The following is a 144,179-nucleotide window of genomic DNA, read 5'->3' as shown; positions in this document are numbered from 1 at the left end:
CAAAACCATTTCCAAAACAAGATAAATGTTATTTTCCTAATAGTCAAAAATAGGCATATTAATTTTGAAATTTTATAAAAATTTCTCATGAAATTTAAAAACAAGACTAAGAATAAAATCACTGCCATTAAGTATCTGAATCTGACAAAAATTTGTAAAACATGTAAAAAGTTAAAAAGATTAAACTTCACTAATTTGAAATAGGTTGGAATGAACAAGTTCATCCAAATATTATTAAAATATATTTATAAATCTGTCAGAATAAAACATTAAATATAAATAATAGGATCTCTGTATATAAGTGATGATCAGCCACTAAAAGACCTTCAAAAAATTCTATTAACTGAAAATTTAAAAATGGCAATGAATTTGACAAAATGTCACAATCTATTAAAATAAAATTATACATATTTTTGAGTAGTATAGAGTGCAGAATATTAGTAAATATTTATTCATCAAGGTAAATTTTTAATAATTTAAAGGACCAATATGTTGCAAAATAAAATATATGTGTAAAGCATCATCAACAAGAATTTTGGCAGGGTTTGTCTTTCATTTTGGGATTGTAGAATTATGGAGCACTGAGAGTGGAATATCTGTACAATGTAGGCAAGAAGAAATAATATTTCGGGGCTGGGGATTTAGCTCAGCGGCATAAGCGCCTGCCTTGCAAGCAGGTAGTCGTGAGTTCGATCCCTGGTACCGATAAAAATGAAAAAGACAAAAAAAAAAAAAAAAAAAAAAAAAAAGAAATAATATTTCAATAAGAATGATATTAGATGATCTAATTCTAACATACATGGTCTTTGCTAATTTGAAATAGCAAATTTTTGAAAAGAATCCTTGGATATAAAAGTTAGATTATTGTTAATTCATATATTCTAAGAAACACCAGTCAGTAAAAAGAATAATGTAGATCTTTATATATAGATGTGATAATTTATCTATAATAGACTGTTAAGCAAGCAAGTTACATGTCTACCTAGTTTTTATTAAATAAATGTTATATATGCTACTGATTATGCAGATGCTCTTTAAATTTGGGGATTTTTCACAATAAAAGTTTTTCTTTAACTCAACGCAGTCCAAATATACTTTCCTATTGTATGCATCTTGTCTTAATACTATAGTAACTTTGTCAGTAATATCCTATTTTAAAAAGCAAAATGGTTGTGACTTTATATTTTATGCAACCTGAATGAAGTTCATCTTCAGAAATTCAAGTTCAGAATAGCCAGAAAGAAAAGGTCATGGAATCCACATGGGTATATAATTTAGAATTCTGTGTTGTTGCCACTTGCTATGGAGTGCATGCAAACATGTTTTAGCTCATTACCCAACTTTTGGAGGATTCCAATATTGTTCAAATGTTTTAAGAAAAGAAAATAACAAGAGAAAAATTAAAACTTTACTATTTATATCACTATAAATTTGTAACTTCTCTTATTTCTGTTTTATCCTTTAACTCTTTTGGCTTGTTCAGCTCTTGAGGCTATTGAACTGTTAGTTCATTCATTTAGCACATTAAGTAATAAAATCTTCACAGTATTCTTACTCTTCTCAGCTATTTCAAAGGGGTTGATTTTCATAATGATGAAATAACTTCCAAAAAACAATTTTGCAGACTTAGATTAATTCACTTTGTAAGGTGTTTGCATGAGACTGAATTAAATATGTTACATAATGAAGAAATCCCATCTCTGAGAATGACCAGAGCTAAAAAAGCTTTAGACAAGTCAGATATTTCTCCTCAAGTGTGATTGTCTTTTTAAATTACAGATAAATTAGCACATTCTACACTAAAAAATCAACCATGTTAGAATCAGTATCTTCTCTGTCAGTGAAGTTGTTTTTGTTACACATAACTTGTAAAGTTGTTTTTAATTTTTAACCCATATTCCCTAAAGAAATTTCTTTTGGTCTATTTTATTAACAGTTAACAATTCTACAATGTTTTGTTGATCCTGGCTTTATGGTCTTGACTTTAAACAGAGTATGACATTTAGAAACATACCCAGCCTGAATGAGATAGTCAGAACAAGGTCAGAAAAATGGTGTACAAGAATAGTAGGAACAGTGTTGTAGGCCAATATAGAAGTCCTCGGACTGCATGTGTTTGTTATATAGAATCAAGAAGAATGAAAATGAGGGAAAGAGAGCTAGAAGAGAAGAAAGATGCAGAAGGGAAGGGAGGATTTTAAAAGTGAATTGATCTGTATTGTGTACCTGTACCCACTTTCTAAGATCATTGCAACCTACCTGTATTGCAAACATATAGTAATAAGAAACAAAAGAAAACTAATAATCCTGTTATTCAGCAGAGGGTACACCTACTGTAATAAGACTGCTGCCTTGTATATAGGCTAGGTCTGGTTGCTTCTTCACTTGCTACAGGAAGAGATACTGTTGTAAACTGTCTTGGCAAAGAGAATACTAATTAATACCCTGGGGGTAAACATGGGAGACCAAGTCTCACTCTGTGCCAAGCTCATTTCCATGGTTCCTTAACCAACCCATGAAGTCCTAAAAATAAATGTACTATCCATTCTTATCCTTCATTAACAATGACCATTGCTTAGAACATGAACTGATTAATGAACTAATTACTAGTTAGGATGTAAATTATTACAATGTCTTAGAAATAAAGACCACAGTGCAGCAAAAAACCATAAAATATGTTATAGTTTAAAATAAGTGTTATTCACTCCTTATTAAAACCGCATAGCCTTCAGAGTCGCATTTGAGTTTCACAGAGGTAGACGGTCCTATTCATAGTAGGTTTGCTCTATTTCTGCATGTCTATAAATAACAAGGACTTTATGGCTATATCTAAATTTTAAAAATGCCAAATACAACACAGAGGAGAAAGAGGAAGAGGAAGAAAGAAAGAATTTGTTCATTTTAAAATTCCGAGTCAAGACCAGTCTATATATTCTTTTGAGAATATGTGTTCTGTGTTTATCGCACTGGTCCTCTAAGCAGGCTGAGTGGGTACTGAGTGACATTGGAGAGGGTTTATGTAGAACTCTATGCTAGCCTCCTAACATTTAAATTTTACCACTCTTTCACTAATTTGCTTTTACAACTCAGTTTTTTTTTATTATTTTCAGAAGAATAAAATGCAATGTGACAAAACATATCAAGTCAGTCAAAACAAAATGATGGACATAGTACACGACTTAAATACAAAATGCAAGGTAATAACAGTGGTTACAGTAATGCCTCCTGTTATCTTCAAAAGAATTGCCCATATCATCAGGCATAATAAAATTGAACAAAACAGTAAAGAACACAACCAATAAAAGCAAAACATTGGAAATATTATAGGCCTTCAAAAGAAGATAATAGTAAAACCAGAATGAGTATTATAGTGAATCTTATCATCTTCAAATTGCCTATACCCTCATACTTGATACTATCAAACAAAACAGATTTGAATAAATTCAGTCAAAACAAGACAGTGAAAGCAATAAGGCTTCAAACCAAGTTAATAGGAAATCAAAATTGGTTAGTATAATATACCCTGCTATCTTTGAAATAACTGCTCACACAATTAAATATAATACAGGTAAACATACTGGAACAGCATAAAACCAAAATAAACAGAATGATGAAAACAATATAGGTTTCAAATCATGATACAAGATTAACAATGGCCACTGCCTTCCCTTTTTAGATAATTCCTCCCCTTTCACTTTAAGAGGGTGCAATGTACATTAGTCACCTACGTGATTAGACCGTTTTACTCCTGAGCATGGTCTCAAGTTGTATCCATTTACCTGCAAGAGCCTCAAGGTTTTATTTCTTTATTGCTGAGTAGTTCTCCATTGTATAAAAGTGTTATGGCTTTCTAACCAATCTGCAGCTGATGAGCAAGCTATCCTCACATTTTTCTGATTCCATGTTACATAGAGCATTGTCTTCTCATCATTGACTGTCAGTCTATAAACTCTTTTGGGTTAATTGTATTTCTTACATAGAGCATATTGATGGACCCTAAATTCTGATTCACTCTGCCTGTGTTTCTTTTTATTGGTATATCAAGGTGATCCATATTAGTAGTGATTATGGTCAACCTTCTCTGCCTCATCTCTGCCGTGTTATTTTTCTGCCATTGGTTGTCTACTTTTCTCCTTCATTCCACTGTTTGCCCTATTCAATAAGCCCCCTCTGCTGCTGTTCCTGAAACCATGGCCTTTTTTCTGTCTCTCTAGAATGTCCTTCAGTATTTTTCATTGGGTTGATTTGGTGGTGATGAACTCCCAAAACTCCTCTTTGTCATGGAAGCATCTTGCTTCTCCATTAATTTTGAGAGATAGTTCTGCAGGGCACGTTAATCTGGGTTGGAGGTTATTTTCTTTCAGGACCTGGAATACTTCACTCCAAGCTCTTCTTGATTTAATGGTTTGTGTCAAGAAGTCTGTCATGATTCTGATGGGTTTTCCTTTATAGGTGATCTGTTTCTTTTCTCTGACAGCTTTTAATATTCTGATCTTGTGTTGAATCTCTGGGATCTTGATAATTATATGTGTGAGTGTAGATCTATTTTGGTTATAGCTGGCTGGAGTTCTGTATGCCTCACTTATCTGAATATCATTTGATTTTCCTATGCTGGGGAATTTTAAATTGATTATTTGTGTGAATAGCCTTTGTATTTCATTTGTGTTTACCCCTGCTTCTTCACTCACATTTTTTATTCTTCAGTTCTAGTTCTTCTTGTCATCTTCTACCCTTGGTATTGTTACTTCCTGGCTTCTTGTTATTTTTAAAAGATCTTTCCCTTTGTGATCGCAAGCTACAAACTTGTCTTCAAGGTTTGATAGTATATCGTTAGTTTCTTTCAAGCAGTTTTGCCAGCTTTCAATGGAGTTTTTAATTTCCTGGTAATCTCTTTGAATTTTTTTATGTATACTAATTTTTTGTATTCTTCATTGAAAATTTCCCTCCTTTTCCTATGCTCCTCTATTCTTCCATCTGTGTCTTCTTTAGAGGTGCATAATAATTCTTTTATAATGTTTCTCATATCTTCTTTTACTTGCAATAATATTTCTGTTCTAAGTTCTTTTATAGTTTCATGAAATTGTTTATGTCAGTTGCTGTTACTTCAGAAACTGCAGATGTGTAACTCCCTGTCTCTTCTGTGTTTACACCTCCTGGATCAGTACTGCTTGGATTGGAGGATTGTGACTGCCTTTTGATTATTTCTCTTGTCATATTCCTGGTTTCTTCTGGACAAGTGGGTCATGGGGTACCCAGCAATTTCACCAGCCAGTGAATTTCTCTCATCCACTGCTCATCTCTGCTACTGCATCTCCCTGGAGAGGCCTTCAGGCTTCCCTGTGCCTATGTGTCTCCAGGTTCCAACAGTGCTTTTGACACAGTGGGACCATCTCTAGTGAAAGTGCAACCAGCTGTTGCCTTCTTCTGTTTAAGTTTTACTTTCTTTCTTTCTTTTTTTTTTTTTTTTTGTCTCTCTGTGGGCTTCAATTCTCACTTAGGTTCTTCCTGGTTTGAGGGGACCCATTTCTTTCCTTCTTGTCTTCTGCAGAATGCTATATTCCAGTATCTGGGCTGTTTCTCTCAGAGAGAATTTTACTGTGCTGTCATCTTCCCAGACTCGCTATAACTCATTTTAACTGTTATAACATAGTGTCTCCAAAAGAATTTCTCTGCAGGTCCCAACACCTACCCTCCCAAATTATCAAGGCAGAGAGGTAGGTAAAAATTAGTGAGTACTTGGGACTTCATGTACTCTCTAAAATGATCTACATATTTTATGCTACATATTTTATAAGTCCGTGGTTTTATTTATTATATTTGAAGTGCAAATTGTAGCCATAATTCTTTTTAAAATAATTAAGGAAAAAAATTAACCTTACTTGCTACATCACCATAGCTTATTATTCTCAAACTAACCAAGGTTTTTCTTTTTTAATCCTGAACCAAACCCTAGACCCAAATGTAGTACTACTTGTATAAAAATTTACCTACAATTGTAAAACCAACATCTGAACACCAAAAGCACTGAGTTTTAAATTTATGAGATCCTTAATTTTTGTGAAAACTTTTTTCCTTTTTGTCAACAATGAAAAATGAAACTTTTATGTTTCAGTAATGAAATAAAATCATAAGCAAAAGTTACAAATATTTAAAACTGTTATACATGTAGAGAGAGGGGGATACTAAGTTTGCTACTGATCCAATACTATTAATTTACACTAATTATTGGTTATATAAAAGTAGAATTTAAAGCTGTGAAATCAATTTACCCAGTGAAGGAAAGATATGTGTGGTCTATAAAGAACATGTTTAAGAACTAATCTTTATAAATATATTTGTGGGCAGAAAAGAACATAAAGAATGAATATATATTTGAAATATAAGACCTTTAAGAGTTTCAAATTTCATTTCATTCAAGGTTAAGGAAACAAATTTAAGTATTTGCTCAAATTTCAGCAAGATTGCTTAGATTACAATTTTTAAAAATTACTTTAGACACAATTATCACAGTTCTATTTCTAACCCAATAAAAAGTTGTATATCTTCAGGCTAGGTAGGGACAGTTACTCAGAGTTGATGATGAAAACTTCAATTATAGAAAAGTGAATAAAATGTTAAGGAAAAACAACCCAAAACAATATGTTAATGAAATAATGGGAAACAATAAATACCTCAAAAATCAAAACTCCTAGTTTATTAGGATTTTACCTTAATTCTTAGGATTCTGATTTTGTAGGAATGAAGGAAAGACAGAATAAAATCATCAAGTATGAAGTCACATCATTATTTCAATTACCTTTTCAATAAATATTCGTTATTTGATATCTGCCAAGTCTTATCTGCCAAATATGTAGGTCAAAAAAAAATAGTAATATGGAGAGATTTTCTTTCTTTTGACACAGCCCATGGAAGAGGGAAAATACTAATTAGGTATGCTTTGCTTGACAGTTTCATGCCCAAAATGTGCCCTATAAACTAACATTTTAGATTGATTGTCTTCACTGATTGATTTAATGGAACAGCTCACCACAAGCAAAATAAAATTTCAAAACCAGAGAAGTCTAGGACTGCATAAAGCAATAATATTTTACCTGAAATTAATACCTTGTACATAATAAAAAAGTGACTATCATATCCTGTAAAACATAGCTCAGATAAAAAGAAATCACAAAATATCATTGAATGAACACTTTTTACATATCTCTCCATTTCATCAAGAATATATAAAATGATGCATTGAAAAGTGCAAAGAACATTTTTCTAAACCATTTGAACAAAAATTGCTCACAGGATATTTAGTCATCCTTAAATACTATAGAATACATTTTCTACAAACATGAGCATTCTTTAATTTAACTGCAATATCTACACATAAACGAGGAAATTAACATTGACACATTGCTAAAATCTCCTCTGCAACTAGTGCTCAATTTTTCAAATGTCTTAATAATGTTTAATAATAATAAAACAAGAAAAATGAAAAAGAATCAGTGCAAGACTGTGTTTTGTATTTGGTGTCAAATCTTTTCAGTATTTCAATAATTCCTTCACTTTTATTATTTTAGTGGTTTCAAGGATAAAAAGAAAATTATTTTGTAAAATGTGCCTAAATCTGATGTTCGCTGATCTAAGGAGGAGCTGCCAAATATGCGTTGAAGGCAAGATCATCGCAGAAGAGATGTGGTAGTGTTTTATGCTATCATTTAGCAGAATATTTCAATATATTGTAGTAGTAATAAAACTAATGTGATCCCTTAATCTAGGTAGAGATTGAACCTTTCTACCCTATGCAATTATTTTTTCTTCATCATTTTTAATAAGTAATTTAAAGTGAATGCTGTGTAGCAGAATATAACAGAATATAAACGTCCTATTATACCTCTTTTTGAAAATCCATTCATTTATTTATTTAGGTGAGTAAGGACTCATGAATTACTTTTGTACTTGTTGAGTAGTAATCGATTATTACAACTAATTATTCTTGTGCTCAACTTGTCCAAATTTGGCTCCTATAAGCTACTTCAAATTATATTTTGTGTTCTTTGGCCATAGTGCCATCATTATTTGATCACAAGGCTCATCTTAGACATCTCCTCTTTCAGTCTGAGAAATAACTGTTTTTCCTAGAAACTTTGCCTTCTTTAAATTGAGAATGACATTTAGAAATTAAGATATAGGTGCTAGGTGTGCTAAGATGCTGCTATTGCAACACTGAGGTGTTGCTACTTTTAAGTTCAGAGAACCAAACTTATAAATACACACACACACACACACACACACACACACACACACACACACACACTGGTGATGTGTATGTAGGTATCTATGTGTGTATTTACATTATTATGCACACACAGACCCACTCTTTGTTTGTATATATACACATCTGTTTATATTTATTTCTAGATAGATAGATAGGAATGAAGGAAATGTAGGAATGAAGGAAAGACAGAATAAAAGTCTATATACAGAACCCAGCATAAACCGCCTCCTTATCATTCCACATTTTTTATCTCCATAAGAAGACAACAATAAAATTCTGTGCTCAATACTATTATGCTATGTGTGCTTTTATGTAAATGATATCAGTATTGTTTTCCTTCTCACCTAACTTCAAGAACTGTATTTATCCACAAGTCTTCTAGAAAGTTCTGTTTAAACTGGTATACTTAGCAGCAGTCCAAGCCCAACACCCAGGAATAGTTATAAATGTCATATCTATAACTCTTTTCTTGAGGTCAGTGATTATCTGTACAGTGCCTGCCTGATAAGTATAAGATCCTGAGTTCAAGTTCTGATAGTTCAAGATAAAGAGAGACTATTTTCTTTGGAAGGGGGAGAGCCAGACTTCATTATCTAAGTTTGTGTGCTTACTTGAGTGAGGCAGATCTATGAAATAGACACAGTGCTATCACATGGAGGGCACTTTCTCCCCTGCTTAGAATCCAGCATTCTGTGTTGGGTCCCTAACCCTACAGCTCCACTGCTGGAAGCCTCTCCTCACTTTGCTTGGCACCTGCATCTCTACCATAGCTACTGATGCCTCCCTTCAGCTTGCTGGGTTTTCCTTCCCCCATCACATGTGCAAGCCTACTTCACTAAGCCTGCTTGTTTTTAGCAGGATATTTTCCAGGAAGGACAGGGGAGGAGAAACAAAAAGAGGGAAAGTAAATAACATGAGAAGAAAAAGAAGCGAGAATGAAAATAGATTTTAAAGTTATACAATTGTATACCTCTAAGCAAAACAAAATACAATAGATAGATATGCCTGTCAATCTCTCTCCCATATGAAAATTTCTAAATAGCATCTATTCGTGCTGTCATTATGTTGTATTACATTGAGTTGTGGGGCCAGTGAATGTTTCTAAACATACTTAGAAGTTCAAGAAAGCACACACAAAAGTTACAAAATGATGTCCATCATTAAATTATGCTTGGGTTCAATTCAAGAATTTAATATAAGGACAAAAGTCAGCATGATCTATTGAAAATACTTCAGGGGAGAAAAATTGAAGGTAGAATCAGAGATATTACCAGAGTTATTAATGGCTTAGACTTGTGATTTAAAATAGTTTTAGAGACAGTGTTAAGTGGATTCTGTAGTTTCGTATCCCTGGGTTGAGACACTTACTACTTGCATGATTTTGAGCAAATTAATCAGCAACTGTATTTCAATTTCTTTCCCTTATAATGAGGAAAATAATAATAACTAGCTCATGAGGATATCATGAGGATTAAATGAGATATTTTCTAACTAATTGAAAAGGCACATAGTGACTATATCATTGAGCTCTGTTATTAAGATAGGGTGGGAGCCAACTACTTGCTAAGAATGTGCTGCCGTGGGGAGCAAAAGCTCAAAGAGAGAAGCTTCTTACATAGAAAAACAAATTTTCTAGAAGACTTGTGGATAAATACAATTCTTGAAGTTAGATGAGAAGGAAAACAATACTGAGATCATTTACATAAAAGCACACATAGCATAATAGTATTGAGCACAGAATTTTATTGTTGTCTTCTTATGGAGAAGAAGTGGAACAATAAGGAGGCGGTTTATGCTGGGTGCACCAAGGTAAGCATGTTTCAGGTATTAGAACTATATTTTCTAACACTGGAAAAACTGTAATTTCTAACATTGGAAAAACTGCAATTATCAGTTTTTAAAATTCAGTCTTGTGGCTTGGTGATGGTTCTCTGACATAAAATTAACACTATTTTTACATTCCAGTCCCAAGGTTGTGTGTAAGTTATCATTTTAAGTTTAAAGTTGTAGAAGATAATTGTCCTCTGAGTTTCCAACCTCATAGATAAAAATCTAATGAGAAAAAAAAAAGCATCATTTTCCGTTACACTTTTATTCCTCTTCGACCCAACAGAGTACTGTTATCAAGTGTAGAATAGAATATCAAGACAAAGTGATGCAGATGGAAATTGTTAGACCCTTCAGTCTCTGCCTCCTGTCTTTCATTCGTGTGTGTGACTGAGTCAGTTGGGTCTGTGATACATTACTGTGATGATACGTTCTGTATAAGGTGTGCTGGGAGTAACAAAGATAAAATGTCTCTGACACCATGCAATGCCTGGCCCACTTTTAGTTAAGGAAATATAACATAAATACAGCAGAAATGTTTCCCTTCAAAACAATAAAATAGGTTTTTAAAGAATATACCTCAAAATGTGTCAGATATTTGAAGATTTAGTACATCTGTGTTGTTTCCCTATAAGAGAGCAGACAGGCATATATGTGCTCAGTTTAGCCAAGTTATTTATCCTACATTTTTAGTTTTTAAAGATTCATATATGTATCTGTATGTTTTATTCTTTTTTGGATTAATGATTCTCTTTTCTAAATCCAAACAATATGGATTTGCAGTGTGCAACCTAGGTGACAAGACTGTCATTAGCAGGGAAGCTGACTAGGTAGAAGCTACAAGTATTATGAAGCTTTCAAGGTCACTTTGACCTTTGTTTTTCCTTTTTTAAAAATTTCATGAAGTAAAAAACACATATTATTTAATATGATGGTGATTAATAGCATTGAAAGAAAAATAATCACATAGATCATTAACATAGATTGTCTAGAGGGAAACTGCATTGTAGGTAGGTTGACATTTTCTGTTTATTTTACTAAGTTTTCAAGCAGTAATTTACCAAAAGTCCTAGCTTGAGGTAATGGTAATCAGATCTTCTAAAGATAAATCTGTGTCTGCAAGTGTTCTGGCTAGCACCCAGACTATACCACACCAAGATGTAAATGTTAATTAGAAAGTCATGAACCATAGCAAGTAAAACTATGGGAAGTATGAGGGAATATGTTTTTGGGTGTGGTAGAACAAAGAATGGATTTTGTTATACATTTTCAAAATGTATGTTTCTGACCAAAGTCCCAAGAAGTACTAAAGTGAGTCAATCTTTCTGTAGCAAGAGACCCTTAGTATAGAGAGTTACATCTCTATCTTCAAAGGACTTCCTCAGTAATGTCTTTTAACAAAATCATTCTAACACTAGTGTTAGGAATTTTCGTTACCCCAGAGTTGACAGTATCATTAGAACTTTTGTTATTCATAGGCAAATGTGCCACTCGTTCTCTAATGAAATGAATACATATGCCATATTAGTCAATATTGCCACTACCATGAGCAATTCAAAATTTCAGAGGATAAAATAAGCAGACATTTGTTTCTATTTATACCACAGAGTGGTGACTGAATTTGTTGCTTCTGAATCTTTTAGTCCTAGAATTTAGGAGCCTATAGATACACATAGTATTTCTTTGTTTTTAATATATGCCATAAGCAAGTGCAATGCAGTATTCCTACAAAACAGGAAATTAGTCAATAGATTGGCACATGCCATACCTTATTCTGCTTTAGATCTAGGATGTCCTCTAATAGTTTCTTGTGTTAAAAATGGGGTTTTTGAAAGATGAATCACCAGGGTGTGATAATCATACACAAGGTCAGCGTGCTCTTAGGATGTGGGGTCTGATTAGAGGCATCACTGGGGGAGAGACATAGATGGGTACATTGTTCTCCATCCCTTTGCCCTCTACTTTCTGGTTACCATGATGTGAGAAGTTTTCTTCTCTTACACCCTTCCAACAAGCCTTTTTCTGACTTGAAACCAACTAACCATAGACAAAAAATGTGAGCCAATGCAAATCTGTCCTTTATACTGTGAGCATTGGGTATTTTGTCTCAATAAAAAAAGGAGGAATAAGATATCCCTACTCATATTTTATTAGCTAAAACCAGACATTTATAAAAGTACAACAATATCATGAGAACAAAATTTATTCCCTGAAGATACTGAATATCACAAAGCAAAATATGGGAATATGTAAGTCTGTAGCAGGAAAATAAGTTGTTTGAAACAATAACAATCTGTAACATATACTCAACACATATTCTTAAAATTGTGTTGGTCAGCCTTACCTAAAGAATTCATTCTCAAAATCACATGTAGGTAAGCAGTAATAAATGAATTTTTTATAATGCAGTCAAATCGTTGATATAGAACAGAAGAAAATTAACTAATTTGACCAAGACAAGTCTTACTACTAGAATAATTTACATATACAAAAATAAGGAAACAAGTAAGATTTACCATACAAGCTTTTTAGGAAATTTGAACTTATACAAATAAAGTTATAAAATATTTGATACGGAATACTAGGTATATCAATAAATGTTATTTCCCACATAGTTTGTTACACACAGTCAATTAAATGAAGATTGCTTTTTCTCTATGATTCACACAAAAGCAGATGTAGACTAGGTAACAAGTAAAATGCATGAGTAATTTAGTTACAATATTAGATATAAAACCCTAAGTAATATAGTCCTTTAAAAATTTATATAGCTTCATTTTTTTCTTATACGAGACAGTAATGAGGAAAATGAGAGGGCAATACACTACACTAAGAGGTAGGTTACATAGGTTTGTGCCGTATTATATAATCTAAATCCTTTTTAATTAAAAACTTAAATCACTGAGACATAATATTTGAAATGTTCTTTGGCATAGTTATTATGAAGTTATTGAATAAATATTGTACATTATGTTAAACTTTTCTTCTTTATTTCTATAGATCAAAAAAATCTTTCTGCAGGTTGTATCCTCAAAAGAAATTCATAGCAAGACTCATTTAGGACATAACATTGTTAGTTGTCTAAAGTTAAAAGGTTAAAATCTGTTCAGCTATGTACGTTCTCTATCTGGTACTTTTTTTATCCCAGACACATGCTCTGTTTTTCCAAACTTCTATAAGAAGGAACCAGCATAGATATTTTTATAATTTGATCTTGGCAGTAATGGATTACTCAGAGAAGTATTATAATACTCTGTGAATAATAGTGACCACAATAAATTTGATTTTCTCTGCTTGGACTAAATTTTAGAGTGTATCTAGTGGCTTGAGGGGCCTGATCTTCTTTGTCCTCAAATATTTACTTGAGGAAATTTGTAACTGTTAGTCATTTTTCTGCTTATTTAAGGTGTGAACTCCTAACTCTTGCCTAACTCTTGTGACATACAGAAATATAGAAAGATCTGGGATCCACCACTTTGACATGGAATCATCATGATGATAAGACTCTTACCCACCAGCAGTTTCACAGGCTAGCACCTTAACTTCCCTGAGTACCTATAAGAGAAAAAGTGGCCTCATCATACTGACCAACTTTCTGCCCTTATGGACTTCCAGAATTTTCCCACTAGCTCTCTCCAGTACTTGCAGATCCTCCAACCTTTTGTTTCAGATAAGTTCAGTTTCTCTTCCAAACAGCGATAACCCTGACCTCTATTTCAATAACATAAATAAAGCCTTCCCTGCACTTTTGGGCACACCCAGAACTTTTTATTTTTTATATTTTAGCTAGTAGCAGTAACACCTTCTTAGACTGGTTTTAATATAGCCTCTATATAATAGAAAGAAAAGGCATTGAAATATTCCTTGCAAGTTTTTAATTCTGAGAATGATGAACATGGAATAAAATGGCTCTTGTGATCTTTGAAAATATTAGAAGACATTACCTGCTCCAAGAATGAACACTTAGTCACAAGGGCTTTACCTCACATCACACCAAACCAAATTTTGAAAGTGATATCATTGCCTGAGTGTGACTCACACTTCATGAGGTAGGCAAAGAAAATCAAATTTACTTGAAGTTACCCAAATATTGTTTCGCTGAATTGTTGGGCAGCAAAAATAACACTGAGATGTAAATTCATTTTCCATTTTAGAAAGACAAGGCTTCTGTAATGAGATGGAGTGTAGACAGCAGCACTGTCATTTATTGTCACTGAAATATATTTCCCTACTGGGTTTGCCCACAGAAAAAGTATGAAATTGAGACAGGAAATAAAGCAGGTGATACTATAGGCAGAGGATTGGTGAATATATATCATCAGAAAAGTGTAACTTGCTTAACAAACTGTTGGTCTTCAGATTGATGGGATTCAAATGATATCTTTGGGAACCTTGTATTTAAAATAATGACCACCTGAATGTGTGAGAAATTATTTTCAGCTTTATTGTTCCCATCCATAAGGAAAACAGGAAACAAGTAACAAGTACTCATCCATAAAGGATCTTGTTACTGATTAGCTAGCTAAATGGAGGCAGACAAAATGGGAGGTGCATAAACTTTCTAATTTCTTTGGGACATTTGCAAAGTTTGTGGCATGGAGAGCACTTGAATTTGTTGAGGAACTTCCTGATGTTCCAGAAAGAATCACATGTTCCTTTGTTTATTCAAATTATAAATAAATAAATAATTTTACATATACATATGTATATATATATATATATATAAAACAATTCATATATGAATGTTTAATATATATTACTGTTTTTTGACTTTCCAAAAATGGAAGATAGTAAAGTTTAGGATCCCAGCTGACTGTTATCTTCAGTGAAAAGAACTGCAGAAACAGAATGTTTAGTAATCTTCTAATGACAATGAACTAAGAGGCGAAAAGCTTCATTTAATAAATTTATCTCCGTATTACTATATCTGTGTATTTAGTCCTAACATATCTGTCATATCAATTAATCATCTGTGACTCCATTCATTTATGCATATATCTGACCTCTGTTATACATCTATCATTTTCATAAGTACTATTGGTACTTACTAGCTGTCACAGTACCTGAAACCTAACTAATTCCAGCAGGAAAACCACAAAATGTCCACATATACAAAAAGAACTTGTAGTCCAAACTTAAAGATATCTTTGTCCTTTACAAAATAAAAGTCAAAAATTCTGTATCTCAATGGCTATTGTGCTTGCATTCTCCATTATAACAGGATGGGATGGAGTGGGGACCTCTGGGGGCCTGGAGCCACCCTTCAGAAGCAAGGTAAGAGTACTTCTCACTAATTGCAAGTTCTTATATGAGCACAAGGATCAGGTAAACTCTCACTAGGAAAGATTTACAACAATTTCTAGAGCATTTCACTGCAACGAGAAAAATTACAATATCTCTAACAAAGATGAGGAAACAAAATTACAAGTAGAACAGACATTATTTTCAATGCCTTGCATCAGTTCATAAGATTTAAATCAGTAATTATTAAACATCTTTTCTTAGAAAGCAGAGAATGAAGATTTCTTAGGTCACCTACATATGAAGGGAAAGTATGATAATTTTTTGTTTATCAAAATAAAAGTATATTATATCAAGAGAATGAAGCAGTAATCAGGTCATGTCTACAAAACATGACAATTAACAACTCATTCCTATTTTAGTAATTATTTACAAAGTTCATATTTCCTTGAGTCTTAGGCTAAGGGCTATGAAATTAGTGAGGGAAATCTCTTAAGATAATCTTAAGTACAAAGTAACTAAATTGTTTTCAAAAGCAATTTGACACATACGAAAACAAAAATAGGACCAGTGTTTCTCCTGACAAGTTGAAAGTGTCATCCACTGCCTGATGAAAAGATAACTTTCATAGAGTTAGATCTTTTGAAAATAGAAAGCTGATCCAGAAAGAAAGAGAAAAAGGAAATTAAAAAGAACTAAGATAATAAATTGTTTTCTTTTTTGAGGCATGGTCTCTCATATTGCAGTCCAGACTGACCGAGAACTAACAGCAATCCTCCTGACTCAGCCTATTGAGTACTGGGAATACAGGCATGTGTCACCACAGCAGTATGACCTAAAGTATGTTAACTATATATGTCTAGCCTCTAAGGCAAATGCAAAGAGTAGGTACATATACTAATGAAAAACAAAAATATTCTTCATTCATTTGCATCAGGGAGAGTTACAAATCTGATCTCAAAATGAAGTATCTATGCAATTTATATGCACTCTTGCTGCTAGCAAAATGAGTTTACAAAGTATCATACTGTATAAGCTGTTGTGATTGTCCTTTACAAGCAGCTATGGGGAAGTTACCTTACACACAAAATGACTTGTATAATATTTGTTCATTCAGCAGATAATTCCTAACAGTATGCTGTGCATGAAACAGTTGAAAATACTACCATTTAAAAATAGAAGATCCTCTGAACTCCTGATCATATGTAACCTCAAGTACCTCATTCTTTCTTTCCAAGGAAGGAATAGTTCAAGAAATTGTGACCTCTACCTGAGACAACCAATTGTCTGTGGACAACTCAGCCACTGGTCCAGTGGTCCACTGTGGGTGCTTTATTCACTTGGGACCTCTATGAAATTTTCTGAGTAAGAGAACAAATTGGATACTGCTTTGCTGAGGGTAAGTGTCCTGTTTGGTAGAGCACTCTATGATTGTGTATAATAAGAAGGTCTGAGCAAGGTATGGAAATGTACACTCAGCTAGTAGGGATGCTGAAGCAGGAGGATCACATGTTTGAGCCAACCTGGGCAACTTACTATGACTCTGTCTTAATTTAAAAAAAGATGGACTGAAGAGGTAGTCCAATGGTAGAAATCCCTGGGTTTAATTTCCACTGACAAGAGAGTGAGAGAAGAGAGAGAGAGAGAGAGAGAGAGAGAGAGAGAGAGAGAGAGAGACAGAGAGAGAGAGAGAGAGAGACAGAGAGAGAGAGAGAGACAGAGAGACAGAGACAGAGACAGAGACAGAGACAGACAGAGACAGAGAGAGACTGAGGGAGAGAGACAAAGAGAGAGAGAAATGAGAAGAGAGAGGAAGAAACAGGGAGAGTGGGAGAGAGAAAAAAAGAAAAAGAAACAAAATCACATTCATTGCTATATAGTAATTGGAGCTATTGATTAGAATAATTTATTTACTCAAGGAGAGTACCTCAAAATGATTCACCAGGCACTGTGTTAAGACTGACGAAAATAAATGAAATACTTTTAAATTTTGTACTTTAGGAATTTAAAGACTATTGAAACATACTGTATTATGCATACACAGAGTAAAAACATTAAATGCATTATAAGTTATAAGAACTCTGGACACGAAAATGTAGGCAGATTGCAAGAAGAGGTAGAATTTGACTGTGTCAGTGAGGACAAGTTTATTTCACACAAAAGAAAGTAACAGGTGATTACAAGCTAGGCAGAGGTAGGATGTGAGTGGTCTTTATCAGTATGTATTCTTTTGCATTATTTTAAATGAAATAGTTTTCTTTTTTAAAATTTTACTTAAAGAGAAAAAAAAAGCAAAACAGAAAAAAGAGTAACACCAATACAGAATTACAAAGGAAGAAAGAAAAACAAACACTAAGAAACCACTATTCGATAAATTACGTACTGTCATCTTAGAAATAGTTGTTCAAGCTACAAAATTAGAGCATACGAAGTGGACATTCAAATAGTGAGACTTCAAACAGATTTGCTCGATGATCCCACAAAAAATTTAGTAATATGGTCTTCTATCTCATACACCTAAACACACTTGCAGTTGTATCCTTTAGAGCACTTTCTTTTCCTCTTTTTTTTACAATAGCAATTACATTTCTTTGCTCTTACAGTTTTTATTACTGTTTACACTAGACACAATATGATATTTATATATGTTTTTCTTATTTATTTCACTTATGAGAATAGTCTCAAGTTGCCTTCATTTGCCTATGAAGTCCTCAAGATCATCCTTTTTTATAGCAAATTAATACTCCATTGTATAAAAATACTGCATCTTTTTCATCCACTCTGTAGTTGATGGGCATTTTGGTTGTTTCCAAGATTTAACTATTACAAATTGTGCTGCTATGAACATAGTTGCATATATATCACTGTGACATGACTTTTCAGATTTTCTGGGAAAATATCCAGAAGGGGAATACTGGAACTTCCAATCATAGTCTGCAGAGAATTCTCCATATTGATTTCCACAGTGGTTGCACCAGTCTACACTCTCACCAACAATGAAGCAGTGTTCCTTTTTCTCCATAGCCTCACCAATATTTATTATCAATTGTTTTCTTGAAGACAGCTATTCTTTCCAGAGTGATATGAAATCTCAATACTGTTTTAATTTGCATTTCTCAAATGACCAGTGATAGTGAACATTTCTTCATGTATTTATTTTCCATTTATATATCTTCATCTGAGAACTGTGTGTCCATCTCAGATGCCCATTTTTGCAGAGGGTCTTTGAATTTGGGGGCTTGATGTTTTTCTATTCTTTATATGTTCTTAATGTAAGTCCTTTGCCTGAAGGGTTGCTGGCTATAATTTATCCCCATTCTGTGTGTTTTCTTTTCACTCTGTTGGTGATTTTTTTGAAGTACAAAAACTGTTCAATAATATGAGATCCCAGTTTTTGATTTTTTGAAGTGCTTCTTATGCAATTTGTGCTTTGTTCATAAACTCACTGCCTACCCCAGTGTCTCCAAGGTTTCTACCTATCTTGTCCTCCAGTAGATTTACTGTTTCTGTTCTAACATTTAGGTCTTTGATCCATTTAGATGTTAGTTTTGTGCATGGGATAGACATGGATCTAGTTTTAGTTTTCAGGATGCGAGAGCCATTTTTTCCAACACCATTTATTAAAGAGGTTATCCTTCTTCCAATGAACATGTTTAGCACCTTTGTCAAGTATCAGGTGGCCAAGTGTCTTTGTAATTGTGTTTGCATCTTCTAGTCTGCTCCATTGATCCTAAGGTCTATTTCTTTGCCAGTATTATGCTGATTTTATTACTGTGACTTTGTAGTATAATTTCAAGTAAGGAATTGAGATGCCTCTTGCCTTGCCTTTGTTGTCCAGAATTGCCTTTGCCATTCTAGGTTTCTTCTGTTTCCAGATGAATTTTCAGAGTGTTTTCTCTAGATCTGTGAGGTATGTTAATGGTATTTTGATTAGGGTTGCATTAAATTTGTATAACAGTTTTCAGAGTATGGCCATTTTGACAATGTTGGTTCTTTCTAGGCAAAAGAAAGGAATATCCTTCCATTTTCTCATACCCTTTTCAACCTCCTTTTTTAGCTTAGCATAATTTTCCGCATATAGGTCTGGTACATTCTTAGTTCGGTTGATTCCTAAGTATTTCATTTTTTTAGATGCTACTGTGAAAGGCAATATTTCCATAATTTCTTTCTTGGTCAGTTTTTTGTTTGTGTACAGCAATGCTATTGATTTTTGAGCACTGACATTGTATCCAGTTACACTGCTGAATTACCTCAGTAGTTTTTTAATGGAGTTTTTTGGGTCTTCTATATAGAGTATCATGTCATCTGCAAATAATAATAGATTAACTTCTTCATTTCCTATCTTTATTTCTTTTGTTTCTCTCTCTTGTCTGATTTCCCTGGCTAGTTTTTCTAGAACTATATTGAATAATAAAGGTGATAGTAGACATCCCTGTCTTGTTCCTGATTTTAGTGTGAAAGCTTTCAGTTTTTGTCCATTTAGTATAATGTCGGCTGTTGGTTTCTCATAAAAGGCCTTTATAAGATTGATGTAGACACCATGTATTCTGAGTTTCTGAAGGGTTTTTATCATGAACAGGTGTGTTGGACTTCATTGAAAGCTTTTTCTGCTATTGAGATGATCATGTGGTTTTTGTTTTTGGCTGTGTTGATGTGGTATATTACATTTATTGATTTGCATATGTTGAACCATTTCTGCATTCCTGAAATAAATCCCATTTGGTCTTGACATATAATCTTCTTGATGATTTGCCACATTCTATTTGTCAGCATTTTATTGAGAACATTTACATTAATGTTCATTAGTGAGACTGGCTTACACTTTTCCCTTTTTGTTGGATCTTTCTCTGATTTGGGTATGAGAGTAATATTTGCCTCCAGGAATGAGTTAGAGAGGAATTCTCCCTGTTCAATTTCACTGAAGAGTTTCAGGAGTTTTGGCATCAAATCTCTAAATTTCTTGTAGAATTCAGCCCTGAATCCATCAGGATGTGTATCTTTATTATATGTCTGGGTGTGGATTTATGTGGGTTGTGGTTGTTTTATGTTTTATATACCTCACCCATCTGCATATCAGATTTTTCCCCATGTTTGGGAATTTTTCTGCTATTACTTCTGTGAATTGTTTAGATATTTCATTTGCATTGTATTCTGCATCTTCATTGATGGCTATTCATTTTATATTGTTGCTCTTGACATCATCTTGAAGCTGCTGGATTGTCATTTCATACTGCTTTTTTATTTTTAAAAATTCTGTCCATTCATGATCACTAATTGCAATCTTGTCCTCAAAGTCTGAAATCCTATCCTCAGCTTCATTTAAACAGTTTTGCCAGCTTTGAATACAAATTTTTGTTTCTTGAATGTCTCTTTGAGTTTGTTTCATGAATTCACCCTGCAGAGTCTGTTGAGTGAGTCCTATGCTCTTCCTAGGCTTATAACCTTAGGAATACAGATGGAAATCAACCCCTAGTTCCTGCTTTTATTATGTCTTCAGGTTGTTCAGAGTCACCAGATCTTCCTGTTTATAGTGTTTGTCTCAGGTGGGATCCTACTGTGTCTCTGCATGTCCCATAGGCCCCCTTAGTTTTCTCCAGGTTGGGAGAGGCCTTGTTGGCATCCTCCTCAAGCTACTTGATATTCTCTGTGTGGAGGAAGCACTCACCTACCCACTAGCCAAGCCTGCCTATGGCCTATTTCTGGAGGGGACTCCTATTTTCAGGGCAACCTCACATCACTGATGGAAGCATGTTGAGTTCTTCTTACTGAGTCTGCCCTTGATACTGCATGATTAATCCACTACAGTACAAGGTTCTTTGAGGAGACATTGGAGCTCAAGATCAACAGCAATGCTAGGTCCAGGAGGTAGGGCGATCCTTGATGGCAGTGATAAGACTGGGGAAAGCTTGTCAAGGGTTGGAGTTCCTAGGTCCTGATGTGGGTGGCCAGGACTGTGGGAAGTTGGAGGGACTGTGTGCTATAACCCAGGTCCGTGTGTGCCTCTGGTTAGAGTTCCCAGGTCCCATGAGGTGGTCTGTGGAGATGGTGGGAGTCGCAAGAGAGGCCTGGGGTTAGCCTGGCCGCATGTGTGCCTTTGGCTGGAGTTCCTGTGTCCTGCAAGGTGGTCTTCAGAGATAGCAGGAGTCACAGGAAGGACACAGGTTTAGTTGGGCCCTGTGGGTACCTCTAGCTAGAGTTCCCAGGTCCCATGAGGTGGTCTGCAAAGACTCAAAATATTTTTCTTAAACTCATTTATGAGTAGTTTATTGCTAGTGTGAATCAACACAGGTAATCTTTGTCCTTTGTACCCACTGAATTGGTAGAAACACCAGGGAAGCCCACAGCATGACCTAGCTGCCTTGGACTGCTGCTGCTGGGCCCACCCCTTAGCCAGAAATACCAGGGAATTGCCTGGCTGACCTAGCTGCCTGAGACTGCTGCTGCTGCTCCATGGCTGAGAACACCTGGGAAGCCCCAACACACCTGGTTGACTTGGACTGCCACTGCTGGGCCTGCCTTTCTGTAGGAACACCTGGGACACCCCAATATGACTGAGCTGTCTTGGACTGCCATCAAGGGCCCATCACTTGGAGAACCCACCCACTTCTTAGACCTAGTAATACAGTTGATCTTTGGATCCAATCCCTTCTCCCAGTACCTTGGACTAACAGTGGATTACCATGCTGGCTGGATGGAAGACTCAGAAACCCCTCACCCAAGTAGAAGACCTCAGCGGGCTCCAGTCAGTGTGGTGAGTTTGCCTCTAAAATAGAGAACTGCTATGGGTAAATAGGAACAAAAGTGAAATTCCCTCAAACTGTAAGAACTTGACAAACCTGACAAGAGAGTGGGTAATCCCCTCCTCCACACAGAGAACATCAGACAATTTGAGGAGTGTGTCAATAAGGCCTCTGCCAACTTGGAGAAAATTATAAGAGATTATGAGACCCCCAGTGATGCAGTAGGGCCTCAGCTGACACAAACACTATAGACAGGGAGATCTCTTATCTAAAACAACCGGAAGCCATAACAAGAGCAGGAACTAAGAGTTGACCTACAACAATACTTCTAGGCTAGTGAGCCTAGAAAGAATATAGGACTAGCCCAACAGTGCCTGTAGGAGGAATTCAGGTGACTGGTTCTCCTGTTCATTGTAGTACCCAGCAACTGGATAAACTACCACATAGTAGGATCCTAAAATTCACACTATGGACAGTTGAGACCGTTGGGATTCAAGAATCAAATATTTATCCAAATGGGTAAAATGACAAAACAAAAAGGCAAAATACAATCTCAAATGTGTAGTTCATCAAGGGCAAGTACAGGCAACATTGCAATAGAGGACTTTAAAAGTCATACACTAGGAATCTCTGAAAAGATAGCAAACAAAGTAAAGAAACAAATCCACGAGGCTATAGAGGAAATCAAGTTAGAAATAATGTGCTACATAAAGACAGAAATAACAACCTTAGTAAATAAGTAGCTCAACATAGCTAGAGAAGAAATAGATTGAAAAAATACAGGAGCATTGGCAATTGATTGAAACTTTGAATGAACAATACAGAAAACAAGCAGAATCCATGAAACAAATTAAAAGCAATATCCAAGGAACAAAAATTCTATCAAGAGCTGAAAAAACTGTTTAAATGAAATTGAGAGTAGAATTTCAGACTTTGAACACAGGGTTGCATTTAGCGATCATGTAAGGATAGAACTTATAATGTCAACAAAGCAGCATGAAAATGACAATCCAGCAGCTTCAAGATGATACCAAGAGAAACAATATAAGACTATAGGCATCAGTGACGATGCAGGAGTCAATGTAGATGACATAACTAAACTATTCACAGAAGTAATAGCAGAAAATATCCCACACAGAGGGAAAAATCTGATATACAAATAATTGAGGCATACAAAAAGCCAAACAGTCACAACCAACATAAATCTACACCCAGACATATAATAATCAAGATCCTAGATATACAGTATAAAAACAGAATCTTAAAAGCTGTTAGAGAAAAGACACAACTCCCCTATCAAGGGAAGCCTATTAGAATCAGAGCAGACTTTTCAGCACAAACCCTCAAGTTAAGATGAGCTAGGAGTGAAGTATTTTAATCCCTAAAAGAAAACAACTTTCAACCCAGACTGATGTTCCTAGAAAAACTGTCTTTCAAATTTAATGGACAAACTAGATACTTCCATGACAAAGAGCAACTGAAGGAATTCATGTCCACCAAACCAATCCTAGAAAGAATACTGAAAGACATGATAGATAGAGATAAAAATGATCACAGTCTCCAGTACAACAACAGAAAGAAACCATCAGGCTGGACTTGAAATTAAACAAGGGAGAAAAGCAGGAAACCAGCAATAGGAACACAACATGGCAAAGTCAAGCCAGTACTTATCAGTGATATCCATAAATATAAATGGGTTCAATTCACCTATCAAAAGAAACATGTTGACAGGATGGATCAAGAATAGGAGACCTTAACCACAATGTGCTGTATACAAGAATATATCTGACTCAAAAAGAAACTCAGAGATTAAAATTCAAAGGACGGAAAACAGTATTCTATGCCACAAGAACCCAGAAAAAGGTAGGGGTAGCTATTCTGTTTGCAGACAAAGTGAACTTCAAATCTAAAAGGGTTAAAGTGATAAAGAAGGCCACTACTTACTTGTAAATGGAGAACTACAAGAGTAAGAACTAACATAAATATATATGCAGCAAATATAGGAGCACACAACTATATAAGACAAATACTAATGGACAATTACCAATGGTCCAAATACACAAGAACACAGTTGTAATAGGAGACCTTAACATCCCACTGTCACGAAGAGATAGGTAAACTAGACAAAAAGTCATCAAAGAAATAATGGAACTGAATCATACCTGTGAAGGAATGGACTTAGTGGATGTTTACAGAGTGCTCCACCCAACCACATGAATTTGTAAACACTCTCTTTTTAGTTCTATGGTAGCATTTAAACCTATCCTTAAAACTTTCTGTATCTAAGGGGGTCATCTCCAAATAAAGACAGTTTTACTTCTCTCTTTCCAGTACAGATGTCCTTTGCTTTTTTTCCTGACCAATCTACTGCCACTGGATCCTGCAGTAAAAGGTAGGGCAGAAATGGGTAATGAAGACTTCAAGTCTTGCTCCACATCCAGAGGAAAGCTTTATATTTTTATTACTGAATTTTATGTTTATACATTTCATTTTTCTGGGTAAGATAGTTTTCTCATATTTATAGACCATGGTTGTTTTTTGTTTTTAGAAGAGTTATAGACATTTTCAAAGTTTTATTTTCTGTGTCTGTTGAGATAATTGCCTATTTTCCCTTTTACTTTGTATATATGTATGTTGCATTAATTAATTTTTAATTGTCAAAACACTTCTATATGCTGGGAATGAAGTCCAGCCAGTGACGGTTTCTAGTAATCTTACTGTGCTTCCTAATCAGTTTGCTAGTATTTTGTTCTTAGTGAATACAGAGGTTTTTCTTATGCTGTTTTGGTTTTGCTACAGACTAATAACAGGCTCATAGAATGAGTTAGGACCCATTGACTCCTCTTATTTTTAGGAAAGTTTGTTAAGACTTTTTATTCATTCTTTAAAAATATGTATTAAAATTTCTTATTGAAGCCATCTGTTTCTGATATTTTCTTGTGCAAAGTTATTTATGCTGCTAATTCAATCTCTATACTTGTTTGCATATTTGTGTTTTCATTTCTTCTTCAGTCAATGTTAATATTTGACACTTTCTCAGGATTTGCCAGCTTTGCAGAATTTACTGCCATACAGCTGTTTGTAGTATTTCCTTATTACATCTCTACATCTAAAGTCAGTGATGCTTTCCTTTTCATTCCAGCTATAATAAATGACCTTGAAAAACTGCTTTTAACTACTTTCTGTAAATTGTGGCTTTCTGTGTTTTATTCATAAATTACATCCTCATTTTCCTGTAATTTATCATTCCTTACCATGTTTAGGAGTATGATATTTACACGTATTTGTAAATTTCCTTTTGAATTGATTTCTAAATTCAAAGGAAATGAGAAAAATGGAACTATAATTTCAGTGATTTCAAACCTCTGAGAACTTCTTTGATGAAATAATTTGTGATATATATTATGGAAACTATTCCATGTGCACTTAATAAGTAATAGGCTCCAAATGTTGGGGGAAATTTCTCTCTCTTGATTGATAGATGATGGATAGATAGACAGACAGACAGATAGATAGATAGATAGATAGATAGATAGATAGATAGATAGACAGACAGACAGACAGATAGATAGGTAGACAGGACATGGGTAGAGGTGCAGATACATGGAAATTTTCAGATATAAATGTTTCATAATATTGCTCAAAATTTCATATTTTTATTGTTCTTCAACCTAATGGTTATGTGTGTGAAAATTCAGAGGAAGTTCCCCCATACTACTGTCTTATTGTTCTCTTCCATTATGCCAGTTTTGGTTCAACTAATTCTGAGAGACACATGGTATAACTGTGTTATCTTTCACACTTAAGGATCATTTTATTATTTATAAATCCTCATCTTCTGTGAATGTTACTATATCCATTCTAGTTTTCTTATGACTCCCTTTTGCATAACTTTTTCTGTTTTTTTTTTTTATGTATTTGTATCGTGGAACCTTTAGTTGCATTTTTTAAAAAAATGTGGTCTTATAGTCTCTGTCTTTTGATGAGGCTGTTAATTTTCACTTACACATAATTTTGTTGTTGACGTGCTTGGTTTTGTCTGCCAATGATTTCCATTTTCTTTAAATCTCATGTTTTCATATTCCTTAGTTTCTCCAGGATGATATATTGATAGTCATCCTGAATTTAGTTAAGTTCTGCCTAAATCTTGAATAGATTATTGTTAATATTCGAGAGTTACCTTTATAGAGCATGAATTTGTTAAACAAAATTAACAAAATGTATTTGGTTATAAGGGCATATCCAAACAATAATCCTCAGAATTGAGTCAAATGTATGTCATTTCTAATGTTACTACTCAAAAATCCAGTTCACACAAGGTTTTTTAAAAATTAACCCTAAAAACAGTATATTTATTTTCATGAAAACTATTCATTGATTCCCCTTTCAGACTGCATTCACTATGAAATAAAATTATAACTAAATCTATCACATAAAATAAATATCTAGTAGTAACAATTGTTAAATTTTAGACACTTGGTAACTTTGAATTACTTATATACAATAATAAAAAAAAACTCTTCTCCTTATTTAGCTGGTTAATTGTGTCTTGCATTTGGATTATTTTAGAATGGTCTCATTTATAGTTTGATTCCAAGAATATTTGTTTTGTCCCTGTGTTTAAGAGATCAATTTGCTAGAATCTCAGAATCCACAGTCTCACTCTTATTTTATTTGTGAGAAATATGCCAAATTTAGTTTATGAGAACAAAAAATTGAATTTTCAAGCATTTCATTCTCACATTACAATAAAAATATGTAGACATCCTGAACACTTGCAAAGACATGCATGCAGCCCATGGTATTTTAAGATTGCACTTTTTTTTTCTTTGATCACTTGCAGACACTGAACTGGTTGGAAAATGAAGCCTTTTGGATTACCATTATCCTTACCACTTTAGCAAAGGGATTATGATTACACCTGTAATGTGAGTGGAATTGTTGAGATGAAAACAAGATAGTTAGCTATCTGCTATTTTAAAGTAAAATTCTATACATAGCTTACACAAATAAAATGTCTCCTGAAATATGATGAGCAGGAGATACTTACACAGAGACGAAATGAAATGTATTTTATTGTGTTCTGAGGTTTTTCTAACTGAAGAATCAATGTTTTACACTGTTGTGATCTTTTCTTACCTGACTTCCTGAAAAGGTAAATTAACTCTGGTTTTCCTGATCTAAAATCAAAACATTTTGTTATACATAATATTCAGATCTATTTATCAATCATTTAATTTTTTAAATCAATATTGATCTATTTTATTTTTAATGCTCTTCTGCAAAGTATAGGAGCTTAAAAAGTAGATCTGATTTTTTCTATTTAAATTATTTCTATTATAAATAGAAACATTTTATTGAATAATTTAAATCAAGCTGCACTGAATGTGTAACTGCTTATGATTTTATGAAAGGTATTTTGAGCTTTGTGTTTTAATTGATTTTAGTCACTTTATTGAATGTTCTTAACAGTTGCCAATAGGTTCTCTGATTGATAGCATTTCTTAGACAATAACATCAATAGCAAATAGATACATTTATTATCTCATTAAGAATTATCTCTCTTGTATTTTAGCATTTTTTATTCATACATACACTGAGGAAGAAAATGTAATGACAATTATAGAGGCTCTCTTGTCTTCATGCTAATGTAATCGGGAATGATTTGACATTTTATAATACATCAAGAATGTAAGCTTTTTGTTTAATGAATGTTGTTCATTAAATATTTTTACATTTCTATTTCACCTGTGGATTAATCTGTTGTCATGAATAATGCTCGTAGTTCTTAAATTGCTAATTTTATTGCCTCTCAAGAGCTTTAATACATATATTTTCATGTATATATATGCATATATATTTGTTAATATTTTTAATGAATTTCCTAACATTGCTAAATTTATTCCTAGAATAATACTGCTTTATCACAAGAGTGATAAAGTTTATTTTATTTGTTTTTTATTTAGGTTTTTAAAATGTTACTTGAGTATTATGTCCTATTTTTATTGCTGTTTTTCTGAAGTCTTCATTCTGTGTGTAAGGAAATGGCTTAAATTATGTGGTGGGCATATTTTTTCACTTGAATATGTGAAACAACTTAAATTCAAAACTACAAGGACCCGACCTCCTTATTATTCCACCCTCGATCCTTTTTGACAAAAATTAAATACACACACAGAATATGAATAATAATATGACACTTATTTACTGGTCATGCAATGAACATTTTGTCATCATTAACACTTGGCAATTTTGCCTCTTTAATTTTGGCTTTATATACCCAGAAAAACAAGGACCACATGTTCTTACTCATTTGTGGGAAATAATAAATTGATCTCATAAAGTGACAAAATGGGAATGACTGTCACTAGAGACTGAGGAAATGGAAAAGCAATACATTGCATCAAAGCACAAAGAGACTCTATACTATACTATATCATAGTAGAATAATTATTGAGTAAAATAATCAAAACTATATTTCAAAATTAGTGGAACAGTGCAGAATTTCCAACACATAAAACTTATTATTGTTTGAAGAGAAGAAAATGTTTATTACTCTGATTTGATTATTACACATTGTATCCACATACCAAATTATCATGTGGTATCACATAAACATGTACTAATATTATGCCCTAATATTTTTTAATTTTGTTTTTTTAGTTTTCCAGATAAAAACTTTTAATGAGAATTATAAAACACCAAAAAAACCCCAGTATTTTGCAAACTGCATTTTTAAAATAAATGATTTTTAATATTATAAATACTGTAATGATGCTTTCTCTGCTGACCAGAACAAATTTTAAACATATGATTTGTCCATGATATTTGAAAAAGAAAAATAAAGAGCCTGGTTTTGCAGCATTTAGGTAACTCAGAGTTTATTTCCAAGCTCTCAACTAGTAAGTCAGAGGTGTCACACAAATAGCATGAGAAACTGAGAAAGAGACCATCTCTGAGCTGTTTTAAGTAGCTTTAGATAGTTCTGAGAGTTCCTTTCAGGGACTCCTAACTTCTCAAATAGCCTAATATAAAAGGCTGATTTACCAGGGGGAAAAATGTACCAGACACCTTACCATAAACAATTATGCATGTCAAAAAATACTAACTTTAAAAAGGTTCATTTTTTTAAAATTTGGCTTTTGATTTTTTTAATAGAAAAATTGAATATTACTAGTAAAGTACCTTGGAATTTTAAAAATACCTAGATGATATTTTTTTGAAAATGATATTTCTTTATCATACATATGATTCTTGATTCTTGTTTATTTTCTTTGGTTGTTGCCTTAGTCACTTTCTCATGGCTGGGACACAATATCTTATACTCACAGTTTCAGGCAGGAGGTCTCTTTGGGCTCATTTCAGACCATAGTTGACTGGTTCCTAGGCAGGACAGCAAGGCAAAGAGAACTGGAAGAGGAAAGAGTGCTCATGTCATTTTGGTAGAAGAGCAGTCAGAAGCATAAAAAGATAACAAATCTTTCCATGCCATGAACCCAGTAATCCATTTCTTCCTCCCAGATGCTGTCTCATGACAGCAAGTCAGCATCTAACCTGATCAACTTTCGGAAGCTTCACTTATGAGTGCTTGAGGCTCTTGGGGAACGTCTAGATGTAGGCTTCAGTGGTTGTCTTTTTTTTTAACATTTTTTAATTTATTTTCTTCGTTTGCTAGCTAATCTAATACAGTATCAGTAAATCTTCATGACAGATTAATTCTTTTGTCTCTTAATGAAAATTTATAGTGTTACATCTTTAATTTCTTTTTTTATTTTGAAAAGAACAAAATAAAATGAGAAACAAAACAAAAAGGGGTCACTCAAAACAAAATAATGGGCATAGCTCATGATTAAAACCACCATATGAGATGATCTAAAATGGTTACTATGATGTCTCTTGTTGTCTTCAATAGAATTTTCTATATCATTAGGTATAATAAAATTGAACATAGCAGTATATAACAATATCAATACAAACAAAACTTTGGAAACATAGGACTTTAAAAGCAGATAATAATCAAATCAGAATGGGTATCATAGTGAATATAACCATCTTCAGAGTATTTGCCTATATTCTCAGACTTGATACGTTCAAACATAACAAATTCAAATGAAATAAGTCAAGACAAAACAGCAATCTAACAAACCAGATTCAAATGAGATCAGTCATAATAAGATATTATAAGAAATACAGGGCTTCAGTTTAAGTTAATAGGAAATTAAGGATGGTTTTTATAGTATATACAGCTATTTTTGGAATAGGTGCCTGTGTCCTCAACTCTAGTACAAGAAGACAGACTGGAACAGAATATAACCAAACTAAACAGAGCAATGAGAACAATATGGGTTTTAGGTCATGATACACTATTGACAATATCCTCTGCCTTCCTTTATTAGACAATTCCTCCCCTTACCCTTTTAGGGGATGCATTGTACATTTTGGGTACCATTAAATCCTGTAGTTTTTAGATTAGGGAGGCAAACCACTATTTACCTAAGTGGTGCTGAACCTATTCACCCCTGAGCCTGATCTTAAGTTGTATTCCTTTACCTACAAAGGCCTAAGGTTTTCCTTCTTTATAGCTGAGTAGTTCTCTACTGCACAAAAGGATCATGTCTTTCCAATCTATCTGCAGTTGAAGGATGAGCTACCCCTATTCATCTTTGGTTCGCTATCACATAGAGCATTATTTTCTCATCTTTGACTTTTGATCCATAAACCCCATTTCGGGTTAATCATATTTCTTATACAGAGCATCTTGATGAATCCTATCTCCTGATGCACTCTGTCTCTTTCTTTTTGTTAGTGTATCAAGTCCATCTATGCTAGATATTATAGCCAATCTTATCTGCCTCATCTCTGCTATAGTATTTGTCTGCCATTGGTTGTGTACTTTTCCCCTTCATTCCACTGTCTGCCCCATTCAGTGAGGCCTCTCTACCACTGCTCCTGAAACCCTGGTGGTTTTGTTTCTCTCTCTATTGTATTTTTTGTAGGGTTGGTTTGGTGGTCATCAACTCCCATACCTCCTCTTTGTCATGGAAGCATCTTGTTTCTCCATTAATTTTGAGAGATAGCTTTGCAAAAAATATCAGTCTGGGTTGGAGGTTATTTTCTTTCAGGACTTGGAATATTTTACTCTAAGCTCTTTTTTGATTTGATGGTTTGTGTCAAAAAGTCTGTCATTATACTGATAGGTGTTTCCTTTATAAGTGATCTGGGTCTTTTTTCTCTCTGACAGCTTTTAATATTTGGTTCTTGTAATGAATTTCTGGGATCTTGGTTATTATATGTCTGAGTGTAGCTCTGTTTTGGTTGTAGCTGGCTGGAGTTCTGTATGCCTCATATATCTGAATATAAATTGCTTTTCCTATGCTTGGGAAGTTTAAATTGATTATTTGTGTGAATAGCCTTTGTATTTCATTTGTATTTACTCCCTGGTTCTTCACTTACATTTTTTATTCATAAGTTATAGATCCTCTTGTCCTCTAGCCTTTGTATTATTACTTTCCATTCCTTGTCATTTTTAAGAGATCTTTCCTTTTGTGATCACAAGTTGCAAACCTGTCTTCAAGGTTTTTTTAAATTTTTATTTAAAGAAAGATTAAACAAAACAGAAAATAGGTAGAAATAGTACATATGTTCAGAGAAAAAAAAACAGTAAGAAATCACTAGTTGATGTTGTCGTTTTACAAATAGTTGTTCAAGGTAAAAATAAATGGAACATGTAAAGTGTGAATTCAAACAGAGAGACTGCAAAAAGTTCTAATCAGCTGTCCAACACTAACTTAGTAAAATGGTTGTCAATCCTATACATTTAAACATACATGCAGTTATCCATATCTTCATTTATATTTAGATTAAACAAATAAATCAGGTTAAAATTATTCTGAACAAAGAATAATAGTATTGCTGGATTTCACATCATGACACTCCATGATCGGCACTGGGTACTGTAGTGTCTTCTTTTTAAAACTGAATTTAAAGACAAAAAAACAGAAAATGAGTAGAAATAATACATAATTTCAAAGAAAAAATAAACAGTAAGAAATTGCTAGTTGATGATTACAGATTGTCTTCTTACAAATGGTTATTCAAGATACTAAAGTGGAGCATATAAATTGGGGATTCAAACAGTGAAACTGTCACGAGTTCTGTTCAACTATCCAACAAAAACTTAGAAATATGGTTATCAATCCTATACACTTAAACATATATGCAGTTACCCATATCTTCAATTATGTTGACTTTGAATAAACCCAAGCAGGTTAATATCACTTTGAACAAAGAATAACACTATTGCTGGGTTTCACATTATGACACTCCAGGATCAGCACTGGCTATTTTAGTATCTCCTTTTCTTCAAAGTATCTGTTCATTTCATCAATTGTCATAAGATCAGTTCTCATAAACTCTTTATAGATTCTACACATGCATGAGTCTTAACATGTATTTTTTTTAATTTTGAAAGTAGTAAAAATGCAACAGCACAAGACAGAACAAAGCCAAATTGAGACAATGCAGTGAAATTGGTACAAGATTTCACAGTAGGATACTGGGATAGTAGTAATAAGTACCATGTATATCTCTTTATAACTTAACAATAGCTGTCCAGTCAATTACTTATTGTAAAATCAAACCAAAAATAGAACATTGTAAAACCAATCAAGAATACCGAATAGAGCAAAAGAAACATAACGAAACAGTGAAAACAACCTATGCCTTCAAACAGAAGATAGAAGGAAATCCCCCATATTTTCTATACTGCATATGGTTATCCTCCCAAGAGATGTTGAAACATCTATCCCCAGTAGCTAAGGGGGGAAGGGGACAGGTGGGAGAAGGGTGCTTGATTTTCAGCTCGTGTGGCAGTAGGCTCACAGGTAATGGTCTTCTCCAGGCCCAAGTTGCAGGTGCTTACCAAGAGGGTGGGTGAATAAGCTTCCTGAGTCCCTCCATGGCCGGATCTCTGGAGCTCTGTTCTTCTCCCTGTCTTCAAGTTTTGATAGTTTATCTTAGTTTTTTTCAAGCAATTTTGCCAGCTTTCAACAGAATTTTTAGTTTCCTCGCAATCTCTTTGAATCTGTTTCATGTATTATAAATTTTTTATATACTTCATCAAAGGTTTCCCTCATTTTTCTGTCCTTCCCCATTTTTCCATCTGTGTCTTCTTGAGAGGTGCTTAGCATTTCTTTTATTAATCTTATAATTTTGCTTTACTTGTATTAGTGTTAGTATTTACTTGTATTAGTATTTACTTGTATTAGTATTTCTGTTTTGAGTTCTGCTATAATGTCACTAAGATATTTCTTTATGTCAGCAGATGCTGTTTTCAATACTGCTTGTTTGCTCTCATCAGTCTCTTCTGTGTCTACCTCTCCTGCACCCATATTCCCTAGATTGGCAGTTGCAGACTTTTTTGTTATTTGTTTCTTTCACTTGTCATGTTTCTGGTTTCTTCCAGACAGGCGTATACTGGAGGTACCAGGACCTTTCTGTATTGGTTATGGTTACTCTGAAGTGTGCTGGCTAGGGATTTTTGTCCTCTCAGGTTTACTATTGATCACTCAGGTGGTGCAGGCTGGCCCCTCCCCTCTAATCCAGTCAATCAGCAGGGGCCTTCACCACGTTAGTGTGTACCATGTGAAAGGAACCAGTTTGGGACAGCTTCAGGGGTAATCTCTTCCCTATAAGGGACCCAGCCCAAGCCATTCTCACCAATCTGCTGTGTGCCAGGAGAAGCCAACTGAAGCCACTACAGTTCCTGATTTGGGCTTGTCCTGCCCAATTCTGATACGTCACCCAGCCAGTCATTCCCTCCCATAGGAGGACCAAATTCTGAACACTCACCACAGCCCAGTGCAGATCTCCATGCCAGCTCCATTTTCCTTTGCAACACATCCTCCCACCGTTTCTCAGCTTGCCTACCCCTGGCTTCAGTGCAACCATGCGTCATTGGACACCAGCACAGTGTCTTGCTCACTGTGGGACTGGCTCCAGTGAGAGCACATCTGGCTCCAGTCTCCTGTCCACATTTTTCTTTTCATTTATTTTATCTTTTTTCCTAGTTTCTTCCTGAGTTGTGAGAATCCCTCTACCCTCATCTGGCCTTCTCTATGGTGGTGTTAAATTCCAGCATCTGAGCTGTCTTTCTCAGAAAGGCTCTCCACCCTGCTACTTATTGATTTGCCATCTTTTCCTAAATCTAATTTCATTTTTATATAGATTTTTAAAATAAATTTTATTGTGTTATATACATATAAGATTTACTATCATACTCAACTTTGTTTACAATGTAATGATATTAAATAGCTTCATGATGTTGTGCTGTTATCAGCACTGTTCAACTTTAGAGTTTTTCCCAAATTATCCCAATCAACAATCCTGTTCACATTCTTGGAGATTGGTTAACAAGTATAAGAAGGTACTAGAAAAAGCATGAAACTCAAACAGATTAACAGTAGATAAAATCAGCACAAAATATTACAACTCATAGGAAGATTGGAAACAAACACTCAAAGAAATTAAAGCTTTCATTAAGTTATTGAATGTGGAAGTGACCCAGGAAATACTGAGTGAGTAAGGAAAATAAATGAAATTTTGAAAAACAAGATTTTAGAGGATTTTGAAAAGCAGAATAAAGTTAAACTTTATTCTGTTGGTTACAGTACTTTTTTTTTTCTTTTTTGCTATTTTTTCATCTGCTGTGTGATAAGAAAATGCCTATTTTTGGAAAATTTGTTTGGCAGCGCTTGGTAAGAGAAAGAAAGTTGTAACCAGTGTCACAATCAGGAATGACTGAAAGAGCAAGTGGCTGTATAAAGGGTGACACAAAGAATAGTTTAGAATTACGGGAGAGAGCAGTTGGCAGTGTCCCTGGCACAATGGAATTGTCACTCACCTGTCTTCTCTCCTGCCTTGCCAGGCTTCCTTCAGATGACGGTGACCATCAGTTCCCCATTCAATGCAAAGAAAAACCTCCCAACTTTTGAGTTGGCATTCAACTCAAAACTACTAATAATCCTGAAAGTCATCCTAGCTTCTGAATCTGGGACTCAAACAGTAGGGTAATGTAGTCTCATTACTTTAATTTCTAAATATTCCCCATATTTCAATAAAAATAACCTTTCCACCTCTTCAAAACTATTTTCTGCTTTGTTTTGCCTTGTTCTGCTCAGTAAAGTCCTGTTAACACTCAAAATCTCAACTTGACTATCACCTCATTAATAAAAGTGAATCAAAAATATCAAGGCCTGGGGATTTAGCTTAGTTCTTGCCTGGCAAGCATGATGCTCTGAGTTCAATTTCTAGTACCAAAATTAAAACCAAATACAAACACAAACAAAAACATCCAACTAGAATTATTCTCTTCTAAATTTTCTTTCTTTTCTGGTCATGTTTGTTTATTTGTTTTCCTCAAATGAAACGTCACATTTTGTATCATCTCCAGAGAGGATCTTCCCATGCATCTATGTGCTCATTTTGTATCTAGTTAACTCCAAGCAGCAGTTAAATGTCTTCCACAGTGCAGATGCTTGAAAATGTTCGATGAACTGATGGATGAATATACCTGTTTGTGCTCAATTATACTCAATTATATTTTACAGTAGCTTAAAGTGTTTGCCTCACTGAGGTTACTGATCTACATGGGCATCAACTATCATCTTGTCAATCCCCTGGACTCCAATGTGACAGTCCTATCCAGCAAGAAGTAGTAAGAGACAGCCATCACCCTTTTCCTAACAATACAAATATGGGAATGAAAGGTTCTTGCCCTTGTACAAATTACTGTACAATTGTGATGGTGTTCTAACATAGCAAAAGGCCAAAGCGGGAAAGCCTACCACGTCCTGCTTCTTCTTCAGCCCTAATTGCAACTCCCCTTCCTGTTTACACACAGAGAGAATTCCAATCATTTCCTCATACACCATCAACATCTGCCTCAAGTGCCACTTCAATCAGAGGTCATAAAACTCTCTGCCTCTCTGTATCTGGTTAAAGGAGATGGCCCAACTGCCATGGGTTGTATGCTCCTTTCCACATCCTCAACTCAATAAACCTGTTCATTTTGTACTTTTTGCTTCTCTTATTGTGTCTAATATTTACCATTTGTAGAGTATCATTTAACTATATTATTTTAGAGGAATGGTTTGATTCTAGGTTCATTTATCCAACATGCACAGTGGTCAAATCATATCTTACCAGTTACATTTTACCAATGAAGAGTCTGAAATTCTTAAACCAATTATGTTTTCATTGAGAGAACATGCTAATCTGACACAAAAACATCTCATGAATTGGATTTCTTGTTAGATTAAAATTATATACATAAAATGGATGTGTTTCTGTAGTTGTTTTTATTTCTTTTCAATTTCATAACATTCTTTTTACTTGGTTTAAATATAGCTATTTTAACATTCTATCAGTAGAATATTTGAATTTTGTACTCTTTTTTGTTTTATAGGTTTTAATGAGATAGCAGAACTATGATCTTATGTAAAAATTTGGTCAGATTTAGAAGATGTATTCTGTGATCAATGAATCAAAACCTGAAGAAAATTATGCTATGTTTAACCACTTTCTAATATTTCTTTAATGAAATAAATTATTCTTTGTAATTCAAACCAACTAAATGCAGTATAAAATAGTGTATGCACTAACTACACAAAAGTAAATTCTTAATATGAGGGACATGCAGTGCACATGAACAATGCTAAGCATTTTGTGTGTTGCAGTATTTTGGTCTGAAGTGCCTCCAAGGCTCTTGTGTAAAAAGCATGGCTCCCAGCCACAGCACTAGTGAGCGGTAATGGCATCTTTAGGAAGAGGAGCCTTGTGAGAAAAGTGAAGTCACTGAAGTAGTGACTGGGACTATGGTCTTTTCTCTCTGTGCTCTGTGGCTTTCTGAGGGGACTGGGCCTTCTCTACCATGTGTGTTTATCATAATGCACAGGTTTGTACAAATCACAAGTACCAAGTGATGGGTCAAAACCATGAGCTCAACTAAACTTTTCTTCCTTTTAAATGATTGTCTTAGATATGTTGTAATAGTGACAGAAAGCTAATATACTTTCTCTCACTAATTCTTACAACCTCTCATGAATTTCTATTATTAATATCATATTTTCAAATAAAAACCATGACATAGAGATGTGAAATTTTATTAAAATCATAAAAATAATAATTGGCAAATTTTCTCATGAGTATTGGACTTTTTTGGCAGAGGAGGATTACCAAGAATGAAACTCAGAACCTCAAGCTTGTCAGGCGGGAGCTGCACTACTGAGCTATATCCTTGGCTCTCTAGAAAATTTTCTCATTGAAAAATAAATCAAAAATACATGGTTTTAAGCATTAAATTGTGTTGCAGTTTTACTACAAATGTTCTGGGAAAGAGGAGGCCTCTGACAACCTTTGAAAGGATGACCACTGCTAAACCACAGCCCTAGTTATTGGGAAATATTTCAAACATCCCACATGTTTCATAAAATCAAGCCACTGGATCAGAGCATGGGATTGAAATTTTTTTCTTTGTTATGACATACTGTCATAGTTTATGTCGGTGGCCCCCAGGCCTCATGGGTTTGCATTGTGCATTTGTGAGTGGTTCATTATCTAGTAATTGGATTGATGGTGTCAGTGCTACACCTACCTAGGGTTGGAGCCAGCATATAATGTAATATCAGGAAGAAGTTGTGTCTCCCTCTTGTCAGTTTCTGCCTTGTTGTTTGCAGCTATCATGACTGTGGTCCCAGCATGAGACCCTGTCTTGGAGCCAACTGAGGATGGAGTGAAACCTCCAAAAACTGTAGGAAATAAACTTTCCTTTTCCCAACTTTGAGCATCAGATATTTTGTCTCAGTGAAGAGTCAAAAGTAACTAAGACAGAATTTGGTACTGAGGAGTGGGATCATTTGCTGTTATTATACATGATCATGTTTTTTGAGAGGCTTTGGAAGTGTCTTGTGGGCAGAGTTTGGAAAGGTTTGGACATGTCACCTGGATGCACAGAGCTGGAGCAGGTTAGGCTGTTCTGTAGAGGAAATTCTGGTCAGAATTCCGGAGACCAAAAGGCTGATAAATAGCCTCATGGCAAGGACCAAGCTGGGCAGGCTTCTGCTGGGAAGAAGAACGGCCTTGGTCATTGGACTCCCCATCATGTGTGTTAAGGCTTGATAGAAAGTTTGTCTACATTTTGCTCATGCCCAGAGACTTTGCCTGAGACTGAGACTAAGGGCAATGGGCTTACTAATCTGGCAAAGGAAATTTCAAGGCAATGGAACATTGAGGCTGTGGCATGGCTAATGTTGGTGGCTTTTAGCCAGGTTTATGTTGCAAATCAAGAGCAAAGAGCCCAGTAGGATAATATACAATGCTGTGAGTTTGCCCAGAAGGAAAACTCCAGTGATGATGTGGATTGTAAAGATAGAGAAGAGACTTTGATTGCTGAGAAGAAACAGAGAGATAAGAAAGATAACCATGGCGCATCCAGGAAGCATCCCAGGTCTTCACCCTTTGCAACCTCAAAACTGCAAAAGTGAAAGAATTTGGTCAGAGGAGAAAGCTACAGAGCACCATGCTCCAGACTGGCAATGAAGGCCACATGAGGTTATAGAATGGCAACAACATAGAAAAGCTTTTCCTCACAATCAGGTAAACAGAGCCCAGCAACCCAGGCAATTGACCCCTACAGCTAAGAGAGAAAAAATCCAGCTAGCAGCAGACCTTGGTGGCATCCATATGGTGCTGATTTTAGGTGCAAGGAAAATGTACAAATGCTGAGGCTAAGGCAGCTTCCAAATCAATTCCAAAGGGTCTTGGAGGTCAAGCAGTGTGCCCCTGAGAGGATGATTTGTAAAGATGTAAGGGTGAAGCCAAAGTTGCAGTAGAGATCCCAGGAATTTGTAAAAGCCAGGAACTTGGATCATCCAAGGAAGGCTGCAAAAAGTGAGCAGAGAAGGTTTAAGAGAAGCTGTGGGTGCTGAAATCTCTGAAAGTGCCATGGGAGTGGAATCACCAAAGCCCTTTGGAGCTTGCGACCAGATTGTTTCAAAAACTGATCAGGGAACTCTAGTACTTAATGTTTGCCCAGCTGGATATCAGATTTGCTTTGTTTTCTATGCTTTATATTCCCCTGGTTGTAACTTTTGGAATGATAATGTTGTGCCTTTGCATTTCAGAAATGTTTAACCTTGTTTCTTTCTACAGGGGGTTAGAGTTAAGAGTTTGCCATAGATCTTGGAGGAGACTTGGGACTTGGACTTTTCAGCAATACTGAAACTAAGGACTCTCTTGGCAACTCTTGGAGGTGAACTAAATGTCTTTTGTATAAAAGATGTACATGAGTCCTGGGGGTCAGGAGTGGAATGTCATGGTTTATGTTCATGGCCCTGAGGCCTCATGTGCTTGCATTGTGCATTCAAGATTAGTTCATTGTTTAGTGCTTGGATTGATGGTATCAGTGTTACACCTAGACCCACCCACCTAGGGGTGGAGTCAGCATACAATGTAATGGCAGGAAGAAGTTGTGTCTCTCTCTTGTCTGTTTCTGCCTTGCTGTTTGCAGCTCCCATGCACTACAGCCCCACCATGCCACCTTGCTTTGGAGCCAACTGAGTATGGACTGAAACCTCCAAAAACTGTAAGAAATAAATCTTTTTTTCCCCCAACTTTGGGCATCAAGTATTTTGTCTCAGTGACCAGTAAAAAGTAACTAAGACACATACATTCATATTAACACATAGTATATGCTAGTGCTATGCTTTATATGTATTTGCTTGTAATCCAGGTAGAAATGCATAGAAGTTGCATTAAGTTTTGAACTTTATCCAGAGTGTTTCAATATCTCATACTAAATAGGTAGGAAAGAGATTATGATATAAAGGAGCTAATTAGTATATGCTGACTCATACTGAAGCAATACAAAAACAATTTAAAATTGTTAACAAAAATGAAATTTAGGTATCATCCTTCATATTATACAAAGGAAAGCCAGAAACACACATAAGAACATAGGCTTTCAACAAAAAACTTAATAAAACTGAAGCACATAATCAATGATGCAGTAGAAAATAGCCAGTGGTGACTCCCCACTGATGAACAAAGAAGCCTCTCCCTGTGTGTAACATTTTAGTGGGATCTGCAAACACCTTTTATGAGCATGCCCAGCTGCAAATGGAGACGAGAGAAGGCCTGATGTACTGCTTGATTAGAAGCCCAAGCAAGAACAGTACCAGAACTACAGAAAGCTTAAAAATAGGATCTGTTTCACTTTTTAGTTAATTCTGTTCTTCCTTTTAAACTATTCTTTTAGACAAAGAGATCCAATACTTTTGAATATATCAATTTTAGTTTTTGTGTACTGAAAACCAGCTTTTTTGTAGAAATAGTGCTTCTGAAGGATGTTAAATTATCAAAATAAATCATCAGTAGGAAACAGGTGTCTTCCCAGTGCCAGAACAGCGGGCATCTATGCACCCCTCTGCAGAGTCTGGGGCAAGAGCACCCAGCTCAGGCCCACTAATAATCTTAACTGGCATCTATAAGAAACACAGAAGGATAAAACACATCAGCATGTCACTGTCAAGTTTTCTAAAGTAGATTATCAATGAAACTAGACTTTACAGTAGACAAAGATTTAGATCCTCAGTCTGATGAAGTGACTACCTGCTGAAATAAAAGTTTTAAAGAAGGAAATGTGTCCCACTGTAATGTACCAAACCTCAAAGATACCACTGAAAGTCTTTTATTATCAAGCAATTAAGCAAAGCACAACTTGGAAGAGAAAATTCAATCAATTAACATCAACCCTGAGATTATTCACAAGTTGGAAATATGTGAAATATGTCAGAGTGGCCATTACAATAATGTTCTAAGTAGATGTTGTAAATTGTGTTGAAATAAATCTAAACATTTAAAAATCTTTAAAAAGAAACAGTTATAAAAGAGAAATAAATATGTTCCAGAAATGAAAAATGTAATAAAAATCTCCCTAGATATTTTCAGAAATACAGTAAAGGCAGCACAGTCAAAAACCATAAAAATCTAAGGAAAGATCAATACTTTATTCTACTTGCACTTCCTTATTACCATTAATCCAATTTAAATTGCAATTCTAACTTTTGTCACCTCCTAAAATCTTTAGGCTTATATGTTTCTCCTGGATAATTCAAATAACTGGGCACAAATGTACTCTACCTGTTTAAGTAACAAGAAGAGAAGGGGCAGTCTGATGTACTGAATGATACTTTATTCTGATTACTGTGAATGCATGTGCATTATGCCTATAAATATGATTATCTCCAAGCATTACTGCACTTAAAAAAAAACTCAAACTATGGCCTGTTTTCTCATCTGTAAAGGAAAGTGATTATAATTCAAAGGGCCCTTTATTCTATATCATTACATTGTATTAAAAGCACTCATGATGAGAGCTGGAGGTGAAAGAAACTGGGAGGAGAAATGAACATTTTGGAATCATAGACTTCTGCAGAAGTGTCCTAAATTATGTAAACCAAAGCCGCCCTGTTTTGTCATTTCAAATATGAAATGCCCTGAAATATGAGTATTAGGTCAGTCTGAAAAGAAAACCAGAAGCTTACTGCTGACCTGTCACAATTCTCTCCAACTGCCTCAGAGGAACTGAGGAGTGCTGAGGTTTGGCAGCTAAGCCATAACTAAGCCATCTCTTGCTTGGTTGGCAAGCTTAAAAATGGTTATTGCCTAAGGAAGTAAAGGCTAGCCTGGAGGTAATGGCCTCAAGGAAGCTAAAATGGAGCACTATAAAATCAATAATATGGCAAAAAGACGTTTGTTTAGTCAGCAGAGGACCTTTTAAAACTCTTTGTTCAGAGTGTGTCATAGGCTCTTGACAATTTATGAAGTAAACAAGCTCCCTAAAATTTCAGGAAATATTTTGAATGTCAGTTCTTATTATCTATGTTGTCAAGACTTGGGCCTTTGTTTCACTTAGCTTTAATAATATTTCCTTGTATGAAGTGATGTGCATAAATTATGTGATTATTAGTATACTAAATTTCAACCTATGGATCTTTGTAAGAGGATGCATATGCTATCTTCACTATACATATGCTATTTGTATGTATTTGTCTACCTGAAACCTGAACTTGAAATATAATTTGAAAAATACAAAACTAGTAATAAAGGGTAATGTTTAAAAAATCTCATTACTAGACCAACTCTATAAGGACAGGTTATGTATACATATCCATTCATGTATGCAAGTGGATAAAGGATTGAAACTATCCAATAAAATAAAGAGTATAAAAGTAGGAATAGGCAATTGGGAATTGTATTTGACCTGAAGAGGTTTATTTATTCAGCAGTGGGAGGGCCAGCTTGACCAAACAAATATAAAAGTTAGAGAAATCTATTGAGGCATATGCAGGAAAGCATCATGCGATCTATGGGTGTTAGTCACTCTCTTGGCTTCCTATTTGTGGACAAAACCAGTTGAAAGCTACAACTGAAAGGTGGAAGAGTTACTTTAGCTCATAGTTTCAAAAGGTTTAGTCCATGGTTGACTGGCTGCAAGGTACAAATGGCACCGTGGAGTTGGCTCGTGGAAGACAGCAGCTAAACCTGTGAGAGGGGGGAAGCAGAGAGAAGGAAGGAGCTAGAGACAGGCAAAACCCTCTCAGGTCAAGGGGGCCTCTCTCTAACCATTCCCCAGATCCTAACAGCACAGAATTCATGAATGGATTCACCCACTGATGAATATAGCAGCTACATGATCTAATTCCCTTCCAAAAGCCACCTTTGAATACATAAGACATTGGGTGACATTTTAGATCTAAGCCATAACAATATGTAATTAATGGAAAATAGACACTTATGAAAATGACAAAAAACAAATTTAGAAGTTCTCAACCTTAATAATTGAGTGATGCCTTCAGAATATCCATTAGAAGAGGATAATCAGTTGACCAACATGAAAGCAAATTTAAACAATAAGCGTGAACTTTGCCTCTCTAGATGTCAAAGAAGCAATGGAAAATAGATCAGAGTCATTCATTCTGTATTCATTTATCATTGATCAAGGGTTCAATTGCAGGTTACTGACTCATAATAAAGGGAAGATAAAATAGTAGAGATATATGCCTACAATATATATATATATATATATATATATATATATATATATATTCATCAATCTGCTTCACAACCAGACTCAACTGCTGAGCTCTTTTTACCAAGAAAATATTTGGTTTAATGATAATAAGGAAGTGCAGATAGAATAAAGTATTGATCTTTCCTTAGAAAAATATTTGAGAGAAAGAGAACTTAAAACTCAGTTAGATATGAGAAACGACTTTGAGAACTATTTGATTGCTTTGACATTTAGAATATTTCTTTCCTTTGTAGTGTTCTAGTCTCTTGGAGAGTTTGTAGTGATACATAGAGTTGAGGACTTAACACTAGAGTTAAGGGGTTTTTTAAGTGTTGTGCTCTCTTGTACAGTTACAAATGGCAAAAAGAGTCGTTCTTCATTGGTGTTCATTTCAAATATGAGAAATAAATGTGAAATGAAGAATAAGCTGATCCAGGCAGACATTTCAAACCATTTGCTAAAGTGTCACTAATGGCACAAATCATAAGTCATCTTGGTACCACATGCTAGTTGTTGATATGCATGAAAAATTTATAGTCAGTCGATTTTCCATGAATCTTATATCTGCAAAAGGATATACATTTCACCACATGAAACCTCTAACTCAATTACAGAAGGCAAATAACACAATTTGAAAATGGAAAAAGATATGAATAACAATTTCTTTGAAGAAGGTAGCCAAAGAGATAAAAAGCGTATGGAGAAATGCTTCACACAGTTAGGGGAATGCAAAACAAAACCTTGATAACATTCTGTTTCACACTCAGTATATAATGAATAAAATATAATAAATAATAACAAATGAAGATATGGAGAAATCAAAACCTATATAACTGCTGGGGAGAATATAAATGGTGAAACAGTGTAACTTTTCCTCAAAAGTTTAAAGCTCAAGTTAATGTATGATCAGTAATTTCTACCATACATGTAAACCATATTTCAACACAAAACATGTATATATATATATATATATATATATATGACATATAATATGTAATAAATACATATATTATATACATCATATATCATACAAATTATAATGCTAAAAAGCTAGAAACTAAGAAATGTTCATTAGTTAACAAATAGGTAAAGATAATATATCCATACAAATTTTACTTAGCTATAAATGTAGTAAATCGTAATACAGTTTGCAAAACAAATAAACCATGAAAGTGATATGATAAGTGAGAGACCCAGTCTCAAAAGACCATATTTTGTATAATTCCATATATACAAAATGTCCCAAATAGAAAAATTTGTGCAGAAAGAATAGAAATTCATGACACCATAAAATTAAAGGAAAGGGGTAGATGGTATAGGGAAATAAGACAGTGACAGCTAAAGGATATGTAACTTTTTTTTAAATGATGAAAATTAGCTCTATTTTACTCCTAGTGATGTGGGACATGTTTGTGAACACACTGAAAATCATACAATTTTATACTTTAGGCAGCAAAAGGATCTATGAATTTCATTTCAATAAAGCTGTTGAAAAGGGAGAAAGAAAGGAAAAGGAAGGGGAGGGACAGGAGAGGAAGGAAAAAATAAAAGCAAAAATTATGTACAAACAGCAAATTAATTCCCAACATGTTTTTGTACTCCTCTGGGTACACTCAGAGAAGGACACGGTTTGCCCAGTCACTCAATGTACTAATATACAGCAAGTAAACAAGAAAGAAGCTTTATCTTTAGAAATTAAAAAAAAACTAATGTGATAGTGGTCTATATCAAATAATGAAAGACAGGAAAGAAATAGAATATGAAGCATTTGAACTCTAAAATGTGAAAAACTTTTAGTATCAGACATACAATGCATAAAAATTGCTAATATGCTGTGATCATCATGATTCTGAAAACAGCTTCATTCCATTATAATGCACTTGCAATGCAACACTCACTTTTTGTTTTGATTCATTAAAAGATATGTTTCCTACACTCTCAATTAAGTTTTCAATAGATCAGTAACAAAGTAATAATTCTGATCAGAATTTTCTTTTAAATTAAATGAGTTAATTCCTATTTAATTATGATAGAGGTATAACAATTTATTGGGAGATTAGATAATATAAATGTATTGAAACATAATGAATATTTCTCTGAACTTCATTAGGTTTTCATATACTCATTTCTCTTTAATTATAACTAAATCACCACCCTTTATTGCCAAGATGGAAACACTTTCAGATAATAGCCTTACACTGAATTAAAATGTAATCCTATGGAAGTCCTTATGTAAAAACAAATGAATTAATTAGAAGTAAATTTGTCATAATAAGTACTAACAGCCCTACTATAATTATATCACAATTTAAACTGATATCCAGGAAACACTTTAGGAATTGTACATTCAAAAATTTGAATGAGAGATATATTTGAAATGTTAAACTTGTTGTACTAAGTGGTTTCTCATAACTGTATTTTTCTTTGGATCATTTTCATTTGAGTCGCTTTGTAATAATTCTACTGACCACTCACTGAAAGATATTTCAAGAGTTATAATAAAAATCAAGTATAACTAATTTAAAGTGGTTGGACAAAAATATTCTTCATCATAATGAAAACTATAGTAAGCTATACTAAGCTGAAGAAACTTTCCTCATTGTAAAACTACATATGTAAGAGTTAGATTGCCTTAAGATTTTAAGTTTCTGAAAACTATGAACACATAAGTGAGGAAATACAAATCAATTAATATTTTCCTATTCTTTTAGAAATTGATATCTTTTGTAGTGTAGTGAACTTACTGTGGTACAGGGAGCACTCTGTTCATCTCCAATGCTTACATTCTGAATGATAATGTTTTCTGTCTTGGTATTTTGAGAAACACCTGGAAAATTATCAAAAATATGTACTTAGTTTATATATTCTCATGTGAAAAATCTTTATCCTTGCTTTTAATTTTTTTCTGCAAACTTTTAATGCAGAGGCACACTGTAACCTGTACATGCCTTTCCCCTAGCACACTGCCTCAAATCTGCCCCTTGGAGTGTTGGAGATCAGTCATCAACAAAGGTGTTTATAAAGTCTTACCCTTCACTGAGGGTGCAGTTGGTAAAAGTCTGCAGCACCAGAGCTTCCCCACAGACCCAGGTATCCTGGTTAATACTGTCTTAGCATTTCTCTGTCTTCCCTGGTCTTTCATAATGGAAGCCTGAATGTGGTCACTTCTATCTTATGAAGTGAATATTCTCTTTTCTTTCCAGTAGCAATCAGCCTGTTGCCCTGGTTAACTTTTTGATTTGTACTTTAATGTAATTATGGTTAAGACCCACATTCCTAAAGCTTTTTGTTGCTTTCCTGAATTAGAAGTCTATTTTGAGACTTTATGCCTCCCTTTGGCTGAGTTTATTCCTTTGACATCTTGTTCTCCAGTACCATGTCTTGAATATCTGCTCAGCATTAAACCAGGTTCCAGATGACTCCACACTCTTATCATTGTATTTCTAATTCAAAACATTCCCCTTTTGCACATGTTATATATATATATGAATACATTCACTGGATCAGCTTATGTGATGAGTTATTAAACATTATTTGCCAATTTCAAGAGCACTTGAGTTTTATAGAGGGGAAGAAATGTGAGGCAAAAGTTTTAGAAAGTGTTATAAAATTACCAAGAAACAGTCTGATTCTGAAAGTTTCCTGTTGTTACATATGTTTGATAGAATTCAGTAAACAGAAGCACAAAGGATGAAAGGAGGCGTGACAAGCAAGAAGGATATGCTGGGTGACAGAACGGACTTACTTTAATTACAGGATAACTCACAGCTCTAATTTAAAACAATTCCAGAGTAGAGAAGAAAGCAAGTATTTTAAATAAAGCACATGAATGCTTATTTTTACCATTTTGACAGTTTATTTCAATTCTTGTTCAGGTTTGATTTTTTAGTAATTTATGCAATTTTTCATTTTTTGACTCTCATTCATGATTAAATGGATATTTATGCCAGCAATATACTTATACAGTATTTTTGTGTGATGTGAATGTTTCTAACTATTAGACTATTTTCTTCTTCAGATCTAAAAAATAATTGATGTCCAGGTATGGTATTGGTGTCCCCCTTAGCACTAATGAAATGCAAGAAAACGCAGCAAGAAAGACAGAAAGGAATAGATTCTACACATTTAATATTGTGTTATTTAAAGTTACTTCTTTATGTACCTTGAGGCTTTGGTATGTATATTTTCATAAATATGTCCTGAAACTGTCTTATTGGGATAGCTCAGGGATAGATAATCTTGCTTTTCTTCTTTGAAAATAAGATGTAACTATCAGATAAAATGAGGCAGAAACTACTTAACAGGCTTGTGTGAAAGTGATGAGGAACATGGTTTAATACCTGGTTGCAGGCAGACAGAGTGCGATAAGGCAGTCTGCAAAGAACAAAGAGAAGTGGACCTTTTTTATAGGACTTGAGAGAAAGCAAGAGACATTAGGCTGGACCATCTTAGCAAACCTCAGTGATTTCATGTCTCAGTAGGCAAAGTCCCTGAGGTATCTGGTGTGAATGCTCAGGTGCCTTTAGGTGTCCAAGTGTTTTGGAAAATCCCCTGTTCCATCTTATCTCTTTTATGACATTCTATGTTTGCTAAGGACAGCTTCAGGTGCTGAGCTGAGGAAAATGCCTCTGCTGGCAGACAGATTGGATACTGGAAGAGTCATGTCCTGCCATTAGCTACCACTTACATGTCTGTTAGTCCTTTGGTTTTCCAAGTTTCTTGTGCAAAATTCCAAGATGTACCTACAATTAGGAGATTTTACCTCACAACAACTCCTGGTTTCTATTTAATCTGAAATTTTTATTTTGTCATAAAAAGCAAAAACATACACATATAGAGCAATCAGATTCTACCACCAGAAAAATATATCAACTCTAGAAAAAAATCAAATGATGAATCACTATAATTACCATCTAACTTTAGAATTTAATCTTTCTGTCATTCTTGTTCAGTTATCTATGGAAAGTTATTTCACCTTGTTTAACTCCTTCTGTAAAGTAAAGATACGTGCATCAAGTTCAAAAGGTTATTGTAAGAATCACATAATGTAAGAAAGAGAACAAAGCCCTCCAAAATTTTAGCTATTATTTTATTGTTCTCAATGGCTCTCTGAGACCACTCCTATAGGTTCTTCCAGAAAACAAAGACCACATAATAGAACACATATATAAAAGAGCTTTCCTTCTGCTTCAGTATATTCACCCAGTCTTTCAGTATAAATATGTATCTATCTATATATCTATCAAAATATAAATACAGATAGATATTTGCATAAAGATAGGCACATTGATTGTTATTTTATTCAGTGAATTATACAATGCATTATTTTACTATTAACTTTGATGCTTACATTATATGCAGTCAGTCCAGTCTGAGTCTCTTCAAAATGATTCGCATACTTTCGATCCTTTCACATCCTTTGAGTGGTTCTTTTTTTTCTGACTCATGTTGCTTCTGGCTCACCTTGCATAATCCACCTTTACATTCAGCAATTGCTCCAGAGAGATGCTATTCATTTAACACATTTGTGACAGGCTGTAATTTGTGTGTCTCACACCCAGATGGCTCTGAGTTGAATTCAATTGTCCACTTCCCTTGAATCACAGGTGCTTCCTGCATGACTGCCCAATGCCGTGATTTATATCACTGGTAGCCTAATGTATCTAATCACTTTTACCTGTCTTTTTACTAATTAAACTGAACAAAATGCACAAATGGACTGTTACACTTAGTTCCTTATAGAATTTAAATAATTACTACCCAAATATAAGTATTACTAATATTCATACTAATTTAAATATTATTATGATAGTCACCAAATTTGTTTCATTAAATTAAATGACTCATCCTTTTCTGTGCTCAACATCCTAGTGAAAAACTTTTACAAAACTGAAGTATTCTTAAAATTGATAAATGAATACTTTATAATGTGTATACATGTATGCAAAAATTATATATTGTTACAATAAAAAATTTCAAATGAAAATAAGAAAAACCACCAAGAAACAATAAAGAAATAATAAAAGAAAAAATTATCACTAACAATAATAGCATAGCTGGGAAACAGCAATGACTTTTGCTTTAATGTCTTATATTAAGGAAAATATTAAAATGCATAAAAATTATAATACAGCTAATGTGTGGTATCATAGTTATATATATGTAGTATATATACCAGAAATGGGTAACTTGTAAAACTTTTATATTAAAATTTAGAGAATTAATTATTGATACTTGAAAAAAACTAACTTTACAGTAACTTATTTAAGAGCAGGAAGAAATCCATGCAAATGATGTAGAAAATGTTAACAAAATTTATCTGCAAAAATAGATGGTGTTGTCATTACAAACAAAGGCAAGCACATTATGACATTTTGAGCACTCTACAAAAATCAGCTGCTTTTATATATAAAATGTTATTTATGGAAATACTTTCATAAATTTCTTTTATATAAAAATTCACAAATATAAGCTAACAATGAAATAAATCCTTTGGTTGTTGTGGTAACTGAATTAATATTAATACCTAATATTTATACTAGAGTAGTAATTATTCAAATTTAAGCAATTAGCTAGGTTCAGTCCATATATACTTTTTAATAATTTAATTAGCAAAAAGACCCATAAAACTCATTAGAACCATTCATGTCATCAGTGGTAAAAACCATTAGTGATTTAATATGGCAAGAATGTGTAGTGGTGCACTGATAGTTTACAATCAAGATCAGAGGTGTTGATCTTTATTACTGGAGTACTATTCCATGAATATAGATGTGTATAGGACAGAAGATTTGGATATGGCAAAATGAATGAACAAGTGGGTATGATGAGTACAAGATAAAAGTGATGGCTTCCATTAAGGTCTTGACTGCTACACTTCTCTTTCACAGGGGTCTAGTAAAAATCCTTTAAGTAACCAGCTGATCCAGAGGAACACAAGTTGAGATGATATCTACTGAAGTAAAAAACAACAACTACTGAAGTAAAAATCATGATTGTAATGTTCGATTGACTTTGCAGCCGTAAGGCCAGTAGTCTGAGTGTCTAACTAGAGGATAACAATATGCAAAATAGCAACTATGGGTATTTTCTTCTGAAGGTGGTAACTGTTGTCAATTCTATATCTTGTTTTAATATCCTGTATCATTTTCATTGTTTTGTTTCATTTTAATATATCTGACAGCATAGGCAGCTATTCCAAAGATAACAAGATATATTATGGTAATCATTGTTGTTTTCTTATTATCTTGTTTGAAGTCTTGTATTACTTGTTTAGAATGGTTTTATTCTGCTCTGTTTTGTTTGATTTTATTAGGTCTAATCGTATGAGTAGCTATTTTGAAGATAACAAAAGCCATTGCTGATTTTCTATTATCTTGTTTTGATGTGCTACTTTTTAATTTAGTTTTCATGCTTACACATGGATTACTCCATATCTACTCATTAAATTTCCCTCTCTCTTTCTTACAACTACATTGTACTATAGCATATGAATGTTTATTCGACTGATTTATTTAATCAGTATCTCATGGAGAGCATTTTATGTTGTCTACAATATCTGTAATGACAAACAATCCTGGAAAAAGCAAACTCATCCATATACATTTTCATTGTGGGGTTGGTGGATCAAAATGTAAGTATACATATAGTTTTGTTATAGCTACTTTTCTTGTTGCTGAGACAAAATTCCTGACACCCACAAAATAAAGAGGAAAGGTTTACTTTGGCTCATAGTTTGACAGGTTTCAGTTCATTGTCAACAGAATCCAAGGCAAATTTCCATGACACAGGGGCATCACAGAGAAGAGACACGGCAGGCAGGAAGCATCAAAGCAGCAAGAGCTGCCCCAGCAAGACTTCATCTCACTTTTATCCCATCTCAGATACAAACCTGTTGATTGGTGCCACCCACATCCGATGTGGGACATTCACTTCCATACCCAGAACTGTGATAAACCAATATAGTTATCACATACCCTAATCCAGCACCACACGTGATCATCACACATGAGCATCACACATGAGTATGATCCAGCTACTTCCCAAAATTCCACCTGTGAGGTTTTGAGGGTACATCTAGATTCAAGCCTTAACAGCTTTATTTAGGTCTAAAAAAATTCATCGCCATAATGGTTATTTAAATTTTACCAACTATACATATGTCTTTCTCTACACTCTCACAATACAAGGCACTATAAAACTTTTAGAATTCTGTCAGTATAGTTTAGAAATCTTATCTTCGCGTATTTTAAATTGATGCATCTCTTTAATGTGTAAAATTGAATATTACGCTATTAGCTTAAGGGCAATGTCTATACATTGTAGATGAATTATATATTCATGTCTGTAGGCCATTTTCTGCTTGGTTTTCCTTTGGTTCATCACATTTTAAAGTATTTCTTTAAAATAGTAATGTCTTTTATCTATGATAGGTTTTACAAATATTATCTGAGAGACATATTTACCTTCACTGCATAAGATATCCTGATGATGAGATTCTTCAGAAAACTAGTACTGATAAGAAAGTTGGCATATCGGGAGCCTATGAAGGAGTAATTTTCAGGTCCACAACTGTAGAGAGAAAAGAGAAACTGAATTTTACGTGTCTACTCTACTCTGACTCTATATATGTTCCATTGTAAAGTATTCTAGGTATTTTATTTATTTATTTATTTTTATTTTGTTTCTTGGGATTACTTCTCACTATCTATTCCACACTGACCTGTGTAGTCTAGGATGACTGTCTCAGCTTTCTTGTCCTCCTGTCTCAGCTTTCTTGAATGCTGGAATTACAGGTGCCCAACACCGCAACTGCCTGGCTTATATTATGTATTCTAAATAATAACAACAGAAAATGTAAAATTAAAAGGTTGAATACTATTTTTGCAACATGTGCCTTGGTTCAACACGTATCATGGTTATAATTAAGCAAGTGGAAAAACAGTTGAAATATCAAGAAACTTTTAAAATTAGATTCATTAACGACTTGCTCTTGAATTACAAGCAAATTAAAGCAGTTGAACTATCTGCCAATTTAAGAAAATAGAGTCAGAAAACAAAATTGTGAAGGTTCTGTTTTCCCAGTGGTAGAGAGCGTGGAGTGGAGGATAGAGATAAGTCATTTTTTCCTCCTCCTTTTACTGTTTCTACTCCCTGTCTTTACAAAACTCTAGCAGGGTAGTCCTTCAGAAAGGCAAGTTACTTCTTCAGGTTATAACACTGTAGGGTGGCTCATGCTGAAATACCCTGTCCCATCAAATATTAGGCATTATTATTATTTCAAACCAGAATGCTATTTCCTAAGGACAGCACATAGAAATCCTGTCTAAATTCATTGATAGAACACCTTTTAGTAGACACCTTTAATCTGATGTTATGCCATAAAACAGTGGTTCCATGTGCTGAAGACATGGCACACTAAGCAGGCCCAGAGGTTCTCTGGAGGCAGAGGGAACAGGATACCATCCAAACACTGGCCCTGGGCTCACAGCACAGTGGCCGCAGAACTGAGCCTCCCAGGCTCAAGCTTCAGTTGGGGTTCTCTCCACTTACCACTGAGTGACAACTGAGATCATGAAAAGGTGATCTTTAATCTTGTTGGCTTTTTTGTTTGTATTTTTGACACAGGATAATTTAAGCAATTTTGTACTTTATTTAGTACAGTAAAATCATTCCTGAAAGGCCCCAGTACTCAAGGGCAAGGAAAATGCCTGAATGCACGCAGGGCTTCCCCGGGGTGGGACTGCTACACCTGGCTGGGCACACATGGACAGTTTGCAGGCAGGTGATGGACATGCTTTAGACGGGAATAGTCTTCCAAGAAGAGCTGTAATAACAAGTAAGGAATTAAACTGGCAAGGATATGCAAATTCCAATTCACAAGCTCTTACTGGACCACAGAGTACTTGCAAGTCCAAGGGGTCTTAAATTTTAGATGGCTTAAATGTTTTCAATAGTTGACAAAAATAGGCAAATGTACTTACATGATCAGTACTTAAATTATTTTGCTTCATTGTTTTTGTTTATTTTCCTGAAGGTAATGTTACCTACACTTCAAATCTTGTAAAACAAAAACATGTTACCACCAAAAAAAAAAAAAAAAAACTACAAAAATTATATTTAATCCAAATTATATTTTAAAATTAAACTTTATTGAAGATAATAATAAATTCAAAAGGAAATACTCTGGACAGATCCTATGTACCTTTTATCAGTTTCTCCTAATAGTAACATCTTTAAAAAGTATAGTATATATCACCACCAAGTTACCAGTATTCACAGAACAATTTCATCACCACAAAGATCTCAGATCAATGAATTTTAAATCAGTAGATCAATAGAGCTCCAAATATTGGTTTAACACATTGAATGGAAAAAGTGTGATTCTAGGACCTAAGTAGGTACTAAGGACCATGTAAGTAGAATACACATAAATTTGTAGAGTTAACCTCTAGTACTAAGAGTTGTTATAAAATGTGTATTTGCTACCATTTAGACATCAATCATTGTTATAATTTAATCTTCAAAACTTCTTGAACTAGGTATGATTTACACCATAATTTTCAAGATGACAAATGATGTTCTTCATTCAGTGACACACAATGCTAGAATTAAAGTCTGATTAGAAAATAGGCTTCCAATGATACCAAGGAGGTAGGGATCTCCAAGGCACCCTCAGGATGATGTATTTGTCAGTGTTTCCATGCCTAGGACATGGAAATTAAGGGAGGAAAGGGGTGCTTTGCTCATGGTCTCAGGGATTCCATCCATGGTCCACTGACTCCAACGGGGAAATGTTTTAGCAGAAGAACATGGTGGGGTAGAGCTGCTCAGTGACAACTGGGAAGGAGAGTAGGGTTACAGAGAAGAAAGAGAAGAGCCATACACAGCAATGATGGTGAACCTTTTGGAGACATTGCCCAAACTGCAATCCAAATCCACTTACTCATTGAAAAGTTTCAACACTGCAATTCGACCTGTACACTGAGGTTTAGTTTAGAGAAAAACTACCAGTATCCAATATTTAGCTCCTAGAGTAACTTGGCTCACCTAACAGCTGAGAGTGCTCTGGGTCCCACTACAGCATATTCATCAGAGTTTTGCTGCTACTGCTATATAGACTCAGGTTACTCCTCCAAGACCAAACCTCAGACATGCCCAGAAGTGTGACATGCTCTCTTGCAGGCTGCTCCCAAGCCAGCCAAGTTGACAGTTTACCTGAACTGTCACAGATTAATAAGCAGAAATTGTGAAATGTGGATTCTACTCAAAGTATAAGTAGAATCTTTTTATGTAACTAGGACAGAAGTTTGTCCAATAAAAAGAGAGATAAGAAGTGCAAAGAGGGGGCTGGGGGTTTAGCTCAGCGGCATAAGCGCCTGCTTTGCAAGCAGGCAGTCGTGAGTTCGATCCCCGGTACCGATAAAAAGGGAAAAGGAAAAAGACAAAAAAGAAGTGCAAAGAGCATCATCAGATGATAATGATATTAATAGGCAGTGGAGGGGGGGGAGGGAGGAAGGATAAAAGAAAAAGAATTTATATTGATTGCAGAATATGAATTATAGGAGCCATTATATTAATATAATCATAATGTGAAATTCATAAAATATAATAGCTACTTGTATGGTATAAGACTATATTCTTGGCCCTTTATAAAGGACCTCGGTCTACTCTAACATTGCCTAGTAACTTTTTTGATAATACTCTAAAGAATGTTTGTTGGAAAACGATTGTTCCTGTAATTACTAAACTGTGCATTTTAGTTTAGTTAAAGTGGGCAAAATAGTGAGAGAAATATAAAGAAAGAGTCGCATTGTTACACAATCCCATGAATTGGTGGTGTATAAACAAAAGAGACACAGTTCCCTCAATTCTGGAAGCTGGAAGACTAACTCAAGTTCTGTGATGGCCTACTTGTTGGTTCACAGAGGAATGGCTTCTCCCAGTCGCTGTGGAGGAAGCAATGGTCCGCTCTCTGAGATTCCTTTCATAAGGGCACGGAGCTCCATGTGCGGTCTCCGTTCCTGAGACCCAAACGGTTCTTGAGACCCAAACGGTGCTTCAAGTCTCCATTGCCACATACTCTCACACTGGTGACTGGGTTTCAACACAGGGATTTTGTAGGGACATAAAATTTCAGGGTAGAGTTTCAGTTATTGCAGTCTCATTTTCTAGATTGGTTTCATTCTTGTCCTCATTTTGGTTACCTGCCTTCTCTCCATGTCATTGCTCCCCTGCGCTTTCCCTAGAGGACAGGTATTTTGAGATGCGGATAAACATGGAACTGTTATACGAATGCACTTGTGCTCATTGATAGCACAAACAGGCATTTTATTTTCTGTTTGCTTTTTCCATGCCAGCATGTTTCCTGGAAACAAGCCTGCAACTTTTGATTTAATGATACTATGCTTTCTCTAATCATAGACAATTTAATAAAATTTCATAATATTGCAAAAAGTGCTAAGGACACCTAGCAGCAGACATTAAAATTCCATAGAATGTATGATTCATCTGACTTTAAAAGAAATTTATATGTGTTGTGGGTCAATCTCTGAATCAATTAAAATAAATAGTAGTGATTTAAAGTATTAAGACTTTCTTAGGAACTGAATTAAGCATTTTGTATACATTATCTCAGTTTGTCGTGTAACCTAGTGTTTCAATTTTTAAAAATTTTATTTTATATGTTATAAATTTATTGGGTCACAGTCTTTCTATGTAGTCCAGGCTGATTTTCAACTCACTGTGAAACCCAGACTGACATTGAGTCCTGATAATCCTCCTGACTCAGCCTCCCAAGTGTTCATCTAAATTTTAAAAAATAGAAAATAATCTCCAAACCACCGAAACGGTCTTGGTGTATATTTTTATGAATCTTGACCTGTCCAGTCACTACTTTTCCCCAGACATTTTTCCTCTGTGCATAAATCATTTGCTCCAAACATTCACAATTCACACATAGCTCCTTAGGCCAACTTTTCAAGCTAGTTTCTAAAAGTGTTATTCCCTGGACCACTGCTTCTACTGCAGTATATCTTTAAAATTTCTCAGCCATTCTAAACTTTGCTCTATTCCTGGAATAGAGCCTCAAGGGCAAGCTTTCCTATTTCTCTGTGTCAAACTTTGCCCTTCCACAAAAGTCAATAGGCTCTACCTACAGACACCCCAGGACACAATTTAGCAGGCTAATTTTGCTTTGCCACATTTCAGATGGCTGTCATTCTGTAAAGTGTGATTTTTAGTAAAAAAAATTTATTAAAAAAAAGAACCAAAATTGAGAAAAAAATAGTAAACAGCCTTCTTCAATGGCCCAAGCCATGGCCAAGGTGTTATGCTTTGAGTATAGTTGGAAGGCTTTTTTGGGGTCAGGGGATGCTTGTCTAGACAAAAGTATTATTCTTATTGAGCACGGTGGTACACACCTGTAATCCCACCTGTCTGGGAGTCTGAGGCATGGGATGGCAAATTTGAGTCTAATCTGGGCAATTTAACAACTTGGTCACATCCTGTTCCAGAACCTAGGAAAATTTTTCAAAAATGGTTCAGTATGTAGCTCACAATGAAGGTCCTTATTCTACCCCCAGGAACACACACACACACGCACACACACACGCACATATACACACTTAATATTATCTCCAGCTCCTGAAATCTGTCAAGCAGGAGACTTATTGTAATGAATTAACTGTGGATAAATATAGTGTATGAACTTCAGAGTGAGCTTGTAGATAACTCCAGACAGTTTCCAAACTCTGTTAATCCTTTTCCTGGAAAATATACAAGTCTCATAATGTAAGGAAAGGGGCTCACAGGTAAGCAAAAGATAGGATAGGCCAAAAAGAATGCCTAGAATAAACTCAAAGACAGCTGAGAGAACAAATCAGATAACCAGATATCCACAGCTCCCACCTGGGCCAAGGGAAAATGGTAGACCATCTAAATTTTAGGACCTTTGGATAAAGCTGAGGAACTTTCAGCTCTAATACCCCCTTATCAACTTCAAGTAGCTGTCAATCTTGTTTCTTTTCTATCTTTTTCTACAAATAAACTGTCTTCCCTATCTTAACTCTTGTTCTCCTTAATTAATTTATTGAAACTGAGTTACATTTCTTGGCGATAGAGGATTCCACTGGAAAAGCAAAACTTCTGGCCTTCCCTGATATAACAACAATGTTACCTTGATAGGGAAAAATATACTCCCAGTCAGCTGGATGTGCTGAGTTAATGCTCTCACAACAGCGGATAAAATCGCCAACCAAAAGAGGAAGTTAGGAAAGTTGAATTGGAAATGAAGGGACATTTGCTCCTGAACCTCCAGGAGGGTTCCTAAGTATGCGGCCACTGAGGGTCCTTGTCAGGGGTAAGACAGCAAAATCATCAGGTGGACAGGACATGGGCCAAACCACAATTAACCTATATATATATATATATATATATATATATATATATGACAAGTGTACTGACATAGCTATTATTGATCCAGTAAGAACATGAGTCATGGAACAAGTGTATATGGAAAAAGCAAAGACATTTTTAGAAAATGGGTTATTGAGATTTGCTGATCTTGAGATTCTCATGCAGTCACAGTCTTTGTGTCTTATTTTCTGAATGGACTTTCTCAAAGTCCCACTACTTAACTCCAGATTAATTTCTCTCGAGCTCAGCTTTCTATAATAATTTGACAGGGCCCAAGGAAGTCTCCAGAACTGAATTGGAGTAACTGGATTATTTTGATCTTGGGTCAGGTTCATTGACTTGCATCACAGCAAAGGAGTTTTCAGGATACATCACTAACAGGCAGAGAGAATTTTATTAAGCAAAAGTTTAGAAATACACAGTCAAAGAAATAGAGTACAGGCCAAAGTGGGAGGAAGAGAGAGAGAAGTGTTATAACTTGGAGCTGGGAAATCCATGTTTTTGGCTTTGGAAATCCATGAATCTACAGGAGGTCCCTAGCTCGGTCTTGTTTATGCAAAGGCAAATAGCCGCTTTTACAGGACAAAAGTGACTGTGTATTCAGAGGAGAAAGATCCATTGCATGTAAATGAAGGGCTAAAACTTACTGTATTTAAGGATCTTACTATGGATCTTTACTATGTTTGTGTACTGAGGCTATTTCCTTAAAACAAAACTTTTGAATTACGATTTTCCTTGTCTTTTTCTTGCTATATTTCTTTTGTTTTACCTCAATCCTGGGTAACACAAGACAAAATAGTGTTCATTAACTCCTCACCCCCCTCCCCCATCCTTGCCTTAAAAATGCATAGATCCCCAAGGAGTTAGAAAATGTGTAACATACATTACTTTATATTTGTTTGAGTTTTCACAGTATTTTTAAATTTCTTCTTTGAGTCTCCATTTACAGGTTCTGAGACTGTGGCCCTATGTTGATCCCTCACTGTCGACTGTCACAAGTTTCCTAACCACATTGCTGAAAAGTGGGAAAGAGTGATGTATTGAAATCAATGGGTCTGATTTACAATATTTATGAAATCCAAAGAAGACAGTTCTGTATTCCTTATATTGAAGTAAATGAAATATTTTGTCTGTTGAGCAACATTACCTTGGAGCTTAATGTAAGGTTTGATATAAAATATGAATCATTCAAAGGAAATGCATGCTTTAGGTATAAGACCGAGCTGGTATGAAATAAAGAATACAAGGAATATGAACCATACTTGGTATGAAATATGTCTGATACTTTTGTTTATGGAATACCTGTTTGACTGAATCAACAGTGAAAGAATGAAATACAGAAAAGGCACAATTCTTAGAAATAACCTTGCTCAATCTGGTTCCTTCTGTCCATTGCAAAAAAAAGAATCATTGTTAATACTATATAGGCATCCTTTTTTCCCTTTCGCAGAGCAAGGCGTAAAACTATGGAATATTTTTTAAACAGCTACTTCAGTCACATCCTAAACTCTTCCTTTGTGAAGCATGAATAAAAGTCTTTGAGTTTTGGAGATTATGGCACATGAGTAGCTCTCCAAAGCTGATATTGTTTGTCAGTTTCTCCAGAAAAGGACTTTCTGAGGATTAGACTTTGCTCTTCAGTCTAAAGATCCAATTTCTATTTTGAGCATGCAAATTTAGGGTGAGGCAAAGTTAACAAACTAAAGTGAGGTCAATTGAGGAACAGAAGGATGAGACAGAGCTGCGGCTCTTCACTGGCTACAAGGGGACAGGAACCTCAGAGAGGGTGTGTGGTTTCTGGCTTCTTGTTTTGTTCTGTCAGTCTGGACTGTTAACTGGTTGTTAACAGTCAGACTGACTGCTTTTGTAGTGGGCTTTAATGGAAGAGAGTTACATTGTGAATAGTCAAGGAAAGCAGCCCCAGGTTCTTCACAATGATTCTATTTACAAACAGAATATGCTGAGTGCAAAATCTCAGGGAGACTTCAAGGTCCTTGGCCAAGTTCGCCTCTCATGGATGAACCCTAAATTAAAAAGATAGAAAAACATGTTTGCAGCCATACTGGCATGAAGAATATGTTAATCTTATGTGTTAGAACATCTCCTTTAACTTGGAATTTCAGTTTCTTGGTTTCAAAAGAAATTAAACCATTTTTATGGGTTTCCAAGAATATTTTGAGCTCTAGGCTCTGCCTGTAGGATGTGGGCCCCTATTCTTACAGCCTAAGCAAATCCCTCTTCAAAGTTTTTACCTTAACCTAAAGAATTGTTTTCTTCTGAGGAATCAAATACTAAATTCCCCAAATCTAGACATCTAGAACTCTTATGGGTGATATGGATGCATTTAGTGGGTAATAAAGGAGAGGAAAATTATTAAATTGATAGGCTTTCTAATTCAGTAACAAGACAGACACATAGATATGGAAGACAGTGCTGAATTCCTGAGGTATGAAAATACTGAATTTCTCCCTAGTCATAAGACTTTGAAGAACTTTCTTATTGACCATACTCCTAGATTATAATAATAATAGGGAAATATGCTGAGATATTCAAAGTTCAAAATCCCGTATTAAAGGACTATAATCCTATGTGTTTGAGTTCAATTATATCCAATAAATTTAATCTCCAGTGCTGTAATTAAATGCTTCTGATTTCTTTTCTGTGATTTGAAGAAAGGCATAAGAAGTACGGTGGGCATTGGTCTCCCTCAACATTCACTCCAAATAATAGTGGAGGTCCCCTGCCTAGGTTTGTAATTAAGATTATTTTTGCCCAGGGTCCTTATCGTTCACCACAGATTTTTCTTCAAGGGAAACTCAGCTATCTGGAGGCCAACTATAAGCTAAATCATTATTCAAAATTAGTCATCCATCCCTAGGGAATTGCTTGACTAGAAAACTGGACAAAAGCCAGCAGGCTTTGCCTTCATTTTACTTGATAATTTATTCTTTCCCTATAATTCTTCAGATTATTTGGGATCATCTTGGGAGATTAGGTTTGCTAATGGGTCTCAGGTTTAGATTTGGGGATGAAGGATAGATTTACTTCTACAGCACATTTTAGAGTTCCTTTCTGACTCAAGCAACTATCAATATATTCAATAAATAAGGAAATGAACATGAGTGAACCAGTGTCCAAAATGTATCTGTCCATTTAGAAGATATTTTACAATGCTTCTGCTAATTCCCACAGTATTTCTGTGAGGTAGTTATTCCTGTGTTCCAAAACTGGTAAGTGATACAGCTGAATGTTGTTCTTAGTTTAAAATTAAGGACACAGACTCTGTCACTTTCCAGCTATGCATCTTTATTTCCTGCACATCCCATCACTCCGTCCTTGTAGCAGCACCATCAGCCTTGCTTCTTGTAACTTCAGTCTTATTTCTTTGTCTTTGATATTCCCTTCTGTAATACGCTCTCTGCAAGCATCTTCATGATTCACCGTCTTAGCACATTCATGTCTTTGCTCAAATGTCAACTGCATTTCTGCCAATCAAAAAACATTTGTGAAACATTACTCTAAAGTAAGCACTATTTTAGGAACCTTGAAAAACTCATGTAATGAGAAGAAAAACTACTATCTTGATAAAGCTTATATTCTCGCAGTGAAAACAGTGACTGATTAAAAAAATCAATTATATTATATTAGAAGATTATATGAAAAAATAGAAATGGAAGATTGGGGAAATGAATATTAAATAAGGCAATAATGTGAGATGCATGGAATACCAACTGGTTGAATATGAAATGTGAGGGGAAATACATTACGGATGAAGATTTTAAAGCTTATGGCTACTCTCCAAAGGTTATGGTATTTTCATTAGCTGATCTTGACTTGTACAGCTTGGTAGCCCTCCAATATGTTTTCAGATGAGATAGCTGGACACAGAGTTTTTCTGAAGAAGAATGTTAGATATTCATTGATTTAAAATCATACCCCTAAACTACAAATAATAGATATTAGACCGCATATGGTTTCATTCCTTCCCATTCAGAAAAATTAAGGGAGCACTGTAAAAGATCTTGCTTTACTGCATTACACATTTTCAGAAATGACAATCCAGGATTGAAATATTGTTGTTTATGATGATAATATATTTTATGGGAACTGTCTACAAGTGCTGTCAGGCTCCATTTTGTGTATCTGTACACTTCTGTGTAAAGAAAGAATAAGTGGGGAAATATTAAATAGGCTGTAGCATTGCAGATATTTCTGGAATCTTATATTGGTAAGAATTAAAATACAATCATCTTTCCTTTCATGAGTTAGTGCTTAGTGCCTTGGTAGTAATTTTCCCCCAAATGAATGCAAAAACTTAACATCTGGTGTCTCAAACCAACTGGAGCTAAAAACACACTTTAAATGGTTGATACTTTGCCTCACAAGCCTGAGCTCATGAGTTCGATTCCCAATACAGATAAATAAATAAATAAATGGTTGATGCTGTATATCCTAATATGGGTACATTGAGTTCTGTTTGAAGAGTTTAATTCCACTGTAATATAGCCAGGGATAACATGAAAAGAGTTATAAAGCAGTGAAAATTACTCAGCATACTTAGTGTTGTAGTTAGGGGCTGTGCAGAGAACAATTAGAATCAGGACATGGAGTTTATAATATTATTTTTATCATGGTCACCAGGAGTTAACACAAATAACTAAAGGAAATCTATCCACAACACCAGAGACATAGAATATTTAGTCAAGGGCCTAAATCCCACAGCAATGTCCCACAGGAGTCCAGATGAAAACCCAGAGCTCATGCCAATTCCTCCCACAAGTCCAACTGGAGGTCCAGAGCCCACAAGAAGGATTCACGCCAGTCTCTTTTATGGATCCATGCCGGGAAGGCCCAAAGGTCAGCAGTGGAAGCCAGAAAGTCCATGCCAGTGGGATGAAGGAGCTGTGCTGGTAGGTTGAGTGTTATATGCTGGAGCTGCAAAGTCACACTCACAACAAAGATCAGGGCTATCTTGAAAAGCACCACAGCCATCCTCAGCGACATGGAGGCCCCAAGCTCCTCCTCCGACAAGCACAGCTGAGTACATGCCAGGAAGCCAGTGTGACGAGTTCATCGGAGACCAAGCAGCACAAATCTTCCCCTCTGGAGCCAAGGAAGCAATGCTTGATGTGAGGACCAAAGCTTTTCCAGGAGAACCATGGCTCAACAGCAACTCATAGGAGAACCCACAGTGCCTCAATACCTCAATGCAATGGCTTCTTCTTCACCACCTCTATTTATGCTGGCAACTTTCCTCAGGTGGGACATCTATGCTCAGCCCCATACTCATGTAGTCCAGCTGACGTTAAGTTGACCAACAGTTTTTAATCCATAACACTTAGCTTATCTTTCACATTAGTTAGCTGATAGTAAATGAACTGTACGAATTATCCTAAGTATTCATATCACAGTACCAGCAGCAACGTATCCTCTATCTTCCCCATTAATACTTATAATGTTACTCTGAATTAATACAAGACAAATTATGTCTTACAATATCCTTCCAACACGTGTTAATAATTCCATCCTTTTCATCCTTTTCCTACCTGAGAGGGTGATAGCATCAGCTTACCATAGTCAGATATGGCAATTAACTATTTGGGATCCTGTGTTCGTATTTTCTGTTCTTCTCAGCTAAACATCAGCTACTCTGGAATCCCTCCCAAAGTGCATCCTGTCTGAAAATCAGTTATCTGTTCAGGTAACTATTCAGGATATCTTCTTATTTACATAATGCCAAATGTCAGAATATATTTTAATTGGTTTTTCAAGCATTAAGTAATTTTTAAAGCACTGAGTTTAAAAAATATTTAGTTTTTCTCAATATTATCCAAGGATACTTGGGGATAGATTTTTTTTTCCATAATCAAATGTTCAAGCAAATTATATGAGGGAATACTGGAAAGTTCTTATAGGTGTTTTTCTTTATGGAAATCTACCCTAGATAGTAGCCTATCTGTGACAAACTAATAGTAGTACAAATTTTTTTCTTCCTCAAAACTGCCAACAGAAATTTCTGGAACTTATTAATTTTCTACAATTTTTGTTTTTGTAAAGCATCTCTTCCTTCTTTAGGTAAATCTAATAGACTATTCATGTATCTATGAAAGCCATGTTGATATGATTTGATATCTTTGAAATCTAGATTAAATATTTTATATTCATAGTAACACTGCCCCTAGAAAGTCATGTCACACAATAGGAATGCAAAACACGCCTGTTAAATTAGTGTCCATAGGAACACTGTCCAAATATTGTATTAACATCACATTACCCCCGATCTCTTTCAAAACAAGACCAATTTAATCCTTATTCAGGCAAACCCTGATTAAGTGGCAGAGAGGACAAATCCTGCGTGTGTGACTGGAAATCTGTTCCTTCTTCTTGAAGATCTTGTGTTTTGTGTTTCAGAGAGTTCCATGCCCTTTATTTCACACTAGCTTAAGTATCTCAACTTATATTTTTGTTCAAGTTTTGACAAGTGTTTGTGAACCAACGTGTAGTATTCAAGGTAGGTGGAAAATGCATTAAGGGAAGTTACTATACAATAATATCAATTAAGGCTGGGAGTTTAGCTTAGTGGCATAAGCATCTGCTTGGCCAATGTGAGAGTTCATGCTGGAGCTGCAATCCCTGGTACCAAAACAAAGCAAAACAAAACAAAACAAAACATGATAACATCAAGTAAGGGAAGAAGTATCTGGTTTTCACAAGATAAAGCTCTGACTGAAGTGGGCATCAGAAGCGTGTTTCCAGCCTTCATCCCTAGCCCTGGGACCACCTTCCCCTCTCAAAGCACAGTACTTCAGCTTAGAAGACTCCTAATAATGGGTTCTCAGGATGAGAAACTGTAATTTTCCAATTCCCAAACTGTTTCTAAGCCTTGAAAACAAACAATTCACATTTGACTTAAGGCCAGATTTTATACATTATATTTGTTTTATTGCATTTGACTTAAGGCCAGATCTTATTTATTACATTTCTTGACAAAAACATTTTTAAAAACTTTTAAAGAGGAAAGTTTAGAAACTAAATGGGAAGCAGAATTAGTAAAACAATATATTATTCTCTTCTACTTCAGATGTATTAATGATGAAATATAAAAATTATTTGTGATGATCTTCAGGAAAAATTATACAAGGACAAACATTTAGAAGGCTGTTTTCAATGCCCAGAAAAACACATAAGGAGGTAAAATGGGAGAAGCCAATCTTCTTGTAAGTCATTCCAGTTGGTCAGTGACTGTGAAGTTTAGATCAATAAATAAACAAGTTTAGATATAGCCACTCCCATGCTTTTGTACATGAAGGTAAGTCATTTGTCACTGGGCTGTAATCAACAATTGGTAAGTCAGGCTGATGCATGTATCTGGCCTTCAGCATTTATTTTCAGAATGTAATCAATCAGATTCTGACAGACTTACCAGGGTTATGGGTAAAAGAGACCTGGATAGTGGGTAAGAAAGATTGGCTATTTATAGGTTTATTCAATTGGCATGATATGGTCAGTCTTCAGAGACTCATCCATAATTTCAGTTAGAAACATTTTACTTCTGCACTTCCACCATAGATCTTTCTTTAGCTGTACAAATAAATTTGCTAAATGTTTTTGTCTTCCTTATTCTAGTACATTGCTACACAGTTTACCTTAAGATAATTACAACTTAACTCCTTGGAGAAATTGAGGCTAGGCTTTATACACTTGTCTACTGCATTCACTAGGATGACACATTATAGAAAATTGTTTTTGAAGTTACCGTTCCAATTAAGGAATCTAGGTTGAATTTCTGATTGTCAAATATGAAAGAAAGTTCATCCTGGTTCTACCTCTCAGAAGCACTGAGTTTTCTCAGCTATTTCTTTAATGAAAATAGGTTTCGTCTCTTCTAACCAAAACCACATAGGCATAAATAGGGTTAGGAGAAAAGTGCAGACATAGATCTATGCCATATTATCCAACTCAACTTTTTAAAAATTGAAACTAATACTTGACTGACACCCATGTGAAACTTGAGTCTGGTTCTCAATTGATTTGAAACCAAGAGAGAGAGAGAAAAGGTTTTTTTATAATTATTATCCACAAGCCATAGAAAAAGAAATTGGAAAAAGTAATTCTATTATAAATTTAAAATCTCAAACTACAATTACATGTTCATTATCATTGCAAAGAACATGCTTCTCATGCAACTGAAGAGCTTGGAAGAAACGCAAGTGTTCAATAAGGTCATTGCTTAGGCAATGAACATTAAAAATGTGCTGTGAGGGTAACATATACTCCAAAGTACAAAATCTAGTTAATATAAAGTAAAACACCGAATGTCAATAATATTTATATTAATTATGTATTGAATATTTTAGAGTCATATTATTGAACTTCTTTTTATCTTTTCCCTTTTTTAAATATCATACCAAGAAATTAAAAATTCCACATGTAGCTTATATTTTATTTCTAGCAGATAGCCTCATGTCTTAGTTACTTTTCTCTCATTTCTGGGACAAAATACCAGACATCCAAAAGCATAGGGGGAAAGGTTTATTTAGTTGACAATTTGTAGAAGTTTCAGTCATGATTGACAGATTGCAAGGCAGGCTGGCTTGATGTAGAATAGTTTATGATGGGCAGAAGGTAGAAAAACAAGCAAGCAGCCAACAATTCTCTTTAATTCCCTTATATTATATCCATACTACTGGATTAGGGTGGTTCCAAACAAATCGTGGGCAGATTTAGTTGTCACACCCTCCTTCATCCTAGTCACACACTGTAGATTCAGTTATGTCTTAGTTACTTTTCTTTCATTGCTGAGACACAGTACCAGACACTTAAAGGAGGAAAAGTTTATTTAGCTCACAGTTTGTAGAGGTTCCAGTCTATAATCAACTAGCTCCAAGACAGGGTGGCACATGGCAGTGGGGTAAAAGTTCATGGTTGCAGAAGACAGCAAAAACATGCCTCTTTCCATCCCTTGTATTCTATGCAGACTACCTTCCTAGGGGCAGGTGTAGCATTCACACCAGTAATCTCAGGATTATACCATGAATCAATCAGAAACTCTAGGTTTACCCACCTCCAAAAAGGTCTTTGACCACATGAGACTTTGAGGGGTACATTTAGACACAAACCACAGCAAGTCTCTTCTGAAAAATCTCCACCCACGACTGCATGAGGCTTTGGGGATACATCTAAACACAAGGCAAAATATCCCAGGTCAAAACGATGGAGAAGGTGCTCTTTTTTTCTCAGTTGTGGACAGTGTCAACACCTGGGAGATCTTTGGAAAATATATTTGAAATTAAATTTAAAAAGCAAAACAAAGACAAGTACAATCATTGATATCAGGCAATGCCCACAATAAATTTCTATGGTGAAATTTCTGGAACTATTTCTACCTTTGCATTTACTATGTGTGATTATGCATTTTGTTTGCACTAAAATCTGAGCCTCAGAATAGTAATCTATTTCCTTCAATTTATTATTGCTACTATTAAGATCCAAGTAATTAAGCCAATATATGGTTCTTTTTATAAAAGTAAAAGTAAATGAAGTAAACTGATCTGTTATAAAAGGCAAACAGACAAATCTCTTTCATTCTTTTTAGAGAACATTTCCTTGGAAGCATAATATTTTTTTAAATTATTTTGATAACCTTTGAAATAAAAATACCTTTAGATTATTTGCCTCTAGAGAGGAAGCTTAGTCTCCAATTTTTTAGTCTCTATAATCATGGGTCATGTAACCTCGAGGTATATAACAATGTACCTTTACAACTATCACAGAGGTTCCTCATAAAATGTGCCAGACATAATCCAGAGGTTCATCACACAGACTCTTGGGTGGTCTGGAGAATTGATGTCTTTGTCTTTTCCTTTGCTATAAAATGCATGGGTTTGTCTAAATTCATTGTTGCCATTGTGTTTCCTTATGTGCCTGTAAATCTATTAATGCTTATTAAGTTGTGTGATACGTTCATGCTCTCTCTTCTAATTTGAAATGAGGATATAATTGTGTTTCCAGGATTGTTTTCATCTTCTAACATTATTGAACCTATGATCTGAGTCTGAGTAGATGCAAATCCCCACCAAATATAAATGCTGAGTTACTGAGAAGCAATTATGATACAGCGAGCCACAGCTAAAGTGGTCATTTGCCAAAATGATGAAAGTGTTCAGAAGTTAAGCTGTCAATAAAGCCTGGGTCTAGACACATTCAGATTAAATAGCTGAGACGATTTCACTGAGACTGTTCTTTCATTCACAGATAAGAGAAGTAATACAGAAAGGGCAGAAGTTGCCCATAAAATGACATTTTCCCTGTCAGGAAGTTTAGCTGAAATTAGCACCCAGGGATTAGGTTGCTGAAACCTGTTATACAGATTTTTCTTTGATTCAGTCATATTTTACTCTAGCTTATTTCATCTTGTAGATGAATATTAGTAAATTAAGACTTGTGGTTTTGTTCAGCACTGATGCTTATTAAAGAGCTGACGGGAAGTAAAAATGTTCACTAGGTATAATCAGTGATTGTCACAGGTCCTCCTAAAACATGCCCATCTGCCAGTTCACCTTGTATGAACATTCTTCCAAATAACATTCTCAAGTTCCTTTTGTGCTCATTTGTTATTAATGGGTTCTTCTTAATTAGGTGTCTTTATAACATGCTTTGAAAGTGCTATCACTAGGTGAATAAGAAACTACAATTTTTTTCTGAGTTTTCTGTCTCATTGTTCTAATGTCTTAAACTTAATTGTTTTCTTACTTTTCTTAAATCCCTCATCTTGACAATGCTTTCTGTTAAAGCCAATGTGAAAAATTTTGTAAATAAAATTTCCTAAAATTGAGCCACAATGTTGACCATTCCCTGTGTTCAAATCTCTGAGACTGTAACCTACTTCTGGGAAATGTTGAAAGCATTATGCTTAAGTGGTCCAATTGGAAGTCACATTGCACTTTAACACAAGGACATTATTTATGAGTATAGTTTTACAAATAGTCTCAAGTTGACTCTAATGAAAAGATACCAACCAGGATATATTTATTAAAAATATGGGATTCTCAGTTCAGAGAAATTGTCAAATGTTACTTCATTCTCAAGATACATCATTCTTAGGCTGACACTTCATTGGAATTCACCACAAAATGCGTGAGTAGATGGAAATTATTTTTTGTAGAAAGAAAGGAAATAGATTTTCAATATATTAGAAGACTGTAAAAAATAGTGAAAAGCTGTATAGTTATATTTCTCCCAGGATACAACCTCTATTTCTTTGAAAATGTTAAAGAAAAATGCCTACTTTGCAAACCAAGATCTCTTTGCTGCAAAATAAAGCAGCTGAACACATAATAGGTCAGTTGTAAATTTATTTATTTCCATCAGTAAGGCTGTCTATTAATCGGATCAAACAGAACCTAAAAGAACTGGTGCCACTATGCAAATAGGGGTTACCATTTTATATGAATTTCATGGCAAGAAACCATTTCAATTTCTTTTGGAGATGAAGCAAAATGTTTGTATTCAAGCAGTGATATTTTTCAGAGGAAGACTGGCTTTTTCCACTTTGTATTCTGCACTTTGTTTTGTTTTAGTTTGGTTTGTTTTTGTTGCAAGAAATCATGGTAATAATACTTTTGCACTTGCTTTTGGGAACAACAACAACAACAAAAAACACAAACCAGTCACTCTATGTTAATTTTATGCATCTACTTTACCCTGCCATAGGGAAGCCAGATATTTAGTAGAACATCAGTTCTGTGGTTTTTGTGGGGTGCTTCATTAGAGACTAGCAGGTAAACTAATAGACAATGTACATTGCCCCCCGGAATGTGAGTAGACCTCAGTTAATCCACCAAGGGCCTAAAAAGAACAAAAAAGAACAAGAGAGAATCTATTCTTTATCTCTTTAATTGCTTGAACTGATTATTCTTCTCATTTACTTTATTAGGTCTTCTGAGCCTCAGACCTTGAGATTTAGACTACAACTACAACAAAGCTCGTCTTGAGTCTCCAGAGAAGGATACAGATTGCAGAATTTCTCAGCCTCCGTACCACTTGAGCCAGCCATTTATAGTTCATTCTGTTGGTTCTATTTCTCAGAAGAACTCAGATGAATACCAGTTTTGGTAACAAGAATTGAAGTAGCTCTATAATAAGTACCTGACACATAGAAGCAGCTGTAGAACTGGTAAAGGCCATGAACTAGGAGCTTGACCTCAAGTGTCACATTGTCTAACAGACAAAACTTTTAAGAGGTGGAACCTCACAAAAGAAATTTAGATCATTTGGTGCACAAACCCTGGAAGAAATGGAAATTGCTATCGTGGTACCTTAGTTAGTTCCTAGTTTATGAATGTCTTGCTTCATGTTTCCCATGAAACCTCTTTCCATTCAGCAGGCGGTTGCTTCCCTTTCCATTCATCCAATATGCTGCTATGAAGTCAGAAGTAATAATGGCACATTGGACCATGATGCTTGGACTCTTCAGTAATCAGAATAGTGAGCCAAATAAATTTATTTAACTATCTTACTCCACTTCAGCTATATTCCTATAGAAAGAGTAAACAGAGAATATTAAGGGATATGTAAAGAAAGAATTTCATGTTTATTTTCAGGCAGTCATAGAGACAAGCAGTGAAGAAAATTGAATCTGAAATTAAGGGGAGGCACGATTGCTTTTGCCATTATTGTAATTGCTATTTTGACAAATTTTGTTTGATTTCAAGAGAAAATTTTGGCATTTTGAAATCCTAATTAAATACATATATCAAAAAGGAGATGATGATTTAGGAAAGATAAATTTTATCTTGTAAAATTAAATCTTAACCCTAGCTGCCTTAGAATCACTAGGTATATGTGTGGGTGATGAATTTTGAAAAATATTTATAATTTGATGTCACCATGAGGCAGTCTGAATGAATTGACCTGAAGTAGTATTATGGCATCTGCATCTTTAAAAGCTTTATTGCTGATATTTATAAATAAAAAACATAGCTCTGAAGGAGAATTTTCCAACAGAATTTTCTGACATATCATGATGGAAATGGGATTTATGATGGAATTTATGCTATCTTACACAGTGTTTTCTAGCTTCATGTGGCAATGGAGCAGTTGATTCTATGGCTAGAGCAAATGAAGAACTAAATTTAAAATGTAATTTAAGTCAGTTAATAATTAAATTTTAGTAGCTGCATGCACAATCCAGTTCTATAGTGCCAATTCCAGTGCTGAAAGGCCATCAGATAGAGTTGAATAGTTGATGGCAGAATGCTGATTACATACAACTGGCTAGGTGTATCTTAATATTCATCTGTTAACAGCAATAAGAAAAAAAATGTTGACTGCTTCCCTCTCAATCAGAAGACATGCACACAGTCTGTTTAGAAAGCAAATAATGGGAATGAAGTTTTATTAAATGATAACTTTTAAATTTAATGACTTCCAACTAGTACTGAGAAGAAAAGAGGATAATTCTATGGGCCCAAAGAGTAATCCTCAAACCAACTAAAGTATTAAGCTAAGGTAAAACTTTTATTACTCAAAAATGAAAGCATAAAAAATGTTACCTCAAGAATTTTCTCTAATACTGTTTTTTTCTCTAAAGGGCTATGAACTGTTGTCTTACTTTCTTAAGTTTTCCCTTTTCTGTATCAGAAAGTTATTCTGTAAGACTTTAATCTTCAATATTTTATTCATATACATTTTTCTAATCTGGAGTTATATTCAAAGAGTCATACGGGTTGTTTCCATGGGTGCTGGAGAAGATATAATACATTCACTGAATAGCAGTTTAGTACATTGGTGGACTTGGATTATGTTACAAAGTTTGAACTGCATTGTTTTCTAATATTAAATTATGACACTGGTGAATGTCTTAGGCACTTTCTTGTCAGTGGAACATATAATTAATACTCTAATTCTTAGAAGAAAAGGTTTATTTTAGCTCATGTTATCAGACCATGGTCAACTAAGTCCAAAGTAGAAAGAACATGGTGGAAAGAGAAAAAAAAAATGTTCATGTCATCGTGATCAAGAATCAGAAAGAGATCGGAAAAGCTAGAAAGAGAAATATATCCTTCCAGGCCACAAGCCCAGATGGAATAACCTTCTAAACATATAAGGATTTTGGATAACACCTCATATCTAAACCATATTGGCAAATTATTGAGTTTTTCAAAATCTAAAGTAGAGTGGACAGAATTTCACAATCCCAAGAGCCTGTGAAATTTTTTAATGAAATTTTGCTAAGGAGCATTGCAATCATTATGTGCTACTTGAGTGGCATTTCCTTCTACCTGAAGCATATTAACATAGATTGTGAAGAAAAGACGGAGTATGAGAACCAATGGAATTTTATTAAAGAAATGGTTTATGTAATAAAAATAGCTTCTTTATTGAAATACAGTATTTTAGCTCCCAAAATAGTAAGAATAGAACTTGATATTTCTTCTTTAGAAGGTAGTCAAATATTTGAAATTCCAAAGAAGTTAAAATATATTCTTAACCTCTTAAATCCCACAGCAAATGTATTATTACAACACTATTATTGAAGTTACAAGTAAAATTTAAAGTAGAAAATCAGACATTAATTTATTAGCAACAGAGTAGTATCTTTTATTTGAGAAGAAAAGATTCTAAATATTAAATAGAATAGTGATGCTATAGAAATGAATTAATGAATTTAAAATTCCTTATTATATTTAAAAAATGCTCTACTAAAGATGCTTACTTAACCATTGATGCTTAAGGCATTTTGCCACCTTTCAAATTAAGGATTAATAGAATTAAAATTGCTGCATTAATGGAAATTTTCATTATTTTTCAAAGGGATTTCCTAGATATTTTACTGATATCTTTGCTTTTGAATAACATATCAGTATAAATTACTTATCTTCTTTTACATATTTGCAAGCCATCTGATGACCTTAATTTGCCAAGACACAGCAAACAAACAAACAAACAACAAGAATGTATTTAAACATTGAGGTAAAGAGAAAATAAAGAAGGATAAAGAAACCAATGAAGTTATTTGGATAATTTTAAACCAGTGAGGAAAACAGGAATTTAGATAAACAACTTTTTAAAATTTTATTTAAAAGGAAAAAGAGAAAAACACAAAACAAACCAAAGCGGTGTAAGGGTACAAGTAATATAGAACTACAAAAAAAAAAAAAAAAAAAAGTAAGAAATCACCAGTTAATAGATTACATATTATTATCTTAGAGATAGTTGCTCAAATCACAGTATCAAAGCATACAAAGTGGACATTCAAACAGTGACACAGCAAACAGTTGTGTTCAATGATCCAACCAAAAACATTAATATGGTCATCTATTTAACACCCCTAAACACACTTGCTGTTGTATCCTTTAGAGCTCTTTTTTTTTTTTGCTCTCTTTTTTACAACAAAATTTACACATTTTGGGTTTTATTACTACTTAGTTCTTATTACTTTGTTGGGGCGAGAGAATAAAGTCAAATATGGCAAAACAAAGCTGTCAGTCAAAACCATGGATAGACATAGCATATGATGTAAAACAGAGTACAAGGTTATCAACAATGGTTATCAACATCAAATGTCTCTTGTTTCCTTAAAAAGAATTGTCTATCTCATTAGATATTATAAAGTTGAACAAAACAGTAGAGAACAAGACAATAAAACTTAAGCATTGTAAACATTACAGGACTTCCAAAGGAGACAATAGTCAAACCAGAATGGGCATCTTAGTGAATCTTATTGCCTTCAAAGTAGTTGCCTATACCCTCAAACTTGATACTATCATACAGAATGGAACAGAGTCTAATCAGTCAAAACAAGATCCTGGGAGTATTACAGGACTTCAAAACAAGTTAATAGGAAATCAAAAAAAGTTACTATTATATATCCTGCTAATTTTTTAAATTTTTCCCCTTAATTAAAAAAACATAAGAAATAACTAAATATTTTTTTAATGAATAAGGGAGAGATTGAGATAAAACAGGACATAACAATATAACAATACAGGTCAAAGCATGACTGTTTCAGCAACCTAGTGCTTCACCACCAAATAACCCGACTTAATAGTAGTTACCATAGTGTCTGTCTTTTTCCTTGAAATATTTGAATAAAACTTCATATACTATAGCTTCAAACATTTCCATATCAAGAAGCCCAGAATAAAGCCTTTCCTGTTAATAAGTGAAAACTGTATAAGGCTTCAAGGTCACATAATGGCGAATTATGATTACCACATATTTTTATATATTTGAATCATTACTTACATTAGGGAAACTATTTGTTATTCACACATGCGAGACTGATTTATTTCACTTATGAGTATGGTCTCAAGCTGCGCCAATTTATTGATAAATATCTCAATGTGATCCTTCTTTATAGCTGAATTATACTCCATTGTATAGAAAGACCACAACTTTTTTATCCATTTCTCAGCTGATGGACACTTGGGTTGTTTCCAAAATCTGGCAATTACAAATTGTGCTGCTATAAAAATAGGTGCACATATATCACTGTGGTATGATGCTTTCAGTTCTTCTGGGAATATGCCTAGAAGTGGAATAGCTGGAATAAATGGGACTTCCAATCCCAGCTTTTTGAGAAATCTGCAGCCTGACCTCCACAAAGGCTGCACCAGTCTACACTCCCACCAACAGTGTAGGAAAGTTCCTTTTTCCCCACAGCCTTTCCAGCATTTGTTGTTGTTGGTTTTCTTGATCCTGGCCATTCTTTCAGGAGTGAGATGGTATCTCAGTGTGGTTTTAATTTGCACTTCTCTAATGACCAATGATGATGAAAATTTTTTCATGTATTTATTTTCCATTTGCATTTCTTCATCTGAGAAGTGCGTATTCATCTCAGATGCCCATTTTTGGACTGGATCTTTGAATTTTTGGGGGTCTGAGTTTTTTTTAATTCTTTATATGTTTTAGACAAGAATCCCTTGTCTGAGAGAGAGTTCACTAAAATCTTTTCCCAGTTTATGGGTTTTCTTTTTACTATGCTGGAGATTTCTTTTGATATGCAGAAACTTTTTAGTAAGAAGTGGTCCCAGTTATTGATTCTGGGAAGTATTTCCCGTGCGGTTTGAGTCCTGTTCATGAATTCTCTACCTACTCCTATGTCTTCAAGGTTTCTACCCAATTTGTCTTCCAATAGATTTAGTGTTTCTGTTTTATATTCAGATCATTGATCCATTTAGATTTTAATTTAGTACATGGTGATAGACACGGGTCTAGCTTTAGTTTTTGGCAAATGGAGAGCCAGTTTTTCCAGCACCATTTATTAAAGAGACTGTCATTCTTCCAGTGAACCTGCTTGGCTCCTTTATCAAAGATAAGGTGGTTGAGTGTGTTTGTAGTTGTGGTTGTATCTTCTAATCTATTCCATTGATCTTCGGCTCTGTTTTGATTCCAATACCATGTTGATTTTACTACTGTTGCTTTGTAGTATAACTTCAAGTCAGGGATTGTGATGCCTCTTGCTTTGTCTTTGCTGCTTAGAATTGCCTTTGCGATTCTAGGTCTCTTCTGGTTCCAGATTAAATTTAGGAGTGATTTCTCTAGATCTATAAGGTATGTTGATGGCATTTTTATTGGGATTGCATTGAATCTATATAACAGTTTTGGGAGAATGGCCATTTTCACAATGTTTGTTCTTCCTATCCATGAGCAAGGGATGTTTTTCCATTTTCTGAGATCATCTTCAATTTCTTTTTTCAGTGTATTATAATTTTCACTGTATAAGTCTTTCCCTTCTTTTGTAAGAGTAATTCCTAAATATTTCAATTTTTTGCTTGCTAATGTGAAGAGTGTAGTTTCTCTTATTTCCCTCTCTGTGATTTTGTTGTTCGTGTATAGGAATGCTATTGATTTCTGAGTATTGATTTTGTATCCAGCCACATTACTGAATTTATTTATTGTATCTAAGAGTCTTTCAATTGAGTTTAGGGGGTCTTCTATGTAGAGTATCATGTCATCTGCAAACAATGATAATTTAACTTCTTCTTTTCCTATCTTTACCCCTTTTATTGCTTTCTCTTGCCTAATTGCTCTGGCTAGTACTTACCAGTACTATAATAAATAGGAGTGGTCATAAAGGACATCTTTGTCTTGTGCCTGATTTTAAAGTAAAGGCTTACAATTTCTGGCCATTTAGTATGATGCTGGCTGTTGGTTTGTCATAAATGGCCTTTATTATATTGAGGCAAAGAGCATCTATTCCAATTTTCTGTAAAGTTCTTATCATGAATAAATGTTGGACCTTATCGAAGGCTTTTTCTGCAACTATAGAAATGATCATATGATTCTTATTTTTGGCTTTATTGATATGGTGGATTACATTTATTGATTTACGTATGTTGAACCATCCTTGCATTCCTGGGATGAATCCCACTTGGTCATGGTGTATAATCTTCTTGATGATTTGCTGCATCCTATTTGCCAATATTTTATTGAGGATTTTTGCATCTGTGTTCATTAGGGAGATCAGTCTATAGTTCTCTTTTATAGTTGGGTCTTTCTTAGGTTTTGGTACTAGAGTAATATTTGCTTCCAGGAATAACTTAGGAAGGATTGCTTCCCTTTTAGTTTCATTGAATAGTTTGAGGAGTGTTGGCATTAGGTCTTTGTATTTCTTGTAGAATTCTGCAGTGAATCTATCTGGGCCTGGGCTCTTCTTTCTAGGTAAGGACTTAATTACATTTTCAATTTCATTAACAGAGATTAGGTTATTCAACAGTTTTACATCCTCTTGATCTAGCTTTGGTACTTCATATGTTTCTAAGAATCTGTCTATTTCTTCTGTGTTATCAACCTTTTGAGAGTAGAGGTTTTCGAAATAGGTGTTGATGATCTTCTGTATTTCTATTGGGTCTGTAGTGATTTCACCTTTTTCATTTCTTATTGCATGAATTTGAGCTTTTTCTTCACTTTTTTAAAAAAGGTTGGCTAGGGGCTTATCAATTTTATTTATTCTTTCAAAGAACCAACTCTTTGATTCGTTGATTCTTTGGATTGTTTTCTTAGTCTCTATTGCATTGATTTCTGCTCTGATTTTTATAATTTCCTCTCTTCTTTTGGCTTTGGGCTTGACTTGATCTTCTTTTTCTAGCTGTTTGAGGTGTAGCATCAAGTTATTTATTTGTATTCGTTCTGTTTTCCTGATGTGGGAACTCAGTGCAATAAATTTTCCTCTCAGGATGGCTTTCATTGCATCCTTCAAATTCCGGTAAGTTGTATCTGCATTTTCATTTTCTTTTACGTATTGTTTAATTTCTTCTTTAATTTCTTCTGTGACCCCCTGATTACTCAAGAGTGTGTTATTCAGTTTCCATGTGTTTGTGGGATTTTTGCAGTATCTTTTATAATTAATTTCTAATTTCAAAGCGCTATGATCCGATAACATGCAAGGGATGATTTCAACTCTTTTGCATTTGTTTAAATATGTTCTGTGAGCTAATATATGGTCTATTTTAGAGAATGATCCATGTACTGCTGAGAAGAATGTGTATTCTGATGTTGTTGGGTATAACATTCTGTATATGTCTATCAAATCCATTTGTCTGCAGGTTTGATTCAGTTCTGTTATTTCTTTGCTCATTTTCTGTCTGGTTGATCTGTCCCTTGGTGTCAATGGCGTATTAAGGTCTCCTGTTACAATTGTGTTACTGATAATTTGAGTTTTCTTTTCTGTTAATAGTTGTTTTATATAACTGGGTGCTCTGGAGTTTGGTGCATATATATTTAAGATAGTTATCTCTTCCTCTTGGAGTTTTCCCCTGACGAGTATGTAGTGACCTTCTTTGTCCTTTATGGTCATTGTTGGTTTAAAGTTCACGTTGTCTGCAAACAGAATGGCTACTCCTGCCTTTTTTTTTTTTTTTTTTGGATTCCTGCTGCATGAAGTATTGTTTTCCATCCTTTGACTTTCAGTCTGTGAGTATCCTTCTGGGTTAGATGGGTTTCCTGTAAACAGCATATGGTTGAATTTTGTTTCTTGATCCATTCTGCTTGTCTGTTTCTTTTGATTGGTGCATTGAGACCATTTACATTAATGGTTATTACTGTTAAATGCTGGTTTATTGTTGACATGTTATCTCTCTGCTGTTGCATCTTTATCTTTCTGTTCTGTTTAATTATCTGCTTGGCGTAGTGGTTTTTTCCTTTGTGCATCTAAACTGTCTTTCAATATTTTTTGCAGGGTTGTTTTGGTGTTCATGAAGTTCTTCAGCTGTTCTTTGTCATGGAAGTATTGTATTTCACCATGAATTCTGAATGATAGTTTTGCAGGATATATCAGTCTAGGTTGGAAATCATTTTGCTTTACGATCTGGAATACTTCACTCCATGTTCTTCTTGACTTTATTGTTTGTGCTGACAAGTCTGCTGTGATTCTGATAGGTTTGCCTTTATAAGTGATCTGTCTTTTCTCTGACAGCTTTTAATAATCTATTCTTGTGTTGGATTTCTGGGATGGTGATTATTATATGTCTGGGTGTAGTTTTATTTTGGTTATGACTATTTGGAGTTCTATATGCTTCACTGATCCTGATATTGGTTTCTGATCTCATGCTTGGGAAATTTTCAGCTATTACTTCTCTAAATATCCTCTTGAAATCCTTTATGTTGTCTCCTTCTTTTTTGTTAATCCCTATCATTCTTATGTTATTTTTCTTTACATCGTCTTGCAGTTGTTGAATTGTTGTTTCCTGATTCCTTGTTATTTTTAAAAGATCTTTCCTTTCCTGTTCACTAGCTGCAATCCTGTCTTCAAAGTCTGAAATTCTATCTTCACTTTCATTAAGGCAGTTTTTACAACTTTCAGTGGAGTTTTTTATTTCCTGTATATCTCTGTGCATCTGCATTATGTATTCTGTTTGTTTCTTATATTGCTCGTCTAGGGATTCTATCTTTTTGTTTAGTTCCTCCAATTTTTTACCTGTGTTTTCTTTAGATATAGTCAGAATCTCTTTCATTTCTTTTATCATTTCTTCTTTTACCTGGGAGATTATTTCAAGTTTGAATTTCTTTAAAGCTTCCTGGAGTTGCTTTTTAATTTCAGTAGCTATTGTGTCCGATATTTGAGGTGAATGGCATATATTTTCTTCTATATACATTGCTCCTAGGGTTTCTTGAGTTGGGCTGGAGGTTTGAGGTTGTAATTTGGTCTTTCATTTTGTCATTTTCCTATATTTCTGTGTTTCAAGTGTTATTTGAATGCTTCCTCAGGATCTGTTGGAAATCCCCTTCTATGTTTGCAGCTATGAGACTCTGGCACCACGTTACCCCAAGCCACTGGGCCTACAGAACCAATGGCCCTCCTCTGCCTGTTCAGAACTCTGCAGTTCCAGATAAGCTGGGCCTCAGGGACACTGTGCGCCCACCTGCCCTTTGGAAGCTCCACAGCTCTCCTAGCACAGTCGGGATGTGGAGGCGGATGTAGACGCCTCAAACCCACCTCTCCACTTTACTGCACCTGGAAGCCTGGGGGGACCCGAACAGTCTGGGCTTTGGGCAGAGTGCACTGAGCACTCACCACAGGCTGCGGGGCCTCTGGAACTTGTGATGCTCCCCTGCTTGCTGAGACATCCACAGTCCTCCAGACACGCGGGGAGGCTGATGCAGGAGCCCCAGATCCGCCCAGCCCCTCCTCTGCACATCGATGGCAAGGTGCAGGAGTCCCAAACAGGCTGGGCTGCGGGGATAGCGTGGGCCCACCCACCCGTTGGAAGCTCCGCAGTTCTCCAAGTGCAGCTGGAATGGGGAGGCAGATGTAGAGGCCTCAAACCCACTTCTCCACTTCACTGCATCCAGAACCCTGGAGGATCCCGAACAGTCTGGCATTTGGGCAGAATGCACTGAGTACTCACCAGAGGCCGTGGTGCCTCTGGAACCTGCAATCCTCCCCTGCTTGCTGAGATATCCACAGTCCTCCAGACACACAGAGAGGTTGATGCAGGCATAATTTGACATCATCAAATCAACATGGTTCTGAAAAACAAGCCATTACAGCAGAATGCATAGACCCAAGAATGCTTATAAATCAAGGGGTAGGATGGTGTGGATCAAAAAATATCAAGATTATGTTGTGATAGCTCGGACACTGGAATAAAATCCAAGGAAGCAAGAAATTAAAATTTAGGGGCAAAGGCTTTATTTTAGGCCAGGCCTGGCGACACAGCCTCTGGGAGCCAATATGGAAGACTGCAGGCCTTACAGCTAAAAGGTTGGGTTTTCAAAACTGAAAAACCACAGGAATGTTGTGAACTTTGACACAGTTTGATAACATCTGGGCTTCTTGGTATCTCTTGTAACTTCCTTGTAGTTAAACATTTCTTAAGGAACAGCACATTTTATTACAGATAGGCTGAAGGGGGTGGCAGGGATTACAAGAAACTGAAACTTAAGTCTTTACTGGAAATGGAGACTTAACCTAAAAAAAATGGGGAGGGGAGGGGGATTTACAAGGAGCTGAAATTTAAGTCTTTACTGGAAATGGAATTTTAATCTCTATTGAAATGGTGCATACAGAACAGGAAGGAGGCACATTGTTTAGAAGTAGGCTACAACGGATGTCAGTTATTCAGTGAGCAAGTAGGGAAAATATGCTTTTCTTGCAGCAGCAGAAGAGAGGACCCTATGATGATGTTAGGGCCGACGCCGCAGGGAAAGAGACCCCAAGGACTCAACTCTTGGTGAGGGAAAAAAGTTTATTTCCATGCGCATGGGGTCCTCCAGGCAAAGGAGTGCGGAGGGCCTCGAGGGGAATTTGTGCAGGGTTTTTAAGGGCACAAGCGGGAAGCAAGCAGATTTACAGAAGCAGATCGCATTGGTTAATTTTGAACGGCGCAGGACTTGGCAGATGCTGATTCGAGGGGTCTGGGGCTGAGTAACCATGGAGACCGAGAGTCCTGGTCTAATCTAGCACATTCCTTTACTTATCTTTATCTTTACAGAGGACAGATCATCTTGTGGTTAATGACTAGCAGATGCATTCCTTCCTGTCCTGCCCCGATGTCTCAAGGAGGATTTAGGGAGTGAAACATTCCTTACTGCTCTGTTCTATAGCTCGAGGGGGGGGTTTACATTACAAACGGGGAGTCGATTCTCTCAATGACATCCATAATTTGAAAGTGAAATCTCTGTTCATCCATTCTGAGATGGCATTCAGAGCTCTGTATGAGTATGAAGAAAACCAGTTCAGTAAAAACCAAACATCTTGCTAAGTGAAAATGTGGTAACTTTCTAACATGAGGGAGAAAGAATTGCCTATAAAAAAGGAAATGTTTTTATATATGGTCTTTTTTTTATACTCACCTCCAAAATTAAAATAAGATAAAGAGTATTTAAACTAGATTATATAATTTTATTGGGTCCAAAGATTTGGACAGAAAATGAGGGTTGAAAAATGTCTTGTTAGCTTTGTGAGAACTAAATCTACATTTTCGCACAGCCAATTTAGTGTCTTAAGTCTTTCAAATTCTATAGATTTGACATATCATTTTTATAAAAGGACTGGTTTCATGAAATAATTCAGAAAAATGGAGTTAAATTTGAGGAGAATAATGATAAGGAGGAGAAATCCATTTTTCCAGGGAATTAAGAATCTAGGGAGTTCAGGAAGGAATGATGGAAAGAAGATCTGTTGGTTGTTATTGCATGACTTATTAATCCATTTGAGTTCTTAAGCAAATATTTGTGTTACTTTGATTTCAAAATAATTCAGGGTCAGATTGGGTAAGATGTATTTATAGTCCCAGGTATTCGATAGGCTGAGATAAGAGGATCCCAAGTTCAAGCTCACCCAGGTCAATTTCGGAAGACTTTAAACTTGTCTCAAAAAAAAAAAAAAAAAAAAAAAAAAAGAAAAACAAGAGTAATGGGCTGGGAGAGACACCTCAGAGGCAGATCTTTTGCCTAGCTAGCCTTTACAACCACCTGGGTTTGATCGATGGCCACAAAAAAAGAATGAAGGCAGATTTTGAGTTTCTGCTCTAGCATGTAAGGTACCTGAAAGTCATTACAGTGACTTACGAAGTAAAATCCTGAGAAAGCTTAAAACATTTGTTAGATAAAACAAATTAGAAATAAAGTTACAGGACACTTTGGTATCTTAAAAACCATAGAGATAGGTAGATAGCAAAAAGCCCAAGTTTCTAGTACAGAAATTCCAAGCCTGGGACAGGATATCTTAAAAGTGTCATTGACACACTGGAGATTCAGTGTGGACAAGTCTGAAGGTTTTGAAAAGAAACACACACACTTTTATGAGGTCTACATCCTGTAACCCTAAAAGATTTATGCCTTGAAGGACAAAGAAAAATCTTTTCTTGCTTCTAGGAGTACTTTTTAAAAATGCACCACATATTTATGCTCTTCTTTTCAGTCTTCTGTGGAGAGAAACTATTTCGCTGTTGTCTAAACCTCAGTAGTTTTCTGACCCTAACCTGCCCAGGATATCCTTCTCTAGGCATCTTGTCCCACCTAAAAAGGAGAAAAATTCAGAAACACTCTTGAAATTCACAGTGCAGAGGTACAGAAGCACCAAAATCTAGGAGATAGTCACAGTATTATCAAACCAGGCTTATTTGGTTCATCACACAGTTTGCCAATCCTTGAAGTGACAAGCTTTGCTAAAAGACAGCTTATTTATGAGGTAGATGAATGAGATGGGAAACTAAATATCAAATTCACCTTCTAAGGGATATTTATGGTATTAAAAGGAAGAGAGGTCTAAGTGCTGGGGGAAAATGACTGAAAATAAAGTATTCGCAGGTCTTCTTCTGTATAATCAGGTTCACAACCTTTCATAAGGTGCATATTCAGAAAATAGTAGTGTCCTCCATGATGCAAGGCAGAATTTTTTGGTCCTTTCATATGAAAGGACCATCGACACTTGCACAAAACCAGATAAAGAGTTATTGGCTTCACATAGTCTTTGAAATAGCCTCTAAATTCTTGAAAAGCACTTAAACAACCATTATCATTGTATTCCACACCATAGGTGCTACCTATAGCAAAGCTAGTGGGAGACCAGTACTTACTGCTTTGCTATATGATCTTCAAAATTGGTGATATAATGATTAGATTTCCACAAAAATTACGAAGTACACTAAAAGGTAAAAGTAATCAATGATTACCTTGATCAAATAGCTGAACGTGGTATTTTTTTACACTTCATATTTATTAAATTTACTGATGAAAATTAAAATGAATCAACTATTGTGATCAATTCATAGTCTGTTTGATCACAAACAGTAACAGTTTTGTAACCAAATATGTAGCAAGGCATTAAGATAGGTATTTGTGAAGTCATTTTAACTTGTGTGAGATACCAGATGAATATTTGTCTCTAGTGAATATCATAAACTAGTGGTCTGTGTTGGAAAAATGCAAAACAAAATCATTTACTTCAAAAGTTTTAGTCAAAGATATTAAAAAATTAATTTTTCTCTTCACATTCACACAAAGAATCTGACCTATTAAGAACAATTTTACTTTTCACAGAAAAAAACTAGACATTTTTAGAAGTCAGGTTATCTCTAAGTTTTCTTATTACCTTCTTTAGGACATTGTGCCTTAAAAATTTAGAATTCATTGTATAAAAGATTGTCAAGCTATCTTATGATCTTTTGGAAATATAACAAGTACCTTGTTTTTCCTCCTCTTTGAAACAATAGGAACCATGGATACCATCTTTGCCGGGTACTTTGCGCCTTGTACATAAAGCTTCCCTTCTAAAGATTTTTTACAGAGTTCCAAAGAAACCATCATGACTATCACCACAGAGGTCTAAATTGTTAACCATGCTTTTCCTTTATAGAAGAATGAAAATTTTGCATTCACTTTAACACTTAGAAGAGTGCTTAAAGATTCATAAATTTTAAATGACTTAAAAAATTAAGGATATTGTTTTTAGTTTTGAAAATGTTCCTATATTTATTACCAAGACCAAAATATTATTTGAAAGCCAAATGTTTTTATTCGCACCTATGATACAAATAACTGGCACTTATTGAGCAGATGTGCCATTGTGGTGGGTGCATTCCATACAGTGTTTCACATTTGTACTATAGAGGAATTATGTTACTGATACCATTCTAACAACAAAGACAATTCAGCTTCCTCATTGTGATACAACTAGTAAGGGGCTGGAATATAATTCAAATGCAGATATTCTCTGTTTGGACCATAAGATTTGTTTAGTTATGATAAGAACACTTAATTAATCTCAACAAAATTTTAAATGTACAACCACAATATTACCAGCTATAAAGACAATGTTCCAAACACTATCTTTAAATTATCTTGTATTAGTGAGGCTTTATGCCCAAATTTTCACTCATTATATGACCAGTTTAATGTAGGTTATTTGAGAAATACAAGCTGTTATAAAAGAAAATTAAAACCATCTTTAAATGTGTCTTCTAGAAATCACAATTATAATATATTGGTGGATTTTTCTTCCTATTTTTATTTATCCTTTTGTATATCTCCCTACCTGGAATTACAGTAATACAGGTAAATATTGATTTGTATCCATTTCAAATTATATGACGAATATTTCCTAGGTCACCAGTGGTATTCAAACCATAATTTTAATTGTGTTCAAGAAGGAAAATCTGGCTCTTAATCCCAAGAATTGCCATAATTCCTCATGTCATTCAACATGTTGATTTGGTTAAATTAACTGCATTTTTCTTAATTTGAGGAACTTTTTGCTTCCTCTTAATAGACAAAAATATATGTGTGTACCTGCACTTTCTACTTAGATTCTATTGTGCAGCCTTTCACTGGAAGTAATTTCAAAACAAGATTAAAAAAAAATTTAGCTAAATTCAGGAGTGCAACCTGTCTACAACTGAAATTCACAAGTTCTTAGCCTAAGTAATGACCCTTGTCCCATGAAAACCAGCCACCGAGGCCTAACCAGAGTAATTTCCTAGGGGTCATCTATGTGGACATACATTTGGGTTTTTTTTTGTTTCTTTTCACTCTTCCAGCTTTAAAATTGCAAGTGATTCCACCTGAGTATTCTTTGTCCTTGCGTACTGTAGTAGGAAAGGCAGAGCACTGGAGATGTGGATAACTGCATGTATGTTTAAATGTAGAGGACTGAGAACCATATTGCTAAGTTTTTGTTGGTTAGTAGAACAGGACTGTTAGCCGTCTTACTGTTTGAATTCCCACTTTATATGTTCCAATTTTGTATCTTGAACAAATATTTATAAAAGGACAGTATGTAAACATTAACTAATGATTTCTTACTATTTTTTTCTCTGAATGTATTTATTATTTCTACCCATTTTCTGTTTTATTTAGTCTTTCTTTAAGTAAAATTTAAAAAAAAGAAAAAAAAAAACTGTGAAAGAGACCATTTGCCTTATTCACACCTATGGCGCAATAGCTGATATGTTTCTGAGCAGAATAATGCCGAATAGAATTTCTCTCTAAATCCAATAGTTTTCCTGTAACACTTGCTGCTTACTCATTTCCCTGCTAGTATTTCTTCCCTGGGGCTACTTAGCTATTTATGGAAATGGTGATGAAAGCATACAATCAAAATAAAGTATTTATTTTGTTTTTCTGTTTATATTTTCTTCCACTGTGAAAACTGACTGTGGCTTACATGAATTTAAATAAAAATAATCCATTAACAGATCACTGAAGGAAAGAAAGCTAAATTACACTGTCTCTATAGAATGTACTAGCAGTTGGTTAAGAACATTCATGGGGCATCCCAAAATGCTTACGTAACAGGCCGAATGGAGGATTTTAGGACAAGACAACAAAATAAGAGAAATCAAGCAGCTGGTTGTTGAAAAGTCACAACTGAGCAGGCTGATTTAACACATTTAGTCCAAACCTGCAAGCAAGTCAAATTGATATATCCTCTGCTTTCTGAATGTGGCATATGTAACTTTAATGCAAGGAATAAATAGGGAGGTGTAGATGCTTGTGGTACACTATTACAAAATATTAAGGACATAGGGTACATGTGTATTCTTTTTGCCTCTTGTGTTTCACTAAATATTTCAAATGAAATTAACTTTTGGTGAAAGGGGGCTGATGCTTGAACTTAAGACCTTCTCACTGAGCTATGCCTTTTTACATAAACGCACTTCCCTGATGGTCATTTTGGGACAAATTGAGAGATAGATCAGAACTATCATCGGCCTGTCATTGCACCTTCTCTAGTCATGGTGCCAGGTCCAGCTGGAGGGTACACAAACATTAAAAGCTCATCAGCATCCTTCTTAAATATTTTCACAATGAACTGGAAATAAAGGATTGTTTCTTCTCAGATTTGGGGTACTTACCATTACATTCTGGTGCACTATTATGTCAATGAAAATAATAAGATTAATGTGTACAAAAAATAGACAAAAAATTCTGACTAGAGTACTTTTTAAAAGCTAATTAACATATTTTAATTCATTTGAAAAGATGCTCAAAAATTGTATGATGAATGAAGACACTGCTATGTAAACAAAATTAAATGAAAGTGTCTAAAGGCAGAGAGTGTTTTTTTTTTTTTTTTTAATAATATGCCATAGTCTTTCCTTTGGATCAAATTTAGAAAAAAAGTCAGTTATCCTGTGTTCTCTAATTTTGATTTCTATTTAGGTACTTGCAAAATATTTATACTAGAGGTTTTCACAATATATTGAGTTGTACTTTTTATGTTTAAGAGAATAATTTTTATTGCAGCAAATATTCAATAAAAAATGCCTTTAAACTATTGTTCCTTTAAGCATCTAAAGGACTAAAAACAAAGAGCAATTACTTAAAAGAGATCATTGGAAGAAAAAAACAGCTCAAAGGAAATTAAATCAAAGGAAACTTAAAAATACAAAGGAGGGATATTTTTACTGAAAAGAGCATATATTTAATATAATAGGTTTCTGAAGAAGAAGTCAGTCTTTTAAGAATGGAGCAGTAAGATAGACAGATTTTGAAGCAGAAAAATAGACATGTAAAAAATCCTAAATAGGTCAACCAAATAATTCAGCCAAAAATGATTATTTAAAAGAGATATGCTTCCACAGTTGTATGACCAATTAGTTTTTATCCCTGGCTGTCAACTCCAATTCCTAACATCCTTACAAACCCTAGCAGTGGAGAGGCTTGGATGTAGCTTGTCCCCAAGGTTCGTGTGCTGAAGCCTTGGTCTCCAGTGTGGAGAAACATGTGGAGTATGAGCTGGCTAGGTTGGTGGGGGCACTGTCTTCAAAAACGACTAGTACTGCTCTGGAGTGAATTAACTAGATTATTGGGCTAGGGATGTAGACTGAGATTTTTCAGTAGAATTATATGTTTAAAAATGCGATTTGGTGATTTAATTATTCTTTTCAGCTTCTGTCAAGTTTAAGAAATTCTTATTTTATATTCGATGGTGTGATTTAGACATGGTTTTACTGTGTATCTCAAGGGTTAATGACTTCAAAGCTTGTTTCTTACTGTGGCCATGTTGGAAAGATGTGGTTCCTTTAAGAGGAGGAGCTTAGTGGAAGATGACTCTGTCATCAGGACTCTGTTCTAGGAAAGAACTATTTCTCATGAGACCCTGATGAGACACTTGGAAAACAGTGAGCCTGGGCCCTGACTCTTTCTTCAGTGACATCCTGTGACTGCTTGGTGCTTGTGCTCACATCTGATGAAGCCATCCTGCTGTGATGCAGTCACAAAGTCCTCTCCAGATGCCATGCTAGTAGGGCTGACTGGTCTTTGACTTCTATCTTTTGAAACTGAGCTAAAATATTCCATTTCTCTGCATGTTTTATCCAGTATTCTATTACACTAACAGTAAACAGACAAATGCACTCACGTGGAGCAGGCATTCTTTTAGAGATTCGAACATTAAGTAAAATTATATCATAACATAGAAAGAATCTAATAATGTTTAAGAATAGTAGGTCTAGAAATAAGCAGCCTCAATTGAAACTTGGCAACAATTCTTTCTTAAGGTTTGAGTTTTGGAAGTCACTCTGTCTGTTTCTTTTAACTTTTCTGTAATTTTCAAAATATCTATACTTGAAAGTATTTTGAAAGTGAATTAAAATGAATTTAAAGAGCTCAGAACAATACCTGATATACAGCAAGTGCTTAAAATACTTAATAGTATTGTAACTTGCACTCTATGAGGAATGAAAAGAATTAGCTAAAAACCAAATAGTATTACTGATTGTCAATAATTTGCTTTATTAAATACATTTTAAAGACCTTCTAAAATATATTGAGACATACAGTTATGCAGATTTTGGCCCTATCTATTATTTGAAAATTAACACATTAAAAAAATTAACACATTATTATGTCTACATAGCTCTTTTTGTCCCAGCATGTAAGATTTCTCTGTGACATCCTGGTTTTGTCTCTCAATGCTATTTTGTCCTGGACTCATGTGAGCTGAGTTCCATCACATACTTTCTGACTGTACAATTTAATGTTACATTCTCTTGTCAGGAATCACTTCACATGTTTCACCATGCTTTGCTTCACTGTCCAACATATTTCTTTAGTTATGTTGATTTATTTAAGGATTGGATTCAGATAGGCTTTTCCAAGCTTCCAGAAAACTCCAAGCTTGATTTTAGAACAAATATGCTGCTCTTCTGAGTTTTGCAGTTTTGGATAACTACTAATGCTTGAATGGTGCTAAATTACTAAAACCACTCAACGAACTTTGTGGACAAGAACTGTAATTCTACCAGAACTCAGGTTAGCTTGATGCAAAACAACGCATGCTTTCTGGCCATTATATGTAGCAATATAAGTTTAAATTAACTTTAAACTGAGTACTGTTTTAAAATGCACCCACCTGGTCATAATAAACACATATAAAATGGTCAATTGTTGTGTCACTAATGATCATTTTTGTGCTGTACAGACCAGAATTTTTTTTTAATCATCAAAGAAAGTTCAGTGCCAGAACCACAGGCCAGGAAAAGAACCAAGAGGTCAGTCTGCTCTTCCAGTGAGCCAGCTGGCATTCGGGCTGGGAGATAGGAAAACACCTGCACCTTCCCACTACCCACAGCACCTTCTAGGCAACTGGCTGATTCGGAGGAATGCGGGCTGGAATGATAGCAACAGAAGAACAAAAAGAACTTAATGCTGTGTTCATTGATGGACTTGCAGACCTGGCGCCAGTAGTCTGAGCATCTGTTTAGAGAACAGCAATGTGAAATATAGCGACTATAGGACATTTACTTCTGCCTTGTTTTTGAAATCCAATATTGTTCTCATTGTTTTATTTTGCTCCATTTTGTTGTTTTGTTTTATTCCTTTCAGAAAAAAAGTTCTATTGATGGGTAACCAGTACAGAACATGATAAACATAATCAGGGACAAATAACCTTATGGACACGTCTTTTTAACCAACCAGTCATTCTCTCCTAACAATACACTAGTTTTTAGAACATTTGTTGTCTTATATTGCATTTAATTCAGTGATATATTAATTAATATTGAATATATCAGTATTTTAATGTATAATATCTTGGAAGAATATAGTATAAGAACATGCAAAAAGAGGAAGAAATGTAATGTCTCTGGAATTTTCAAGTATAATGTACTCATGGTAAAAATAAATAAGCCAGATAGTAATTTGTTATTAAAAAATCAAAACTTGGCATTATACATAAAAATTCAAAGGCTGTTAGAGTTAGTACCATGGACATTCTTATAAAAGTTCAAGAATACAAAATACCGTGAAAATGACAAAAACTTAGTGATTAACTATTAGATAAAACATAGAAGCATATCTTAACAAAATAAAAATGGAAAATGTAAATAAATAAATTTTGAAAATTTGTGGACATTAAAATATTAAAATACATCATTGCAAAGTAAACTAATAGTCTCTTTTATTACTTTAAAATTAATAAAATATCAATACTTTAATTTCTTACATATTTTTAAACTAGTTAAGCATAAAAGTGACAGGAAAAATATCTGGCAATTTTTATTATTATTTAAGATTTTTTTAAATGGCACTGTTTTCACAATCTAAAGTGTTAGCATAAACTTCAATATAAAGCCAGGCATGATGGCACACATTTGTAAACTCAGCAGTCTGCGAAGATGAGGCAAAATGGTTTGAGACCAGCAAGTTAGCAAGACTGTGTCTCAAAATAAAAATTTAAAAAGAGTTGAGGTTGTAGCTCAGAGTGACGATCCAGTTTTAAGTCTCATCTGTGAAAATAAATAAACAGCATAAAATATCTATGATCTCATTAAGGCATTATTTATGATCTTAGAATTGTTCTATGCTTATTCATTTATTTATTCACCTTCACATTAATTGTATCAATAAATATTCTGCAGTTTAAGGTGAATTAGTTTAGGTTCTGAGAGTTCAAACAGACCAAATGAGCAGTGAATTACTCATAGAATTTACTCCAATGGTGAAAATGACACTAATCAACAAAAATGGTTATTGATGGTAACAAAATGTGGAAAGTGGCTTTGTGAAAGCATAGTTAGAGAAAAATGAAACAAAATAAACAAAAAACAAAATAAAGGCATTCCCCCCTATACAAATTGTTCAAATCAGTAGTAAAGCTTGTGCAAACACACACACACACACACACACACACACACACACACACACACACACACAATATTTTTCATGAAGAAAGATGATCTGAGAGAGACAAAGGAGGATTCTGAACAAAACTTGGTCACATCTAGCACATGCAGTGATGGCAGAGCCAGATGACACCAGAAACAGCAGTCAGTCAAGTGTTGCACAGGCGTTGGAGGCTCTCTTTGATCTTTAGCACAGTGGGAAATCATAACAGTGTTTAAAGCAAGAGGAAATGAAGTGAATGGTCAGACCTTGAGGAAATCAGTTTTTCTGCAGGATGGAGAGTTCATAACTGAATGGCAGACTGAGAGAAAAATTTGGAGACCATTTGCATAGGCTACATGAGAGAAGACAAAATATTGGTCAAAGTTTTGGGCAGCAAAAAATACAAACAATGGAATATAATACAGACATTTAGAAAATTAAAAAGAGATTCTAGTAAATGTATAAATAAAAAGAAATAAAATTGGCAAGAGTAACTGTAGTTTCTGGCTTATAGAACTGAATGGAGGAGTCCAACTATTGGGAGAAGAGCCTTTAAGCAAATTTTAGGGAAAATGGTATGTACTGCATTGATTTTGAGTATCATTTTCATGATTTTCTGGGTATGGATTTGAAACAGTAAGTATTTCCTGGAGATCTATAGATAGATGGGTAGATAAATATAGATACAGATAGATAGATAGACTTAGAAATAGATACAGAGATACAAAGGTAAATAGATAAATGGATAGATAGATATCTGAAATACAAACACATATGAATTTCACAGCAAAAGACACAGGGATTGGCAATGTCTGTAAGAAGAGAATATGATATGCAAAAGAAAACAAAAGGGTTCCATACTTATCACACTATTACGGAAACCAGTGGCCAGTTAAAGAGAGTGAGTTTATAGATGTTCTTTTGGACAGAGAAGAATAAATCCAGATTTGAGTCCACTGTGTTGCAAAGCAAAGTGTGTTCAACTGTTCTAAAGTCACCTGAGGATTAAGATAAAGATCAGATCACCTCAGATTTTTTGAGAAAATCCCATCAGTGACCACAGTAAAGGTTGTAAGGTAGAGGACACTGTATGGTAAGAAGGGACTGCATCCTAAGAAGACTGACAGCAACTGGAGATGGCAGAGTTAAGGCTGTAGGTACCGAAAGATTTATCTTCTGACGAAGGATGGTGGGCACATATTTGCCTATTTGCATGAGGGTCTATGTTGGTCAGAAACAATGGGCATGCTTGGGAGCCAGTAGGAGGACTCAGGTGATTCTTCAGCAGAGCAGTCATCTAAAAGTGGGCCTTAAGCAAATGGCCCTAGTGCCCTGAGAATGGCATGCTTGCGCAGTTTGACTCCTTTTGTAGTTATACCTATGTTGTACAATAGGCAAAATAAAAGCAATGCATCTATTTATTTACATGAAAAAAATCCAAACTTATGATATGAGATGCCTGTGACAAAATGTAGAACTACACTTTCAGTTTAATGCTTTTCCCATGGTCTCAGGTGAAGACAAGTGTATTGAATGCAAATATTACCACAGAAGTAGTAACAACTTAGGGTTGAAACAGGTTTTGTTACTTGATTTAAAAGGGAGAAATGAGAAAAATTAGGAATGTAATTAGTAAATAAGAAGTCCACAAATACATATCAGCATTCTGTGACACTTACAAACAATCCTCTATGAAATTATTATGAAGCATAGGCATAATATTTGTTGTTTTTTACAGGCTTGTGTTTATAAAATCTCTGTTAAGTAACAAGAGTAACTGCTCCTGACCTATTATCCTCTACATCCAGCATTACAACATACAAGTTATCAGGTAAATTTTGCCATAGTTGGCCTTGGTTAGTTCCCAGATTATATATATTCTTTTATAGGCTAATTAATAATATATTGAACCAAAGCATTTACAGAAGTTATAGTACCTTTTCAACTTCCCTAGGTCCTCAAAATGGAACATTATTAATAATTCACAACAGTATGCTAAATAATCAAAGTCCTGCCAAAGTGTCTGTCATATCATCTGGCCCAGACTGTTCCCAAGACTTGGCCTTGTTTGTTGTACACAAGCACTCTTGGCAGAGCTCCACGGAAAAGCGTGTTTCTGCCAATCACACTCCAGGAGACGGGGAAACCTGCTGATGGATCCACTCTGCACGTTCTGTGTTTCAAAACCTAATACTCCATGACAAATGTTTTCTACAATAAAATGTGCTTGCCCAATGTAAATTAAAATAAGTTAACTACTCATCCATGAACATAAGTAGGACATTTAGCACTGCGGCCCTGCACTCCCTCTTTGTGTTCCAAAGACTTCTGAAGAATGACAGGGACATTGTAAGTAGACACCTATATCTGAAGGACACTTGGAACTGAGAAAACTAATGTTTTCTGTGGAGAACCTTCTTTTTTATCCACATGCGATGTCCCTTGTGTTTTAAGATGCTGGTCATATAATAGGCCACAACAAACTGACAATGTCACTGCCTCAGCAGTTTAATCTGTGAACCTCTTTCCTGCTGATGACTGGGTGCACAACAGAACAGTATGGAAAGGAAAGGGGCTGAGTCCAGGGACTCGTTATTGAGTACTCCCTGTGCTTTCCAGTGAACATTTGTTCATTCTGTCACTAGCAGTGCTGTTGCTAAGTATTTGCCTTTCATACACTTGCTAAAAAATAATACTGTAGAATATCTGTCCCTGGAGTTTTTCCAGGGGTGCATATTTAAAAATTGAACTAATATATGATCTAGATATCCTATTTTTTGGTGTATTGACAAAGGAATTTAAATTAGGATCTTCTACATACATCTACCCGTCTATGTTCATTACAATGTTATTCAAAAGATGTATGGATACAACAGTGAAGAATTGTATCTGGAAATGAATATTATTTATGTTTTGAAAGAAGGCAATTTGCCACTTACAACTGTATGGAAAGCAAAAAAAAAAAACTCAGACACAGAAAGACAATACTTTATGATATCATTAATATGTGTGTCTTACTCTATTCAATATGCTATAATAAAAACTAGGGTAGGCAGCTTATAAAGAACAGAAATTTTATTTTCACAGTTTTAGAATCTAAGAAAAATGAGACCGAGCACAACATGGGCAGATCCCATGTCCTCTGAAATTTCCTGACTTATTATGGCATTTTCAAAGAAACACTTCTACTGCTAATAATGAAGGTTGAAAGAAACTTTGAGAAGTGATGGATATGTTTATGTCCCTGATGGTGGCAATAATTTCCTGAGGTTTTTAGTCTATTTGTGTTGCTATAACAAAATACCTTGGATTTAATACTTTATAAAGTAAAAGGATTAACTAATAGTTTTGGTGTCTGGAAAGTGCAAAGAGCATGGCATCAGCATCCATTGAAGACTGGCTGGCTTTATTTATCAAAAAGTGGGAAGAGAAATGGCCTGTATAGAAGGAACCAAGTATGTGGGGCTACCTAGCATTATAACAGCTAGACTAGTTCTTCTAGTTTAGTCTGCCACAGCCAGAACTCTCATGAGACAGTGTAAAGCTCTCCATGAGGGTGGTGAGCCAAGCCAGAACCCACCACTGCAAAACCTGTTTCACCTCAGTGCTGCCACACTGGAAATGAAGCTTCCACCATGTGAGCCTCAGGAAAAAAACCCACATCCAAGTCACATTAGTGAGTATGTGCGTGTCTCCCAACTCACTGAAAGGTATGCATTATATTATACCTCAACAGACCTGGTTGAAGAAACATATTACTTTTAAAAATAAAGTTAATCCTAAATTGAGAATGTCTACATTCTGCAGAATGCTAATCCTTATAACTATAATTTTCAGCTCTGCTTACACAACAATTGTTAAATTCTGGGACCCTGACATCACCAGCAGAGTTTGATATAATGACTGTGAGAGGTGGGGTGGAATCGGGCTTATCTTTTTCTCATATTTCATCTAATAGGATTCAAATATGTTTGAACCTCCTGCCTTATGACTTCTCAACAAGGTAAGCCAAGAAGACCCAAACAAGAGATTGGTAGTCTGTAGCCTCTTGAGTCCAGCAGTTGACTGGGATATTTATCCAAGTAAATAAGAGAAACTTTAAGAGCAAACAGAGGAAAAAAGTCAGGACATGGAGTGACGCTGGTCAGTTTCTCTTTCTCTGACCTACTGAATGAGAAGTCATCTTACCCTAAAGGTAAGGACATTTAGAAGGTATAGCAGAACGGGTGCACTTAAATCTTTGGCGGGAAAATGATTTCATTTCTTCCAAGCATAATCTGCCATATGTTTCTGTTTCTCAGAGATATCTTTAATGTTAGAATTTTTGTGAATAAGAACACTGCAGTTTTCATTGTCCATTCTAGGATAAATAAATTTGATGATAATCTTTGACAGGATCCTTGACAATAATTTCACTTCTTCAAATTACAACTATTTAAATTTTAAATAGAATTGTCCTACTACTCTGAGGAACCAGCTCCAAGCTTCTCCCTAATAAAGACTGTCCTACTTTGGGATGAATGTGCTGTGATTTGTCAGTATCTGAGTTCTAATGGTATAATTGCAGTATCCATTTATTTTTCCTTCTTTTTGATTTTTAAAGAAATGATTTTTAAGGTTGGTGAAAATAAATCTACATTTCTTTAGGAAACTTAGATTTATTTTCACCATTCTTAAAAATTTTATAAACCTTAAAGATTTTATAAATCTAAGGAAACTTAGATTTACTTTCACCATCAAATTATTTGCCTAAATTAATCTACAACTAATTCAGCTATATCTTCTCATAAAATAGCTCCGTAATCCTCCATGTGTTTCCCAAAATCAAGACCTCATCCAGAACCCCCTCATTTCTCTCTTGTCACTCATTATCTTTTCCTCATATATATGAATCAACTTTTGAAGATGTAAAATTTTACCAAAATGTCCTTTTCAAGACTGTATTATTTTCTGTATCACAGTATGCTGTTTTTCTACCATGTAGAGAATGGTAAGCAGTATCTCAATGTCTGCTACTAAAATGTATTCACTGCACCTGAAAATTACCCAAAGGAAAGCAGGCACATTTAATTAATTGAAACATGGAGCCCCATTTTAAATCTTGATCTCTAATATTATAATAATGATAGTAGTAAGACAATAATTCTGGAATGAAACACATGCATGCTCAGAGTGGCTTTATCATTTCCTATGTGTCCACAAGCAAGTTTCTAAGACATTTTATGCTCATTGTTGATTGTGAAATGAGCATTTATCAAAATCAGCTTGTAAGGCTTTTGTAGGGAAAGAGTCTCTATCTAATTATCTACCTATCTATTTATCTATCTACCTATCTATACCTCTGTCTGTCTATCTATATCACCATACCAGATATCAGTACCAAGGTAAATTCCCAACAAATAGAAACTCTTGTTTTGATCTTTTTCTTTTCTTTTCCTTTTTTTTTCAACCTTCATGATCCTTTTTCTTTTCTCATTCTTTCTTCTTCTACATACTTTTAATAAAATATTCTTATTTCTTTATAACGCAGCCTCCCAGGTGGAGGAAAATGGCAGTCCTTCTTCAAAGAGGTTAATTTTCTTTTGTAAGATATTGGAACTGATGGCTGAAGTGTTATTTCTTGTTTGCAGCACAAGTTTATACCGCAGAAAACATCACATCTCACTGGGTTTTATTTAGTATGTGTCATAATTTAGACATTCAAAGGATCTTTGCTTTTTAGCATCCAAGTGAAGAGGGTTTGTTTATGATGTCTATAAAGGTAAGAACAAAATTTGCTAATTAGAAATTGAAAAACTTAGTCAGTCAAAAGGCCTTTGTTGTTAAGGTTTTGATCATGGCAAAAGGAGGGGTTTTACATTTTCCTAGACACATACAAAAGGCAGTTTGTTAAATAGCAAAAGAGCAGCAGCAGAGGCTGTCTGTCTTTCAGTTTTCTGGGAGGGCACTGCAAGTAGAAAGAGAGGCTGTTTAGCAGCTCACCAGTCATCATGTTTTTGGAATAAAAGAGGAAATGAAAAGATAAGCGTATTTAGGCTTAAAAATTACTCACATTCCTCTTCCTAATCAAGCATGACCTGGCGCAATTTAGCCATCAGTGAGAGACCCTGGACTAAAACTGCATTTGGAAATGGAAGGGTATATTTTCACCTCTGTGTACCCTTCTCTTTTTCTCTAATGCTCTTTCTCTATATAAGGAAGGTGTGGGCAGCCATTGACAAGCAGGAGCTGGGAGAGCACTCGGCAGGGAGGAGATGGTTTCCAAAGGTGTCTCAGCAGAATGAGCAGGGCAAGTGCCCTGAAGTACCGAGCTGCCTTCCAGTGGGTACACTGGAATTCTTTCAACTGTTGTATAATTTAAAAAAGAATACAGAAACATTCTTAAAGATGATCTATCTTGTATTTCCCCAATAAATGCTCATTTTTTAGTCGCTAATTAAGTTCTGGGCTGTCCCTCTGGTTCTCTTCTGAGCACTGCAGTCTCCACATTGCACAAGGCTGACATCAGCAAGTCTCCTATCTCTTAGATCTGAATTCTCATGTTGTTTTGGTTCTGAAGATAGGAACTGGAATGGTCTTGTGCTTTCTCCTTGACTGCCCTGCACTTTCTGTGATATATTCTAAAAATTATCCTGCTTGTCATTGCTTTCCTAAACCACGCATATCAATGACATCCAGGAAACGGAGCTGTGCGTTTTACTGCTGGGAGGGCAGAGGTCAGCCCTATTAGAGCACGCCGGCTAATGAAGTGTGACTTCTCCCGGGCAGGACTGCGCAAACTACATCCAGCCAAGCATGACCTTCCTGGAGATCAGTCCCAGCAGCTTCATGAACATCTAATAACAAACCTTCTCAGATTAGGTCTTGAGCCCTCTCTCACTAGCGATATTGTATAAACCAAATTTAACATGTGGAAAATGATACTCCATCATCTGAAGGAAAAAATAGCCTCTCTATATTGTTTAATTTGTTGAAATAAAGAGTGTGCTTTGTGGTCTGTGTACCGTGAGATGTCTGTAGTCTTATTGTGCCTTCCAGGGAAATCCTGTGCTTCTTGTATCCAACTCCATAGGGGTGGAAATTAATGACATGAGATTTTAGCTTTAATCAGTCTTGAAAAAAGTGAAACAATAAAGTTTATTATCAATAGAATTAAAACTTAGACAAAAGCTTTTGTAATATCTGTGTCAAAGATTAGGGTTAGCAGATTTAGTAGACTAGTGTGCATAGAATCTAGTTAAATTTGAATTCTTATTAGGGGGGCTGGGGATTTAGCTCAGTGGCATAACACCTGCCTTGCAAGTGTGCGGTTATGAGTTCGATCCCTGGTAGCGATAAAAATGAAAAAGACCAAAAAAAAAAAAAAAAAAAAAAAGAAGTGAAGAATTCTTATTATGCATCTAAATAACATATGGAATATACTTCTACTAAAATATATTTGCTGTTAACTTGTAATTTAAACTTAACTGGAAGTCCCATATTTCATTTGACAATACCACCAAAAAATGATTTTTAAATTACTGTAGCAAGTTAGAAGTAAAAAGTCTAGAATAGTAATTGATGGAAAAGATGGGTAAAATGCAAGATTCATTCAGATAGTAAAGAAGTTAATATAGTTCAACACAAATGGATAAGACAGTTAGCAAGCAGGTAAATGTGAAATTAATCCCATATTAACATCTTGGCTTGAAATCTTTGCTTGAAATCAGTAAGAATTCTACTACAGAAGAAAAAGAGTATATTTTTGTGTGCCATATAAGAATTCAGTATGTAAAGTTCAGCTCTAAGGTATGAATGGGAGTATTTTATTTACAGAAAACTTTAGAGCTGGCCCAACTTAGAAAAAAATGTTCCTTTTTAAATGAATCAGTGTCTATACATCAAAAAAGTTGTAAGAAGTCTGAAAGTGATTCATATTTTTGGATAATCTATTGGTATTATTTATTCATCTATTTAATTTTAAAGTAAGTAATGCTGTTCTTAAAATTAATTTGAGGCTTTCAGTTTAAATTTGGAAGATATGAAAGGATTTGATTATATGGGTTAACTATATTGGAAGAGAAAGATAATCAGATCTACTTTCTTTATTAATTTGAGTTACTAGAGTCAGGTGAGTTGCTTAGTACTGAGGGAGAACTTGCATATTAGGTATCAGAATTCTTCCATCAGACATTTACAGTATGTTAAAATAAATAACAAAGAACAAAAAAAAATGAAGATCAAAAACCATGGTTCCTCTGTAATATCATTTAAAGAAAGAAGAAAAGAAACAAATGTGTTTAGGAAATTTCTTAGACCTAGCACAGCTATGAAATTTTGACCAGGTGTCCCTGAATCCCATTAGCTAAAGTCCATGTCTCTAAGAAATCAGATGGCAGCTGAGTCCCGTCCACACTACCTTATGGGCCACCAGAAGCTCTGCAGAAGCACGGCTTCCTATCAGACACAGGCATGGGATTACCAGCCTATTAATACGAGATACATGTGGCAGATTTGTGATGCTTTTTAGAACTTATGAATTTATGAATAGCCTAGGAAGACATGCAGAAGTAACTTTAGCACCACTGAGAAACAATATTTGACACTCAGTGCTTAAAGTTTATTTTGATTTGCAGCTTCAGGGGTTTTCAGTCCATGTTTAGCCAACTCTAAGGTCAGAACATAATGGCAGAAGGGTGAGCCGAAGCAGAGCTGCTCTGTTCATGGCTGTGGTGACCAGAAGCACAGCAAGGGAACAGTACCAGAGGGAAAAGGCCCTGGGACCCGGCATAGACATTTAAGTCATGGGACAGTGAACAGCCAGACACACCCAGAAGTGTGCTCCACCAGCTCTCTGGGTGACTGCCAAACCCCTCAAAGGGGAAGAAATTATATACCGTGCTTTTTTTTTAAAGTACTGTAATGTAAACACATTTTTCCTTTAGTCCTTTCTTCCTATGTTTATGTCTTTTATCTTACCTTAAAAATGTTTAAAAAATAAAAATAAATGATGAAAATGTGTGATTATACATATATGCATATATAATTTCAATATATTAATTGTGAACTCTGAATTAGCTTATAGTTTGAATGGAATTCAAACCAAATTCCTACAACGACAAAAATTTGAATGGTCATTTCACAGAAAAAGAAATATAGTTTTCTAATAAATATATTTACCTCATCTGAAAATCTTTAGGTATAAATTTAAGCAACATAAGATATAATCTGATCTTTCAGATTTTGGCAAATACTAAAAACAAATGACAAGGATAAGGAACATCAGAAATAATAATATTTTACTCTTGGCATTGTGAGTTCATATTCCAAATCCAAAAAGAATGTGGTGAGATTAAAGGTGTGAATAATCGAACTTTGTAGACGAACAGCAACATTTGTACTATTTACTCAAAATTAAAACAATATATACTAATGCTGTCAAACCAATAACAAAGTTCTATCACTAACACATTAGAAAAATAAGTTTTGCTATAATCTTACAATAAATTTTATAGTAGCAGAGTGAAAAAATACAGTTGTAGATAACAAAACATTGGTTTTGATACTGTTTGAGGAAAGAAGCAAATGATAGTATATTTAAATAAAGTTGAAAAATATTCAAACTTGAAAAACTCTGGCACATGCATTTAATTTATACAATAATCTGAAGAAATGATTTCTTCTCCCCATTATCCAAATATCTGCAGTCACTTCCTGTCTTTATCGCAGTCATCAGCTATCGATAGTTTTGCCTTTTCAGACTCTCACCATGGACTAACATAAAATACAATAATTTTAGAATAGCTTTCTCACTTACTAATATGGATTTAAGATTTATCAGTGTTTTGATGGCTCATTCTTTCTTTTAATCACTGAGAGATTCCATGTGTGTGAAAGTACTGTTTAATCCATTCACCTAGTGACTCCATAGCTGTTTCTAGTTTTTGCTAATTATGAATAAAGTTGTTAGAAATTTTAACATGCAACTTCTAGGACTTACCCAAAGTCACCCAAGTATCACCATTACAACATTCCTGGGCCAGATTTACACTGCTTCCCCACCACACCTATCACTAAAGAGCCATAAGTTGGCCCAATTAAGTGAGTAAATAAAAGGTTGAGCCATACTAGAAAATGTTTAAATCATCTGTTCAGAAAACCATAGCAAAACCAAAACCCTATGCCTGTGAATAGACTGGTGACATTTTGTGGGAGGGGATCATAAGTGAACACTTTTTTGCTTTTTACTCCCTCAAAAAAAGGATAAATGTATTCAGTTCCAAACTGTGGTATGCCTCATTTCTTTGAACGCCTCTACTGCCCCTGAGTGTGTCCTATATGCTGTCTTTGCCTACTAAATCCTACCCATGGCTCTTTCTTACATGAGAAAACAGAAAATATTCTGTTTCTCTGATGAAAGTCAATGAGCCTTCTAGAGCAGAGTGGTTTAAGTTTGGAAAACTCTCAGTCTTGTGATAACATGAAATGAGAGAAATAGTAGTTTCTTATTTATTTAAGTAACTAGTAAGTAGCTATTCTTCATATGTTACATATCTTTTATAAATATTTCTTTGTATATTTTTAGGATTTAATAGTAGTAATGGAAATTGTATTATCTTGAATGTCATTAGAAAATTAATTGAATGTCTCTGCAAAACCTGTAGTGTACAAAGGATCCAGGACATTGGGGAGGAAAGAGCCTGGCAATGCAAAATGATATTTTACAGTTATTATTATTATTATTATTATTATTATTATTACTTGTCTTTAGAGACAAGTAGATTCTCTAAACTTTCTCATATCTAGGGTATAAATGGTTCGCCTACCAGTCCTCATCCTAAATAAATGGATGGATATTCCATTTGGTAAGAGAGGAGGAGGTTCTGGTCCAGGAAGGCATATAACAAGCCTAAACATATATACTGTTCCATTGTATCCTTGCTCTAGAAGACCCCACTACATCTGTACATAGTAGGATGGTGATTTGAGGCAAATGGGCCCTTCTGTGTATTCAGCATTAACTTTCAATGAACTATTTTGCCTTTTAACAAAAATACGTGAACTCCTTCAGTTTGATCAATTGTAAACAAAAATATTGGAGCATATGAAGTAGCTGGTAATAGAATGAAGGTGAAAAGTACTTCTAGCCCAGATTCACTTATGCTTGCGGGGCATCACCACTGGAAGGTCCCTTCCTGTGGGTAACCAGTGTGGGCAGAGAGAGCCAGAGAGATCTACCTCCACCTTCTGGTGCTTCCAGGTTCCTTCCTGTGGGCAGCCAGCGAGAGCAGGGACACACAACCAGGTAAGTGCTGTGCAACTGTAGGCCACCATTAAAATCCATTGGTTCCCTCATGGAGCCATCACCCACCAGAAGAATCAGAAAAACACATACCTGTGTGCCTGCTACCATCACAGAAGTTCCAGTGTAGACGCATAGGTTGAGAGAACTAGCCCCATCTCCACACATCCCAATCTTTGAGGAAGCCCCAGTGTAGCTGCACAGGTGAGGAGAAGCCCACCTCATGATCTGCTACCTCCCTGTAAGTCTGGGGCCAGAGGAACCTGGGTGCCTGTCCCATTCTTCTACATCATGGAGGGGAAGCCAATATGGGAAGTGCCTGGAGCCCCACAACCAGCTTGTTGGGAGAAACCTAGGAGAATGTCAAGACAAAGGAACAAAAGGCAATCTCAAAACTCCCGCCCACAAGTGGAAAAAAATGGAAGTTAGATATCTCAAATTCTGAGAGGATACCAACTAAAGTAAAGAAGCAAGTTCATTAGATTGTAAAAGCAAGCAAATCAAAAATAATGTCTCAGATAAAAGAAATCACAAGCATATTAAGAGAATTGCTCAGCATGTCTATAGCAGATATAGATAAAAAAGAAGAGGAGCATAGGAAAATGATGGAAACCTTGAATGAATACAGAAAGAAATTACAATGCATGAACAAATTCAAAGAAAGATCTAGGAAATTAAAAAGTCAACTGAAAGCTGGAAAAACCATTTGAAAGTGACTGGAAATAGACTTTCAAATCTTGAAGATAGGATTGCAGTGAGTGATCATGAAAGGAAAGAACTCATAAAAATAACAAGGAATCAGGAAATAGCAACTTATTGCCTGCAAGATGACTCAAAGAAGTATAATTTAAGAGTGATAGGTGTTGATGAAATAGCAAGGGTCATCACAAGTGAAATTAAAAGGACATTCACAGAAATATTAGAAGAAAATTTCTTAAACATGGGAAATAGATCTGGCATACAGATAAGTGAGGCAGATAGAACTCCAACTAGCCAAAATTAAAGTTAATCTATACTCAAACATATAATAATCAAGATCTCAGAAATTCATCACAAGAATACAATATTAAAAGCTGTTAGAGAAAAGAAACATCACCTATGAAGGAAAACCAATCAGAATCATGGCAGTTATCAACACAAACCCATCAAGTCAAGAAGAGTTTGAAATGAAGTGTTTCAAACCCTGAAAACAAAGAACTTCTAAACCAGATTGACATACCTTGAAAAACTGTCTTTCAAAATTGATGAAAAAATAAGATACTTCAATGATAAATAAAATCTGCATGAATTCATAACTATCAAACCAACTCTATAGAGAGTGCAAAAGAATATTCTAGAGAGAGATAAAGATGATCATGGTTCCAGGAACAGCAGTAGAGGAGGATCACCAAATAATACAGGCAATTGAATGAAGGGGGAAAGTGGAGGACCAAAAACAGGAGGATAGCATGGCAGAGACAAACCAATATACGCATTAATTGTAACTATTAATGTAGACGACCTCAGTTCAGCAATAAAAAGAAACATTGGGAGAGTGGGTCAAGAAACAAGATCCATTGACATACTGCATACAAGAGACACATTTAATTGGAATGAAAATTCATAGACTGAAAGTCAAAGTAGAGAAAACTGTTGTGCCATGTGACAGGCGACTAGAAAAAAAGCACAAGAAACTTGTCCATTAATCATAGAATGGATAAGAAAGATATCATATTTTCATGTAGTAGAAAACTACCCAGTTATAAAGTAGAATAATCTCAAGGCTCTTATAGGTAAATGGATGCAACTGGAGATCATGTTCATGGGTGAAACGGTTTGAACTCATGCATGAGTCCTAGCATAAGAAACAGAGGGAGTTAATGGGATACAACTGCAAAATAACTATTGTAAGAGTGATAAGGGAAGAAACACCTAGAAAGAGAAGGTGATAACTACTGTTATTTTCTTATTGTCTCATCTTGAACTCTTGTTTTTTTTTCACAACTTGGTTAGGTTTTACTTTGATCTGTCTTACTTTGTTAGATTTTACTGTGTGTGATGTTGTGGGCAGCTATTTTGAGCACAATTGTATGTATTATGGTAATCCTGGTTGGTTTTCTATTATCTTGTTTTGAAGTCTTATAATGCTTTCATTCATTTGTTTAATTTGTTTTATTCTGGTTTGGTTTTGTTTGATTTTATGTATTATGGTACGAACAGTTGTGTTGAAGAAAATCAGACATTGTGGTAGCCATTCATGATTCCCCCTATCATCTTGTTTTGAAGTTGTATTATGTTTTATTGTTCTGTTTTGATTGGTTCTATTCTGTTGTGTTTTATTTGATTTCATTATGTGTGATGGTATGAACAACATTTTGAGGAAAATGAGATATTATAGTTGCCATTGTTTATTTCCTTTTATCTGATTTTGAAGCCCTGTTATGTTATCATTCTTTTGATTGGTCTTACACTATTTTGTTATGTTTGATATTATTGTATGGGGAGGTATGGTCAACAATTTCAAAGAAAACAAGAGACATTATGGTAGCCACTGCTGGTATCCTGTTGTCTTGTAAAGTCCTGTGTTGCTTGTAATTGTTCTGTTCTTATTTGCTTTGTTCTTTCTGTTTTATTCTCTTTAAAATAAAAAAAAAAACAATTTTGGCTAACAGTATTGATACCTCAACGATCACATGGAACTCAAAAATGGCAAATTCTAGATCATCAAGGAGGCACACACCTGTAGTCACAGCACTGACAGAAGCTGGAGGATCACAAATTCAGAGGAATTTGGGCAACTTAGTGAGACACTGAAGACACAAAGAAAATGAAATATTGGGATGTAGTTCATGTAATTCCATAGTGCAATAGTATGTTCCTGGGTTTGATCTCCAATATTATAAAGAAAGAATGGAAGAAAAAGAAGTAAAGAAAGACAAAAAAGAGAGATAAAAATCACAGCAATTAGCTTAGAATAATTTTATGTGAAAATTCTATCTTCAAGTGCTTTTGAACCAGCAAACATTAAATTTGTGGGTGAGTGCTAAGCAGAGACAAAATAGTGGCCAGTTAATGAGTGGGGCATTGACGTGTGGCCCATTATTAAATTTCAGTTTTCCAAATCTGAATGTGTTATTCTCATTTCTCAAGGCTACCACAATGCATAGTAAATGAAGTCCATGCTCTTTATCACATATAATATTAATGTGACTCATAAACTCAGCTTAAAAATTTATAACACTAAGTGTTTACTATTTTGAATTCCTTTCTAAATGGTTCATGTTGGAGCTTATTTCATTCTACCAGCACCTCCATCAGATATTATCAGCCTTTTAACAATTAGAAAAGCAGGTCTGGTCTTTGAAACTAGGTGACATGTATTCTACATACTAGGTCCCTTCCATGATCATAAACTTTTTATATACACATATTATCTAATGCCAGTGGTCATCGCATGAGGGTTAAAGAAATTAGACCTTTTTTTTTTTTTTTTTTGGTAAATCAAACCTCTAAGACAGTTTGAGGAAGTAAACTTACATAGACAAATTAAAAAAACAATGCAAATAAAAATTTACATGTAGTCTCAGAGATGTTTTACTTTGATAAAAGTTTTTAGAATTAAATAAGCACACAAGCAAAATCAGATTTGGAAGGTCAGAAAATGTAAGTTTCCATGAACTGAAATTTTTTTAAAAATCAAGGCAGTTATTTCTCTTACCTTGTTGTTACCTTTTCTTTACCTTGAACATAGTCAGGGTCCAAAAAAATCACTAAAGAATTTTTAAAAATTTATGAGGGAAAAATTTTTGGAGGAATTAGATTTTAGTTGGGGCTTAAAAATGTGATTTTTTTCTTGTACAACACATCTAATAAAAGTAGTTAATCTAATTAAGGTAATTCAACATGATGTGGAAACAATGGAGTAAAAATATGGTAAATTACTTATGGGAATACCCCAGCACTTGTTCATCTGTTGAATGTTTACACTGGTGTCATTGTGGCATGACAGCTTAGTGAGGGCAGGGCCATATCTTTTACTTTTTTGCAGCACTTTTTGTAAGTTAGAATTCAAGAAGTATAGACTGTCCTTTTAGAAACTCTGTATTTACTTATTTTTTCCTCATTGCTGTTTTTCCTGAGGAGTGCACCATCTCACAGAAGACTGACACATAAAATTGAATGCCTCCTCATTTATATTATTCTGTTAATATATTTTATTTTCTAATTCCATGGAAATATTCGTATCTCAAGAAAATTATCTGGTTATGAAATACTAGGAAATTCCTGTGTGAAACTTTTAAGGGACCCTCTTGTCATATTTTTATTTTTTTGTAATGGTAGATATCATACTCCAGTAAAGGACCTGGGGTCTTTGCAGAAAGATTGATTTCTAAGGCTGAGGCAGGGGAAATACAAAATGACTCTGGAATACACTATATTGTAGTGCCAGGAAGCAAGATAGAATAAAAGGAAGGAGAATATGTTGAAATACAGAAATTACACTGAACAAGAACCAAGTGACCAAAGTTGAAACCAGTAAGCTATTGAACAAATTTAAAAATATTGGTTTTTAACCTAAAAATAATATCTCAGTAAATAACTAAATAGTTAAATAAATAAATAAATAGAAATAACTAGGGTAAGCCTTATAGTAGAATACAACAAACACATGTAGAAGAAAGAAAATAGACAAAATCATTAGAAATCTTCAGCAATGAAGATTATAGGGAAAAAGGTTTACCACTAGATAATAAAAAAAGTAATAGTTGAGTGAGAATCAAGCTATTTTCACAGAGTAAAAGTAGCTCTTTTCAAAACTTATCCTAATTAGAAACATAACAGTACTTCCTGTGCAGTGAAAAAATCTAGCAGACACTACTGTACACCAATGATCAAGGTTCCTACCACAAGTAAGAAGACATGCCATGGTCTCATACCTCCAAGTGTGAACAGTGGTCCTACAGTTTTTACTGTATTACTCAGGAAAGTATTGTTGTTCAGAGGTGTTGAGCTAATAATGAGAGAATAGTACATAATTTCAAACTGAGAGACATTCCACAAAATATCAAGGTCTAGAAGGGCTGTCACAAACCAGAAGGTACAATATCTAAATTCAATATGAAATATTGAATTAAACCTTGAAATAGGTAATGGATATTAGTGAAAACCTAGCAAAAGCTGGATAAATTTTGTTGTGCATTTTTTTAGAAAGGCACCTGTTACTGTATTGTTGTTTTGCAATATGATACTGTCTCTCTTAATATTTTTGGTTTATATTTTTCAAATAAAATGGTAAATCGGTATATTCATATGAATTAAGACTTTTTATCTCTTAATTTAATTTTTGGAACACATTTTTTGTGTATGTGAAAACATTCTTATAATTTCCCAGATCTAAGTCTGCCTTGGTCAAGATTTGCAGGAGCATGACGATCCTTCTGTGTGCTCAATCATGACCTGGTATGAGTGTGACTCATTCTAACAGGGCGTTTTCCATGCTGCTTACATTCAAACTCCCTTTTAAAAAGATATCACTTATTTATTTTACAAACTTAAAATTCATATTGTTCTGCCTATAATGAAAAAAGGTTTATGTGTGTAGTCATTTGAGGTTTGTATGGTATCCTTTTTTTTCAGCACCGTTTAAATCCCATGAAATCTACATTTCATACTAAACGATGCAGTTTAAAGCTGGAAATGCTCTTTAACATACAAACACAAACTGATAATTTTTATATAATTTTTAATGTCAAGGTATCATTAATATTAAAAGATAATTTTTAAAAAGGTGAAATCATGTTATAATTACAACTGTACATGATTATGTGTTCAAGATTCTTAACAACATTACCAAGAAAGCCAACAATACATTAGATGCAGTTCAAATGCTACCCCAAAAGGCCTTTGTACAAATGCAGAGAGTAGGAGCTTTAGGCAGTTTAGGCATTTGCAAGGCTGACACGAATTTACAAACAGATGAAAACTTGATCAATATCCACAGAACACATTTAATTTGCTTTTCTCAGGATAAGGATTCATTTGTATTGCTATCGGTTTTCAAGGCAGAATTATAAAACGGTCCAAAGACAGTGAAAAGTCTAGATATCCTAAAAGAATGTGCTGCGACATGGAACATCAGTAGCCATTGTGGTAATATTCAATATTATTCACAGTTTTACTAATCCTATGTATATATATCAATGAAGTCTTCCTTTGACCTTCACTAACTAGCCCATTCATCCTGCAAAACAACAATAGGGCAGCAACAGGCACCTCTCTAAAAAATGTGCACAACAAAATCTACCCAATTCAAGAGGAAGATTTTTATCCTCAGGAAAACACAGTTGATGAACTTCCAAGACTGTCTCTCTATAAACATTCTTTACAGTTGCCTTTGCTCAGAAGGCGTAGGTTGTTATAAAACCTCAATGATCTCACAACATGAACTACCAGAGAGACACAGCTTTAATTTCTGCATATTATGTTAAAATAATCACAAGATGAGCCACTTGTAGTGTTTCTATGTCCTGAAACTGGAAACAAGAAAAAAAAATCATATTCTGTTAGTGAGAGTCAGAAAATATTCTAAAGAATTCCAAATAAAAGGGCTGAAATGTAAAGCATGTTCAAGAAATGTCTAAGCTGGTCAATACAGAAAACATTTGAAGTGCAAGAATCAATTTACCCATTGGAAATGAATTTAGGAAGGTTTTGTTTGTTTGGCAGGTGGAAGTGTGGAGAGGTGAATGAGAAATAATTCAGTGTTGTTTTTTCTGCAGCACCAGAAGACAGAAAGTGACAGTGATGAGAGAGGAGAATGAACACAGAGGTAAAGCCGTGGGGAGAAGAATGTGTATAACATGAAAGTTAGTTAGAAGTTATCCTTTTGGCAGTATGTTAGCACTGGGAGATGTTGGTCAAGGGGAAAAAATTCATGTCTGTAGGTTAGAAAACATTTTCTGGCAAAATTTTGTTGAGACAAGGGAAGCCAGGTAAGAAAGAAAAAGAGGATGGATTTCTCTTTTCATGCATGACACTAAAAACTATACTATACTGACATTTTGATTGATTTGCTACTGTTATTTAAATAAATTATATTTACGGAAATATTCTTAGCGCTAAACCTGCCTTTGATGAGACTGTGACAGTTCTTAGACACACATTATAGATTATGTGAGATGCTAGAATTAGAATTTGAGTCATATCTGAAGAAATAAATGATATGTGTCTCATATGTAAGTTAAAGTGAATTTGCATAGTAAACCCAAGTTTTCTGTTACTTAAATAAATCTGATTACAGTTTGCCCAACCTTAACAATTTTTTAAAAAAAAAAAATCAAATAGGAATGTAAGTACACAAGAAAAAAAAAATGAGCCTTCACTTCTAAATTAGACTGGAACATTAAATAAAAAGTCCTCCTCTTCATTATATGTTTAATACTATTTCAACAGATTACTTGAGCTTTATGGCTTGAGACAGACTTTGTAGAAGTAACAAGTTGAACTGATGGCATCATGTCTTCCACAAAAAAAAAAAAAAAAAAAAAAAAAAAAAAAAACTCAGAAAATATCAGACACCATCAAAGGCAAGTGGTATCTTTCATTTCCATCTCTGCTTCTCTCTCTCTGTCTCTTTCATTCTGATCATCAAATTTAGGGGTGCTTTTTCCTGAGCTACATTTCCAGCCTCTTTACTTTTTATTTTGAGACAGGGTCTCACTAAATTCCCCAGGCTACACTCTAATTTTCTATTTGTCTGCCTCAGTCTCCAAGTACCTAGGACTACAAGTGTGGCCAGCTATTTTTATTTTATTTCACTAGATTTGCAAGGTAATTTTAAAATTTCCACGAAGCAATTAGTTTGCTAAGTATTGGGTTTTATTTTAGGAATGGGGCAATATTTAAAAACAAAACAAATCTAAGCAAAAAAAGTTACCGCTTATCATTGTCTCTTATCACACATGTAATAGGAAGGTTTCAAATTGTCTTTCATGCTTCCAACACATAGGCATTTTTCTGCATGACTGATGAAATGTAGACCGACCGTGGACCTTACTTTTCCAAGAGCAGAGAAATTCAGTAGATATTGGATGATAATATTCAGACTGTGATGGTTCTCAGAGATCTGTCTCTACCTTTTCCTTGGGGCTCACAGGACCCCCTACTGCTCAGTACTTTGTACTTTTCAGCATTCATAATACCACAAACCTCCTAAGGAATGATGCCCAAAACCAGAAGAGTTAGAGGGAAACTAGTCGTCAGTCAAACGGTTCCTAATCCATTCTCTACTCCTTACTAAAATCCTACTTAAAAAATGCTAATTCATTCTTTCTGAAGACTAATACCTTATGGTCTGTGAAAGCGTTTTGCCCTAGAATAAACTACAGGACATTATGGTGGTGAAGGCCAAATCCGGGATGTTTTCACTGAAGTCACTTCCTCCTTCCCCTATTAAAACTTCCTTTTTCCTTTCCCAGTGCGCAGTAAAGAAAATTCCAATCAGCTCCTTGCACGTCTTCAATGTCAGCCGTAAGCACCACCCCCGTCAAAGGTTACATATGCCTCGTACTCCATATTCCAGCTGAAGGAGACAGCGTGAGTTGTGTGCTCCTTCCTGTGTCCTCACCTCCATAAACCTGTTTGTTTTGTACTTTTACTTCTCTATTGCACCAGAATACTCTATCAGATAGTCTGTGAATCTGTTCCCTAAATGGAAGCTTGCATCAGTGCTCTCATCCCTTTACCTGGACACTGAATCATCACTGATGCATAGATTCTGATTCCTCCTGGTGTTTTCATCTCTTGGTTGAATGCTGTGTTTTCCTTCTAAGATTTTTCACACCTTATTCAAATGCATTTAAATTTCTCTTTCCACTGAATTATGCGGTTTATATAGAAAGTGAGTTTGATAGGCAAGTACTCATATCCATCTGAAGAGTGAAATCACTGGAAAAGATCAAAGCCGAAGCCACAGAATCACAGGATGTTTGCAGCTAGGAAGCAACTAAAAGCTATTGTAATCAAACTAATTCTTTCTTAAGTGAAGGTAAACAAAACCTATGTTTAAATCAGAAGTTTAAATATAACCTATGGATTCAATCCAGTCACTATTGTTTTTTATGAAATTTTGTTGGAACACCCATGAATGAGGCTTTTGTGCTGCAATGGTGATGTTTTGACTAAAATGATACACCCTATATACTCTGAAACATTTATTGTTTATTATCTGACTTTTTCATAAATAGTCCCCAAATACTTTGACAAACAGGTTCAAGTGGCCCACAGTAACACTTAAATTTGGTAGGAAAATTGGGCTTGAATGTGTGTCTGTTGATTCAATATGATGTTCTTTCTATTTGCCATAACACCTCGGTATGTCAATATCCTAATGTTGAAACTGCAGACGTTTCAGATGAAATCCAAAAGTTATAAAATGAAATTTCAAGTAGTACTGGAATTTATTCATTGTCATCAAAGATTTCTGGAACCACAAGTTCAACATAACCACTCAGTCTTGTTCATGCCTACCTCGAGAGTAAGGAAGTGTGTCACAGATCATACCAATTTTTATGTATCTTTTCAATGTCATAATTTATTCTATCAAGCTACAATATATTTTAATAGCAATGACTTAAATAAAATAATGCGAATTAGTTGCTTGCCAGTCTAGGTTATACTTGCACTAAAAAATAAGAAACTTTTAAGCTAAAATCATCACTAAAATCTTTTTGTCTTTTCATATGAACAATTCACACTATTTTTCAAAGAGTAGAATATTTTCAAAGGGCCAAGACCCTGGCAAACAAAAATATAAAACCTAAAACATCTAAGTTAAACATTTTGGAAACGCAGTTCCTGAACTGACAATATCAACACGGTTAAGATAACTCGCTCGAAATGCAAATTACACAGTCTCACTCAGACTTACTCAATCAGAAGCTCCAGGAAAACACTCTAGCAAGATTTCCAAATGAGTTATAGGTACAACAAAATTTTAAAAACATTATTTTGTATCAAAACATGCAATAAACATCCTAAAAACAAAAATACAATAAAATAAAAGAATAAGTCAAATAACTGTCATTTCAGATATTCATTGTAGATATTAATCTCTTAATTTTATTTTATAAGTCATGTTAAATATTTCCTCTTAATATATACATCATTTTTGGTCATCCACTAGTAGAGTTATAGGAGTCTTACAAATTAAGAATTGCAAGTTGGTATCAAATATTAAGAGAGGATTAATATAAATTAATGAAACTGGCGGAAGTTTTGTTGAAGTTTTACTTTGCTTTACTTTACTATTCTTCTCTCTTCCCTTTCTGCTAGGAGCTGGCACAATTTGGTAAGGAAGTCCAGTCTTCCTGTTGTCAGTGCTGGTAAATTCAAATCATATAAATCCCAGTAGCATGTACTTTCACCCAGACCACTAGAAAAGTCCAAACTAATTTTCTGTAGCTGTTTCTTCTTGCTTGCGAATTATTTTGTATTGTAAAAGGAGAACATTTTGTGAGCACCAAATATTTTGCACATCTGGTTGGGGCATGGGTGGTATCAATACTGAACCAAATTTCAGGTGATAGAGATTTTTATATCATTTCAGAACATAAATTCAAAATATTTTTCTTCTCCACTGAAAATATATTCAGAGACACGACTTGAAATATCCTGTCAGAAACTGTAAGCCTTCTCTTTTGTAGCTTTCCAGCAAGATATGACAGATATGCATGAATTTAAGTTTTTATTTTTGGAGCATTATCAGAAGTTGTGTTTTCCCAGCAATAAAATTTTACCACCCCAAGATCATTTTTTATCAAATATCTGTGCCACAGAGATTGTGGTATAGTTACGTGTATACTAGAAAAGAAAAAGTAATTGCTTTCATAATCATGATACTCAAAAACAACTAAGAGAATAGTAGCTCCAGGGACAATATTCAGTAGCTAATTGTTCAGCTCTTTCGTTCATATTGCTTGTAGACCTGAGTCTATTTATGAGGTAAATCAAAGTAAATGTGGTTCAGCTGAAATTTTGATGCCAGCAATGTTTTTCTTTAATTTTGCCTCTTGGAAAAAAGTGATGCAAAAATCCACAAAATGTCAGGGGAAAGGCAAAATACCAAACTGCAAACTATACATAACAAAAGTCCTTTCAAAAAACCTCACATTTTGGGTATTTGGAATGTACTTATGAATTGTTAATTATAATTGGCCTTAAAATCCAAGATTTCAGAAGAGAAATAGTAAAGAAACTGATATCAGTCAAACCAGACAATAGCTCTATGTATCTTTCCTGCCTCTTCCATTGTTTTTAAATAGATTTTGTTTACAACTAATGATATTTTTAGACTTAGGGGAAGCTTTTTTTTAAAATTTGTGACATCTCTTCACTTTTTGATTGTAAACACCAAATTCTGATTACTAAACCCCAGGGAATATGACTATGAAAAAACCAGTAGTGAAGGCAAAACCATATTAAGAGAAAAAACTGAAGGCCTTGAGACAATTAATATATATTTTCCATAAATGCTTAGGAGCTATGAAAGTTGACCAGAACTTATTTTTTGAACTGCTTAATTATTTTTCATTGAAGAAACCTAATCATTAAATTATTTTTATTCTCTGATTAACCTGAATCACAAAATATAATATGGCTTGATTAGAGACATTTCAACTGTGTCCTTTAAACCACTGTCAACAGCAAAACAACAAAATTTATATAGTCAAGGTTTATACATTCATAATTAGCTTATTTCTAAATTATATGGAGATGTAAAAAAAGATTCTAAACTATTTCATCAAAAATATTGAAGTGGGCTGAGGAGGGTAAGTTAGATTCTGATGTCATAAAACACTGCCAAAAGAGTGGATTTCTTAAAAATAAGGCTGTTTAAGAAGGAAAAGAAAATCATACCAAAGCTGTTTCAAAGGGCTCAGAATATTGTTTAGAAAATTATGGTAGCTTTGCTTTAGAAACAAGCTCTAGGAATTTAACACAGCCCATAAGAATTTCTTGATGACTGGTTATACAAGAAATTATATAATCTAACTAACTCAATAAAAATAAAAGAGATTGGGGCTGGGGATTTATCTCAGCAGCATAAACATCTGCCTTGCAAGCAGGCGGTCGTGAGTTCGATCCCTGGTACCGGTAAAAGATGAAAAGGAAAAAAAAAATAAAAAAATAAAAGAGATTGTATACTTCTCATTTATTTGAAAAGTAAACAAAGATATTCTTGAGCCTCCATGTTGCTCCAGTTGGGATAAGTACAGCTAAATGAGATAAAAGATTTACCCTATTCCTTATTTTTTTATAATGCTTATATAAATTATACAAATTATAATTTTATATGTATTTAAGCTATTTTTTTACATTGCTTCTTTTTCAACTGTTTGTTTTTAAAATTCTTTGTTGCTGTCCAGAGCCTTCTTTAGACTGTTTTCCCTCCATAGGTGTCAATTTTCAGTCACTTTCTTAAACTTACTAGAGACAAATTATTCTTCCATCATTTTTTACTATCTTTTTTCATTACTTCCAATCACAAGATCTTTTTCCCTTGTGTAATGGTCATTTTTCTTATCTCAATGTTTTGTCTACACTTGAAAGTCAAATCATACCTGAAATTTTGTAAAGTTATTTATCGGTTCCTCTTGAGTAAATTTCTCTTTCTTCTGTGTTTATATAGTTTCAATTTGTGCCTGTTAAAAAATCAATATTATTCTGCCTTGGTTTAGGATTTTGTTTTCCTTATTTTTAGTTTCTTTATTTTTGGTTCTCACCTCTGTATAGCATAATTTAACAGTTATTTAAATACGTATTTGTTGAACTAAAATTCAAATAAAAAAGTTTACAAAAATATGGTATTTCTTCTGCTTCTTTATCTCTCTTTTTGCTCACAGCATAACCATCTTTATCCACGATTAATACTCAAAACCATATCTCCATTTCTATTGTTAGTAAAATCAAATAACAATATTCTGAGCCCTTACTACTGAATAAAATTAAACTAACGTTATATAGATCATGACCTTGTGATTCTTCACTCTTTGAAGTTGGAAAATTCACAAAATTGGTGTAAGGTTTAAAAAACATCTTTTTTATAGCTAATGCTGTAATTGGGGAAAAGCAAAACTAAAGCAGTGTAACAATATAAAATTAAGGCAGTATAGCATAAAGGGTAACTTTGTAGCTTCTGTGAGGACCATCAAAATGAAAAAATCATTTGACAATGATTGCTTAAGAAAAGGTAAAGATTTAAAGAAAAAAGGAAAAGTTGGAAACCCAAAACAAGATGAGATTTTTCTGACTAGAGTAACAGCAGATGGATTTTATGAAGGGGTGTGAATCAGTTAAGCATGTTTCCCATGCTGTCAATGGGTTCATTACAGTCATTCCTAATCAGAGGAACAAAGAAATTGATGGTTTATAAAATTTATAACAAGCTTCCCACATAGTGGCTATGTTAGAAAAAAGGTAATTAGAAACCAGATCATAAACTCCAGATCATAAAATCATTCTCAGGAAACAGTGTTGATGGCGCAGTCAAGAACAGGAAGAGACAAAGTCTTTTCACTGTCTTTGTTCATCTCAACTTGCTCTTGCCGTGAGGTTGTTTACTCACCTGATGACATTCTATGGGGTTCAACTGATCACCACCAGACTGTCAGTGTAAAGGTGTGTAAGTGAAACAGCATGGACTGAACCCCAATTATAGAAAGAAAAAGACATCATTTCAGGTGTGAAAACACATCTGTGTTAAGTGAAGACGTATTAGTTAAAAAACAAAGTGGGATAGTGTCTTACACACACATTATTTGCTTTTAAATTAGTGCTGGCCTTAATTTTTCTGAATATATTTGGTTTCCAAATTACATAGTATTATCTTTATGATATTTCATTACATTTAGGGTATTAGATTTATTTTCTCCTCCTCTGTCGTCTTCAATTTTTATTTTTCTTTCTTTCTTTCTTTCTTTTCTTTTTTCTTTGTTTCTCTCTTTCTCTTTTCTCTCTTTCTCTTTCTCTTCTCTTTCTTCCTTTCTTATTTTCCAAATCAGTTACATGAATGGATGATCACAAAGCTCAGATGATGCAAATAGGTTCTGTCTGAGTAAAGAATGTATCTGTCTTATGCTTGCTATTTTGTTCAGTTCTGGGAACTGGTTGACAGGTTGATCCTGTGCCTTTAGTGTTTTTCAGTGAAACTGATGTGGTGAACGCTGTGGAATGTGATATATTTTTAGAGTTGATGTATAAGAATAAGTTTTTATAGAGTGCAACTTTGATAGCAGAGGAGGATAAAAAAAATCAGAAAACATTATGGGTTTAAGGAACTTGAGAAAGCCACCAAAGAAGAGAAGAAAATCAGTGTAAAAGGTGAAATGACAACAGTGTTTCTGCCAAAGACCATCTTTCTTCAATGTAAAATTTTGTATAGGTCTAGCCAGAAATGAACTAAAAACCTAGATACTAGCTCAGCATTTTTTATTATAAGGATGACTTAAAAGTGAAGGCTCACAGCTGATGTCCTTAGCACTGATTTCCTTTCCTGTGATCTTTGGCTTCCATTTGATAATTATCATGTAAAATTTGGAGGTGCTACCACTTTAATTTGCCTTGATATCACTTCCTATCTTGGGATTAGTGTTCTAGGATGATTTAAGAATAACACATTATGTCAATTCTGAAGTTCAAGAGAATTCCACATCTACTTCAGATAGTACTTTGATATTTGCAGTACAGTGTATTCTGAGATCACTGGTTTTAATGATGACACTCCTGCCTTTATCTCAGTGGAATTTGTCTCTCTCAGTGAGACTCACCCGGTAGGAATGAGAACTGCTGGGTGGAGGTCATAACTAAATGACAATATTGCATCTTTACTTTGGAATTATATTTCATTAAATATTGCTTTAGAGGAAAATCAATAGGTATAAAAAGAAAATGTTCAAATTCAAGGAATATACTCTGAGGTGAAATGTTTAAAATATACAACTTGTAAGGAAAAACATCAAAGAAGGCATCTATTTTTGCTCCTGGGGACCAAAAAAATGAGCCACAAAGTATAATAGTTTTACATTAAAAATTTCCTCCTTTACACATTCATAATTTCTTTAGCTAATGTAAAAGTTAAAATCTTAATATTATTAGTCATTTGTTGGATGAACAGAATATGTTATATAAAGAAATGATGCCATAAGGGTACAAGAAATACACTACTTTAGAAAAGACAGCAAGACACACATTCCAACAGAGCAAAGCCCTATTATCCTTAATTTGCATATGAATAATTAATATGCATACCCCAATAATGCCAGTTTCTGTGCACTGCATTCAGTATGAATTATTCAGAAACACTTCAAAAATGCCTTTTGTAGTTGAGGGAATTACCATCCTCCAAGGTATGTAAAATATACAAATGGTTTGAAAAATGAAATAGAAACAGATCTCATTAAAAATATTCAGGAAAGGAAAATTTCTTAATGCCACGATCTTATTTTTTATGTGTGCTTTATCTTCTAGGGATTGTACTTCTAGGGATTGTTCTAGCTTTTAGGAATATGAAAGTGCATCTGAATACCCAGAAAAAGAGCTGTGAAATCACATAAGTTTCAAAACAGCCGAATTGCTGCTTCCTAACAACATGGAGCAACCTGTAAGTTACACAGCTCCAAGGAGGACACGCTTGAGGGAAAACGTAAGTAAGGACAACACAGCATGAAAAAATTCATGGTTTTGTGTTTTCTCTTGTTTTAAATGTTGTATGTCAAAGCATGGAGAAAGAATGGTTCCATGTTTGGAAGATTTCATACATAGATTATACTTTTCATCATAAAAATCACAACATAAGACAGGATTTGAGTCACTTCCAGTGCTAGGCCAGATTGGAATAATGGCTTCACCTTCACTGAGGCACAGGTAGTTTCTCCTGGTGATCAAGCTGTGTTAGAACCAGAAACAGGCATAAAAGTGCTAATTGAGGTTCAGTGAAGTCATCTCGTCAAAAGAGTTCCACGGGACCAATGTCAGTGTTTCCTGTGAATTGCTCAGTGGTCTGCAGTTCAAGGCTCTTAGAATTGTCTCAGTTTTATGTTTCAATATTTTTATGGTGGGTGGGCAATGAAATTCAACATTGTTGGTATGCAAGAAAATGCATGCACAAAGTCAGTTATACAATAATGTATATTATGGCTGAAGCAAAAGAGTTAGTTGCATGAAGCTCCAAGAAATTTGAAGAGGCAGTGATGAATACAGTTAATGAGGAACAGTGGTTTCTAGAGCTAGATGCCTAGATTTAAATTCCAAAATCACAGTGAATAAGTATAGGACCTTGAGCAAGTTTTCAAAACTTCATATACCTTTATCGTATCATTTAAAAATGAGAAAAACAAGTACTAGATATATGCGTACAGTTATTGTAAGGATTGAACCAGTAAATACACATAAATATACTTAGAATCAAATCAGCACATTTCAACAGCTTTATAAATGGTAGCTAGCATCATTGCATCATAAAGATTTAGAGTGTGAGCTCTGTAGTCAGACAGCTGTCCTGATTTCACTCCTTACTAATGATGAGAAATGTCTGACTCCCAGTCCTTAGTTCTACAGCACCTTTTCCAGAGTTTTTTTGGTATAATTTAGCAAGCTGCTCAGCTTGTAGCATATTAGCTGTAAAAAAATACCATTCCTGTTATTCTTCACATTTTGTGATTTTTCAGTAAACTTCTTTGAATCTTACGCTTTGATTCATGAGCAAGAACTGTGAGATATTATTCACGGAAACAAGAATATCTTAAACAATTTTATCTAATCTTTGCAGTGACTTCCTGTCATACAGGCTTTCAGACTCTTCAGAAGCCCAGAAAAGAAACAAACTTTGTGTTACATTTGGTAGAGAATGGTACTGATTTTTAGCACACAAAACTAGATTTTCATGACCTAGAAGAATGTTGATCTTGTAGTTTATCTGTCATGACCATAAACTGTGCAATGTACATTTGTATCAATGAAGGAAATGTGAATATGAGGTACTTAGTCAAATAGTTGTTCTATGTGTTTGTTTTGATGAGACAAATATAAACATACCATGAGAGACAGAGAAGATGAGGCATCTTTTATTTCTACTGCATCAAAGGTTAGATTATTGGATCCATAACATTTATGTCTGGGTAGAATCTGCCAGAAATAGAAAAATTTTATAGGATGTCACTTCAAATGGTGAAAAAAATCATATCGTGCTTGTGTTCTCCTGAGCTTTATCCAGTGAACTAATATAATATATAAGGTGCCAGTAAGTGATTCATACTAACAGACTCAATTTACTGTGTTACTGCGCAAAGTTGCAGTCAAGTAGGAAGAGCTTCAATTATGAAATGAACGAGTAAGATATAGCACAAATGGAAACCTGTTATCCGAAATTCTTGAGACTAAAAGTGTTTTGGATTTTGGATTCTTTCCTTTTTTTTTTTTTTTTTTTTTTTCATTTTGAACTTTTGTTTTTGTACAATGAAGTATGTGAGATGTGACCCAAGTCTAAAAATGAAATTCATTTATGTTTCATATATACCTTACATACAGATTGCAGGTAACTTTGCACAATATTTTTAGTAAACCTATGTTTTAACTGTAGCTGATCACATTAGGTAAGTTGTGGGAATTTTCACTGTGACATCATGCCAGCACTCAAAAATTTATATTTTGGAGCATTTCAGAGTTTGAATTACTTGATTAGGGATGATGAACCTGTATAAGGTTCCTGTTGTCATATGATCCACCCTCCTCTTTGTGGTTTCTTCGCTATTTTCTTAAATTAGAAAAGGTATAAGGCAATTATCTTACAAGAATAACAACTGATGTGTCCATTATTTAATCATCGATTCCTTAATAGAAATGGTGAATGGTCCTGAGATCATTTGATTGAGTCTAAAGAATTTCACTATGCACAAATACAAAAATACTAAGATCATCTATTCTCCCACTAGTGCTGACTTTCTGCTGAATTCTCACAATAAAAATATCAAATCAGCAACTCTCTTTTAGCTAAGTTTTTGGTGGGACTTAGCATGCCAGCCTGACTTAACTGGATAAATAAACTTTCTTCAGTTTCATGTTTGTCAAGTGATAATCCATATCTTCAGTTAGACATGGCACTGTTTTTAAAATGACTTTTAAAAGTCAACCCCAAGGCCTTAATATGTGTCACGTTTCAAAGTATGATTTCCACCAATGACATTTCACTAATCTTATTTCTCAATGTGATCTTACCTTTACAATATTAAATGGCAAAAAAGAAAAAGCATTTTTACCAATCAACCATATTCTCATTTTCTTTTTCTTTATTTTCAGTTCCTTCTTTGATATGGTCGATGGAAAGAAAAATCTTTCTTCTCTATTTCCTACTGATGAAGCTAAAAGTAAAATCTTTAAGACAGTAAATAATAGACATACGAACACCTTCAAGGATCTACCACATTCTCTACTTTCTCCCAAATAGGGAGAATATAAAGTCTTTATGAAATCATCTAGAGATGGCAAGTCAAGAAGAGATTCTTAAAATTAAGCCACTTGCAAGCAATATAATAAAATTCCATTTTTGTAAAACATACATCATCAAAGGCTTAATCTTTTTCAGTGCCTCACAGCATTCCATCATCTTTCCTAAATGTTAATAAGACTTTAGATAATTTTAATAAACCTTAAAAATAAATTTGATGGTTTCTCTTGGTAATAATTGGCATCTTTACATAACATTTAAATTAAAGTTACTGAGAAAATGTTTTCTCTAGAGAAACAAATCACTATTTCTAATATTTGGATATTTAAGAAAAATTGCTACTATATATTAATCCCATTTTGTGGATTCACACAATTATTTTCTAGTGAATCAGACTCTACAGGCATTGATTTTAATGGCAATTGATTATGTTACAAAAGGTAAGAGTAAGTCACTTTCTACCTGCCTTTTCATCTCTGTCTCTTTTATAGACACATGAACACACAGACACACGAGTCCTTGGGTGTTTCACGTCTAATTTAACAAAAATATCTCAGGGGTTAAATAAAGCTCAGAGATACTGCCTGAGCTTAAAAGGCTCACAGCAGAGGGACCATGTTAGGAGAGAGCTGCAGGTTCTTGCATCACACTTCACCTATCCCATGAGGCTCCCAGAAGATACAGGTAGCAGGATGAATGAGAGGAATCAGAATTTCCTCTCATTTCGTCTCATTTAGAATCAGAGTTCACCATCTTAGGACAGTAGTGTGCTATGGTAATTAATAATTTTACAGATTAAGTTAATAAGCCATAAACAGAGTAATTTCCAAAGTAATTTAATGAACCTTAACGTTTTAAGACAAAAGCTATCTGAACATAGTTATTCAAACATCATTTCCCTAACATCTTAAGTACCTATGAAAAAACCTCAAAGTTTATATACAACCAGAAATAAATACTTAGTTTCCCAGAATCATCCTTTCATTATTTGTTCAATCCGGAAAATAACAACTGCTTTGGTTACTACCTTTCATGAGATAACATGTTAAATACTTGTCCAAACAAACACTTAAAGATTTTGTAAACATTTACAGTAGAAGCCTTTTAAGGTTCTATTAAATAGTGTCTTACCTTGGTAAATCAAGATGCAAGAAGAAAGAAAATTTTGTTGGTGACTTTGAATCATCAGCACTGAATGTTCTAAAGGTATGAACATGAAGATGTTTGAAGACTGACTCACAGCTTTGTCCAGAAATTTGAACTGCCAGAAATCTAACTTCCAAATTAAGGAGCCTCAATTTTTTTCTAAATATTGATGCTACATTTGGAAATTAATGAAATAAAATAGTTTTCATTCAAACTTAAGCAGCAGAATATATTTTGATAATCCAAGTAAGGATTAAAAAAAGGATCTATACTGGGAATAAGAAGATGATCCTGTCAAAATACTATTCAATAAAGTATTTTTAAATCCTAACTTTTAATAATGTTATGGAGCAATCTGGGTAATATGACTCGGCTCAGATCAAGTGATATTGTGGAGCATATGAGGTTAACTAAAAATAAAAAACAGAGGTCATAGGCAAAGTGTGCAAGTTAATAGCAAATGATTTCAGTCCTTCAGAAAGCCTTTCAAGATGAAGTAGTAGAGACAATGAACCAATGGGATTTAAAGGTCCTCCTGGAGTCCAACTATAAAACCCTTCAAAACATATACTTTGAATCAGATCATGAGATACTTAACTCTTAAGGGGAGGAATTTAAAAACAAGTGTGCCAGGCAACCTTGAATTAAATAAGACACCACACTACTTGAAGCAAATTAATCCTGCAAGTCAGATTTCCCATGCTGATTCCCAGCAAGGGGTGCCACTCACTACTGTTCAATGCCAAATTGGTGGAATTTTAAGGAAAAGGAATAATACAGCCCAAGTTTCAGCGTCAACAAGAGCCTGAAAACGTCACCAAGGGTTTGGCCTTTTCCACCTGCTGGGAAGAGTGCAGCTGCATTTAGAACAAGGTTAAGCAAAAGAGCTGCTCTGTAAAGCGGCTCAAATAGGTCACTGGTGTTTGATTTGCCCATTAAGAAGAATGTGTTTAATCATTTTTAAAGCTAGTGGCAAAATAACTGTTGCAATTATAAACAATGGAATATTGCAGGATAATCTGAAATTTTATGTTAAAAATAACTTTATTAAAGCAACTTTGTATTGAAAATAATATGATGGAATTAATAAAAATAATCACAGTAAGTGTATATGTTACAGTGAGTGCTTGGGGTTTGGGGGGGAGAAAGAACAGCAAGGAATTCTTGATTGGTTTCATGCTGGAGAAACGTGGGGAGAAAGCATGAACCACTGATATATTTGAGCTAAGATTTATAATAATGACAAAGGTGGTTCCATTATGGCCAGTTAAGTGGCAGCAGCAAATGAGAGAGAGAAATTCAAAGATGTACACTGAAAAAGTACAGGTACACTGAAGTGGGGGCTGCAAAAAGCCAGATGTGGGAAGGGAAGTGGAAAGGGAAAATCAAAAGATCCAAATATAGCATCAGGGGATTTTTGAAATGAAGCCAAATTGCTTGTGGACCGTGGTGGCCCTCAAACCCCAGGTCCTGCATACAGAAGTCATCTTGGGAGAGGACTGAAGTCCTAGGGGAAGAAGCCTGTATTTCAGTGAAGGCCAGATAGCTGACATAGGTTCCTAAACTGTCTACCCTCCCACCCAGGAAAAGGAGTAAGCGCATGAGACTTCCCCAGGAGAGGGTGTAGGAGACACCAAAACCCATAGAGCAGTGTGAGAAAGTGGTGGCAGGCCCTCGTGGTTGTAGAAAAGATCCTCATTAGAGCCCAGAAAAACACCACAACTTAGGGGTTCCACAAGCAAGTAAGAGTGGACAACCAAACTGGGTCATAAACAGGCACTCGCCCATTCTTCTGTAAAAGATTTTTTATGACGTTAGTGCTGTTTTCCTGGTTGTCTCTAATAGCATTCATAGATTAGTCTTTGTGCATTCACACAGCTGTGGATCCATCTGCCATGGTCTCTCACTGGTTTTAAGGTACGGCATCTCTGAGTACATGGTTAACTGCAGGAGCCCAGTTCTCTGCCCGATGTTCTCTCACTTTGGTCCCATCTACTGCTCATACTTTAATAGAAGCCTGCGGCTCCTGAGTTTTTGTTTAGTATCTTTTCATGGACTTCAATTCTTTGCTAAACAAATAATTCGTATTTTATATCATTTGGATGGCTTGACTAGCATTTTTGTGTGTGTGTCTTAAGCTTCATTTTTGGCTATTAAATCTGTTATCATTGGAGTTAACTTCCCATAAGTGACCCACAAGTTCAGTGTATCTTCAGGGCATGATGAATCTCACAGGCCCTGGCATGAAGCTGTAGGGGATGCTGGGTGACCACCTGGTAACAGGGGGTGAGCAATACGCAGGATGCTCTATGGGAACAGTCCTCTTGGTGTTTGGGGAAGAACTAAGACCTCAAAAAACAACAAATATTGGCAAGGCTGCAGCAAAAAAGGAACCTTTCTACACCATTGGTGAGAGTATAAACTAGTATCCAGAGTGTAAACCCAGTATAGATATTACTAGGAGATAGCTCAAAAAAATTGAAAATCACATTTGGTTCAGCTATTCCCCTTCTAGTATCTTCTTGAAAGAATTGAATATATTGTATTAAGGCTTAGCCATAGGCATATCTACATTCATGGCAGAACAATTTATCATATCTAGACTTTGGAAATAACCTATATGTCCAATAACAGATGAATGGTTAAAGAAATGTGCTATATATAAACCATGAAGTTATCATTCCGCTATAAAGAAGAATAAATTTGAGCAATTTGTAGGAAAATGAATGCCTTTTGTGGTGAGAATGCTTATTGAAATAAATCAGACACACAGATTAAATTTGCACAATTTCTCTTACATGAGAAATCCAAATTATAAGTAATTTTAAAGTAATTTTAAAGTAAAATACAAGATAGATAATAGGCAACGGGAAAACAGACCTTTAAAAATGGGAAGAGAATCAACGGATGGAGAGAGATGGAAAAAAGGGAAAGGAGACGTAAAAAATAATTAAATATTATATATACATGTACCAACTTCCCATGATGTATGTATACATGATGAGTGTATTCATTATGTACTATAAACATTCACTAATTTAAAAAGATTTATAATAGTTACAGTGCAAGCTTTGTGTACTTGAATTATGAATGTACTCATCTTCTTTAATCTTGCAAGTGTTTTTAAGATAAAATGAGAGTTTGTGGGCCAGGGGTAGAAAGAAGAAGGCCAAACCAGGAAGCAAGCCCAGTCTGGGAACCAGTGCCGTGCATGGGCCACTGTTGGACTGGAATAGGCAGAACTCAGCCTCTTCCAGCATATGGACTGGCAAAGTAGAAGAAGCAACTCACCACCCCCACCCCACTCCATAAGGGACCAGTTTATCTGGAGAAACACAGGCTGTGATGATAGCTATAGAGGTGAAATGCAGTTGGATGCCTGAGTTGTTTTGGTGTTTCACTAACATTGCAGGTCTAGAACCAGTGGACTGATCATATAGATTCAGAGGATAGTGGTATACAATGTGGCATCTAGTGAGGGGGGTCTCCTTCTGAGAATTATGGCCATTGTTAATTCCCTATGGTCTTGTTTTCAAAGTCCTATATCATTTCCTTTGTTTTGTTGGGTTGGATTTTATTTTCTTTTGTTTTGTTTGATTATGTCAAATCTGATGGCAGGAGCAGCTATTTCAAAGATAGCAAGAAATATTATGGTAGCAATTTTGGATTTACTATTGGCTTATTTATGTTTTTCTTTTTAATTGGTACTGGGGATTGAACTCATGACCATGCACTTGCAAGGCAGGCGGCTTATGCTGCTGAGCTAAGCCCCCTACTGGCTTGTTTTGAAGCCCTTTATTGTACTCATTTTTTTTATTGTTTCTATTCTATTCTGTTCTGTTTGATTTTTACTATGTCCATAGTTATCTGCAGCTATTTTAAAGAAATCAAAATGTATTATGGTAACTATTGTTGATTTCATAATGTTTTGAAGTCCTGTAGCTCTTACACTGGTTGGTTTTGATTTGTTTTATTCTGTTTTACCCTCTATAAAATAAAAAAAGATAAAATGAGCAAATATTGGTGGTGCGTCCTTATGCTATTCAGGAATGATTCTCAATCAATCAAGAAGTATTCCTGCAGCATCTTTCACATACCAAACTACAAGATCAGTAGTGCAACGGAAAAGGAGAAATTTAAATGAATCACTGTTGTCTTTTCCTAGTGTTGGAGCACAGGAAATGATACCACCAATGTAGTGGTTTAGCATGCCAAGTACATACGCTTTCAGGATACTGTTAAGGCTGGGAAAGAAATCTTTCTCCAACTTCCTATGTAAAAACTGGCCACTAGACTATGTCCTCCACTGGACAGAATAATTGCTACACAGAGATTTCTAGTGGAAAGTGAGTGGACAGCCCTTCCTGACTTCCTTGTTCAGTCTATCACCATTACATCAACTCTTTTGTGTCCAATGACAATTCTACATAGCTCTCCATTCTTCATTCAATCTAAGTATAAAAATGGTCAGCTGTCCCTGGGTCTTTGAGTTTTCATTTATGAAAACTCCTGTGTCATGCAAACATTTAAGTGATTCTTTTACATGTTTGTCTTTTTATTCTGTCCTTTTCTAGATAAGATTATGGTAGAAAGGAAAGATAGCACAACTTTCCAGCTCTAAAATAGCTTGCAAGTTTAGCCTGGGAGTCAAAACTAGTGTTATAAAGTGATTGAAGTGCACTAATATGAAATAAATAACTCTAGTGTGTAATAAACTATAGAGCTTAAAGCAACAGAAAGGAGGGAGTGACTAAAGTAGATAAAATAGACAGGGAGGGGAGATTTACCTCCTTTAGCAGAGGTGATCTAAGAGAAGTTGGCTGGAAATACAGTGTGGAGAGGGTGTTGGAAGGTATAGAAAAATTAGGAGAAAATCCCTGGAAATACTATGTGCAAAGAAGTGACATACTAAAGGGCATGGATAGGCAAAATAAAAGTAGTTAGCTAGGAATACTGCATGGAGGGAGGTGATATGTTAGAGTTGAAATGAAAAGAAAGTGTTATGAAAATGGGATATAGTGGATGATTTTTCTCATTTTGCTACCGAAGTCATAAAGTGGGAAATGCTCCTTTAATATTAAAAAAATCAACTGGTTCATAAAATGTCATTAGGACCAATAATGTGTCCAAAATAGACATTCTCAAAAATTGACCTTTATTTTTAACGTTATGTTAGTTTTCCAAATCAGAAGCCATTGTTTCCAGTGTTAAAAGTCATAGTGAAAATTATACCTTACATATTTTTCTACAGCTTTATGGGTTTCTGAACTGTTCTCTCTCTCAGGTTTGTACGTTGAGACTATTTGTAAATATGATACTGACTGAAACTAGGGTAACTTCTAACTTTCTCTCTCTCTCTCTCTCTCTCTCTCTCTCTCTCTCTCTCTCTCTCTCTCCACCTCTTCCTTCTCTCCTTTGTTCCTTTACTCTCCATTTCTTTCTCTCTCTCCTTCTGCTCAGTTAATCCCCTGAAACACATAAAAACTCCTTTTGAGGAAGACTGTCAATCTGTTCTGTGTTTACAATCTTCTGGTTCCAGTTGATGGTCAGTCACTTACTCTGCCTGAGCCTTCTCAGCCTGTGTACAGGTTAAGCCTCTCATTTTATCTTAAAAACTCTTATGAATGAAGTGCTGGCAGAGCAAACAAGGGAGAACTGAAATTGTTCTGTGAGCCATGTGAAGTAAAGTGGAGGGAGAAATGAAAACTACAATTTCCTGTGCTTTTGTAAATTTTCCTTTCACTTAAAGTGTTGCTTAGCAAGAAACCATTTAAACCTTTCTGGCTAAATGGTATATTCCAACACCTAGCTCCTAGATAAAAAAATTAAATTCCTTGTTTTCAATAAGTTAACTCATCATTTCTGGGGCTACTCTATCTAAGCTGCTCCAGTATATTGCTATGAGACTTTTCCTTAAAGCCAAGGTGAGGAAGTCAGTGGGTCTACCAGACTTAGCCCCAGCTTTTAGCAGTGTGTACTCTGCCTAGCACTCTCCCTTGAGGGCTTAGTAGTCTACATTTCTTTGCTTTCAGGGACTGAAGCAACACATTAGTGGTATTTTGATGATTTAATCCACGTAGTTTAATGCACTATTAGCTCCATTTTAGATCCCTTTAACCAAATGCATCTGCAAATAATTATTTTAAAGGATAACCAATTGTTTTGACAACTATAGGGCAAGGCTTTCAATAGACAGAGAAGCATTAAATTTACGTTTTGTAAAACTACCAGAACTGGGCTTTGAAAGTGCATGTAGCGTTCAAGGCTACCGCTGAAATGCTTTTAGGCTAAGTGGCTTATTATTTCCACTACTGTGGACATAGGGATCAGATCACCTCTTGATTTATCCCCTCATTATAATGATATCACCTAGCACTAACATGGCTAATTTCCTGGGTTTGTCTCTCTGGTCACTGCAGGAGTTTTTGTGAAAGATGCCAATCCTTTTAGAAAATGTGGCAGTTATAAATATATTCATCTCTAGACTCCTGTAAATATCTTTCATGGAGATAGATAAAAGCAACTAGCAGGAAAAGGCATTTCATTTTGTGCATACTGCATTTCCAAGGACAGCCGTGCTAACAGGCAGACAGAGCAATTCATCTGTTAATGACACAGATGCATTTCACAGTGCATTCTGATAGGTTTCCTGACTAAAGGATCCCATACAAGGCAAGAGATGGTGTCTAGAAATTATGACAGTCTGGTTCTCCCCTCCTTCCCTTCCAGCGAGGCAGCACCTTTCCTGACTTCTGTAGTCTTAGAGGATTGAGCTGCCTTGTTCACTGCATCCCAGAACAGAGATGTCATGGGCCCCATTTCCTCCTCCAGCTGATTCAGTAGCACTGAATCAAAGATGGTCCATGCTACAGAAGTGCTTATGTTATCTTTTTTCCTTTGGTTTTTCCAGGCTGAAGAGGAAAGTGGTACTCTAAAATCCTTCTATATCTAAAATCTACTTGGAAATAATGACAGCAGCAACAGCATGAACATTGGAGGTAATGAAAGTAATGGTTATTTAGAATGAAGAGATCTTGTGGGATAAATATTTAAATCCCCTCCACTTTTATATGCTGAAGCCTTAACTATTGTGGAAAACCCCTGGACTGAAAGAAAAATGCTCTGAGCTAAAGAGTTTGGAAAGCAAACCTGTTTATTAATACCAGTGGGCTGAAACTGGGTCTGAGTCCAAATAACCAGCCCAGAGTGGAATTAGAGCTCAGTTCAAAATGGTTAGCAAGCAGGAAACAAAATCCTGATTGCAGGTTATTACATAACTGGTTACATGTGTTAAGTCATACACCGTCAAGCAGCTTTATTTTAGGCAGATTAACTTAGAAGGAATTATCATCAGACAGGAACATCCTGAGAGTGAGGGAAAAGGGTCTGAGTGGAACTAGTAGAGTTAAATTAAATGTATCAATTACCAGACCAGTCTGTCCCAGACATGAGGTCGTAGAAGCAAGTGGGAAAAATGATATGTATTTTTTTTTAAGTAGAAAAACAAAGACATTGCTGCTGGATGCAGTCAGGTTGACCGAGCGCATTATCTGGGAGAAGCAGCAGGATGCAGATGGTCAAGGCTAACAGCTTAACAGTATATGCGACAAGTAGCATGAGCATAGTCACTCAGTGATTTTTAACTCTGCTATAAAATGTCTGTAAGTTTGCTATTCTATAATACTTTTTCCCTACATAACCACCAGTGTAATGGTATTTGAAGATACGTCCTTTGGAAGGTAATTGGTGTTAAACTGTACAATCAGGTCATCAGGTCAAGGTCCTAAAGATAAGATTAGTGGCCTTGAAAGGAAATGAAAATGTCTCTTTCTCTGTCACTCTTTCTTTTCACTCTCTTTCTTTCTCTTTCTTTCAATAGCTCAATCTCATCTCTCTCTCTCTCTCTCTCTCTCTCTCTCTCTCTCTCTCTCTCTTTCTCTCTGACTCCTTTATTCATAGCTATGTAAGGATATAGAAGAAGGCAATCTTGTGCCAGAAAGAGAGAGCCTTCATCAAGAACTAAGCAGACAAGACCCTCAATGTTGGACTTCTCTGGCTCCAGGAAGTATGAGAAATGAACTTGTGTTGTTGAAGTTTCCCAGTCCAGCAAATGTTATAGCAACTTAACAGACTAAGGTGGAGAGGAAGAACGTTGGCCTTCATCTCCAGTGGAGGACTATCAGCTAATCTTTAGAGCTTTCTCTCACCCTTGCTTCACTTCTCAGGTGGAAAGATTAGTCTTATGTGGTGCTTTTGGAAAAGGGAACTAAGCAGATATGATTGGGAACATTTAAACTTTCTTTTCCAGAGCCCACCTATTCAATGAACAAATATGTTCTGATTCCCTCTCTGCTGTTGGGCAGGACTGGATTTCGTTGACGAGATCTTCATGATCAAGAATACCAGGCAGGGATTTAAATTAATTCAGGAACAAAATATTATCACACACACTTGGCTGTGTCACTAAAACACATTTCCCTTCATTTTGTTAGCCATATTGAAATGCCTACCTGACTTATATTTACTTTAAAATGAAAGTTAAACTAAGAGAGTGCCATGGTTTGGGTCTGAAATGGCCCCCTTGAGTCTGTATACGTAAGATTTGGTCCTTAAAGCAACAGTATTCAGAGGAGAGGACTTCAGAGAGTGACTGGATCTTGAGGGTTTTAGCCTCATGCATGGAGTATTCCACCAATGGAATTTAATAGATAATAGAGAAATGATGGAAATTCAGGAGAGGTGTCTCATTGATGTAGGCCCTTGGGTTTTCCCTCCAACACTTTATTCTGGGCTCTGCTCAATCTTTTTTTCTCTCCGCTTCATGACCACTATGAACTCAGCAGCTTCCTCCCCCATATGATTCCTTCACAATGTACCGCCTCGCCCAGTCCTGAAAGCCATCAGACTGACCTCTTACCAACTAAGACTTCTGAGACCAGCAGCCAAAAGACTCTTTTTCCCTAGTAAGCTGTTTTCTTCTAGGTATTTTGTCAGTGATGGAAAGCTGACTAAAGAGGACAGCAAAGGTGTTTCTCATGAACACACACAGACTTATCTGTAATCACATCCAAATGTGAGATTTATGGGCATAGTCACTAGTCCTGGATACCATATCGAATACCAACTATTATAACATAGTGGTTCATTACTCACACTTTGGCAACATACCACCACTATTAAAATTATGTATATAATGTATTTCATAATTTCAGATAATTAATCCCTTTGTCTCTTTTAAATAAGAATTACACTAGCACTTAGGATTACTGTGAAACTCATTGGATTATACATTTAGAAAAATATCACAAAACACTACATGCCTGATAAGCGTTGGTCACCATTCATTACTAAAATTTATCTTAATTTTATAGGTGAGGTTTATCTTAATTTCATAGGTGAGGGCATATTCTTTCAGAAAGATCTCACAGCAAGCTGCCTGCATCAGACTCTGGCCCAAAGTGATTTCCAGCACATAGGGAAGTTTTGCCATATTGCTCTGAGATGTGAAGACACTGCCCCATCACTCAGATCATCGCATACCACATCAGAAGTCCCCGGAGGGCTAATTGAGCCATGTTCAGTGAATGCCAGGTGCATACAGCTACCTGCATTCAGTCTTCTGCACAAGGTGATTTCAAGCACACAGGGAAGATTTAGGACAGCTCTCTGACCTGGCAAGACATTGCCCAGCATCCCAAATCTCTGGAGGCCACATGGGAGGCCCCTTTGGTTGTAACTGAGCCATGCCCAGCAACCCCTGGACTGGGGACAGCTGCCTGTATCCTGCTGCACAAGTTAAAAGTGCATGAGATAATTTCCATTGCACAGGGAAGCCTTGGAACATCTGTTAGAGCCTGGAAATATAGGAAAATGACAAAGTGAAACAGCAAAATGTAATCTCAAACTACCAATCCATCGCAAGCAAGCGACAAGACATGGACATAGAAGAAAATGTAAGGCATACACCTGAAATACCTGAAATGATAGCAGCTAAAATAAAGAAACAACTCCAGGAAGCTACAAAAGAATTCAGATAAGAAATAACATCCCAGGTAAAAGAAGAAATATAAATGCAATTAAAGGGATGCTGAATGCATCTAAAGAAGACAGTTAAAAATTAAAGGAACAGTGCAAAAATATGGAAACCTTGAATGAACAATATAAGAAATGAACAGAACAAGTGAAGCAGATTCAAAGATATATACAGGAAATAAAAAATTCCATCAAAAGTTGGCAAACTGCCTCAATGAACATGAAGATAGATTTTCAGACCTTGAAAACAAGATTGCAGCTAGTGAATAGAAAAGGAAAGATCTTTTAAAAATAATAAGAAACAGCTACAAAATAGCAATTAACAATTAAACAGCTACAAGATGATGCAAAGAACAATATACGACTGATAGGTATAAATGAAAAAGAAGGTGACATCACAAATGATTCCAACAGTCTATTTACAGAAATAATAGCTGACTACCCCCAGACATAAAAATCAACATCCCAGAAATCCAACATAAAAACAGACTACTAAAAGCTGTCAGAGAAAACAGACAGATCGCCCATAAAGAAAAGCCTATCAGAATCATAGCAGACTTCTCAAAACAATGAAGTCAAGAAGAGCATGGAGTGAACTATTCAGATCCTAAAGGAAAATGACCTCCAACCCAGATTAATGTACCCTGCAAAACTGTCCTTCAAAATGGATGGAGAAGTAAGATACTTTCATCACAAAGAACAGCTGAAAAACTTCATGATCACCAAACCAACCCTGCAAAGAATACTGAAAGACATTCTAGATAGACATAGGAAAAAAATCACTAAGCAAGGCAAACTATTAAACAGACTGGAAAGGTAAACAACCAACAGCAGAAAGATAAGATGTCAAAAGTAAACCAATATACATGAGTTATAACCATTAATGTAAGTGGTCTCAATTCACCAACGAAAAGAAATAGACTGGCAGAATGGTCAAGAAACAACATCCAAACATATGCTGTATACAGGGAACCCATCTAACCCAAAAGGAGACTCATAGACTGAAAGTCAAAGGATAGAAAACAACATTCCATGCAAGAGGATAATCACCTCAAAAAGCAGGGGTATATATTCTGTTTGCAGTCAATATGAACTTCAATCTAAGAATGATTCAAAGAGGTAAAGAAGGTTACTATACACTAGTTAGGGGAAAACTTCAAGAGGAAGAAATAACAATCTTAAATATCTAAGCACCAAATCCAGGAGTGTCCAGCTATATAAAACAAATACTAACAAAAATGAAAAATCAAGTTAGCAATAACACAATTATAACAGGAGACCATAACATGCCTTTGACACTAAGGGACAGATCAACCAGACAGAAAATCAGCAAAGAAATAACAAAACTGAATCACACTTGGGAACAAATGGACTTGGTAGATGTATACAGAGTGTTCCACCCAACATCATCAGAATATACATTCTTCTCAGAAGCACATGGGACATTCTCTAAAATAGAGCATTTTCTAGCCCACAGGGCATGTTTAAGTAAATTCAAAAGAACTGAAATGCATGTCCCATGCCTGTTATCATATCATAGTGCCAGGAAATTAGAAATTAATGATATAAGAAACTGCAAAAACCCCACAAACACACGGAAATTTAATAATACACTCCTGAGCAATCAGTAGGTCACAGAAAAAAACTAAAGAAGAAATTAAACAATACCTGCAAGCAAATGAAAATACAAATAAAACTTACTGGAACCTGCATGATGCAGTGAATTTTCCTCAGAAGAAAATATATTACAGTGAATTCCCACATCAGGAAAACAAAATGAACACAAACAACCTGATACTACACCTCAAATATCTAGAAAAAGAAAAACAATTCAAGCACACAGCCAAAAGAAGGGAAAACTTTATAAAGATTATAACAGAAACCAATGCAACAGGGACTAAGAAATCTATACAAAGAATCAATGAATCAAAGAGTGGATTCTTTGAAAGAATAAATAAAATTGATAAGCCTCTAGCCAAACTTATTTTAAAAAGCAAAGAAAAAACTCAAATTCATGCAATAGGGAATGAAAAAGGTGAAATCACTACAGACCCTTGGAAATACAGAAGATCATAAATACTTGTTTTGAAAACCTCTACCCTCATAGGCTTGATAACACAGAAGAAATGGACAAATTCCTTGAAAAATATGAATTACTAAAGCTCAGTCAAGAAGTTGTAAAACTGGTGAATAACCTAATTTCAATTAATGAAATTGAAAATGTAATTAAATCAAGAAAGGAAAGCCCAGGTCCAGATGGATTTACTTTGGAACTCTACAAGAAATTCAAAGAAGACTTAATTTCGCAGACACTCCTCAAACTCTTCAATGAAATTGAGACAGAAGCAATTCTCCTTAATTCATTTCTGGAAGCAAATGTGACTCTAGATACCAAAACCTGAGAAAGACCCAACCAAAAAAGAGAATTACTGGACAGTCTCTCTAATGAACACAGATGCAAAAATTCTCAATAAAATATTGACAAACAGGATGCAGCACATCATCAAGAAGATTATATAAAACAAACAGGGATGGTTCAACATACACAAATCAATAACAGAAATTCACCATATCAACAGAGCCAAAAATAAGAATCACATGACTATTTCTATAGATGTAGAAAAAGCTTTTGATAAGTTCCAACACTTATTTATGATAGTAACCATACAGAAAATTGGAATAGATGGTCTCTACCTCAATAATATAAAAACAGCCAGCATCACATTAAATGGCCAACAACTGAAAACTTTTACCCTAAAATCAAGAACAAGACAAGGATGTCCATTATCACCACTCCTATTCAATATAGTGCTGGAAATACTAGCCAAAGTAATGAGACAACAGAGAGAAAGAAAAGAAATAAGAAAAGAATAAGTAAAACTATCATTATTTACAGAAGACATGATACTCTACATAGTGGGCCCCAAAACTCCACTGAAAGATATGTCAACACTCAGAATCAATAGTATCCCTATACACAAACAATAAAATCACTGAGAGAGAAATAAGAGAAGCCACACCATTCATAATAGCATCCAAAAAACCACAAAATACTTAGAAATCAATCTAACAAAAGAAGTAAAAGATCTATTCAGGGAAAATCATAATACCCTGAAAAAGAAATTGAAGAAGATCTCAGAAAATGGAAAGACCTCCCCTGTTCAACAAATATTGTGAAAATGGCCATTCTCCAAAATTGTTATACAGATTTAATGAAATTCCAATCAAAATATTCACTAGAGATCTAGAGAAATCATTCCTAAAATTTATCTGGAACCAGAAGAGATCTAGAATAGCAAAGGCAACTCTAAGCAACAAAGGCAAGGCAGGAGGCATCACAATTTCTGACTTGAAGTTATACTACAAAGCTACTGTAATAAAATCAACATGGCACTGGAGTAAAAACCGATCTGAAGATCAATGAAATAAATTAGATGATACAGCTACAACTACAAACACCCTCAGCCACCTAGGTGTACTAAAACCCCTTTATCAGCCACCCTTGATAAAGGGCCAAACAGGTTCACTGGAACCATGACAGTCTCTCTAATCATGGTTCTGGAAAAATAGGCCATATGCCAAAACTAAAACTAGACCCATGCCTATCACTGTGTACTAAACTAAAATTTAAATGAATCAAAGATATAAAGATTAAAACAGAAACATTAAACCCACTGGAAAACAAAATAGGTTGAAATCTTGAAGACCTAGGGGTAGGTAGAGATTTCATGAACAAAAATCAAACCACTAAGGGAAGCAATCCTTCCTAAGTCATTCCTGGAAGCAAATATTACTCTAGTACCAAAACCTGAGAAAGACCCAACTATAAAAGAGAACTATAGACCGATCTCCCTAATGAACACAGATGCAAAAATCCTCAATAAAATATTGGCAAATAGGATCCAGCAAATCATCAAGAAGATTATACACCATGACCAGGTGGGATTCATCCCAGGAATGCAAGGATGGTTCAACATACGCAAATCAATAAATGTAATCCACCATATCAATAAAGCCAAAAATAAGAATCACATGATCATCTCTATAGATGCAGAAAAAGCCTTCGATAAGGTCCAACACTTATTCATGATAAGAACTTTACAGAAAATTGGAATAAATGGTCTTTACCTCAATATAATAAAGGCCATTTATGACAAACCAACAGCCAGCATCATACTAAATGGCCAAAAATTGAAAGCCTTTACTTTAAAATCGGGTACAAGACAAGGATGTCCTTTATCACCACTCCTATTTAATATAGTACTGGAAGTACTAGCCAGAGCAATTAGGCAAGAAAGAGAAATAAAAGGGGTAAAGATAGGAAAAGAAGAAGTTAAATTCTCATTGTTTGCAGATGACATGATACTCTACATAGAAGATCCCCTAAACTCCATTGAAATACTCTTAGATACAATAAATAAATTCAGTAATGTGGCTGGATACAAAATCAATACTCAGAAATCAATAGCATTCCTATACACGAACAACAAAATTACAGAGAGGGAAATAAGAGAAACTGGACTATTCACATTAGCAAGCAAAAAAATGAAATATTTAGGAATTACTCTTACAAAAGAAGTGAAAGACTTATACAGTGAAAATTATAATACACTGAAAAAGGAAATTGAAGATGATCTCAGAAAATGGAAAGACATCCCTTGCTCATGGATAGGAAGAACAAACATTGTGAAAATGGCCATTCTCCCAAAACTGTTATACAGATTCAATGCAATCCCAATAGAAATACCATCAACATACCTTATAGATCTAGAGAAATCACTCCTAAATTTCATCTGGAACCAGAAGAGACCTAGAATCGCAAAGGCAATTCTAAGCAGCAAAGACAAAGCAGGAGGCATCACAATCCCTGACTTGAAGTTATACTACAAAGCAACAGTAGTAAAATCAACATGGTATTGGAATCAAAACAGAGCTGAAGATCAGTGGAATAGATTAGAAGATACAACCACAACTACGAACACACTCAACCACCTTATTTTTGATAAAGGAGCCAAGCAGGTTCACTGGAAGAACGACAGTCTCTTTAATAAATGGTGCTGGAAAAACTGGCTCTCCATTTGCCAAAAACTAAAGCTAGACCCATGTCTATCACCATGTACTAAATTAAAATGTAAATGGGTCAAAGATCTGAATATTAAAACAGAAACACTAAATCTATTGGAAGACAAAATAGGTAGAAACCTTGGAGACATAGGAGTAGGTAAAGAATTCATGAACAGGACTCAAACCGCACGGGAAATACTTCCCAGAATCAATAACTGGGACCACTTCTTATTAAAAAGTTTCTGCATGTCAAAAGAAATCTCCAGCATAGTGAAAAGAAAACCCACAAACTGGGAAAAGATTTTAGTGAACTCTCTCTCAGACAAGGGCCTCTTGTCTAAAACATATAAAGAATTAAAGAAACTCAGACCTCCGAAATTCAAAGATCCAATCCAAAAATGGGCATCTGAGATGAATATGCAATTCTCAGATGAAGAAATGCAAATGGCAAATAAATACATGAAAAAATGCTCATCATCATTGGTCATTAGAGAAATGCAAATTAAAACCACACTGAGTTACCATCTCACTCCTGAAAGAATGGCCAGGATCAAGAAAACCGACAACAAATGCTGGAGAGGCTGTGGGGAAAAAGGAACTCTCCTGCACTGCTGGTGGGAGTGTAGACTGGTACAGCCTTTGTGGAGATCTGTCTGGAGATTTCTCAAAAAGTTGGGACTGGAAATCCCATTTATTCCAGCTATTCCACTTCTAGGCATATTCCCAGAAGAACTGAAAGCATCATACCACAGTGATATATGTGCACCTATGTTTATAGCAGCACAATTTGTAATCGCCAGATCTTGGAAACAACCCAAGTGCCCATCAACTGAGGAATGGATAAAAAAGTTGTGGTATTTCTATACAATGGAGTATTATTCAGCTATAAAGAAGGATCACATTGAGATATTTATCAATAAATGGGCACAGCTTGAGACCATACTCATAAGTGAAATAAATCAATCTCGCATGTGTGAATACCGAATAGTTTCCCTAACGTAAGTAATGATTCAAATATATAAAAATATGTGGTAATCATGATTCCCCATTAGGTGGCCTTGAAGCCTTATATAGTTTTCACTCATTAATTAGAAAGGCTTTATTCTGGGCTTCTTGATATGAAAATATTTGAAGCTAGAGTATATGAAGTTTTACCCAAATATTTCAAGGAAAAAGACACTATGGTAACTACTACTAAGTCAGGTTATAAGGTGGTGAAGTACTAGGTTATTGAAACAGTCATGCTGTGACCTCTATTGTTATATTGTTATGTCCTGTTTTATCTCAATCTCCCCCTTATTGTTTCAAAAAAAAATTATTTAGTCATTTCTTATGTTTGTCTTAATTAAAGAAAAAATTCAAAAAAATTAGGATATATAAATAGTAACTCTTTTCGATTTCCTATTAACTTGTTTTGAAGTCCTGTAGTACTCCCACGATCTTGTTTTGACTGATTAGACTCTGTTCCATTCTATATGATAGTATCAAGTTTGAAGACATAGGCAACTACTTTGAAGACAATAAGATTCACTAAGATACCCATTCTGGTTTGACTATTGTCTTCTTTGGAAGTCCTGTAATGTTTACAACGCCTAAGTTTTATTGGTCTTGTTCTCTACTGTTTTGTCCAACTTTATAATATCTAATAAGATAGACAATTCTTTTTAAGGAAACAAGGGACAACGTTGATAACCATTGTTGATAAATTTGTACTCTGTTCTACACCATGTGCTACGTCTATCCTTGGTATTGACTGACAGCTTTGTTTTGCCATATTTGACTGTATTCTTCCCCCCCCCAAAGAAAGTAATAAGCACTAAGGAGTAATAAAATCCAAGATGTGTAAATTTTGTTGTAAAAAAGAGAGGGAAAAAAAAAAAAAGAAAAGGAGCTCTAACGGATATAACAGCAAGTGTGTTTGGGGGTGTTAAATAGCTGACTTTATCAATGTTTTTGGAACATTGAACACAGCTGTTTGCAGTCTCCCTGTTTGAATGTCCACCTTGTGTTCTTTGATACTGTGATTTGAGGAACTATTTTCAAGAAAATAGTGTGTAATCTACTAGCAGGTAATTTCTTACTGTTATGGTTTTTTGTTTTGTTTTGTTTTGTTTTGTTTTGTAGTTCTGTATTGCGTGTACCCTTACGCCGCTTTGGTTTGTTTTGTGTTTTTCTCTTTTTCCTCTTAAAAAAAAAAAATCAAACCACTTGGGAAATACTTCCCCAAATGAATAACTGGGATCACATCTTACTATAGAGTTTTGGCATGTCAAAAGATGTCTCCAACAGAGTAAAAAGGAAACTCACAAACTGGGGAAATGTTTTAGTGAACTGTCCCTCAGACAAAGACTTCTGTCTAAAACATATAAAGAATTTTTTAAAAAATCAGACCCCCAAAATTCAATGACTCAATCCAAAAATGGGCATCTGAAGCGAATACACAGTTCTCAGATAAAGACATACAAAAGGCAAATAAATACATGAAAAAAAATGTTCAGCATCCTTAGTCATAGAAAAATGTAAATTAAAACCACACTGATATTTCATCTCACTCCAGAAAGAATGGCTAGGTTGAAGAAAACTACCAAAAACAATTACTGGAGAGGCTGCAGGAAAAAAGGAACTCTTTTGAACTTCTGGTGCAAGTGCAGACTGGTGCAACCACTGTGAAGATCAGTCTGGAGGTCCTCAAAAGCTATAATTGGAATTCTTATTTGACCTAGCTATTCCACTTCTGGACAAATTTCTAGAAGAACTGAAAACATCATATCAGAGTGATATATGTGCACCCATGTTTCTAGCTGCATGACTTGCTATATCTTGGAAACAACCTACATACCCATCAAATGAGGAGTGGAATAAAAAGGTGTGGTATTTTTATACAACAGAGTACTACTCAGCTCTAAAGAATTATCACATTAAGATATTTATAAATAAATGCATGCAAAATGTGATCATACTCATAACCGAAATAAATCAAACACACATGTATAAATACTGTATTGTCTCCCTGCTGTAAGAAATGGTAAGATTACATAAGATATGAAATCCTCATTAAATACAGTGAGAGGAAAAGTGTCTGCTCAAAAGGAATAAGACAGCTAATATCCATAGGATTGGAACAATTTTGCATGTTCGTATCTGTGATCTGAGGAACTCTTCAAGAATGTTATGTAAAATAACAACCCTAGTTATGCTCCTACCACCTTGTTTTGAAGGCCTATAATCATCATTGCTTTGGGCTGTTTTCTATTTTTATTTATTTGTCTTTTTGTTTTGTGTTTTTCTAGTAATTTGTTTTGTTTGGATTTGATTTTCCTCTAATATAGAAAAAAAACAGTTATAGATGTAGAGGCTTATACATGCATAGAACTTTTTCTAAACAATTTATAAGAATCAATTATATTATGCATGATGAAATCAACAGCTATTTTGAAGAAAAAGAGACATTATGATATCCGTATTGTCATGGATACCGTATTGTCACACGGTGAAATTCAGCAATACTATCATTCTTTGTTCAGAGTGATTTTAGTCTGTTTTGTGTTGTTTAATTTCAACATACATGAAGGTACGGAAAGCTAATTTGAATGAGAAGAAGAGACATTATGGGAGCCATTGTTGATTTCCCTATCATCTGGTTTGAAGGCCTTAATGCCTTCATCATTCTGATCTCATCAGTTTAATACTATTTCATTTTGTATGAAATCCTTGTTTGTGAAGACATGGACAACTATTTGGAAGGAAAAAAAAGACATTACGGTAGCCATGGTGCATATCCTATTATCTTGCTTTGAAATCTGCATCACTTACATTGTTTTCTTCTGATCTGATTTGTTCTGTTTTGTTATGTTTCATTTTATCCTCTTTAAAATTAAAAAAAAAGAAAGATCTCTCAGCAAGTTGAAGAACTGACTTTTGAACCTATGTGTAGCTAATTGTATGTTTCCCCAGAAGGTTGTTTATCAAGACAGAATTCTAGTGAATGAGAAGAAAGGAGAACAGGGAAACTATGATATCTTGATCTTCTGAGTTGTTCACACATCTTTATTTGCATACACTCTGATGAACATGGATATTTTTTACCACCTGTATATTAGCACATATCAACAACCTTGTTTCCAGAGCTGCTCACTTCAAGCCTGTCACAATCTAAAAGTTGTATCTAAACTACCATTTGGATATTTATGAAAACTTTCCACCCTTAAAGATCCTCCCTTCTTCCCATCCTGTCAATATGAGAAAAATCAAAAAGGCAATCTTTACATTTGGAATATAGAACTGCTTTTTTATAATATAATCTGCTAAACAATGTAAAATAATTTTTGAATTTTTTTGTATCTTCTCCATCTACTAAAATTCTCACTTCATATTGCTTACCAATAAGAGCATTTTAAATCTATCCAGTTTTATTTCCTAGTCAGGCTCTGTTTCCAGTTTGGTGGCACATTGTAAAGCCACAAATGATCTATAATGAAGGAAAAGGGTCATAAAAATGTGGACAATAGCCTTGGCACAGAACTATGTATTTTCATGCTACATACTTCCTATGTTCATTCTTGATTGAAAAAAGATTCTTCTAATGTACTCATTGTCAACTCACTGGAGTAGAGATAAGATAGTGAATTATGGAAGACTGGATAATGACCAACAGCAATTTTGCCTACTAATTAGGAAAAAATTCTCTAGGTTGGTTTACTAAAGAAACCATTGATCTGTTTGAATCTAAAGGAGACTCTGAAAAACTAGAAAGGATCAAACATACACAAAATATTCAAATCAATTTCTTAAAAATTACAGCTACTTACCAGTAAGATAAGTGATACTACTGAAGAATCCTGGACAATTCGTACACGGTTGCTCTAGTGCTGTTGTAATTTTTGCCATCTCATTTGCCAGTGCATGAGAGAAACTGCATTTTCCTTCTGAGAGAACATTTTCAGTCATTTCTGTGTAACAAGCTCTAAAACAGATTAGAACCAACCAGCTTGCTTTGTTAAGGAGCAGCTTTGCAGCAAGCAACAGTTCTCCTAATTCTTAACACTAGAGTAAAACTTAAGCCTTTGAATCTAAAGCTTAAAGTAGAAGGTTGTCGCAAAAACTAGACAGGTGATCCTCCAAGGTTATTAAGTATGCCTATATCTGACAGTAATTGTTTCTACTGTTTACCCAAACCTGAATGACAAAGGCTTCTTAATTAGTGCCTGAGAAAATAAATGAAGAACTTACAGAAACAATATGCATAGTTTTGCTATAATGAAGTCAGTCATGTAATGAAGCATAAGCCAATTCATTACTCTACACAATCACAAATTACTCCATTGCTATAGTAGCAGTTTCTAAGCTTCCCTGTCACCATTATGAATAATGTGGCAAATCAGAAGACACATAATGTGTGAAATTTCCTTGATACATGCTTAATTTCAGCTTGCATATCTTCAATAAAATTTTATGTGAGGATGATACTAAAAAAAGGTCAATGAATAATGAGAGATTGTCATCCTTGCATGTAAAAGGATTATACTCTTTAAAGAAGTGTGATAGGTAAACCAGGGCATTCTGCAAACTTAGAAGACTGTAAGCCACGTTCAAGAAAAGAGGAAACAGGAAAAAATTAACGAGGCCAGTAAGTAAATGATTGAAAAAGAAACATTAAAGAACACTAACGTTGAAGGCTTTTGGTCTTTTTTCTATTCCATGTTGCTTTACCTTCTTCAGCAGAATTATCTCGACTTTATTTAAGAAGGAAAATTATCTCTGCAAGAGTTTCACAAGTCTGTTTCCGTCATCCACAGCCCCCCCACCCCAGATGCCAAGAATGGGGTTAGGCTTTCTCTTTTGCTATTTATGGATGGAACAGAAGGATAAAACTTATAGAATATTTGGTGAATTTCTCTACAAAACATCATCATTTCTATAAGAAAATGCTTTAAGGAAAGTAGCTACCTATTAACATTGAGATTTGTCAATACGTACCCTGAATGTGTTCCTGAACAAATTTCACTAAGACTTCTAATGGAAAGAAGAAACATGAAAGGCCCCCATGTTATTTTTTCAAGACCCTCTACTCAATAGGTATTTCTTTGGGGCATACCAGTAAATGTTTATGTCTCCTTTTCTCACTGTGCTCTCACCTGCATCATCTTACAGAATATGATTTTAGCCTTATATTCCATTTATGGTTCTTTATTAATGATTTTAAATTTATTTTTAATTCTTTGTATTGAAATTAGTTTTACATTTCTTTTGAAGTATCAAAAAATTTGGGGATTAGTCAACCTACAAAAGTATTAAAATATTCATACATTAATTTTTAGGTACATGTTCATAAATCTAGATTTAAAACAGCACACCTTACTGCTTCACAGAGGGATACTGTTCTTATGTCAAGTGCAGGTGTTACAAAGAACACAATATTTGATGCATCTAAATTTATACATATTTGGTACTTCTCCCTAATATGATGGTTTTCAGAATTTCATATCTAGAAAGCACTTTGCTAACTGCTTACACTGGTCATTGTGCTTTTTTTAATATGAAGAGTCTAAAGATTGAATATATTAAGGACTTGATCAAGGTAACAGATTGCTAGTAGAAGATCCAGAATAAGTACCTTGATCATTTTAATGTCCATTATTAATACGAGAATTTGTCTTCGTATTCTAATATTTTGATCATAGTACAAAAGTTATCATTTTTAATTTAGTATATAAACATATTTAAAACTACAATTAAACATAAATTGGAGATAATCACATCCATAAGAAATAATCAATATTTTTTATTTACATGTAGACATTAATGTAAGTCTAGACCATAAAATTCCTGCATATTGATGTGTAATAATCAAATTAAATCTAAAGGAGTTTTTGAATACATGATGTTTGCATGCATTTTATGAAGTAAGTACATGTACTTAACATATCTTGATTCTTTTATCCCACTTCTTTTCCTTACACACCTCCCTCCTGTCCCTAGATCATTTTTCGTTTTTCATTTTCATTTTATTATTATTGTTTTAGTTCACTGATGGCACATGAAGATTACATTCACTGTGGACAGATGTTTCATATACATGACACATTTTAAATATTTATATATCCCCTTATATATACAAAGTAAAATATTAAAATTCAAATCAATTTATAACTATATTGAGTATATATTCCGTAGACTTGACAGGTAAAGAAAAAAACCATGAAATAAATTATGCAGTTGAAATAAACAAGAGTTCCTGTATATTAGCATGATAGCATGTATTTATAAAGTAGTTAAGGTAAGAAATAGAGGAAAAGAGTAAGTTCTGGTTGTTGTGTTTGGTTTTTTGGATTTTTTGTGCTATTAGGTTTACATATTTAATTGATGCTGCTTTTCTTTACCAGCATTCGAGATTTTTTTCTGTTTGGGTTTCTCTGTTTGATTATAATATGATATAAAAAGTTTTTTTCTTTTAATTGTGAATATTTAGGATTCTGTAGGCCTTATTTACATGTTTATTTCTTTCCCTTTATTTAGAAAGTTGTCTGCTATTACTTCTCTGACAATTTTTATGCCATTCTGCTGTTTTCTGATTTTTAATTAATTCCAATTAATCTTGAAATTTTGCTGTTGTTGTTGTTGTTCTGGAGATTGAATGCACTACCTTGCACTTGCCAGGCAGGAGCTTATGGGCTAAGCTAAATTCCCAGGCCCCCAGTTTATCTTGAATTAGTCTTATTTACACCATTTAGCCATTGGAGAATCCATTTTTTAAATATTCTTTGGTTGTTCTTAATCTCTGAAAGACTTCTTATTTTCTAACACTGAAATTCTATCTTCTAACTAGTCTCTTTTGCTGCCCATACTTTCAATGTAGATTTTACTCTTTTTCATTTCTGATGCAATCTTTTTCAAGGACTCTAATTCTTTACTAAGCTGGACATTCAAGTTTTGTATCATTTTGTTTCTCTCACATAACTTCTATTAGTGTCTTCCAAAACTGCCTGCTCATTCTGCTTATTGTTTCC

The 144,179-nt window shown here is 34.8% G+C and overlaps 1 long non-coding RNA gene across 1 annotated transcript; it reads right to left on the bottom strand.

Annotated features, from left to right (window-relative positions):
* Positions 1-60,905: 60,905 nt before the first annotated feature.
* LOC134474395 (uncharacterized) lies at positions 60,906-121,318 on the bottom strand. The gene is made up of 2 exons (XR_010045244.1): positions 121,063-121,318; positions 60,906-61,101 (listed from the first exon to the last, which is right to left on the bottom strand). It is a non-coding gene; the product is annotated as an uncharacterized LOC134474395 (long non-coding RNA).
* Positions 121,319-144,179: the final 22,861 nt, after the last annotated feature.

This window comes from Cavia porcellus, unplaced genomic scaffold (assembly GCF_034190915.1).
Source record: "Cavia porcellus strain 051 isolate PalLab524CR breed Dunkin Hartley unplaced genomic scaffold, mCavPor4.1 scaffold_1, whole genome shotgun sequence".
In the NCBI taxonomy this organism is placed as follows: domain Eukaryota; kingdom Metazoa; phylum Chordata; class Mammalia; order Rodentia; family Caviidae; genus Cavia; species Cavia porcellus.
This window is presented reverse-complemented; position numbering and strand designations above follow the sequence as displayed.